The 144,179-nt window shown below is 45.8% G+C and overlaps 1 protein-coding gene across 1 annotated transcript; it reads left to right on the top strand.

The window, feature by feature from the left end:
• The first annotated feature begins 52,169 nt into the window (after nucleotides 1-52,169).
• Nucleotides 52,170-128,723, top strand: NOVA2 (NOVA alternative splicing regulator 2). Its single transcript, XM_029571905.1, has 4 exons — nucleotides 52,170-52,909; nucleotides 85,513-85,656; nucleotides 114,653-114,819; nucleotides 127,470-128,723. The coding sequence occupies exons 1-4, from the start codon at nucleotides 52,735-52,737 to the stop codon at nucleotides 128,481-128,483; spliced, it is 1,500 nt and encodes a 499-aa protein (XP_029427765.1). The 5' UTR covers nucleotides 52,170-52,734; the 3' UTR covers nucleotides 128,484-128,723.
• Nucleotides 128,724-144,179: the final 15,456 nt, after the last annotated feature.

Below are 144,179 nucleotides of genomic sequence, written 5' to 3'. Positions count from 1 at the left end.
CTGCTTTGGGACCCTTATCCAGACCTGCTGAACCTCCCAGATGGGGCAAAAATTTGGTATGCATTGTTTTCCCACGCACAAAACCTTATTAACATGCCTTGAACGGGAAATCGCGTACATGCGTGTAACAACCCGCCCCTCCACGCGGGGCCACCAACTGTTCCAGACGTCCAGGTCCCGCCCCTGGACGTCCAAATTTCCGGACGTCCAAGTCCCGCCCCCGGACGTCCAAGTTCGGGTTATTACATCGATCCCGAAGATAGCTAAGAGACTGCCAGCTCATGCTAATTAAGGGGGCAAATTCCAATCCCAAAAATCTCCCCAGTATTATAAGTATTCACATAACACTATTTATTTATAAGGAAGCCCATATTAGTCAAATCTTATACTTTTATAAAATGGTTCACAGCTCAGGAATACTGAGTCGCCCTCATCTGCATTAAAGTAAAAGCAGCGGTACCTTTCAAACTAGACTGATTTTTTTTTTTTTAAATCCAAAAGACCAATTCAGACATTTTTAAAAAATAAAGACATTTGTGACTTTAAATATTTTTTTCAAAAGTTGGCAGTCTTTTCAAAACTGTACTCATGGGGAAGTGTTGTACATTTTCTGTCTGCAGGGAAAATGCTGTTCTCACCCAGGTCCGGTTATTGTGGGTGCTTTCAGCCTGGGGTTTGAGATTTGATGTGGGATCTGCTTTGGGACTCCTATCCAGACCTGCTGAATCTCCCAGCTGGGGCAAAAATTCTCAGACATTGCACCTGATTCACCAGGGCTCTTCTCTCATACCTGTGTCTATGGAAATAAAAAGCTTAGCAAATTAGGACCATTATCATTGTAGTTAGTCAGTGATCACAGCAAAGGTCCTGCCAGAGCCGAGAGGAACAGAGAAGTAACTGCAACAGAAGAGATTTAGGGGAATTAGCAGCACTCACTGGCATACAAAGAGAGACAGAGAAATGCTTCTCCTGGGCATCTAAAACTACTGTGACTGTACCTCCCAAAGGCATTGCTTATTGATATGTAATAAAAAATTGATGTTTCTACTAAATTTGGTATGCATTGTTTTCCCACGCACAAAACCTTGTTACATGCCTTGAATGGGAAATCGCATACATGCGTGTAACAAACCGCGACAGCTTCGGCGCAGCTTATTACAACATCCCCATAAGCATTTTTATGTCAGAACCAAGGTCCCTCTTGTGGAGAACCTTCCAACCTGCAACAATTTCTCAACTGTAAAGGAACAGATAGCCGGTCAAATTCCCTCACCCCCAATGTCTCCTCCCTCCCTCATATTCTGGTCTCTGAAGTGGCTAACGGCAGAACAGTTCAGTCCAGACTGAATCAGTACAGAGGAATAGTTTACCCAGCAATTCTTGCACTGCTAATTGGTTCATTTTATTGGTGGAATGTTCACCTTCTGATTTGAGTCTGTATGTGGTAGGAACTTTAAACAACTCCTTAAATAAGTTTTCATTGAAAAATCATCTATTACTGGGGCCGGATTTACCTCTAGTGCATCTCTAGACTGGGAGCAGAAGAGGAGATCTCTTTGGAAGCTGTGGAACTGTGGTAAAGGGGTTTGGTTCCCCTCCAAGGATGCACCCCCTAATATTTGGGAGATCTTCTTTGCTTTTTCTTGGCAATTCCGTGGAGCAATCCTCTTATAAAGAGACCTGCTGTTCCTCTGTTTCAGGGCATTACTCGGTCCTGGCTGTAGCTTCTCCTCTGGTGTCATTATATGCCAAGCGTTCTTAGCCAAGGAAGGCTGTAGTCTTCTGCTTGTATTGCTACATTATTTATTCAAAGTCTTGTAGTCAGAGGGATGTATGGATTGCTAGCCATGCTTGGCTTGCTCCTTTCCTATCTTTTTCCACATAGTAATTCTGCTGTTTCTTCTATGCAATGTTTTATCTGGAGCCACTTTCTGTTTGGGTTGTCCTCAGATTGTTTGCTTTGATTCTATTTCTTAATTTCTTCTGGGACTCTGGTTTTATGTTGCTGTTATTGAAACATTCCAGTTTCTTACCCCCCCCTTTTTTTTTTTTTTAGAAATTCTTTGATTTGTATCATCCTGTCTGATGTCCATGGATGGCTAGCTGATCTCTTTTGTTCAAAACACTGGCGTCTGTGATCAAATTCTATCAGTCTTTCTTATTCCTTTCTTCTTTCCTTTAGTCCAAATAGACTGACAAGGTCCTGAGACTTTTGACATCCATCTTTAGCATTATAATCACCTTCACTGGGGGTCAAGATGGTGGTGGTAAGAGACAACATTATGTCCTGAGCTCTTAGGGCCCCATTTACTAAAGCTTTTCTCCCATTCTGTGTCAATGGCAAGAATACTTGATAAATCAGGCCCTTACCCCTAGATTCATCAAAATGTGTTATTAATGCCTGCGTTATTAATGCCTGCATTAAGAAAAGGGGTGTGTTTAGGGAAATTTTAGAGTTACTGTACCATTCAGTAACCGAGAGGGACTAGGCAGAGATGTCCATTATCCCCACTTTTATTTGCTTTATCTCTGGATCCATTATTGCGGACTATTCTCCGTAAAACACATATACATAGTTTACAGGTGGGGACACAGCAATTTATATTATCCATGTTTATTAAATGCATGTAATGGAACCTGTGGACTCCTTAGGTGAATTGCTTAGAGAATTCTAGGGCTTTGGCATCATATTGGGATTTAGAATATGTATATGTGTATTGCGGACAATAGTCCGCAATACACATATACATAGTTTACAGGTGGGGACACAGCAATTTAAATTATCCATGTTTATTAAATGCATGTAATGGAACCTGTGGACTCCTTAGGTGAATTGCTTAGAGAATTCTAGGGCTTTGGCATCATTTTGGGATTTAGGATAAATCTGAGGCTCTTCCTATAGGGAATGGCGATCACATCGATGGGAGGGTACTTTTCCCCTTAAGTGAGCTGAACGGACAATAATAAGCCAGGATGGAGGCAGTCCAGAGAAGAGCAACCCAAATGGTGTAGGATCTGTATCAGAAGACCTATGAGGAGAGGCTGAAGGATCTGAATATGTATACTCTGGAAGAGAGGAGGTTCAGGGGAAATATGATACTGATTCTGTTGGAAAGAAAGCAGTAGAACTAGAGATCACAAAATGAAACTTCAGGGAAGACAACACAGAAATATTTCTTCACAGAGAGGGTGGTGGATGCCTGGAATGCCCTTCTGGAGGAGGTGGTGAAGATGAAAACAGTGAAAGAATTGAAAGGGGCATGGGATAAACAATGTCGATCCCTAAAAACTAGAGGCTGAAAATGCAGAAAAGAGTGCATAGGGGTAACTTGCTGGTATGGCAGTAACTACCCTTAACCAATAACCCTACATACTTTTAATGCAACTCCATCATTGCTCTTTGCTTCAACAGCAGGGGGAAAGGGGGAATGGGATTCAGACAGCAACCAAAAACGGCCCCTACTTTTATAGTCTGGGGAAACAAATAAGCATGGGGTTAACTTGCTGGTGCGGCAGTTACTACCCTTAACCAATAAGCCTGATACCTTTGATGCAATTTCAACATTTGCTGTGTGCTTCGATGGCATGGGGTAACAGGGAATTGGATTCAGACAGTAACCAACAAGGACCCTGACTTTTACGGTTTGGAAAATTGATAAGCATGGGGGTAACCTGCATGGCACGACAGATATTACCATAAGATGGCTGGGCAGACTGGATGGACCATTTGGTCCTTTTCTGCCGTTATTTCTATGTTTGCTTGGAAGAATATATTTATTTTAAATGGTTGTATTACACAAATGGTTATATGTTTGGGGGATATTCCCCCTATATTTGGGAGATCTTCTTTGCTTTTTCTTGGCAAAAAAACTAAGGAACTACTTGGGGAGGGGGAAAAAAAAAAAACCAAACAGCTTATGAAACCTCAAGGTAAGGGAGGACTAAGCTTGCCTAATTTGAAGTTGTACAATGTGGCAGCTAATTCACATTATATATGGAATTGGTGACAGGGGACTAATCATTATATATCATTTTGTTTCCAATCTGGATGTTTATCTTTTGTCTGTATCATTTGTTCTTCATATTTCTGTTGCAAGCATGGAATGGGACACTTGAGAGCTTGAGCCCCTGTGCTGTGGCGCAACCTGCACAACCCGGGGGCTGGCTGCGGTCCATGCCGCTGGAGGACGAAGGCATCCGGGCACAGGCTGACTGGAACTGGAACAATCTTTTCTTGGAACATGGCTTGAACTTGGAACACTTGAAGGCCTTGCTGAACCTACACACAGACCTTTGTGAAGGCAATGAGGAACTGACTGAAGAGCCCTTTTATAGAGCTGGCTGGAGATGACATCATCTGGGGGGCACCATGGCATTTCCTGCTGCAGGTCCTTATGTGTGCGTGCACGCCAAAGGAGAGACCAGTGTGCAGGAGCAAGATGTCTGCATCCCACAGGCAGCAAAGATCCCAGCAGCCTCAGCGGTGCTCCTCCGCCGCATAGATGGCAGAGGCATCATAGATTGAAGTGGCACTCTGGCCGTGCCAACAGACAAAGCTGTGACGGCGGCACCACTGCTGCAGAGAGGATAATTATCTATACATTTGAAGAATCATTGTTTGCTTGTCCCTTTGCAAAAAAAAAAAAAAAAAGTGGCAATGGTTGAGTGGTAAACTCCAGCTGAATTTTAGAATTTCTCCATTTTTACCCTTGGAAGGAAATGAAAATTTTACTCAGGAAAACACCCGGTGATACCTACGGGTCCCTCATCTGGGGGAGGGACCCGTAGGTATCACCGCAGGAGAGCGCAGTTCGTCTGTAGAGGTAAGATTTCTTCGGTTAGAATACTCTAACGCTGTGCGAGCGTCTATAGAATCCTGAACTGCTATGGAGACGGAAAATACTGAGGAGCAGGGCTTCCTGCAGGGGTATATGTTCTAGGGCTGACGTCAGATTGAAATCTGATTCCGTCTCCAACTGCTATCAGGAGCACACTATACCCATTGGTCCTGAGTCCATCTGCTACAAGCTAGGAAATCAATGATTTATACAAAGAAGATAGAGTAAGCCTCCTTCTGTCGTCAATGTCAAACAAATCTTGTAAGATTCCCCAATTTTCTTTCATCAATTGAGAATGGTTCAGAGAGCTCACATAGTGATGAGACTGTAAATAATTAAAGCAATATTTCCCAGTCAAAGCAAAAGATTCCCGCAAATCCACAAATCTAAGAACATTCCTGCATTCTCTCAGGAATTGTCCCACCATTATTAAATTCCTGACTTTTCCAACCAGAAATTATCTCTGTTTGTATACCCGGAGTAAAATTTTCATTTCCTTCCAAGGGTAAAAATGGAGAAATTCTAAAATTCAGCTGGAGTTTACCACTCAACCATTGCCACTTTTTTTTTTTGCAAAAGGACAAGGAAACAATGATTCTTCAAATGTACAGATAATTATCCTCTCTCTGCAGCAGTGGTGCCGCCGTCGCAGCTTTGTCTGTTGGCACAGCCAGAGTGCCACTTCAATCTATGATGCCTCTGCGGAGGAGCACCGCTGAGGCTGCTGGGATCTTTGCTGCCTGTGGGATGCCGACATCTTGCTCCTGCACACTGGTCTCTCCTTAGGCGTGCACGCACACATAAGGACCTGCAGCAGGAAATGCCATGGGGCCCCCCAGATGATGTCATCTCCAGCCAGCTCTATAAAAGGGCTCTTCAGTCATTTCCTCATTGCCTTCACAAAGGTCTGTGTGTAGGTTCAGCAAGGCCTTCAAGTGTTCCAAGTTCAAGCCATGTTCCAAGAAAAGATTGTTCCAGTTTCAGTCAGCCTGTGCCCGGATGCCTTCGTCCTCCAGCGGCGTGGACCGCAGCCAGCCCCCGGGTTGTGCAGGTTGCGCCACAGCACAGGGGCTCAAGCTCTCAAGTTTCCCATTCCATGCTTGCAACAGAAATATGAACAAATGATACAGACAAAAGATAAACATCCAGATTGGAAACAAAATGATATATAATGATTAGTCCCCTGTCGCCAATTCTATATATGATGTGAATTAGCTGCCATATTCACATATTCACATATTCACATATTCACATATTCACATATATATGATGTGAATTAGCTGCCATATCCCAACTACTACACAGGTGAGAGATCTAGGAGTATTAATTGATAACCGGATGAACCTTAAAGCTTACATCAACAGAACCACCAAGGACTGTTTCCACAAACTCCAAGTTCTGAAAAGAATTAGACCACTCTTCCACACTCAGGACTTCAGAACCATTCTACAAGCTATCATTTTTTCTAAGATCGATTACTGTAACTCTATCCTTCTGGGCCTACCTTCCTCCTATACTAGACCCCTCCAGATGTTACAAAACGCTGCGGCAAGATTACTGACAAACTCCAGGAGGAGGGACCATATATCTCCAATCCTAAAAGATCTCCACTGGTTGCCTGTTCACTTTAGAATCCTCTACAAATCTCTTTCCATAATATACAAAACCATCCATCAACACACCCCACTCGACTTACAAGTCCCATTCCAAATTTATAACTCCTCCAGACCAACAAGAGACACACTCAGAGGATCTCTTCAAGTGCCCCCAGCCAAAACTACCAAACACATTACCTTGAGAGATCGGGCCTTTTCAACAGCCGGCCCCCTTCTATGGAACTCCATCCCACCGGACCTTAGACAGGAGCCCAGCCTCCCAACCTTCAGGAAGAGACTTAAGACCTGGCTGTTTAAAAAAGCTTTCCCGGACACCGATTAATTCTATTCAGCCAGATTCTACCACTTCCACATGTAAAAATGTTATTACTAATGTAAATACCTATACCTAATGTTATTCTCTATCTTTTCTTCTCTCCTCCCAGTTCTATTACCTTGTTATTTGTAACTGCTTCCTTCTACACAAATAGGTTATTGAATTGTTTACTGTACACCCCTGTTATATGTAAACCGGCATGATGTGTTTGCAACATGAATGCCGGTATATAAAAATTTTAAATAAATAAAATAAATAAATATTGTTCAAATTCAAATTAGGCAAGCTTAGTCCTCCCTTACCTTGAGGTTTCATAAGCTGGTTTTTTTGTCAGTTTTTCCCCCCTCCACAAGTAGTTCCTTAGTTTTTTGCCAAATATAGGGGGAATGTCCCAAAAACATATAACCATTTGTGTAATACAACCATTTTAAATAAATATATTCTTCCAAGCAAACACAGAAACATAGAAATAACGGCAGAAAAGGACCAAATGGTCCATCCAGTCTGCCCAGCTGGGCAGACTGGATGGACCATTTGTCGTGCTATGCAGGTTACCCCCATGCTTATCAATTTTCCAAACCGTAAAAGTCAGGGTCCTTGTTGGTTACAGTTCACCAGCTTCCAAAGAGATCTCCTCTTCTGCTCCCAGTCTAGAGATGCACTAGAGGTAAATCCAGCCCCAGTAATAGCTGATTTTTCAATGAAAACTTATTTAAGGAGTTGTTTAAGGTTCCTACCACATAAAGACTCAAATCAGAAGGTGAACATTCCACTAATAAAATGAACCAATTAGCAGTGCAAGAATTGCTGGGTAAACTATTCCTCTGTACTGATTCAGTCTGGACTGAACTGTTCTGCCGTTAGCCACTTCAGAGACCAGAATATGAGGGAGGAGACATTGGGGGTGAGGGAATTTGACCGGCTATCTGTTCCTTTACAGCTGAGAAACTGTTGCAGGCTGGAAGGTTCTCCACAAGAGGGACCTTGGTTCTGACATAACAATGCTTATGGGAATGTTGTAATAAGCACAGCTTATTACATGTACGCGATTTCCCGTTGGACGTCCGGAATTTGGACGTCCAGGGGTGGGACCTGGACGTCCAGAATTTGGACGTCCGGGGGTGGGACCTGGACGTCCGGGACTTGGACGTCTGGGGCGGGACTTGGACGTCCGGAATTTGGACCTGGACGTCCGGGACTTGGACGTCTGGGGCGGGACTTGGACGTCCGGAATTTGGACGTCCGGGGGTGGGACCTGGACGTCCGGAATTTGGACGTCTGGGGGCGGGACTTGGACGTCCGGAATTTGGACGTCCGGGGGTGGGACTTGGGCGTCCGGGGATGGGATCTGGACGTCCGGCATTTGGACGTCCGCGGGTGGGACTTGGACGTCTGGGGGCGGGTTGGCCGCCCCGCGAGGAGGAGCAGAGAACCCTGCCACCTGTATTGGCCAACGCAGCCACCTCAACAATTCTGCCCCCCCCCCCCCCCCGCGAAAGTTAACCGGTCCCTTTACCTCCCGTATCGAGCTAATCAGGCCGGCTGTGCGCTTTAAAAAGCTGCCTCAATAATTCCCCCCGAGCCTACCGCAATGTTCCCCCGAGGGGAACAGGCCAAAATGCGCAGCCGACTATTTATAAAAGTACCTCGCCGCGAAAGTTCACCTCCCGTATGGCCCCAGAGTCCCATGCGAATGAGCAGGGTGAACTAGAAAGCTTCTTCCTGCAACTTGGAGATTTCTCCCCGATCCCCCGCCAGGGGGATCGGGGAGAAATCTCCTTATACGCTTAAACTCCTTATACGCTTATACGCTTATACGCTTAAACTCCTTATACGCTTTCCCATGGAGGAAGTCTTCATGATAAAAGGGGGACGAATTGATGGACCCGGTCCATTTACCCATAAAAACCTTCCGCCAGGCATACCACATTTGAACAGTATACTGCATGGGCTGGGACATCTCATGCATGTTCGGCCATGCGGAGCGTGGTCGCCACACCAGAGAGGATAACGGGCGATCCCCCACAATTTCTTGTTCTAGAGCTATCCAAGGCTTCCCCCTCCCCTTCCTATGCCACTCCGCCACCACCCGAAGGTGCGCGGCAGCGTGGTACCACACCAGATTGGGTACCGCCAGGCCTCCGTAGAGTTTAGGGCGGAAGAGCACCTTACGAGCCACCCGGGGATACTTACCCTGCCAAATATATTTCTTAATGCGTCTCTGCCATTTCACCAAGAGCCCCTCCGGTACTTTAACAGGGAGCGTCTGGAATAAATAACAGATCCTGGGTAAAATGTTCATCTTAAAAGCCGCCATACGCCCCAGCCACGATATGTGATATCGGCTCCATTCTTCCATTTCCCTATAGAGTTTAGACATTAAGGGAGGATAGTTGAGAGTAAAAATATCCCCTTTGTTACCAATATAAACCCCAAGGTATTTTAATTTATCCTTGGCCCATCGGAAAGGGAAAGCTGCCTGGAGTCCAGAAACCTGGGCGCTGGATAGGGAAATGTTAAGAATCTCAGTCTTATCCCAGTTTATGGAATAACCAGACACCTTACTAAAAGAGTTAATTAGGTCTACCACCACTGGGAGAGAACTCAAAGGATTAGTGAGGGTGAGAATCACATCATCCGCAAACATAGCCAGTTTTGAGGAAAAGGTCCCCACTTCAACACCAGTTATGGCCGCCGTCTCCCTAATTTTCTGTGCTAGAGGTTCAACGAAAATGGCAAATAATAAAGGTGACAGCGGGCACCCTTGCCGCGTCCCCCTCTCCACTGGGAAATATGTGGAATAGCCGCCATTCACTTTTATACATGCTTTAGGTCCCTCATACAATCGTTTTATCCACTGAATAAAGACGTGACCAAATCCCATAGAAGTTAGGGTCTGAAAAAGGAACGGCCAGTGGACCAAATCGAAGGCCTTTTCGGCGTCCATAGCCATTAATAAAAATAGAAGCTTATGGCGTTTAGCCCACCAGAGAGAATCTATGACTTTCCTAACGTTGTCCGAGGCCATACGCCTAGGTATAAACCCCGCCTGGTCGGGATGTACCAGTTGCGCAATATGATGGTTAAGCCGATTGGCCAATATTTTTGCCAGTAGTTTAAGGTTCAACAGAGAAATGGGCCTATAGGAGCCACACTGTGTGGCATCTCTGCCAGGCTTCGCTAACACCGTGATCCCTGCTACATTGGAGCTAGCAGCTAAGTGACCTTCCTCCCACAAGGCATTAAACATCCTTGCCAGGGGACCGGCAAGTTCATCCGTAAAACATTGATAGAACCTGGCTGTAAAGCCATCCAATCCAGGGGATTTGTTCACTTTCAGCTGTTTAATGGTAAGGGAAACTTCCAGGGGAGTTATAACAGCATCTAGGACCGCACTCTGACTCTCCATTAAGCGGGGGAGCGACACCCCACGTAAAAAAACCCTCAATAGCCTCTTGACTAATATTAGGATTCCTTTGGTACAAAGTGGCATAAAATCGCAAAAAGCGGGCCCTAATCTCCTCATTTGTCGTAAGAGGGATTCCCTTTTCATCCTGAATTTTAGTGATAAGGTTCGGCATAACCTTCACTTTTAATTTATTGGCCAGAATCTTGCCCGCCTTGTTACCCCCTTCAAAATACGTTGTTCCACCCGCTCCATGTCAAACGCTATCTGGGTGGCGTCCAAGGCTGCGATTTGTGACCTACAACTATCAATCTGGACCTTCACTGTCTCGCATGGCCGTTGTTTATGCTGTTGCTCGAGGGTCACTAACCTACCCAGTAGCGCCGCCCGTTCCTGCCTCTCAACTTTTTTAACAAAGGAAGCCCGGGCAAGAAGCTCTCCCCGCACTACTGCCTTCAGGCAATCCCATATTGTTATAGGTGAGACATCAGGGGACTCATTAAATTGTAAATATTCCTTGATATGTTGTTTACATGTGGACACAAACAAATGATCCTCCAGGAGGCCATCATTTAACTTCCAGAACCTCTGACCCCTGACATATGAGGGAAACGCTAAATCCACCCACAAAGGAGCATGATCAGACCACGTAATAGCATCCACTGAGGCTTTAGCCACCCGCTGGAGAAGTCCCCTATCCACAAAAATGTAATCAATCCTCGTATAAAGGTTGTGGGGATTGGAGTAAAAAGTATATTCCCTCCGCAGAGGATATAGAAAACGCCATGTATCCTCTAATTTGAAATGGTGGAGAAGTCTGATCAAGCTACCCCTGTCTTTTTTAGGGATAGATCCCCGGCCCACGGAGGAATCCAATTTGGGGTTAAGCATAATATTACAATCCCCTGCTAGAATAAGATGACCCTCGAGTTGGGTCTGCACAGTGCTCAGCAGATTAGCAAAGAAGGCTGCCTGCCCTGTGTTTGGAGCATACACGTTTGCCAGCGTATATTTTTCTCCCGCAACCTGAATAATAAGCAAGAGAAACCGCCCCGCAGGGTTAGGTACACACTTAATAAGTTCGTAAGCAAAGTCCTTCTGGAATAGAATTCCCACTCCCGCATATCGTGCAGACGAAGTGCACGATATGCGGGAGTGGGAAGTGTGGCGAGCGCATCCGGTGCTCATAGCGTCGCTTCAGGTGCGTCTCTTGTACCATGGCCACCGCCACGTTGCTCCTGCGTAGCTCTTTATACAAGAGTTTGCGTTTGTGTGGCGAGTTTAATCCTTTCACATTTAAGGACAATAGTCCGAAAGTTGTCATAGCAATAAATCAAGAGGAGAACACAGGCAATCCTGCCCGGCACCGAACGTATGTTCATCCCCGGGTCCCAAAAAGGGAGCCCGAGCCATGGTAGAAACTGAAGACAGGTGTGCACAGTACTCAGAGTCCTGCAAGACATTGAAACCCCAACCCCCCCCCCCCCCTTTCCCTCCAAGCGACCGCAGTCGGCGGGCACAGGGCCTGAAACTAAGAGGCATGGTGCAGCAGTCCTTCCGCTGCCCCTTCCGGTGGGAATCGCAGAATGCAAACAAACAATTTCCTATAATGCAGCCATCCAGCTATTGCTACCAGCAGATATTAAAGAAACAACTGAATCCTGGGGCGGCCCCATCAGGTAGCTTCTGCTGCCGGAGGCTCCGGATCAGATGCCGGAGTACGCCTCAGTCTTTTCCCTCCCTTTCCCATCCTTTGCCAACGCGGTACTTCCCTCTGCGAAGCTGTAGGGGACGGGGGCGCTGGCAGGTCCGGAGCCTTGAAACCCCGCTTCCTTCAGACAGCTGGCGGCCCTCCTTAAGTGAGTGGGCTTTGAAAGTCCTGCCTGGCTAGAGAAGCTGATCCCGAAGGGAAAGAGCCATCGGTAGCGTAGTTTTTCTCTCTGCAAGATCTCTGTGATGGGCCTCAAGTCAGCGCGCCTCTTTAATGTGAGAGGAGAAAGGTCAGTATAGATCTGCACCTCATGCCCGTCCAGCGCGACTTTCCCCTGTTGGCGGGCAGCCATGAGGACTCGCTCCTTCACCGCATACTCATGGAAGCAGACTATTATGTCCTTTACCCTGTTCGCTATCCGAGGACCCAGAGCCCTGTGTGCCCTCTCAATTTTCACGGTAATAGGTGCTGCCGGCCCCTCGCGCGCCGAAAGCCCCGGCTGCTGCAGCATATCCTCGCAGAGCTTTGTGATGACCTGGGTGCAATCAGCATACTCTGGCGTTTCAGGGACCCCTCGAAAGCGCAGGTTCATCCTGCGGCTCCTATTCTCCAAATCCTCCACTTTCAGGGCCAGTTGGTTTAGGTCCTGAGAAATGTTTTTAGTATCAGCAGTCACAGCATTTACCGCTTCAGCTTGGGCCTCTGTGAGCGTCTCGTACTCAAAGAGCCGCCTCCCCATGTCGCTGACTTCTTCCCGGAGCTCCCCCACCACGTCTCTGATTTCAGTCTTAAATGCCCGAAGATCATGCCTCAGTTCCCGAAACCAGGTTTTAAACTCACCCCGGGTCAGTATTTCACTGTCGGCAGCCAAGCTCCGATCTGCCTCCTCCTCCTCCTCCGAGAGCCCCGGGGCAGTAGCGGTCGCCATCTTGGATTTTTCGATCCGCGTTTCCCTCTCCACTTTTTGGTAGGAGAACTTCTGGAAATCGGGCCCTTTTTTACGGCACGACATGGGCTGGGTGCTGCCGTGGGAAACGCTGTGTTTGTCGCCAAAAATAAACGCTGGATGGCTGCAGATTCGATCGATTCCCACCGGGTCGGTCAGGAGCTGTGGATCAGGCTTCCACTCGCTCCGCTGACGTCATCAGCCCCCAGCGTTAGAGTATTCTAACCAAAGAAATCTAAACAAAGAAGAAATCTTACCTCTACAGACAAGCCCCGCTCTCCTGCGGTGATACCTATGGGTCCCTCCCCCAGTTGGGGAATCACGATAGGTTTCGCTTCCCTACAAATACAACGAATAGGGTCCTATACGGTGCGGATTCCCAATTCGTAGGGAACGAATGCACACCCCTAGGGGCCAGTCCTTTCTGAACAAACATAAGGGGAACCAGCACGGGTCCAGGCCCCAGCCGCACCCCGCAATGAAGATCAGCCGACCCATCCACAGGAAAAAGCCATAGGGGGCAGACTTGCCCTATTCTACCAAAGATGGGTCGAGATAACTTCGGACAAGTGGGTCCTAACCATCATTCGAGAGGGATATTATCTGGACTTCCACAACATTCCTCTGGACAAATTTGTGAAATCTCCCTGCCACGACCTTTCCAAGAGGATGGCAGTGGAAACCAAACTGACCAAATTGCTCGACTTAAAGGCCAAAACGCCAGTGCCCACGCATCAACAAAATACTGGGCACTGTTCCATCTATTTTATCGTTCCCAAGGAAGAGAGGACGTTCCGACCCATCCTGGACCTCAAGTCCGTCAACCGCCAAGTCCAACCCCCGCCGCCGGACATACAAGTCCTGCCGCCGGCCGTCCAAGTTCCGGCCGTCCAAGTTCGGGTTATTACATCATAGAAACATAGAAATAACGGCAGAAGAAGACCAAATGGCCCATCCAGTCTGCCCAGCAAGCTTCCCTCATTTTTTCTCTCATACTTATCTGTTTCTCTTAGCTCTTGGTTCTAATTCCCTTCCACCCCCGCCATTAATGTAGAGAGTGAAATATCTAGCTTGATTAGTTAGAGGTAGTAGGGGTAGTAACCGCCGCAATAAGCAAGCTACACCCATGCTTATTTGTTTTTACCCAGATTATGTTATACAGCCCTTATTGGTTGTTTATCTTCTCCCCTGCTGTTGAAGCAGGGAGCTATGCTGGATATGCGTGAATTATCAGTTTTTCTTTTCCCCTGCCGTTAAAGCAGAGAGCTATGCTGGATGTGTGAAGTAACAGTTTTTCTTCTCCCCTGCTGTTGAAGCAGAGAACTATGCTGGATATGCATTGAAAGTGAAGTATAAGAATGGAGTGATCAAGCTAGTTGAAAGGCATCAGGAATAGAGGAAGGTGGAGGTAGTAATTTGGATATTTGGTTTGGGGTAGTAACCGCCGTAACAAGCCAGCTACTCCCGTCTTTGTGAGTGCAAATCCTTTTTTCCACATTTCCTCTTGCTGTTGAAGCTTAGAGTGATGTTGGAGTCACAGTAACCATGTGTATGTTTATTGAATAAGGGTATTGTCTCCAGGCAGTAACCATCATTCTGGCGAGTCACCTACTCTTCATTGGCGGCCTCTTGACTTTATGGATCCACAGTGTTTATCCCACGCCCCTTTGAAGTCCTTCACAGTTCTGGTCTTCACCACTTCCTCCGGAAGGGCATTCCAGGCATCCACCACCCTCTCCGTGAAGAAATATTTCCTGACATCGATCCCGAAGATAGCTCAGAGACTGCCAGCTCATGCTAATTAAGAGGGGCAAATCCCTTAGCAAAGAATAAACCCAGAACTAGGGGAAATACAAATAAAAATATCACAAGCCCCAAAATCTCCCCAGTATTATAAGTATTCACATAACACTATTTATTTATAAGGAAGCCCATATTAGCCAAACAGCTCAGGAATCCAGGCACCAGGAGGCTGGCGATTGCTGAGAAGCCCTGTGGAGCCCTAGAAGCGGTAGCAGTTGAATGGAGAGCCAGGCAGCAGGGCTCTGATGGCACAAGGAGAAGCTGGGGCAACCTAGGTAAAGTGCAGACTGGGTGGGGAAGCAGCTTCTGATATATGCCCTTCCCCCATCTACTACTTCTCCTCCTGTCTCCACCCAGATGCATTCACCCACATACACATACAACTTCTATGCAGGCAGGGTCCACAGGTCTCTCTTGCGCGTACACAGGAAGTACTAGCAAGGCTACTTCCTGAATACTCGCTGCTACCTGTCCTGGGCCCCCTTCCATCACAGCTCCGGTTTCAGCTGATTTATCTGGCAAGGCTGCTGATATGGGTGGACAGCACATGGAAAGCTGTCACACTCCAAAACCTATGTCCCAGTGTGCCTCGGGTTGCTGAGTTGTTTCTACTAAATTTGGTATGGTATCCTTGTGTTCCTGGAGAAGCTCCTTTAAGTGTGCTTGGCACTTAACAGAATACCCTTTTTTCACATAAAATCTGTAATTATAAATACTTAATTTTTTATTGAGGAGGAGAAGAAACAGGCAGGAACCAACTCCAGCACTGAAGTAAAGGCTCATGGCAAAGGAGCCTGCCCTTGTTGAGTCTGCTTGTTTCTGTATAGTTTGCTCACAGGGTAAGTTAGTTTTTGTAACTTCCACTGCAAGCAAGCTGCACCGAAGGCAGGGGAAGGGGAATCAAAGCGTTCAATATCAGGTACCTGGCGGGGGATCGGGGAGAAATCTCCAAGTTGCAGGAAGAAGCTTTCTAGTTCACCCTGCTCATTCGCATGGGACTCTAGGGGCCATACGGGAGGTGAACTTTCGCGGCGAGGTACTTTTATAAATAGTGGGCTGCGCATTTTGGCCTGTTCCCCTCGGGGGAACATTGCGGTAGGCTCGGGGGGAATTATTGAGGCAGCTTTTTAAAGCGCACAGCCGGCCTGATTAGCTCGATACGGGAGGTAAAGGGACCGGTTAACTTTCGCGGGGGGGGGGGGGGGGGGGCAGAATTGTTGAGGCGGCTGCGTTGGCCAATACAGGTGGCAGGGTTCTCTGCTTCTCCTGCCCTCCTCGCGGGGCAGCCAACCCACCCCCAGACGTCCAAGTCCCACCCCCAGACGTCCAAATTCCGGACGTCCAGGTCCCGCCCCAGACGTCCAAATCCCATCCCCAGACGTCCAAGTCCCGCCCCAGACGTCCAAATTCCGGACGTCCAGATCCCATCCCCGGACGTCCAAATTCGGACGTCCAGATCCCATCCCCGGACGTCCAAGTCCCGCCCACGGACTTGGACGTCCGAAACTTGGACGTCCGGGGGCGGGACGTGGACGTCCGGGAGGTGGGTTGGCCACCCCGCAAGGAGGGCAGAAGCAGAGAACCCTGCCACCTGTATTGGCCAACGCAGCCGCCTCAACAATTCTGCCCCCCCCCCCCTCGCCGCGAAAGTTAACCGGTCCCTTTACCTCCCGTATCGAGCTAATCAGGCGTTTTAAAAAGCTACCTCAATAATCCCCCCGAGCCTACAGCAATGTTCCCCCGAGGGGAACAGGCGCTCACCAGGCCCGCTGTCTGCTTCAAAAAGGGGCGGGTTTAATGGCTCCACCCCTTTTTAAACATCTTTCAAAGTGCGATGACGAGCGAGACCGACCAACCAAAGCCCTCGGGTCAGCCGTGATGACGCCTCAACGGACGTCCCGACTCTCGCCCCTTCCCCTCGTATCCGACCGGACTCGGCGGAGCCCGGCTCGCACCTATATTATTGGCATCCAGCGAAACCAGATTCCCCCGACCTTTTATCATTCTCTCCTGTGCCTCCAACAACCGTTAGCACTGCCTTCAATGCAATGTGGGCCACTTGGCTCCAGCATTATTACCTCGTAAGCGGTCAAGTTCTTTTTCTTTGAACCCTTTTATTCAGAGTTCTGCAGACATCACTGTCTGACCCCCTACCCCGCAAACTAAAAAAGTGCATATCAAGGAAGGCTTTGGCTTGATCATCATAGAGGTTGAGATGGTAGATATATTTTTAAAGATGAAAGGGCTTAGCGCGTCCAAACGCGTGTCTATACTGGCGCATACCTAATTGTGCTCATCACATGCAAATGCTAGTACCCCCCCGATGTAAAAAAAAAAAAAAAGGTTTGCCACTGCGCACATTTTAACTCTCAAAAATTAACACCAGCCAAGAGCTGGCATTAAGTTTTGAGGTACCCCAAGCCATGCTCAAGCAAAATATAGAGCTTTTCTCTGGTTCCACCTACTTAATATCATTGTGACACTAAGCAGGAAGAACCACAGAAAGCTGCAACATGAAAAATCTTAACAGCAGTCAGGTTAGGAAAAGAGAAGCTCGATTTACGAGCATCCATTTACCTAATCCGTGGCTGTGCGCAGGTTAGGAAAACAGATGCTTCTCCTGGGTGTTCGATGCCATGGACGCACCATTTATCCATTGCCGTCCCTTTTAGCGCACCAGTTCATTTGCGTTTTACATCGAGTACCCAAGAAAGGGGATGTGTGCTTTCAGGTTGGACACGTGCTTTTTGTACTCATGATATTGCATCGGCCCCTATGTTGTATCCCCGCTGCATCCTGCACCTCTGTCTGGTCCCCAGCCATTCTGCTGCCTTGTGAATCTGTTGTGCATGTGCACAGCAAACACATACAGCATCCTTACATTCTCTGTTCCTGGGGAAACCCCAACTATACCAGCTCCCTAATGAACACCCAGTCAGGGAGCTTCAACCTACAGTAGTCTGACTCAGCCCATAGGTTCAACCTTCTCTTAGTAAACAAGTGGCAATGGAGAGTCAAATAAAACTCAATACTAACTCTAGACTCTAAGTAAGGGTGAGAACATCCTGGAGACAAAGTCCTGAAGCCTCTCCGCTGAGAAACAGGAATGCTGCAAGAGCCAGCACGTATGGAAAACTTACTTCTCTGACCCGGGAACCCTGAGGGTCCCAGATCAGGTTCAGCTTAGCCAGTAGAACAGACTGCTCACCCACATGGCAATGGGCTTCAAAACCTACAGCTAAAGATAACTAATTCTGCAACAGAATAACCTCGTGGTTATACAAAGTAGAAAAACATCTGCATGGACGAGGACTGACTTTTTATTCAACAAAATGTGCACACTGTCAGGGTGACATGTATTGCCCTCCACTGAAAGATGACAATTTCTGAGTGATTTCAATTTGGGGTGTGGAACTTCTTATGTGAGATTCCCAGTCTTAGGATGCATGCAGCCATGGAAAGAGTGAGTTGTGCCAGATAATTTCCTGCACAACTCAGGAATCCCGGCATTATGGTTCTCGTCTGAGGAACTAGCCAAGAAGTGAAAAGAAGAAGAGGTCAGAGGAAGTGGACCAAAAGTTCAAGAATTGGGGTGAGACCACAATGAGGAGAGTCTCAGAGTGTCCCTTGAGTGCAGTAGCCTGCTTCACATCCATTAAAATAAGTGCTGCCTGGTTCATCCATAAAAACAGAGTTAACTGTTTGGATGTTTGAAATATGGTATCATTCACCTTTATTGAGCCAGCATTGGGGTGAGGTATAGGATCAGAGTTCATGGAGAGAAGTTGAAGGAAGTTCTCCCTGTCCAGTCTAGTAGAAGAGAATAGTTAATGGATATTCATGTTGACATTATACTGGTTCACTTCACCATGTGCATGACTGTTTTGAAGAACCCACCAAAAAAATTTGGAAAGGAGGACCCTTAGCCAATAGGCAAACCCTACTTATCATTTTAGATTTTGGATGCAGAAACTGTTGGGGGCAGGGGGGGGCTAGCTGAACCTAAGGGGAAGGTTGTAGCTTATTTCAGTGCAGGGTCAAAGACTATCACTAACCTCCAACAGACTTGGGGGGGGAGGGGAGGGGGGTTGCACTGTCTCAAGAGCTGCTTCTGTGTGCGAGCTGAATCTGAAAAGCGAGTATTTCATTTATTTATTTATTTAAAAGATTTTCACTGCTCAGGCATACATACACAAAATCAATGTGATAAAAAAAAACAATAAAATAAAATAATAAAATAAATAAAAACTGAAAATCGACAGAAACATTTTAAAAAGCTCAGCAAGGTCTTATTGTTGAGTGTCTTCAAATGCCGTTTTAAATAAATGGGCTTTCAGTGCCTTTTTAAAAAGGATTGGATCTTTCACATTTCTTATGTGCACAGGGAGAGAATTCCAGAGAGTTGGTCCGGCCATAGAGAAGGCTCGTTCGTGTGTTTCTTCAAGATGAGCCAACTTAAAGGAAGGAATATCAAGGAGGTCTTGGCTTGATCATCATAGAGGCTGAGATGGTAGATATATTTTTAAAGATGAAGCAATTCAAAATGATGAAACATTGATCAAGAGGTTATTGATAGTCACTGCAAGCTTCTTGTAGTGATGCGAGGACTATTCTCTTATAGATTCAGGCATTTTAAGGGGACAAGCTGCATAAAAAGGGAAACCAATGAGAAGAGAACTGCAGTAATCATATGTAGTACAGTTCGAAAATCAGTTGAGACGAACAGACATTTGATGTGATGAAGACGGTGAAGTTTAAAGAATAGAGATTGACAGACCATACTTATGTACTGAATGGGAATCCATGAAATCTGGTAAAGGATGTAATACTACATTTTCTATGATTTTTGCAAGGTAGGAAAGGGATGAGATGGGATGATAGTCTGAGAGGATAGTAGGATCAGCAGAGGATTTCTTTAGGAATGGGCAAACAGTTACATATTTTAATGAGTCAGGGAGTAAACCAGTGGAAAGGGAAACATTAATAAATTTCGTCATGGAACCAGATGTGTCATGATAAATTACTTTCAGTATTGCTGTAGAGCAGGGGTTAATTGGACCAGTGGAAGAATTGAGATTAGAGATTATAATGTCAACTTCTGGTCTAGACACCACTTCAGACTTGGCCCACACGATCCCGTCAATAAACAAGTTATCGGATAAAGGTCCAATATCTTGACTAAAAGGTGCATGTAATGAGAAAAGTTTGTCAGAAAAATATTGTGCAAATGTCTCAACAAGATTGTTACCAGGCGTGGGTGAGGGAAGCGAGTGTGATGCCAAGGAAGGAGAGACAAGCTGTTTTACAGAATGAAACAATTCTCTTGAGTTATTGAAAGATTCTGAAAGTTTAGTGTATAAAAAAGATTTTCTTGCAGATGTAACTGCTACCTGATAAAGAGACAATTGATTTTTGATTGCTGATAAATGAACAAGGGTGGAATTTGAATACCATTCTCTTTCCAGTCTTCTATCTTGTCTCTTTTGTGCCTGGAGGTGGCGTTTAAACCAGGGGGCTATATGGGAATGTTTCTTGATAAAAATATTTTTTTTTGGGGGGTGGGGGCTAGTTCATCAACTCCAGAGGGTAAGGCAGTATCCCAATGCTCAAGCAATTTTATCGGGAAGTTTTGGCAGGGTTCTTCATGAAGTGGTAATAATTTTGAGTTCAGGTCATCTGGATTAATAAAGCCCCTTTTGCAAATGAGAATTTTAGAGTGTGGGGTTACCATATAACCATGGAGAGCATCCAGGGTAAAATAAAGAATGAAATGATCAGACCAAGGAACCTTAAAGCTGAGATATTTGCATGTAGAATAGATTTAGAAACACCAGATCAAGGGTATGACCTGCTTAGTGGGTGGGACAAAATATTTGTTACTTCCATCCATAGGCAGAAAGGCATTAAGTAAAATCATAGACACATTGGAACGATTTACATGGAGACTAAAATCCCCTAAAATGATAGCGTTAGATAAATCTAAGTTAAGACAGGTGAAAAATTCAATTAGGGGGCAAGAGTTATGGGTGAGCAGTCCCAGGTGACAATAGATTAGACAAATATTAATCTTATGATATTTTAGGAAAAGAATTTCTTAGAGAGGTGGAGTAGAGAAAGACAACCAAACCACGACCTCTTCTTCTGCTTCTGGACTGATGAATGTAGGATTATGATCCAGGGCAACACCGATTCAAAATGGGAACATCATGAGTCATGGAGCCAGGATTCAGTGAAACAGAAGCAATCTGCATTAATTGAGCTAAGAGTATCATAAATTAAAATTGCCTTCTTGGTTATGGATTGGGCATTTGGTAACAAGATAGCTAAGGTCGTAGATAATGCAATGGTGTAATGAAGTTGCAAACTGATATTAATAAGAGCTGACCTTGAGACATGCCTTGGTCTATGAATAGGAAGTGAATCAAGTCCATATTGTCCATGGCCCCAGATGGTTGGAATAGGTTGTCCAGTGACTGCTGAAGCCACGATTATTGAAAAGGCTTAAACAAAAACAGTGAGTTGCAGGAGGTGGGGAGAGCAGGATGCACGCATGAAAGGGCGAACACAGGGGCAAGTTCCTTTGCTGTGCTCTTTCGTGCGTGTGACAAAGGCATGCAGCCCTATGGCACGAGGTGCCTTTGGCGTTCATGCCTCCCGTTTATGACTGGCACCCAGTATGATTTCACCAGGTGGGCGAGGCGTTAACTGGGGAGATGCGGAAAACACGCAGTCGTTGGTGCCGAGAGGTCAAATGGCAGCGGCCGCCGAGCAGATGTTCTTCGCCAATGGTAGGGGCAATATAGTCTCGGAGGTCAGGCAGACGCTCAGGGCTTCTAGCTCCTGCAGTATCCATGCCTCCCATTTATGACCGGCATATAGTATGATGTCATCAGGTGGGCGGGGCGTCAGCTAGGGAGGCATGTCCTTGCTGCCAAGATGTCACACAGTAGCGGCTGCCAAGCAGATGTTCTTCACCAGTACCAAGAAAAGAGTTTGGATTTGGACAAGCTCAGGGAGGGGAGGTGCAGCTAGTTATTTCACCACAGGGCTGGGGACTGACACTATGCCCGAATGACTGGGGGTGTACAGACTCTGATGCCACTCCTGTAGGGGGTGTGTCTGGATGTGAGATGCTTCTGAAGGGAGTGAACCGCGGTGCCTCCTGTAACATAACTATCGTCAGGAGCCCTCGCTGTTTCCACAAAAGAATAAGCAAAGAGAAAGAGCACCGTGTGTGAGAGACTGCCCTGAAGTGCAGTAAGGAATAAAGAGTGCCGAGAAAGAGAGAACTGAGGTAAAGGGATACAGAGGAGATGGAGTCATTGAGTCTCAGGGGCAGGGCTGGAAAGAATCAGGCGGTGACCTGGGAGTTCTGCGATCTTACCAATATGGCCTCAGAATTTAAGAAGAATTTGAACTTAAAAATGATTTTCTTTCTATTGCTTTGGATTCCAACAAACAATTATTTTGTCGGAGCACAAGTAAGGTATGGGCAAGTGGGGTTTCTGGACAATGTCAGAAGTGTCTTCAGCCAGTTTGGCCTTAACAGTCCAAGCCTGGGAAGGTGGCTCCTTGGCACAGGGGGCTACACAATTGTTTCCCTCTTTTAAAAATTCTTTTAATGTAATTCTTCCCTTCACCAACAGATGGCAATGCTGGCATACACTATTCACCAGTAAAGAGAAGAGTGCCACCGACCTCATTGAACTTGTTATAAGGAATGGCTTGGGCATCTTTTATATGGGTCAAAATAGAGTTAACACGCCTAAGACAGCAATATTTAGGAGTTCGGGGGGGGGGGGGAGTGCATTTTGGAGGGATGTTTGGAAACTACATGTGCGCATTTCATTTTCACAAAAATTACCCACATGGTGTGCACGCCACTAACTTCTACCAGAATTCTGAAATATACAAAGGTACTTTTAGCTGCATAACAATTCAGCATCTTGTATTTGAAAATCCAGTTGTTATGTGCAGGTTTAAAGGTTTGCGCATAACTTTGCTTTTAGGTACCTTCTCGAATAAGAGGCCTCAAATCATAGAAGAGAGAGGGAAAGAAGGGGGTCTATGAAGTTAGAAGATCATCAGGAGGCTCTGCCACAATGCAATCCATCTGTGGCCAGACCAGCTCCATCTCTGCACAGCGCCTTTCATACAAACTGTATTGCAAAGTGCTTCAGAAACCATTAAAAGCAGGAGCTGTTCTACCTCTTTATTTCTGGATACCCTTCTGTCCCTCTGCTTTTCTTTGTCTTTCTTCTCTCTCTCATATCTGTGTTTTACTTGTAGAGGGGACCTCAGTAACCCCCAAAGCCCTAAGCAGGGCTCAGCTTTATAACCATTTCACCTCTACCCAGCTTTACTGGAGGGTTTCTTTTAGATGGCTTTTAGTGGTGCTCCCTTTTTATAATTTATTTATTTATTATTTTTATATACCGACATTCGATCTCAATTGAGATATCACACTGGTTTACATTCAGGTACTGTAGGTATTTCTCTATCCCCAGAGGGCCTACAATCTAAGTTTTAGTACCTGAGGCAATGGAGGGTAAAGTGACTTGCCCAAGGTCACAAGGAGCGACAGCAGAACTCAAACCCTGGTCTCCTGGTTCATAGTCCACTGCTCTAACCACTAGGCTATTCCTCCTCATGTGTATGTATCTCTGTGTGTCTCTGCACGTGTGTGTATGAATCTGTAGAGATGTATGTATATATATATATATCTGTGCATGCATGTGTGTATCTTTACATAAGAGTGTGCAGCATAGGTTTGTGATATTGCATCCTTCATGATGTCTATGGCTCAGATTGCTTCCGCGCTACAGAAGAGGAGAGAGCTAGGCTAACACAGACCAGGACTGTGCAGCTCGTAAGAGAGAAAAAGAATTTGGGGTGCCACCAAGCCCAGATTTAGGCACAGGCAACACAGGCATCTGCTCCTGGCCTCAAACTTTGATAGTCACTAGAGTGTTGCCACTGTCTTCATGCCTCTGTCTGGGCCTGCCTGTGAGCCACAGGGTACTTCACTCCAGCAACAGCAACGCTTTACAGGCAAAATTCAGTACGGGGCCTCCAGCCGCCCAGCACATGCTCCAGGCCCTGCAGCAGCCCCGCCCCGAAATCATAGGTTTCCGAAATCATAGGAAGCCCAATGTGCAAGGAGGGGGCAGGGTGCTGAAGACCCCACAATGAATTTTCTTCATGAAGCTGTTGCTGCTGCTGCTCCTGGAATGGAAGTAAGGGGAAAGGACCAGAGAGGAGAGGAAACGGACCGGGGGATTCTGGTGTCCCTCGCCTCTTCTCCTTCACAACCCATGCACTTTGGGGGGAGGAGAAGGTTGGGAAGTGAGTCACTCCCCCCCCCCCCCTCAACCCACCCTCTCTATGGGCCCACAAAATGTAAATCTGGCCCTGGGGAGCCGCTTGACCGAGGTTAATGTGTCCAGTTGCATTAATGATCTTGTAGTTCCAATTTCCGGGTTGAGCATAGCTGTAAAACTTCCCTTCCCTCTCTCTCGTTCCCATTTTGAATGTTTTTTCTCTAACGTCCTATTCCACAGTCTTTACATGGTCTTGGCCTTCTTCCTTCAGTTTCCTAGCTTGAGTCTCTCACTCCCTTCTTTTTGGGTCTGCTCGCCTGTCATTTTGTTCTGGTATAATAAAGTTAAAAAAAAAAGTGAACCAGATCGGAGCAGGTTTCTGTTGAGAGGAAAGCACGGCGGTGCCCATGGAGTGTGGGAAATGAGCTGTGCTGTGCAGCGATTGTCATACCTGGGAACATTTGATTTTCAGTCATCCTGAGATTATCATGGAATAGGGAAAGGAGGTGGGGCAGCAGGGGAGGAGAAAATACACAAACTTTTTCCTCTCTCTGTCATACACACACACACACACACACACACAACCCTTCGACTCTCTCTTCTTACTCCCCCTTCAGTCTCACTCACTACCCTTCTCTCATAGTCACTCACCCCCTCACTCCCACTCACCTTCCCTTTCCTTAGTCACTCACCCTTCCCTTCCCTCTCAATCACTCACCCGTTTCCTTTTCCTCAGTCAGTCACTCACCCTTCCCTTCCCTCTCAGACACTCACCTCCTCCCTTCCACTCCTCCCTTCCCTTCCCTTCGCTTTCAGTCACTCACTCACCCTCCCACCCTTCCCTCTCAGACACTCACCCCTCCCTTCCACTCATCCCTTCCTTTCGCTTTCAGTCACTCATCCCCTCCCTTCCACTCATCCCTTCCCTTCACTTTCAGTCACTCACCCTCCCACCCTTCCCTCTCAGACACTCATCCCCTCCCTTCCACTCATCCCTTCCCTTCGCTTTCAGTCACTCACCCTCCCACCCTTCCCTCTCAGACACTCATCCCCTCCCTTCCACTCATCCCTTCCCTTCGCTTTCAGTCACTCACCCTCCCACCCTTCCCTCTCAGACACTCATCCCCTCCCTTCCACTCATCCCTTCCCTTCGCTTTCAGTCACTCACCCTCCCACCCTTCCCTCTCAGACACTCATCCCCTCCCTTCCACTCATCCCTTCCTTTCGCTTTCAGTCACTCACCCTCCCACCCTTCCCTCTCAGACACTCATCCCCTCCCTTCCACTCATCCCTTCCCTTCGCTTTCAGTCACTCACCCTCCCACCCTTCCCTCTCAGACACTCATCCCCTCCCTTCCACTCATTCCTTCCCTTTCGGACACTCACCCTTCCCTTCCCTCTCAGACACTCACCTCCTCCCTTCCACTCATCCCTTCCCTTTCGGACACTCACCCTCCTCCACTTCTGCCAATGGGCAGGAAGGGATCCCCCCGGCAGCCACTGGTAGGGCCAGTGCTAGCATTTTGCAGCCCTATGTGAACAATTACTGTGCTCTCCCCCTCCTGGTTCCCTTTTTTTCTCCTGGTAAGCAAACGCAGTAGAAATTGTCAGTCTCACACTGTTACAGGACCCCCTTCCCCACTGAAAAAAGCCAATCTCCCTCCAGCAATCTAAACTTTTAACATTGACACTCCCCCTGAACCTCAATATCAGAATTGGGCAGGAGTCATTCACTAACTGTCATGTAAAAATGGTGCATTTTCCCCACAGCCTGAGCAGAAAAGGCCTTGCTTTGCAGCCAGAGAAAAGATCCAAAATGTGTGTGTGTGAAAGAGACTTGCCCTGTGAGAGTGAGTGCCTGTGTAAGAGAGACTTTGTGAGCGTGTATGAGAGGGTGTGGATGTGTATGTGTGGGTGAATATGAAAGGGTGGTTGTAGGTGGATGTCTTTATGAGAGGGTGTGTGTCTGTAAGAGGGAGGGTGGGAGTGTCTGAGAGGGTCTGTGTCTGTATGACAGGGTGTCTGTATGAGAGTGAGATGGGTGGGTGTATATGTATGTGTGTGTATATGAGAGGGTGTGTGTGTGTGTGTGTATGTGTATACATGAGAGGGTTTTTGTATGTGTTTATGTGTATGTGTGTGTCTATGAGGGAGAGTGCCTGCGTACATGTGTGAGCGTGTGTGAGTACCTGTATATAACCCGCGCTTGTCCGAGGGGGCGGGGCCGCCGGCACACTGACCTTGCGCACTCTGCGCGCCGTGTACAGCCGTGTACAGCCTCACATCGCCGGCGCTTTGTCGCGGCAGCCGCAGAGTATACGGTGCATGGCTGCCTACCCCGGGTCCCCGACGCCGGCGCCGACGCTCCTTCTCCCCCTCCCACACATGAAGAGCAGAGGCTATCTCTAGACAGCCACGTCGCCGCGGACCCACAGGCCCGACAAGCTGCCTGCCTCGGCATGCTGTGCCGCGGAGCAGGAGAGCCCGCGAAGACCCAAAAACAGGCCCTCCCCCTCACATCGCCGGCGCTTTGCTTCCCGAGGGAGTTTGACCCTCCTCTCTCGTTGTCCCCTCGTTCCTTCCTGACCAATCAGGAAGCGGCCGGGCGCAGGGATAGGACGGACTCCTCTCAGCTCCTTGACGCTTTGTTTTGTTTCCTCCTTCGCGGTTAACATCTCTCTCCCCCCGGGGCGGGGGGAGAGAGATGTTAACCGCTGCTGTAAAATTTTTTCTGCATAACCCGCCCACGTTTATACCCCGCGGGGGGCATGCGGGGTAGGTAAAAACGCACATTACCCGCGGGTTATGTGCGTGGAAATACGGTATATGTGTGTGAGAGAGGTTAAAGTTTCTGCACCCTCCTCCAATCTACGACAATCTCAGGAGAACTGGAAATCGAAAGTTCCCAGGTATGGAAAGTGCAAGATTTTTTTTTTTATTCGTTAGTTTTAATTATTGAATGCGATGTATCTGCTGTTTTGAAATATTTTATTAATGGTTGGTAATATTTTAAACATTTTTATACGTGTTATTAATTGGCTGAATTTATCAGCAGATTTGACATTCTTTTTCTTGGTATGTTTAATATTTAATACTATTTGATTGTGTTTGCTTTGTTTAGAGTTTGGCTTCTTGTGATTTCCAGTTCAGTTTTTCTCTGCACTTTTTCAATTTATATTTTAGGATCTATTTATTCTGTATTTAGTGAGAGTCTATCTGTGTTCTGCATGTGTGACTGAGGCTTTAGGTATTCTGCTAGCATGTAATTTCTGTGTAGGGATTTACAACAACCTGGCTTTGATCTGTTTTCCTAATAGGAGGTGTATTGGTGTTTAGGGCCTGATGTAATATTTGCAGTATGGCTTTTTCATAGGTTGAGTGCTGGCAGTTATGATATGGAAGGCTTACTATATTGGAATTGTAGTTCAGTTTATTCCTGGCTTTCTGTGGGCCAAGCCCACACCCAGTGCACTTTACCATAGGCCTAATACCATATGGGATCCAGTAAACCACCTTGATTACTATGAGAAAGGTATTTTAATAAGTCTATTAAACTATTATTATTGAAAGTGTGGTTTTTTTTTGCAGTGAATGCCTATATAATATATATGTTGTTGTAAGTGATATTTTTACTTTGGAAGATTGTACTTTGAATGTCTATTTTCTATATGCAATCTGCCTTTTTAGGTTGGGGGAAGTTAATAAATTTTAAAATGGAAAAGAATGCATAAGTTTAATTATGTGGGGAAGGGAGGGAAGGGGGAATGAAAGGCTGTAAGGTTTGTCCAGGGCATTTAATACCCTTGTATCAGCCCTAAGAGAGAGTGTGTCACACACACAGACTCCCACCATTCACCAACCTCTCACACCCCCAGGGGGCAGATCCTGGAGAAGGGTGGGAGGCAGGCAATAGGGATGCAACTTTGTGTTATCAAAAGTCTACCCCAGGTCAAGAATGCAAGAAGAGCCATGAGGTGCTACCTACAATGGGAAAGAATGTGGGAGACCCCCAAATTAGTGCCCTTTTATATTCTAGTAATATAAGAAATTGTGGGTGACCGAGACCCTGGAGTTTTCTATTGCCTGAGGTATTGTGGAAAAAATGATTTATTGGACTTGCATTTCTAGCATGTGACCACTAGATGGCATTGGTGTAATGTGGAACCGTGGTTTACACTGTGGGTTAAGTGAAGTTTCATGTTCTCCCTTAAGAGGATGGACAGATCTGATTGGTAACCTAGGAGGGTATAAATTCACGGTTCATTTGGTGGGAGTTGGAACTGAGGAGCCTCTGGGATGTAGTGGTACCGGAATAGCCAGCCCATGGGCTGGTGGGGCCCGGGTTCCCCTCAAGTACAAAGTGGGCCCTGCAGGGGCTTTTTCCCTCAAGGGAAAAGGTCCAAGGCCGTGGAACAGGGCAATGGTGATTCCTCCCTTTGAGGAACTGACCAAGGAAGAGGAGTGGAAGGAGAGGCGACTTTTTTTCAGAGGAAGGGAGTAACTTGGTGAGGCTCAAGGAAGAGAGCGCCTTGAGAAGAAGAGGAAGGGGGGTCCTAAGATGGAGGAAACTCGACAGAAAAAGGCAGTGTGGAGAGAAATTCCTGCACAATGATTGAGGGAGAGGTTCAGGACCAAGAAAGAGTTGTTCCTGAGGTCCTGGGGTTACAAGAAGCCCTTGGGGTATTGGAGGATGCCAGCTCTGTGTTTCAAAATATGGAGAGAGGGGAAAAGTGAAGAGATGGGAGAGAAGAAGCCTGAGGTTGAGAGTTTATGAGTAGCTCAGGGAGCGGGGACAATTGGCCTCCTGGGGTTAATTCTGGATTTAAGCTCTAAATCCCATCCTGGAAAGATTAGTAGGAAATAAGCTGGCAGGATGGTATAGATCTAAATTCTGTTCAGGTGACGTCGGAGAGATTTGTATCGTAACCTTAGGGGTGCCCAGTATGTCTTAGTAGTGGATGTTTTACTCCGAATGTGTATCCCTTGAGCGAGAAAACCCTGGCAGTAAACCCAAAAGCTCACATCTTAAGTTTTGAATCCCACTTGCACAGTTCTCACAACTTTACACCTCACAGAGAGTCCAGGTTCCCCTGTGGGAGGAAGCTCAGCTCCAAGGCCCTTTTGTGTTGTCAATGCCCTAACCTCTCATTCCACACCTTGCACATAGCACTGATGATCCAGGAGCAATAACCAGGCTGGAAACTGTGTGGGTTCCAGTTCAATTTTACTGATAGCCTGTAAAAGGGAATTGATGTTTTTTTAACAGCTCAAATTGAAAATTGTCCAATTAATTTTCACAAATGACAATTAATAAATTTGTGACCATACTTTTTCTGCAAACAACTCTCCAATTACTTCAGCCAATTCCTGTCATGATTTAACTCCTTCCTTCTCCTCACATTATACTTTCATCTCCAGATTATCCCATGGGAATGGGAAAGAAATTTCTCTCAGCTTATCTCTAGCAATCCCAGAACATCCCGATCTTCATACCTGTTCTATAGTCTTCACTACTCTCTACTCCCAACCTTGCACCACCTGATGGGCACCTTGTCACTCCTTTGATGAGTCTCCCTGAGTTGATGCAAAATTCTTACACATTACCTCAACTTCTCCTTGGAAATGGATATGAGTCCATTCTTCCTTGATGATACCTCTTCTTCTCCCACTCAGAGCCGGCGGAAGCACTAGGAGAACTAGGCCTGGCCCCAGGGCGCCAACCATTAGGAGGCGTGAGCCATGTGGGGCCGTGAGCGGTGGCGCTAAAGAGGAGTGGAGATTTGGCAATCTCCACTCCTCTGTGCCACCACGGCGCAGCCACTCACGGCCCCACATGACTCGCGCCACCAAATGGGGGAGGAGGTGCGACCGGGTGGGTGCAGCACGACGAGGGGGTGGCGGGCGCAAGGCAGAAGGTGCCTGGGGCGTCTAAACCCCTTGCACCGGCCCTGCTCCCATTCCTTTCAAAAGGAAAGGCACCGCTCCTCAAACCAGCAGCATCTGAGCTCCTGGGCTTCTCAGAAATACAGAAAGACTACATTTTACTCAAAACAACCAAACAGGAGGCAGGAAGGGTGAAAATAATAACTTTCTTCTCTGGCAACTACAACAGTTACCAAAAACATGGGAACAGAAACTCTGTCTCCTTAGAAACTCTGTTTTAGAGAGAGACCCCAGAGTCCTAACCTAGAAAAATAGTTACCTAGGAACAGCATAGGACATGCTGCCTTTTGAAGGCTAACTCAGGAAATCGAAGTCAAAACTCCAACCTAAAATCCATGCTCTGAGCTGGTGGCAGAGGTTTATAAAGGTTTTGAGCGTTCTATTTACTTATCCCAAACCTCTGCTTCTCTAATCTCTCTGTACCTCCTCTTTTTGGTAAGGATTCCGAGGGTTCCTTACTCTATACTAAATTGCACCTGGTGACCGGCTGTGAGAATCAGAAATAAAGTTCGGAGTTTTGGTTTTACTCAAGAATGGTGCAATTCGGTTCTGAAACTCTATAAATGCCAGCACTCATGGAAAATCAGTAAAAGTTTGAGCTGGCAACCGCGTCAGCTTCCAGTGTGATTATTAGTGCTGTTTACAGTAGAATTTAATGATTGACTAAGACTTGACCAATGCACAGGGCCTACAAGAGAATCTTCCTCCTGAAAGGGAATTCTGGTCTTTCAGGCTGGTTTAACGTCAGCAGAGGAGAAGCAACAGCTTAAGCCCTATTTGAGGTACGGTCTTTGAGGTCCTGCGATAGGACACAAGCCCAGGGGTTACACTACAGAGATGGTAACAGAGAGTTCACACAAGCTCACTTGTGGTGTCTGCATCCTCTTCCCTATAGCACTCTCCTTGTTTGGTAGGCATGGGCTAGGCCCCTATGTAGACAGTGAGCACATGTGCACTCCTATTACTCACCCAATAGTGAGGCATTACTGCACTTCCACTTTGAGACAGCAAGTAGAGGAAGAATGATGGGGCTGGGAGCTGTTTATGATTAAGGGCTCATGGCCCCCACCCTGCCGAGAGATCCATCTGGCAACATGGGGAGCAGACAGCCCTGGAATCTCCTGCAAAATCAGGGAGAATTGGGCTGTCTGACTTCTTGGCTGCCTCCCTCTCAAAATCAAAGGTCGTCTCCTCCTCTTCCCCCATTCACAAGTCCTCTCCTTCTCCTTTCCCTGTTCTTCCTTCTCCCACCCCCATTCCAGATACTCTCACCTCTCCATTCTAGGTCCTCTTCTCCTCCACCTCCCTCTTCCCAGGTGCTCACCTTCTCCCCTCCTCAGCTCCTGGATTCTCCCCTTTCCCCTTCTCCCGGATCCTCAGTCCTCTCCTGCTGCCTCTTCCTGATCCCAGGTCCTCTCCTTTCTTCTCCACCTTCTATTTAATAAACCATCTCAGAGTCCCGGACAAGCAGCTAAACTCAAGTGCAACTGCCTGAAACTGGTAAGGGCCTGTTTCCTAAATCTATACCTTACATATTCCAAATTTTGAATTAAAATAGGAGAACCAGGTAGGGTTGCCAGCTGGCTCCATTTTCTCAGGACAGGTTGATCCAGTTCTGGTTCTGCCTTCAGTGCACCTTTGAACTCCTTCCAGCTTTGTTTACAGAAATCAGAACCTCATGATACCAGATCAATGGGGGAAAACCAGGCCTGGCTCAGCTGGAGCTGTCGGCTTCCGTTAATGTGCCAGGTTAGAGTCAGATGGAAACAATGGGAGAAAATGAAGAGATTCCAGGGGCCCTGCAGCCTAATGATGGGCGAGTGGGAATCAGACCTAGGAAATAAGAACATAAGAAAATGCCATACTGGGTCAGACCAAGGGTCCATCAAGCCCAGCATCCTGTTTCCAACAGAGGCCAATCCAATCTGGCAATTACCCAAAAACTAAGTCTATTCCATGTTACCGTTGCTAGTAATAGCAGTGGCTATTTTCTAAGTCAACTTAATTAATTGCAGGTAATGGACTTCTCCTCCAAGAACTTATCCAATCCTTTTTTAAACAAAGCTATACTAACTGCACTAACCACATCCTCTGGCAACAAATTCCAGAGTTTAATTATGCATTGAGTAAAAAAGAACTTTCTCCGATTAGTTTTAAATGTGCCCCATGCTAACTTCATGGAGCGCCCCCTAGTCTTTCTACTATCCGAAAGAGTAAATAACCGATTCACATCTACCCGTTCTAGACCTCTCATGATTTTAACATCTCTATCATATCCCCCCTCAGCCCTCTCTTCTCCAAGCTGAAAAGTCCTAACCTCTTTAGTCTTTCCTTGTAGGGGAGCTGGTAAGTCTGGAGGAGATGGCAGGAGAGTGGATGCAGCAGCTGAGAAGTGCTGAGCTCTCCACAAACAGGAACCAGGCATCCTTCTAATCCCCAGATCTCTTTGTAGCAGAAGCCATTGGGTGGCTGGTGTGTGTATATGTAGGTGGGGGGAGGATTGTTTGCAGTCCCAGATGTGTTCTACTTGTACAATAGGCAAATGGGAGAGGGTTGGAGTGGGGTGGGATGGAGGGGGGGAACAGATGGGAGGGAGGAACAATGCAGTCGGTGTAATTTAGCATTCAGCAGAGGCTCCTCGCTGGGGCTGGATCCCCTCCACAATGGCACCCCCCCGCCCCTGCCTACCTCATCGCCCATTCAAAGACTGGAAACTGCAGCTGAGGATGAAAAGCCCAGCTCGCTCCCATCTGCTTCAGCGCCCTTTGTTCAAGGAGAGCAGCCGCAGAGCAGAGAGAAGAGCTGTGACTGTCTTGCTAGTTGCTTTATCCCAACAAGGTGCAAGTCAGGACATTGTGGGACAGACTGAACTCATCCCAGGGATGGGCCCTGTCTTTCAGAGGCAGACCCTGTTGGTCTGTGGCTTTTTCAGCTCTCTGCATTTGGTTGGAGTCTCTTATGAGATTTTTAGCCCCTGTGTGCCTTGCTTGAGCATTGCTTGAAAAATGTGAAATATAAGTAAGAAATTACATTTTCTTGGAGTCTCCTTTGATATTTTCAGCCCCTGTGCTCTCTTAACTTGTTGGAGTCTCAAATATTTTCAGCCTCTGCCTTTTGCTGGAGTCTCTTCTGGTATTTTCAGCCCCCTGTGCTCTCTGCATTTTAGGGAGTCTCCTCTGGTATTTTCAGCCCTCTGCATTTTCTTGGAGTCTCTTCTGATAGCCTCCTGTGCTCTCTGCATTTTGCTGGAGTCTCTTCTGATATTTTCAGGCCCTGTGTTCTGCCTTTTGCTGGAGTCTCTTCAGGTGTTTTCAGCCCCCTGTGCTCTCTACATCTTAGGGAGTCTCCTCTGGTATTTTCAGCCCTCTGCATTTTCTTGGAGTCTCTTCAGGTGTTTTCAGCCCCCTGTGCTTTCTGCATTTTGCTGGAGTCTCCACTGGTATTTTCAGGTCCTGTGCTCTGCATTTTGCTGGTCTCTTCAGGTATTTTCAGCCCCCTGTGCTCTTTGCATTTTGCAAGAATCTCTTCAGGTATTTTCAGCCCCCTGTGCTCTCTGAATTTTGCTGGAGTCTCTTCAGGTATTTTCACGCCCTGTGCTCTCTGAATTTTGCAGGAGTCTCTTCAGGTATTTTCTGCCCCCTGTGCTCTCTGAATTTTGCTGGAGTCTCTTCAGGTATTTTCAGCCCCCTGTGCTCTCTGAATTTTGCTGGAGTCTCTTCAGGTATTTTCTGCCCCCTGTGCTCTCTGAATATTGCTGGAGTCTCCTCTGGTATTTTCTGCCCCCTTTGCTCTCTGAATTTTGCTGGAGTCTCTTCAGGTATTTTCTGCCCCCTGTGCTCTCTGAATATTGCTGGAGTCTCCTCTGGTATTTTCAGCCCCCTGTGCTCTCTGAATTTTGCTGGAGTCTCTTCAGGTATTTTCAGGCCCTGTGCTCTCTGAATTTTGCTGGAGTCTCTTCAGGTATTTTCAGCCCCCTGTGCTCTCTGAATTTTGCTGGAGTCTCTTCAGGTATTTTCAGCCCCCTGTGCTCTCTGAATTTTGCTGGAGTCTCTTCAGGTATTTTCAGCCCCCTGTGCTCTCTGAATATTGCTGGAGTCTCCTCTGGTATTTTCTGCCCCCTGTGCTCTCTGAATTTTGCTGGAGTCTCCTCTGGTATTTTCTGCCCCCTGTGCTCTCTGAATTTTGCTGGAGTCTCTTCAGGTATTTTCAGCCCCCTGTGCTCTCTGAATTTTGCTGGAGTCTCTTCAGGTATTTTCTGCCCCCTGTGCTCTCTGAATTTTGCTGGAGTCTCTTCAGGTATTTTCAGCCCCCTGTGCTCTCTGCATTTTGCTGGAGTCTCTTCAGGTATTTTCTGCCCCCTGTGCTCTCTGAATATTGCTGGAGTCTCCTCTGGTATTTTCTGCCCCCTGTGCTCTCTGAATTTTGCTGGAGTCTCCTCTGGTATTTTCAGCCACCTGTGCTCTCTGCATTTTGCTGGAGTCTCCTCTGGTATTTTCAGCCCCCTGTGCTCTCTGCATTTTGCTGGAGTCTCTTCAGGTATTTTCAGCCCCCTGTGCTCTCTTCATTTTGCTGGAGTCTCCTCTGGTATTTTCAGCCCCCTGTGCTCTCTGCATTTTGCTGGAGTCTCTTCAGGTATTTTCAGCCCCCTGTGCTCTCTGAATTTTGCTGGAGTCTCTTCAGGTATTTTCAGCCCCCTGTGCTCTCTGAATTTTGCTGGAGTCTCTTCAGGTATTTTCTGCCCCCTGTGCTCTCTGAATTTTGCTGGAGTCTCTTCAGGTATTTTCTGCCCCCTGTGCTCTCTGAATATTGCTGGAGTCTCCTCTGGTATTTTCTGCCCCCTGTGCTCTCTGAATTTTGCTGGAGTCTCTTCAGGTATTTTCTGCCCCCTGTGCTCTCTGAATTTTGCTGGAGTCTCTTCAGGTATTTTCTGCCCCTGCGCTCTCTGAATTTTGCTGGAGTCTCTTCAGGTATTTTCAGCCCCCTGTGCTCTCTGAATTTTGCTGGAGTCTCTTCAGGTATTTTCTGCCCCCTGTGCTCTCTGAATTTTGCTGGAGTCTCTTCAGGTATTTTCAGCCCCCTGTGCTCTCTGAATTTTGCTGGAGTCTCCTCTGGTATTTTCAGCCCCCTGTGCTCTCTGCATTTTGCTGGAGTCTCCTCTGGTATTTTCAGCCCCCTGTGCTCTCTGCATTTTGCTGGAGTCTCCTCTGGTATTTTCAGCCCCCTGTGCTCTCTGCATTTTGCTGGAGTCTCCTCTGGTATTTTCAGCCCCCTGTGCTCTCTGCATTTTGCTGGAGTCTCTTCAGGTATTTTCAGCCCCCTGTGCTCTCTGCACTTTGCTGGAGTCTCTTCAGGTATTTTCAGCCCCCTGTGCTCTCTGCATTTTGCTGGAGTCTCTTCAGGTATTTTCAGCCCCCTGTGCTCTCTTCATTTTGCTGGAGTCTCCTCTGGTATTTTCAGCCCCCTGTGCTCTCTGCATTTTGCAGGAGTCTCTTCAGGTATTTTCAGCCCCCTGTGCTCTCTGCCTTTGGATGGAGTCTCTTTGGATATTTTCAGCCCCCTGTGCTCTCTTCATTTTGCTGGAGTCTCCTCTGGTATTTTCAGCCCCCTGTGCTCTCTGCATTTTGCTGGAGTCTCTTCAGGTATTTTCAGCCCCCTGTGCTCTCTGCCTTTGGATGGAGTCTCTTTGGATATTTTCATCCCCTACACTGTCTGCATTTCGCTTGATTCTTTTCTGGTATTTTGAGCCCTTGCCCTCTTTGCATTTTATTGCAGTCTCCTTTGATATATTTAGCCCTTGTGAGTAAATAGAATGCATCTGAATCCCAAGGAAATTGGTAGTGGTGTTCTGAGTCTGAATAACATAGAACACTGTGTAATTACTACAACACTAGAATGAAATACACTGTCACTCTAGGCCCACGTGTTTACGTTGCATCTGCTGACCAGCGAGCTCAACAAGCACCTTGATTAGTCCAGTTTAGGACCCGGAAACTCCATGTGGGAAATCAAAGCCCATGGAGCCAAGTGTTCATATTTGCTTGGGAAGATCGTGAAGACCCCGAGTACCAGGTTGAGGATAATGTCCTGCTGGATATCAGTGCAGAAGGACTTTCTTACTCAACTGGAGTCTTCATTGCACTTATTAAAGACATTTGTGGGAAGCCTGCCCGCTATCATAGATAACTTCCTCCATTCCTCAGTACAATAAATGGTGCCGGCCTTACAGACCTTGATCTCATTTTGAAATACCGTCTGATGCTTGATCCTGCCCCACATAAACCTATGGACCTCGCAGATTGGGTATGATGGATCAGGGTTGGGGGGTGAGAGAGGGCCTGGGGTGGAGGTATAATATCTGACTAAGATCCGTCAGTCTGACTGTGGCGTCTCCAGACAGAAGTGTTTGTGATGCTGTCGGGGTAAGCCAAAGTGACATTTATACACATCAACCCCCCTGCCATTAAATTGGTTATAAAAGATACAATAAGAAAAAGTCCCAAGGTCCTTCTGTGCAATTAAAAAAAAAACCTGGCCCGTTTCAACCTCCTAATAAAACAACTATTAAAATTATTTGATAGCTTCATTCAACCATTTCATCCATTTGGACATGAGAGTGAAGTCTAAAGTCTACCCAAGAAGAAGGAACAGAATCTCAATATAAATCCTGTACCTCTAACTCTGTAACGCAGAAAGTCCCCTAACCCTCCATACCTGGGAACTTGTGATTTCCAGTCACCCTGAGATTGTCTTGGATTAGTGAGGGAAGGGATAGGGGAGGATGCACAAACTTTATCCTCATTCACTCTGCCATACACAAACTCTAAAACACATGTCCATTCACTCCCTCACACAAATATGTTCTCTCACCTGCTCTCTCCCTCACTCACACACACAGGCTCTCTCACACTCGATGGCTCTCTCTCCCATACACACACACAAAAAAAATAATTTCTCACACACACACAGAGGCTCTCTCTCCACCACACACATATGCTCTCACATACACATAGGGTCTCTCACACAGGCTCACACTCCCACACATGCACTCAGAGGCTCTCTCACACACACACACACACACAGGCTCTCTCTCCACCACACACATATGCTCTCACATACACATAGGGTCTCTCACACAGGCTTCCACTCCCACGCATGCACTCAGAGGCTCTCACACACACACTTATACAGTCAGGTCTGGCACTTGCTTTTTGTTACCCTGTGCAAACAACTACTATGCTGCCCCCTTGCCCCTTGCCCCTTTAATGAACAGCCTCCTCCAAAAAGCTCCCAGCTCTCTCCCCCACTCCCCAGATCTTCAACCCCTTCCCCCATAACCAGTGCAGGTTTTAGGTGCTCTAGACAAACCTTATAGTCTTGCACACACTCTGGCCCTCTCCACACACATAATTAAGAATTGTGCTTTTATAATAGATTGGCATAGGTGTCTCTATGGGATGGCAAGTACCACCCAAAAACTGGTTTGCTACCCAGTTTTATACATCAGATTGGAGAAGGATAAACCAAACCCCTGCCCAATCTGATGCTGAGATGCAGCTATCAGCTACATGATCCTCCGGCTTAAATCCATCTCCCCTCCCCGCATCCCCAACTGGCTGCAGGAGTCACGTTTAAGTGAACGTCATTACCTGCTGCCATGGGGCCAATCTCACAGCTCCACACTCAGAGCAAACTGCCTCATGTTCACCATGTTGGACACATTCCCTGAGACAGATAGAACTAAATAAGCTTAATAAAGTGCCATCTTGTAACAAAGAGGCAACCATGTGAAAACGCCAGCATTTTCATGGTAATCTCAGTGAGAAGCCTAAGTTTAGGGAAACTGTGGTCTAGGTCACAGTGCAGTTGGTTTCGAAAAGAGCCAGTGAATTCCCCCTATCTCTCATGACGTTTTGGAACATTGATACATCTCCAGTTTAACAAGGTAAGTCCTGTGAAGTTTACAGTTATCAAAATTATCATCAATTATTTTGAATAAGTAAGTTTTGAAAGTGACAAAACCAACAGATTTTACATAGAAACATGAGTGCAGAAGACCAGTCAGCCCAACCACACAACTGCTCAACTCTACAGTCCTTACCACTCCTTCAGAGATCATCTGTGCTTGTTTCATGCTTTCTTGAATTCAGATACTGTCTTCATCTCCACCACCTCGACTGGGAGGCTATTCCATGCATCCACCACCCTTTTTGTATAGAAATACCTTAGATTACTCCTGAGTCTCCCCTTTTCACCCTCAACCCATGATCTCTCATTCCAGAGTTTTCTTTCTATTGAAAGAGACCCACCTCCTGTACATTGACACCCCTGAGGTAATTAAATGTTTCTAGCATATCTCCCTTATCCTGTCACAGTAGAAATATAAGAACATTTTGAAAGTTAGTCATTTCAAAGACCAATTAAAGATGTGTTTTGGGCAAGTAATGATTAAATTGTATGTCAAGTCCTCCTAACAGCCTTTATCAGTAGAAGTATTGGCTTTAATGGGCATGTCTGTTTTCCTTCTAAAGAATGATAGGATTTTTTATAACATTAAATTAGGTTCTAGCAACAACCCTTCTTATAAAAAAGCAGCTTTGGAAATATAGTAATGGGACCTAGAATTCCAATAAACCTCCTACTGGGAAAACAGAACAAGCTGGACTGCTACAGATACACAGAAACTACCTGCTAGCAAAATCCTTCACATCAGTCACATACTCAGAACACGGACAGATTCACACCAAATACAGAATAAGGGACTGCAAAACAGAAATAGAAACATACAGACAAAAATTAAACTGCAAACCCCAAGAAGCATATCTGGGAACTTTTGAGTTCTAATCAACCTGAAACGCCTATAGATTAGTAGGGGAAAGACCCCATCACTTTCCTGTCCCACATCCCCCTCCCCAGGATGGACTCACCCAGCCCTCTCCTGGATGAACCCCAGAGTTCCCTCTTCTCACAACCCCCTCCCCAGGATGGACTCACCCGGCCCTCTCCTGGATGAACCCCAGAGTTCCCTCTTCTCACATCCCCCTCCCCAGGATGGACTCACCCGGCCCTCTCCTGGATGAACCCCAGAGTTCCCTTTTCTCACATCCCCCTCCCCAGGATGGACTCACCCGGCCCTCTCCTGGATGAACCCCAGAGTTCCCTTTTCTCACAACCCCCTCCCCAGGATGGACTCACCCGGCCCTCTCCTGGATGAACCCCAGAGTTCCCTCTTCTCACATCCCCCTCCCCAGGATGGACTCACCCGGCCCTCTCCTGGATGAACCCCAGAGTTCCCTCTTCTCACATCCCCCTCCCCAGGATGGACTCACCCGGCCCTCTCCTGGATGAACCCCAGAGTTCCCTCTTCTCACAACCCCCTCCCCAGGATGGACTCACCCGGCCCTCTCCTGGATGAACCCCAGAGTTCCCTCTTCTCACATCCCCCTCCCCAGGATGGACTCACCCGGCCCTCTCCTGGATGAACCCCAGAGTTCCCTCTTCTCACATCCCCCTCCCCAGGATGGACTCACCCGGCCCTCTCCTGGATGAACCCCAGAGTTCCCTCTTCTCACCTCATCCTCCCCAGGATGGACTCACCCGGCCCTCTCCTGGATGAACCCCAAAGTTCCCTCTTCTCACATCCCCCTCCCCAGGATGGACTCACCCGGCCCTCTCCTGGATGAACCCCAGAGTTCCCTTTTCTCACATCCCCCTCCCCAGGATGGACTCACCCGGCCCTCTCCTGGATGAACCCCAGAGTTCCCTCTTCTCACCTCATCCTCCCCAGGATGGACTCACCCGGCCCTCTCCTGGATGAACCCCAGAGTTCCCTTTTCTCACATCCCCCTCCCCAGGATGGACTCACCCGGCCCTCTCCTGGATGAACCCCAAAGTTCCCTCTTCTCACAACCCCCTCCCCAGGATGGACTCACCCGGCCCTCTCCTGGATGAACCCCAGAGTTCCCTCTTCTCACATCCCCCTCCCCAGGATGGACTCACCCGGCCCTCTCCTGGATGAACCCCAGAGTTCCCTTTTCTCACATCCCCCTCCCCAGGATGGACTCACCCGGCCCTCTCCTGGATGAACCCCAGAGTTCCCTTTTCTCACATCCCCCTCCCCAGGATGGACTCACCCGGCCCTCTCCTGGATGAACCCCAGAGTTCCCTTTTCTCACATCCCCTCCCCAGGATGGACTCACCCGGCCCTCTCCTGGATGAACCCCAGAGTTCCCTCTTCTCACATCCCCCTCCCCAGGATGGACTCACCCGGCCCTCTCCTGGATGAACCCCAGAGTTCCCTCTTCTCACACCCCCTCCCCAGGATGGACTCACCCGGCCCTCTCCTGGATGAACCCCAGAGTTCCCTCTTCTCACATCCCCCTCCCCAGGATGGACTCACCCGGCCCTCTCCTGGATGAACCCCAGAGTTCCCTCTTCTCACATCCCCCTCCCCAGGATGGACTCACCCGGCCCTCTCCTGGATGAACCCCAGAGTTCCCTCTTCTCACATCCCCCTCCCCAGGATGGACTCACCCGGCCCTCTCCTGGATGAACCCCAGAGTTCCCTCTTCTCACCTCATCCTACCCAGGCTGAAACTGAGCCTTTAATCTGCTCCTCCCCTTTTAATTTACAGCCCCTCCCAACCATTCTCTCCTCATCAACCCCAACTAATGATCCCCAGTCAGATTATTGTGAGCCGGCAGCTCAAGTTATTTGTTTATTAATGTACTTGCCACTGCCCCTTTACATTTTCAGCTGGGGGAGTATGGGAGCTGGCAAGGAAGCGATCTGGGGCTCCGCTGAGTCTTACATTAAATTTAGGCTGCTACCTGCCTCTTCCGCGTTCAGGACCCGATTTTGTTGGCACTCTCCAGCTTTCTTCTTCACTGAGGCAAAGTGAGGAGGATGGACAGAATCTTGCTGGAGCCTCAAGCCCAAAGCTAGAGACAGCCCGAGCTCTCACCTCCCTACTTCAGCTGACATTAGAGCCGGTAGCCAGACGCTTCTCTCTTGCAGTTCTGTTTACAGATCAACGGTTTGAACCATGCAATAGGAAGCAAAGCCAGTGGCAGAAAGTTGACCTTAGGCGCAATCAACCGCCAGCTCCGAAATCCGGATGAGGCAGGGTTGCACAGAAGCTCTTTGTCCCATGGACCGCAGGACTGAGGGTGCAGTTGGGTTGTCAGCAGCTGCAGCTCTTTGGCCCCATGGGGTGGAGAGGGACAGCAGGAAGACTTCAGCATGGCAGGAGGGAGGCTCATTTTTTGACCCAGTCACACTGGGAGAGAGTGCTGGTGCCCCTTAGTGCAGCTTTAGCCATGGCATCCTTCAGGCATGGCGCCTGTGTTTGTGGCCATGTTGGCCATAGGCTAGCTACAGCTCTGGCACTTTTTTGTGTGTCTTGTGGGACACAATCCAAATCCATTGGCTTCCTATTGCCACACCCATCTTATGCTTTGAGTGCCTGGTGTTATATGATCTGAATTTCTTACTCTCTGTTTTGGAACATCACAAAGCACGAATGTCAAGCTTCTCTCTTCCCTCTGATAATTGAACAGGCAAATTTTGAGGGGCCTCCATATTTTCCATCAGGCACAGCAGAGCCCCTGCAGCTCCAGTTCCCTACTGAGTTATTATTTTAGCAGATGACCTCACAGCTATGCTAGAGCTCCCCTCACACTCCACCGCCTTCAGCTGTGGAATGATGGAGCAAACAGCCTGCAAGACTGACTTTCTTCATATATGAGTCTGCTGCACATGTGCTTGTTTAATGTGACTATGTATGTTAAATTGTTATCCATTTAGAATCACTGTGGTGACACAGAAACATAGAAATTACGGCAGAAAAGGACAAATGATCCACCCAGTCTGCCCAGTATCTGCTGCACTGTGCAGGTTACCCCCATGCTTATCAGTTTCCCAGATCATAAAAGTCAGGGCTCTCAGATGCTGTGCGAATTCAGTTTTCCTAACCCCTGCCGTGGAAGCAGAGAGCAATGATGGAGAGGCATCAAAAGTATCAGGCTTAATGAGTAAGGGTAGTAAAAGACATATCAGCAAGTTATCCCCATGTTTATTTGTTCCCCAACCTGTAAAAGTCGGGGCCCTCGGTTGCTGTCTAAATCCAATTCCCCTTTTCCCACTGCCGTTGAAGCAGAGAGCAATGATGGAGTTGCATTAAGCCTTGATACTGTTATTTGTAAAGGGTAGCAACTGCCACACCATCAAGTTACCCCCACGCACTCTTTTCTTTAATTCCATCCTCTAGCCTTTAGGGATCCACAGTGTTTATCCCATACCCCTTTGAATTCCTTCGCTGTTTTCGTCTTCACCACCTCCTCCGGAAGGGCGTTCCAGGCATCCCCCATCCTCTCCGTGAAGATATATTTCCTGACATTGGTTCTGAGTCGTCCTCCCTGGAGTTTCATTTCAAGACCTATAGGAGGAATATACGAAATGGCAAATAAACAAATAAACACATTTTTGTGAAGAGTTTTCTTTTATTGGTTGTGTGTGATGCCGGGCCTTGGGTCTTACAGCACTGGAAGAATCCTGATCTGGTTTTGCAGCCAGTTTTTCCCTACTCTGCAGCATGTGAAGGAGGAGTGGTTAGCTGGATGAGAAAATCTAGGGTACGTAGAGGGCAGTGGGAAAAACTAAAAGGAGATATCATAAGGGCAACTAATCTTTTTGGTAGGAATATAAATAATGGGAAGAGGAAAAAGAGGCTGTAATGGTTTTCAAAAGAAGTAGCTGAAAGAGTAAAGGAGAAAAGGTCAGCATTCAGAGACTACAAGAGATTGCAGAAAGAGGAAGTCAGGCAACAATATCTGGAAAATCTAAGAGAAGCTTGGAGAAGAGACGACTGAGGGGGGATATGACAGAGATGTTTAAAATCATGAGAGGTCTAGAATGGGTAGATGTGAATCGTTTATTTACTCTTTCAGATAATAGAAGGACTAGGGGGCACTCCATGAAGTTAGCAGGGGGCACATTTAAAACTAATCGGAGAAAGTTCTTTTTTACTCAACGCACAATTAAACTCTGGAATTTGTTGCCAGAGGATGTGGTTAGTGCAGTTAGTATAGTTGTGTTTAAAAAAGGATTGGATAAGTTCTTGGAGTAGAAGTCTATTTCCTGCTATTAAGTTCACCTAGAGAATAGCCACTGCCATTAGCAATGGTAACATGGAATAGACTTAGTTTTTAGGTACTTGCCAGGTTCTTGTGGCCTGGATTGGCTACTGTTGGAAGCAGGATGCTGGGCTTGATGGGCCCTTGGTCTGACCCAGTATGGCATTTTCTTATGTTCTTATGGGAAAGTAGTCAGGAATGCAAAAATTCAAATAGAAGAAAAATAGCAAATACGGTAAAACGGGAGGACATAATTTTTTTTTTTTAGATACATTAATGACAGAAGGAAGTGTAAAAGTGGCATTGTGAGACTCAGAGGTGAAGAGGAGAAATATGTAGAGTCTGATGAGGAAAAAGCAAGATTGCTTAACAAATATTTACTGTGGAAGGGCCTAGAGCAGGACCACATAAAACAAACACAAATAAGATTGGCAGTGAGGTAAACCTCAATTGATTTTCAGAACAGTGAGTTCGTGAGGAGCTAACTAAACTTAGAGTAGATAAGGCGATGGGGCTGGATGGGATACATGCGAGGGGATTTGGCGCCCTAGGCGAGCCTTCTTCCTTGCGCCCCCCCCCGGTCTCGGCCCCGACTCCTACCTCATTCTCAATCACACCCGCTGACTGGGATTTTCTGGGTCGCGAGCAGATTGGGCACTGCTTGCGGCCCGCCAAATCTCCACTCCTCTTTGCCACCACTTGCGGCCCCATATGGCTCGCACCCAGTGGCGCACCAAGGGTCTCCGGCGCCCAGGGGCCAATGCATTTGTGTGCCACAGAAAATCAGTGGCATCTCTAGACAGAAGAATTTGTTTTGGGTGGGGGGGAGCCAAAATGACATTTCTTCATCACACCCACCTCTATAGCATGGATCCTGCTTTAAAATTGGTTATAAAAAAAAGTGTTGTTAAAAAAAGTCCAAAGGGTCCTCTGCATTATTTTAAAAAGCTGGCCAGTTTCACACTTCTAGTAAAACTACTATAAAATTATTTGATAGCCTCATTCAACTAATTCTATATGGATTATAAGAGTGAAGTCTGGAATATATAGGAAGGGACAGAATGTCAATACAAATCCTGCACCTCCAGTTCTGTATCTCTGTGCATCCACTGAAATTCCCCCAAACAATGGAGCTTGGATGTTTCCCTTACAGTTCATCATACTAAAAGATATTTTCAAATTCTGGTGTCACCTCACAGCAACAGCAGCACAAACACCTTCCACTGCCAGACACATTGTGAACTAACACAAAGCACCGCAAAAAAGACACCCAAAATCTATACTGCAATCCCATCATAACATAACAGTAATAACACCAAGGACTCAAACAACAATAACTCTACCTGTGAATAAGCAAGGGTAAATATTACACTGGGTCCTAGAATACCAATACACCACCTACTGAGGAAACAAAACAAACCCAATTGCTATAGATCTCTATACAGACACTATATGATAGCAGAATCTCTCATCATGGTCACACACACAGAGCAGAGACAGACCCTCACCAAATACAGAATACAAAATAAAGGAGCACAAATTAGAAAAAACTGAAATGGAAACCCCAAGAAGCCAGACTCTGTGTATTAGCAATGGAAAAACAGAACAACCATTCCTCATAAAACAAATAAAATCAAGAAACAAAGCATCAGTTATAATAGTAAAACCATACTAATAAAATATTTTAAAACTACTGATAAATAGAATTTCTATTAATTAAAATCATATACATTTTTTACAATTTCCCAACACCAATAAAATATTTCAAAACAGTACATATATCAAATAACACACAATAATTAAAACTAATAAGGATTTTAAAAAGCCCCTGCTGTCCATACATGGGAGCTCTTTATTTCCAGTCACCCTGATATTGTCGAGGATTAGGAGGTTATCCTCTCTCTCTCACACATACTCACATGTCCATGCTCTCTCACACATACACTGTCACATACATACACATTCATGCTCTTATACCCAACCATAACCTCATCGCTCTCTCACAGACACTGACACACTCAGGCTCTAAGGCACTCTCTCTCCCCCTCCACACACCCCCCACACAAACTCTTACTCCCTGGATTTTCTCATACACACTCATGCTCTCACTCTCACTGGCTCCCTCACATACACACAAACACACACTCCCAGGCAAGCTCCCACTCGTTCTCACACAGACACACACACACACCACACACACACACACACACACACAGGCAAAGCTCCTAGTCATTCCTCACACTGAACCCCAGGCAGGCTCCCATTCATTTTCACACCACTCCTCCCTCCCCATCCCCCAGGCATGCACACATTCATTCTCACACCACAGACCCCCAGGCAGGCACCAATTTATTCTCACACACACACATACACCACAAACAGGCAGGCACCTATTCTCACACATACAAACCCCAGGAAGACACCCATACATTCTCATTCACAGACACACCCTCAGGCAGGCACCCATGCATTCACACACATACACCGCCAGGCAGACTCCCATTCATACACATGCACACACTAAAGGCAGAGACCCCCTCTCTTTCTTTTGCCAGCAACCTCAGAGCCTCTCTCATTCTTCTGCTGCCACTGTCACTGCCGCTGTATGGCTATTGCAGAGGTGCTGATTGCTGCTATTGGCACTGAAGCCCATTCTGCTGCCTCCTCTGTGCAGGCCCCGTGGGCTTCCAGTTCCTCCATGCTGATCTCGTACATTGTGAGATCCGCATAGAGAAAGTGCTACTCTTGCACATTCCCAAAGATTACATGTGCCAATCAGTAAAAAGTAATTTATTTCTTTTTACATTTGCTGTCTGATCTTAGTTTTCTAATCGGTTGGTCACAGGCTTTTTTTTTTTCCACCTTCCCTTTCTTATTTTTTGCCAATTCCTTTTATAACATATTTCTTTTCTCTCCATCTGTCTGCTTCCCTCAAACACAAAGTCAGGTTCTCATTCTCACATGCTTTCTCTCTCTCACATACACAGGCACTCATTCTCACATGCTGTCCCTCATACAATCATTTATACACAGTCTCTCTCTTGCACATGCTGTCTAACTCTCACTCCCACATGCTGTCTTGCTCAAGCACAGGTTCTCACTGTCACATGCTCTCTCTCATACAATCATTCCTACACACAGGCTCTCACTGTCACATGCTGACTCACACACACAGGCTCTCTCTCACTCCCACATGCTGTCCTGCTCAAGCACAGGCTCTCACTGTCACATGCTCTCTCTCATACAATCATTCCTACACACAGGCTCTCACTGTCACATGCTGACTCACACACACACACACACACACACACACAGGCTCTCTCTCACTCCTACATGCTGTCTTGCTCAAGCACAGGCTCTCACTATCACATGCTGTCTCTCTCTCTCACACACAGAGGCTCTCCCATGCTGTCTCTGCAAACATTCAGGTCTTCACTCCCACACACACACACACAGTCTCTCAACTCATCTCATACACGCACACATGCACACTGTACAAACCCTCAGTCTCTCTCTCACCTCTGGGCCTCCTCTTCATGGGCCACTGCAGGATGGGCTCTGCAGCAGCCCCGGTCTTCTCGAGCCGCGCTGATCCTCTTCTGCACATGGCTGATGCTCCTCCTCTTTCCTGCCCGCGCGGCTCCGGCAACATTTTTCTTCCGGGGCCGCGCGGGCAGGAAGGAGGAGAAGTTCCTGCATTGGCTGATGCTCCTCCTCCTCCTTCCTGCCCGCGCAGCCCCGGAAGAAAAATGTTGCCGGAGCCGCGCGGGCAGGAAGGAGGAGGAGCACCAGCATGTTTAGACGCGACTGTACCACGGTCCTGCCAATCTTCTTGCTGTGTGTATCCGGCACACAGCATAGCAGTAGTTCACCGCTCAGCCGCCATTGGGATGACGTCCACTGGCGGCCATTGGCCATCAGCGGCTCGGCGCCCCCTAATGCTCAGCGCCCTAGGCGATCGCCTAGTTCGCCTAGTGCTTCCGCCGGCCCTGGTGCTAAGGGAGCTTAGAGATGTCCTGGCAGCTCCGCTGGCTGACCATTTCAATGCTTCCTTAGAGCTGGAGTATTTCCGGAGACATGGAAAAGGGTGGATTTGGTTCCTGTTCATAAAAGTGGAAGTAAGGAGGAGGCTGGGAACTACAGGCCAATTAGTCTGACTTCTGTGGTGAGCAAACTAATGGAATCTCTGTTAAAACAGAGGATAGTGCAATTTTTGGAATCCAATGGATTGCAAGATCCAAGGCAGCAGGGTTTTTACCAGAAGTGAAATGCCTCGGTCCATGCCAGCTACCACAGTCACTGGATTCTGGAATGAACCAGTGGCAAAAAATGCAAGGTAGAGAGCTGCTTGACCACAATGCACATCCACTATTGGTTAGAGGATCAGCGTCATCTCTGATTTCTTCATAGAGAGAAAGAATGGCCTGGAGCTCAGTCTATACATCTCTGCACCACATCCGTCTCCTTTACCCCCAGCAGTGTTGCCCTCAGGTGAAATATCCACTGCTGTGTGCCCTTCTGTGAATGGCTTGAATTAGGACAGCCCATTCCTCTCAGACCCTCCTGTCTTCTTTGCTGAGAAATCCTCTTTTTTCTATCTTTTCGAGCTCTCATCTTTGCTCTAAAGCTTCAGCCGCTCTAATTCTTCGGTTCACCCACAAAATGTACCAAACCATTAAAAAAACATATGCATTTCATGTTTGGCTCAGAGAAGCACCTACAACAACAACACAACAGGCTTAAATGGCTACCAGTAATGTGGCTTGAGTTTTACTCCTGCCCTGACCCTAGCATTCAATTTCCCGCATTAAAAATACACACTAAAATGTCTCCCTGCTAACGTGACTTTCTGTATTGTCCTAAAATAGCTAATAGCTTCTTTCCATGTGAAACATTGGAAGAAGGATCCATCAGAAGAAAATAGGACAAAGCATAAGCATTGGCAAGTAACATGTAAGACAGGCTAAGAGAAAACTCACAATAAAAACTTTTTAAAATATGTCTAAAGCAGAAAGCCTGCAAGGGAGTCAGTTGGACAGTTGGAAGATGAAGGGGTTAAAGGGGCACTTAGAGAAGGTAAGGGCATCGTGGAAAGATTAAATGATTTCTTTGCTTCAGTGTATACTGAAGAGGATATTGGAGAGATACCCGTTCCAGAGAAGGTTTTCATGGGTTATGATTCAGATCAACTGAACCAAATCACAGTGAACCTGGAAGATGTGGTAGGCCTGATTGACAAACTGAAGAGTAGTAAATCACCTGGACCGGATGGTATACACCCCAGGGTTCTGAAAGAACTAAAAAATGAAATTTCATACCTAATAGTAAAAAGTTGTAACCTATCATTAAAATCATCATTGTACCTGAAGACTTGAAGATGGCCAATGTAACCTCGATATTTAAAAAGAGATCCAGGGGTGATCCAGGAAACCATAGACCAGTGAGCCTGACTTCAGTGCTGGGAAAAATCGTGGAAGCTGTTATAAAGAATAAAATTGCAAAACATTTAGATAGATATGGTTTGATGGGACCCAGCCAACATGGATTTACCCAAGGGAAGTCTTGCCTCACAAATCTATTTTTTTTTAAGGGGTGAATAAACATGAGGACAAAGGTGAACCGGTAGATGTGGTATATTTTGATTTTCAGTCCCGCATGAGAGACTTCTATGAAAACTAAAAAGTCATGGGATAGGAGGTGATGTCCTTTCGTGGATTGCAAATTGGTTAAAAGATGGGAAATAGAGAGAGTAGAATTAAATGGTCAGTTTTCACAGTGGAAAAAGATAAACAGTGGAGTGCCTCAGGGATCTGTACTTAGACCGGTGCTTTTTAACATATTTATAAATGATCTGGAAAGGGGTACGATGAGTGAGATAATCAAATTTGCGGATGATACAAAATTATGCAGAGTAGTTAAATCTCAAGCGGATTGTGATGAATTGCAGGAGGACCTTGCGAGACTGGAAAATTGAGCTTCCAAATGGCAGATGAAATTTAATGTGAACAAGTGCAAAGTGATGCATATAGGGGAAAACAACCCATGCTGTAGTTACACGATGTTAGGTTCTATCTTAGGAGTTACCCCCCAGGAAAGAGATCTAGGTGCCATTGTGGATAATACATTGAAATCGTCAGCTCAGTGTGCTGCAGCAGTCAAAAAAGCAAACAGAATGTTAGGAATTATTAGGAAGGGAATGTTGAATAAAACAATGGATGTCATAATGCCTCTGTATTGCTCCATGGCGAGACCGCACCTTGAATACTGTGTACAATTCTGGTCACTGCATCTCAAAAAGGATATAGCTGCACTGGAGAAAGTGCAGAGAAGGGTGACCAAAATGATGAGGGATTTGGAACAGCTGATCTATGAGAAAAGGCTAAAGAAGTTAGGGCTGTTCAGTTTGGAGAAGAGATGACTGGGTGGGTGGGGGGGGGGGGGAGATATGATAGAAGTCTACAAAATCCTGATAGGGCTTGAACAAGTTAATGTAAATTGGTTATTTAGTCTCTCAGAAAATAGAAGGACTGGGGGCACTCCATAAATTAGCAAGTAGCTCATTTAAAACAAATTGAAGACAATTCTTTTTCACTCAGTACATAGTTAAGGTCTGGAATTCATTGCCAGAGGATTTGGTTACAGCAGTTAGTATAGCTGGGTTTAAAAAAGATTTGGATGTTCCTAGAGGAAAAATCCATAAACTGCTATTAATTATTAAGCAATAGTAGCTTGAGATTTATTTAATGTTTGGTACTTACCAGGTACTTGTGACTTGGATTGGCCACTGTTGGAAACAGGATACTGGGCTAGATGGACCTTTAGTCTGACCCAGTATGGCAATTCATATGTTCTTATGAATTTAGAGAAGTTCTGACAGCTGTGCTAATTGACCTTTTCAATGTTTCTTTAAAGTCGGGAGTAGTTTCAGAGGACTGGAAATTGGTGGATGGAGTTTCTATTCACAAAAGTAGAAACAGAAGGATGCTGGGAACTACAGGCCAGTTAGTCTGACCTCTATGGTGAGCAAATTGATGGAATCACTGCTAAAACAGAGGATAGTGCAGTTTCTGGAAACCAATGGAATGCAAGATCCGAGGCAGCAGGGTTGTACCAGAGGTAGATCTTGTCAGACAAATCTGATCAATTTCTCTGACTGGGTGACCAAAGAGTTGGATCAGGGAACAGCATTAGATGTACTTTGATTTCAATAAGGCTTTTGACATTGTTCCGCAAAGGCAACTTACAATTACACTGAACAGCTTGGCGTGGGCCCTAAAGTGACTGACTAGGTTAGAAACTGGTTGGGTGGGAGTCGACAATGGGTAAATGGAGTCCACTTCGAGAAGAGGGTCCTTACTTGCAGTATGTCACAGGGATCAGTCTTGGACTAGTTCTTTTCAAATTTGTTAGAACAACATTGTAGAATTGTCAGGAGTTTTTTAACGGACAATACCAAAATCTGCAACTGGGTTGACAGCCAGGAAGGTGTGGAGAGCATGGGAAAGGGCACCCTAGCAAAGTTCAAGGAATGATCTAGAACCTAGAGCTAAAATGTAATGCTAAAAAATACAGAATCAGACATTTGGGCTGCAAAAACCCAAGGGAGCAGTACAATATAGGGGTGAAATTCTTCTAAGCATAAAAGAAGAGCAGGATCTGGGGGTGATCATATCATTTGATGTTAAGGTGGCCAAACAGGTGGCTAAGGTGATGGCACATGCCAGAAAGATGCTTTGCTGCATAGGGAGAGGAATGGCCAGCAGAAAAGAAGGAGATGATATTGCCCCTGTATAGGTCCCTGGTGAGACCTCATTCGGAATATTATGAACAATTCTGGAGACCGCACCTTCAAAGGATATAAACAGGATGGAGTCGGTCCAAAGGGTGGCTACTAAAATGGTCAATGGCCTTTGCTCTAAAGCACATAAGATCAGACTTAAAGATCTAAACATGTATACCCTAGAGGGAAGGCAAGATAGGGTAGATATGATAGAGACATTTAAATATCTCCATGCACATAGAGACATTTAAATATTTCCATGCACAGGAAGCCAGCCTCTTTCAATGGAAAGAAGGGTCTAGAATAAGGGGGTCATGGCATGAGGGTGAAAGGGGATAGACAGGAGTAATCTTAGGAAATATTTCTTTACAGAGAGGATAGTAGATGCATGGAATGGCCTCCCAGTGGATGTGGTAAAAGAGACTATACAATTTTCTCAATGTTATTTTTCGAACCTGTTTTCCATGTTTTCCAAGTTCTATAACCTTGTTATATGTACCGCCTCTTGGCGTAATTTTTATGTTTCAATGTAAACCGATGTGATCTGTATTTTAATACAGGAACACCGGTATATAAAAATCTAAAAATAAATAAATAAATAAATAAATATAAGGGCAGTATCTGAATTCAAGAAAGCATGAAATAAACACAGAGAATCTCTGAGGATGTGGAGATATTGTAAAACTGAATACTTGATGTGTATGAGCAGACTAGATAGGCCATATGATTTTTTCCTAAATTTCTAATTTCCAGATTCTGGTGCTGTTGTGTATTTCCCTTGGTGAGATTGTTTCTTGACTAGTGGCAGGATACTACATATTTTGCTGCTATGTCTCCTGTTCCTATCAGAATTATACAGAGTTTTTCCAGTTCATTGTTTTGTGGGAAGTCTTTTATTTTTCTCTGTCAGTTTTGGGAAATGTGCATCGCTGATACCTTTGCATTTTGCACGCTTGCAGTGGGGTAAGGCTATGGCTAGATCTCCTGTCATGAAAAAAAAAAGGATCCAGTTTGCAATTCTACCTGGAAAGCAAGGGGGACTTCAAGATGCCCTCCCAGTACCAGAGAATTCACCTTAACCGGGATTCCCTTGTCCAATGTGGCCAGAAGCAGAGGAGAAAGGACACACCTCCCCACCGACACCCCACCCCCTGCGGAAAAACAATCCTTTCGTACTTTCAAGACTGGGCTCCTCTCCGGCATCCATAGGCCAATCAGAGGAGAGGGAGAGGAAGAGGCGGGTCTAGTTGAGCATCCTGGCCAATGTGGAGTGGATGGGGGAAGAGGGGGTGTGTGCCTTCCCAATGACGTCATTGCCAAAGCTCTGTCCTACCAGCTCTCCCTCTCTCCATCCCTGGGAAGGATGCACCAGACGCCTCAGGAAGCAGGCTGCAGCTTTTAGCCCTTTGCATGTATAATTTTCCAGGCTTCCTATCGCTACCCTTCCAAAACCTGCTCAACCCCTGCCTTCCTTTTTACTGTAACCTCCGCAGTTCTTTAACGGCTTGATCTTCTGCCTCATCCCCATGAAAAAGCCTCCGTTCCACCTCCGCCTAACTTTTTAGGTGCCCTGTATTGTGGATCTCTTGGATTTTCCTTTTCCCCCTCCTCCTTTCAACCTGCCACCCTTTGTTTTCTCCGTTAGAGCTGATTCCATCTAGAGAGAGAAAAAAAAGGACCAGATAAAATAACCACTTATCGCGAGGGGGATGTCAATGTCTGCTTGGTTTCAGTTTTCCTTCAATTAATTGTCAATTTGCATGAAAAAAAAATCACTCTTTGGACCAGGAGAAGAACTTGCCACCACCCGCAGCTGCTGCAGCCTCTGTCCCCATTTTCCTTTCTTTCCCCGTCTTTCTGGATCTCTGGACTTTGTGTGGAGGGGACACAAATATTTCTTTCCTCATTTGTGATCTTTGCTTACTATGAAGATGATGGTGGGAGGGTCACTGCACCAGAACGGAATCTATTCCAGCGGCCATCAGCAGCAGCAACAGCAGCATCCGTCCCCTCACATGGAGTCAGACCCTCCAGATTCCAGGAAGAGACCCCTGGAGACTCCCACCGATGCCATCAGCACCAAGAGAACGAATACCGGAGGTGAGTGGAAAAATTGTATATTATCATCAGACCCTGATAAAAAAAAAACAACAACCTTTATGCTTTCTGTGCTAGAGAGAGCCATATAAACCTTATATTGTAATAGGCTTGTGATTAAAAATTCATATTATTAAATGACCGTGGGAGGAGAGACTGAGGCGGAGGAGGGGGGTAGAGGGGGAAAAAAAATCAGTTTTTCCGCGTAAATTAAGTCATTCAAAAAATAAATACACACACACACACACACGTTCTCAGCTTTGAATTGGGCATCACAGGCAGAGCGACACTGCCCTTAATCTTTGAACATCGCTTTGATTTACTTATATAAGAAATGCGATCAATCAAGACAAAGAAATAATAATAAAATGCCAGTCCCCGCTCCCATTCAACTGATGGCAGGCTGTGACAATCGGAGGAAACTGCGGCATTTTAGAGTTGGGGAGGGAGGAGGGCTGGGAAGAGGAAGAGGAGGGAGCCCAGATGTATGAAGGACAATGGGGGTTTCCATTTCTGTACAATAACTGTTCATGTTAAGGACCAGGGATAACGAAGAGTTGCAGGCTGGCCTGTTTTTTTTTTGTTGTTGTTGTTTGTTTTGTGTTTTTTTAATCTAACAGCTTGCCCAGGTGTGAAACTGGTGCCTGCTAAAACGTAAAAAAAATAAAAATAAAAGACAGAAATGCTAGCCAGATTAAAAAATTCACTAGCCCTCTCATATCTTTTATTTTCATTATTTTTGTTAAATGTTGCCACGCACCTTACATGGTCTTTCAGACACTGCAGCAGTGCATGAGAATCACACAGGCTACTGTGTCAAAGGATTTTTAATAACGCAAAAAGAGATTATTTTTCCATTCAAGCACAAGTAGGTGATTCTTTGACTGAGGGTGAAAAGTTTTATTCTCCAGCAGGGCACCTCCCCGGGCATTGTCTCATTTTAAAATCTGCTGCTTTTTCCTCCCTTCCCTCATCCCTGCCAAGCACAGTAAAATGTTGGGTTTGTAGAGGGTGGGGGGGCAGGGATTCTCCTGGCAAATGTCATGCTGACCTGACTTTTTGATTATAAGAATGCCAGTGTTCAGATGGAAATCACTAATTTGCAAATGTTGTGTCGTATTTACCAGACACATCTCAGGGTTGTGTCTGATTGAACATATAAAGTCATCATGATGAGTATGCAAAAGAAAATATGTAGAAACATGAACGTCTCTTTACATGTATGCATGCTATAAAAACACATCTACGCATAGACTGTAAACATAATATACTGTGTGTGTAGTAAACAAGCCATATAATTTCTTTAATTTCAAACATTATTTTCAAGTATATGTATTCATTTTCTATCAGCCATGGATATACACTTCTGCTTTCTATTTTTTCGCATACCTTTTTTTTTTTTTGCAAACGCTTTATAGCTGTGAATTAAATGGACATTTCATCTCTGTTCAAGCAGACGCGCACACACATGCTGACAACGTCATCACATAGCCCCATGGCACAGCTTGCACTGAAACACCGCAGTAATACCATTCACACGCATACAGAGAGTCATAGGGCCTGTGCTCCTTCCTTCCCCACCCCCACACAACCCATCTTTCATGCACACAGTGCCCTCCCACAGCCGTCTGCGTAGACGGCGCTGACACACGCAGTCCACGACCACAAAACACATCGTACGATGGATTAAATGCAACTGCACGGTCCTCCTCGTTTGCCCTCGGCACGAGCGTACACGGGCTAACAGGCCACAAAAGCAAACACACACAATGGTGCCACCAACACAGCACACCCACAACACCACACTGCACCTGCACAGGTGATTTAAGAGGGAACGCCCCAGGCATTCTAGTACATATTTAGTCATCCGATCCATAGCTGGCTTGCAGGCCAGCTTTGTAAGTAATAACAACACTTCATAAAAACAAAACAAAACTGTTCACGTTTTCCTGACACCTTGCACCGGGAATATGGAGATGGGGTATACACAGACATACAGATATGTCAGCTATAATATTTAACAGCAGATCCCACTGGTGCAGATCTGGCCACGTGACCTGACACCATGTGGCCTATTGCTTCTTAAATTGGGTAGAAGAAGATGACGTCACTAAACTTTTTTTTTCCCCCCTGGGGCCTCACAATGTAAAATAAGAGACTGCCCCACTCTCTCAACAGCGACAAATTATTGACATCCTTGCTGGGGAAGGGGGAGGGGTTTCAGGTGAGCGATGGGAGTAGTGACTTCCTCAGCCAATATGAAGCACTTGAGCCTTTTAGGTGATATAATTCTTCTCCATCACTATGCCTAGAGCAGCAGGGGCGTTAATATTTTTTACTATTGCCATTGTTTGCAATCCATATTTACAATATACTTCATGATATACTGCATACATGATGTATTCTGCGTGTTACATATACGTGCAGATTGTATGCACTGCACAGCATCTTGCATGTACTGTGCAATGTACCCCCATGTACACTGGCACCTTGCACAGATGATATATAGAGAAAATTGCTGCCACTTTGCATCAAGTGACCTAATTCTTTTCTTGTGAAGTGCATCAGGTCTCTTGTTTGGGAAGGTGTGCAGAAACCCCACGCACAGATCCAGCTCTCACCTCAGTTTGACATCATCACAAGTCCAATGGCCAAATTAAATGCCCCCTTCCCCCGCCCCATGCTTAATGCCCTTACTTAACCTTGCAGGGGGCAGGCCAAGGGAAGTGGGGGAAGCTCAGTCATCTCTCACCGAGCACTGGGGCTGGCAGCTCCTCTGTAGTTGCACACCTTATATGGTGCCAGGGCCATAGAAGCAGGGCTGGTTTAACCATTAGGTGAATTAGGTGGTCGCCTAGAGTGCCAGAATTTGTGGGGGGGCAACAATGAGCCACATGCTGGGGCTCTGGAGACAAATACAGTCTGCGCCTTAAAGGGCTTCATTAGGCTGCTACACCCTTCCTCCCCCTTGATGGGGTCCTAGGGCCAAGAGAAAACAGTCATTGCCCATGACCACTGGCATTGCCCTGCCATCCCAAAAATGTCTATGCGGGGCCAAAGAAAAGAAGAGCCTTCAATTGCCCCCCCAAATACGGCCAAAAATAAGAAGATCTGCCAGCCCAGCCTGGATGCCACAGCCACCTCCCTCTCATAAGGCCTGCCTGGGGTAACGTCCACTACCTCCCACCCCCAGCCGCTGGGACCCAGGAAATGAGCAGTGCCCACACTGCGTCCCCACCCCCAGCCAGGAGGAAAATGAGCCAGACACTTCTAACCCTCTCTTCCCGTTGCTGGTGCGTCTCCTCTCCCCTTCCGTGCTGATTTGAATCACGTGAGTAGGAGAAGAGAGAAGAGGCAGTGGCAGAGGTAGCAGTGGTGTTAGAAGTGACTGATGGTCAGTCCCGCTGTGTTGTCAGGCCAAGCAGTTGCGAGGGATGTGAGGGAATGAGAGGCTCAGGAGGCAGGCAGAAAGAGGAGCTTTGAAGCTAGGTGGAGGCAGTGGAGACAGGGATTTTGTCAGGAGAGGAGGATAGTGGAGACTTAGATTGGGTTGGGGAAAGTGAGGAGGGGAGCGACTGGAGACTTAGGAATTCAGTTGGGGAGAGTGGAAACAGGGCTTGGGGGGGTGGAGGGAAAGTAGGAACTCAGGGATTAGGTTGGAAGGAAGGGTGGAGACTCAGACATTGGGTTGGGCAGAGCAGAGACAAAGATAAGTGGGGACAGGAGAATGTAAACTCAAGAATGGGGGGCCAGTGGGGACTGGGAAAGTAGGGACAGGGATTGGGTTGGGGGTATAAACAGGGACTTGGGAGAGCAAAGATTCAGGGGACGGGGAAAATGGGAACTCAGCGAGTGGATTGGGAATGGGTGATTGAATGGGGATTTAGATGGGGGGGGGGGTCAATGGGGGAATAAGTGGGGACTGGAGGATTAAGAGAGGATTTGAGAGGGTGGAACTCAGGGATGGGGAAACAGAGGGAACTTGGAGATTGGGTAGGGGCTCAAGAGAGTAAAGAAGGGGATTGGAGGAAGAGAACAGCAGGGACTTAGGGATTGGTTAGGGACTCAGGAGAATAAGGACGGGATTGGAGGAAGAGAACCGCAGGGACTTAGGGATTGGTTAGGGACTCAGGAGAATAAGGACGGGGATTGGAGGAAGAGAACAGCAAGGACTTAGGGATTGGGTAGGGGTTATGAACAAAAAGAGCAGGACTGAGTGGAGACTTGGAAGACTGGAAACTAAGGAACTGGGAAATAGAGCAGGGACTCAGGGATAGGAAGACAGTGGAGACTGGGTGGGGACTCGGAAAGCAGGGACTCGGGGATTACTATGCGGGGAACTACAGGGGCTCCGTGATGATCAGGGAGTGAGAGATAGGGCTGGGAGTGTGATATGGGTGTAAGACACAGAGAGGGGAAAGGGCTGGGGAAGGAGTGAGAGACTGAAGGGGGACTAGGAGGGCTGGTGAATTGAGAATGAGAGTTGGAAAGCTGATAAGTAGACAAGAGTTAAAAAGACTGGGAAGGACAAAGGGGGTGTGAGACAGAGAGGGTTGGGAGAAAGGAAGAGTAAGATTGTTGATAGCGAGGGTGCAAGACAAAAGACATGGAAAGGTGGCGAGGAGGGAGAGGTAAAGAGATTGTGGTGGGAGAGCATAAGAGGGGGTAATTGGATGGAGTGGAGGAGCTTGGAAGGGGGTAAGAGGGAAAAAGAATAGCTGGGAGAAGTGAGAAGGGATGTTTGGAAAGAGAATCAGCGTGGGAATAATTTGAGGAGGGTGGTTTGTGAGAACCAGAAGAGAGGCAGAAGGGAAGGACAAGGGGGACAGATAACTGGAGACTAGTGAGGAGCACAAGCCAACGAGGGGAGACAGGGGGGAGAGTTAGGGAGCTGACAGAGCAATGTCTGGAGGCTGAGAGAAGGTGACAAGGAAGGTGAACTCTAGCTCTGAAAGACAGAAAAGAGAAAAATGAGATGAAAGGGAAAATCAATGTCAGAGACACATGTAGGAAGATGACAGGAGTAGAGAGAAGAAATGGAAAATAGAAAGGAGACTCTAGAAAAAAAGAGTTAGAAAATAGAAAAGAGGAAAGCGGAAAAAGAGACTAGTACCAATGTATTTAGAAAAATTAAATATCCAAACAAAGGCAGGAAAAAAAGTGTTTTATTTTCAGTTTAGTGATTGGAATATGTCGGCTTTGGGAATGTGTATCTCTGATATCTTTTTATTTTATACACTGAAGGAGGAAATGCATGTCTGGATTCTTGGTGTTTCTGTTTCAGGTTTTATCTGCATATTTCTGTTTGCAATTTGTGGTTCTTTATTCTATATTCAGTGAAAGTCTGGCACTTGTGACTGAGATGCCATATTCTGCTAGCACAGAGGTTCCCAAACCTGTCCTGGGAGACCCCCAGGATATCCACAACGAATATGCATGAAATAAAATTTGCATGCTATGGAGGCGGTATATACAAATTTAGCTCATGCATATTCATTGTGGATATCCTGAAAATGTGACTGGCTGGAGATCCTCTAAGACAGGTTTGGAAACCACCTCGCTAGTGTGTAATTTGTGAGTAGAGATCTGTAGAGGTCCTGCTTGTTCTGGTTTGCTAATAGGAGGGGTATTGGTGTTCTAGGGCCAGTGTATTATATTTGTAGTGCCGCCTTTTCATAGGTGAGATTGTGAGTGATGACAGTTAGTGCTTTCATGGTATGGCAGGCTTGCTACATAGGCTCTGGGTGTTTTTTTGGTAGGGTTTTCAATAATTCTTTTGGTTGGCACCACAGCAGTGCATGTAAATAAATATAAAATATACATGTGACAATTTTACCTCAGAGGACTGGACTTTGAATGTCTCATTTTATTTTTAACAATCCAATTTTATTTTTAAATATCCAATTATCATATTCTCTTTTTTCATGTAAAATAAATCTGTTAGTGTAAATGTAGAATTTTTAGTCATAGCAAAGCAGAATATTCATTTTCAAAAGTTAATTGTATGTGCACCAACCCTGCCGAGAAGCAGGCGGACTGGGCTTCTACCATCCCTACACAACGGGGCTATCAATGAGCAAGGGAGGGGGATAGTCATGACAGTGGCCAATGATAAGGAGAAGCAAAGAAATAATCACAAAGCCCAAATGAGCCAGCACATGTATATATAATATGTGGTAAATATCTACTGCCTAAAGGAGGCAACAGAAATAAAATATTGCCTCAAAGGAAAGAAAGAAAGCCAGGAGAGAATTACATTGCCTGTTAAGATCAATGTTGCCTCATTAGGGCCTAGATATTTTCAAGCAATTTGGTCATGCCATCAAGTCAGCTGGCAGCTTCTACATGGACTATTACCTTTAGGAGGCATTATTTATTTTATGATGGGTCATATGATCTCCAGGAAATGCTATTGCCTTCTTAAGGTCCTCAGCAGTGGGGAGCAGAGGGTATAGCTTGGGACAGGAGCAGAGGTCATCAGCGGTGGGGAGTGAGGGTTAAAGGTTGGGACAGGAGCAGAGGGCCATCAGCGGTGGGGAGTGAGTGTTCAAGGTTGGGACAGGAGCAGAGGGTCCTCAGCGGTGGGGAGTTAGGGTTAAACGTTGGGACAGGAGCAGAGGGTCCTCAGCGGTGGGGAGTGAGTGTTAAAGGTTAGGACAGGAGCTCAGGGTCCTCAGTTTTGGGGAGGGGGGTGAGGGTTAAAGGTTGGGACAGGAGCAGAGGGTCCTCAGCAGTGGGGAGCAGAGGGTAGAGCTTGGGACAGGAGCAGAGGGTCCTCAGCGTTGGGAAGGGGAGTGAGGGTTAAAGGTTGGGACAGGAGCAGAGGGTCTTCAGCGGTGGGGAGTGAGGGTTAAAGGTTAGGACAGGAGCAGAGGGTCCTCAGTGGTGGGGAGGGGAGTGAGGGTTAAAGGTTGGGACAGGAGCAGAGGGTCTTCAGCGGTGGGGAGTGAGGGTTAAAGGTTAGGACAGGAGCAGAGGGTCCTCAGTGGTGGGGAGGGGAGTGAGGGTTAAAGGTTGGGACAGGAGCAGAGGGTCCTCAGCGGTGGGGAGTGAGGGTTAAAGGTTAGGACAGGAGCAGAGGGTCCTCAGTGGTGGGGAGGGGAGTGAGGGTTAAAGGTTGGGACAGGAGCAGAGGGTCCTCAATGGTGGGGAGGGGAGTGAGGGTTAAAGGTTGGGACAGGAGCAGAGGGTCCTCAGCGGTGGGGAATGAAGGTTAAAGGTTGGGACTAGCACAGAGGATCCTTAGCTGTGGTGAGCGAGAGTTAAAGGTTGGGACAGGAGCAGAGGGTCCTCAGCGGTGGGGAGCGAGTGCTAGAGCCAAAGACTGAGTAAAGGCTCGCAGCAGAAAAGAGTCTGGAGGTTTTTCTCTGCTCTCACAATCTATGAATTTGTTTGTGTCTATTATACATTGATATATAGATGTGCATATGTGATCCATCAGCCAGCTCCATTGTACTCCATATATGCACAATGCAAGCATCACTTCAGTTACTTACATCTTTCTGCTTCACATGGCCGCAGTGACGCTTAACTTTGCCATTCTTCATTTCAGCTTATTTATTTGTTGAAGTTTGTATAGGGGCTAGGTAAGTTTTGGGTTTCTTATTTTTAACAAAGAATTTTAATAGGGAAGCAGAAAGTAAGCCAAGAGGATCAAAGTCAGGGCAAGTCAAAATCACCCCAAGGTTAAGTGGCGTCATCATGACAAGTGGGTGTCCAATGATGGGGAAAGCTGAAACAAACCAGTGTGAGTGTGTGAGGGGGAGAAGTAGTGCCAGTGGGCACGTGGGACTGTTCTGGAGGATTAGCAGTGAAATGTAAACGAGAGTGGAAAACATCAGTAAATCAAAAGGTGGCAAGTAGGTTTCTGATCTCAAGTGAAAAGTTGCTCCTATATTATGGTAGCGAGAGAAGGAAAGGGACAGTGAAGCAGACTGAGCGCAGAGACAACGAGTGCCATATATACTACTCCCCTCCCAAAACTCACAACATCAAAAATGAGAACCCCTGTGGTACAGATCCCTAAAAGGACAGGTTTCAGAGGAAAGTATCGACCTTTTGGGATTCTGCCGGGTATTTGTGACCTGGATTGGAAACAGGACACTGGGCTCGATGGGCCTTTGACCTGACCCAGTTTATGATCTATGAAGGCTTCTCCTGTAGAGGAGCCTTTGAGGGTTGGCACTGCTTTGCTTTTTGTAGAGGGTCAGAGTGGATCCGTTCACTGGTATTTCATCTTTTCACCATCTCTGCTGCATGAGGATGGACGCTACTGATTCTCTTTTCAGGAAATACGGGGGGGGCTAATTAGGGCGAGGCCAAGTTCCTATTTGACTCTTTCTCTCCAGCAGCTTTAATGACTGCTATAAGCCATTGCTCACTCCAGCCAACTTTTTCAAATCGTATTTGCTTTTTACATCCTTTGTGGGGGCTTAGTGTTCGGTGTTGGAGAAGGATTTGTGTGCGCAGAAAGATGTCAGGCTGACCAAAGACTTTTTCAGTCCTCCGCTGAGTTTCCTGGATACCCTTGGTCAGTTTTGGTCTCTGCATGTCTTTATGCCCATTTTTGGAAACATTTTCATTTTGGACAGTTATGTAACTGATTAAACGAGCTAGTGATTTGGTTGCATGATTGTTCATATACCCTTGATAGAAAAGATATGTGTGTGATATGTGTTGACTTGCCTACCACAGTAAGGACTGGGCCCATTTGAGCGCTAATGTGACATCAGTGGCCTGACTGGGGAATCAGGTCCTTGAGCTTCAATCCATAAGTACAAAGGGTGTAGTGGCTCTCCCAGCCCCTTCCTACCCTTCCCTACCTGCCTGAGCCCCCCTCGTCACCACCGAGTACTAAGCTAACTTCCCAGCCCTCCAGGAAAGAGTGGCTGCCCAAGCCCCCCCTTCCTATTGCCTTCCCTTGCCCCCCAGAATACTGCCCTGTCCTCCTTTCCACACTCTGCCTTCCCTGGCACGGGTCTTCAAAATTTAAGGTGGGAAGATGAGGACGTGCTCCTCCCTCCTGCCTCGCTGACATCGATCTTCGAAATTATTTACTCGTGCATTCCTTTGCAAGACATTTGCAGAGCAAAGGAACATATTTATTTTATAGGGATGTGCATTAGTTTCATTCATTTCGGCGGTACGCGCGTACCTCGTGGACTTTATAGTACACGGGTAAAAATGGATAATACGTGCATAACTCATTAATAAAAATACACGCATACTATCCGTTTTTAACCGTGTACTATAAAGTCCACGAGGTATGTGTGTACCACTGAAAATGAATGCATATCCCTATTATTTTATTTAAAATACTTATATCTCGCCATTATACAATAAAACTTGTTCTAAGCAGGTCATCGGGTGCCATTTTGAAGTTCAGAAACAACTGGGCAGGAACGCTTCCTCCTTCACTTTTGAAGACGTCTGAAAGGGGAGCGTGGTAGCTTAGAGGAGGGCTTGGTATTGGTGGGGAGGGCAGCCACTGGTTTCTTGGTACTTGGGGTTGCAGGGTGGGGGGATTTTGGCCTGGAGGGACCTTCGGCTCGACTGGATAAGTTTGGAAGGGGAGACTGGAACCCCCCAAGGCTAATACTACAACTTATCTATACCTCCCAAGGTGTAGTTAATTTTCAGCATTAGCATAATAAAATAGTAGCATAATAATGACAGCGGAAAAAGACCAAATGGTCCATCTAGTCTACCCAGCAATTTGCTTATGATAGTAACAACTGCTTCTCCCAGATTACCCCCATGGGTTCTGTTAAGGGTAGTAACTGTCGCTCCGTGCAGGTTACCCCCATGCGTTCTATTAACTAGTGGGTTAAAGCAAATTGCATTGATTTACTGTTGCATTTGGCGGTCCGCAGGCTGCCGCAAAGCACTCCACTAACCTCTCTGGGCTGGGCTGGCCTTGTGGCTCGTTGAGGCAGCGAAGTTGGATGCTGCCAGTGATGCGCACCTCCCCCTCGTCTCAGCCCAAGGGTCCACAGACACAATGGTTTCTTGAGGCCATGGACTCGGCAGACTTGATGTCACTGCAGGCCATCCTCAGCATAGCCCGCAGGCTGCAAGACCAACAAGGTGCTCTGAAGCTCCTGGCTGCCACGATGGTCTGGCTCACCACCTGCCTGGGTCACACCTGTGGTACCATCTCCATCCACACCAGTACCGCTAACTTCTCCAGTGCCCAGTCAGCCAGTTCCTCAGTTGCCAGCTCCTCCCTGGTATGCTGGAGACCCCAAGCGATATCAGGAGTTTTTGAACCAGTGCAGAATGCACTTCCAGCTACAGGCTCCATTATTCCCCGACAACCAAGCCAAAACAACATTCATCCTCTCCTTGCTTGATAGAACAACACTGGCCTGAGCTTCTCCCCTTTGGGAGTGAGGGGATCTCTTCTTGCTTGACCTACAATAGCTCATAGAGCAGTTCTGCACCATCTTTGAGGAGCCAGTTTGTGCAATAGCAATGGCTTCTTATTTGCTTCACCTCCGTCAAGGCTCCCGAACCTTGGCTGAATATGCAGTAGAGTTTCGGATACTGGCTTCCAAGCCAAACTGGAGAGAGGTCAATTTGTTTGCCATTTTCCTAGAAAGCCTTTCTGGGAAAATCCAAGTTGAGCTTGCTGCCCGGGATCTTCCCACTTTACTATAGGCTCTGATCGATCTTTGTTTGCAGCAAAGGGCTCGAGAGATTCATCTGCACTGAGGAGTGTGTTGCTGGTGCCTCACTTTCAACATCTGCTCTTGCTCCCAGCTGCCACACCCTTAACGTCTCATCCTCCAGAAGAGCCAATGTGGTTGGGATGCTGCTGCTTAGCCCTCGAAGAGAGACTCCATCCTAGACATCTGGGTCTCTGTCTCTACTGCACAGTCCGAGGCCATCTCTTGACCCAATTTCCACAGAGGTTGCGAAACCTAAATGCCTAGGGTCTCTCGGGGAGCTGACCCTAGGCCTTATCATTCTGGCTCCCCAACTCCTCCTACTAGTAACATTGGAACTGGGCTCCATACGTTTCTTCACCCAGGCCTTTGTAGACTCTGGTTCTGGATGGAACGTCCTTCTGCAAGACCTAGTTAATCAACTTCAAATCCCCGCAGTCCAGATGTCTTCATCCCTAGTGATCTCCTCTGTCTACAGAGATCCCCTTCTGGGCCAGGTTACCCAGACCATGGTGCCTATAGTCTTACGCACTGGCCTCTTGCTCTGAGAAAATCAATCAATCTTTATGTGATTTCTAGAGACATCCATCCCATCATACTAGGTCTGCCGTGACTCCAACAACATCAGCCACATTTTAACTGGTCTATTTTACAACTCGCTTGCTGGGACTAATATGGTACAGACTGCTGCTTGATATCGGTATAACCTCCTTGTCCAGTGACTGTGGCTTCCTTACTTCTGGGACTTCCTCCTCAGTATGCGGATTAAAAGATGTCTTCTCAAAAAAGAGTGCTGAAATATTTTCTCCTCATCACTCGTACAACTGTGGCATTGAGCTCATCCCAGGAGCCACGCCTCCATATGGACGGGTTTACCCCCTGTCTCTCCCAGAGATTCAGGCCATGTCCGTCTACATTCAGTAGAACCTGGAATGTAAATTTATCCTTCCTTCCTCCTCCCCAACTGGGGCTGGGTTCTTCTTCGTTGCGAAGAAAGATGGATCTCTCAGGCCATGCATAGACTACAGTGGCCTGAATGCTCTTTGACTGCCTACAGGGTGCTAAGATTTTCACAAAGTTGGATCTCAGAGGTTCATACAACCTCATCTGCATTAAGGCTGGTGATGAATGGAAAATCGCATTTAACCCTCTTGATGGACATTATGAGTATTTGGTCATGCCCTTTGGGCTTTGCAATGCCCCAGCAGTTTTCCAGAAAATGGTCAGTGAGATCTGTCATGATCTGTGGTTGTATACTTAGACGACATCCTGATCTTTTCTCAAACCCTGAGTTCCCACTGAAGAGATGTTCTCATTGTCCTGCAATGCCTTCGAGAGAATAATCTTTATGCCAAACTGGAAAAATGTCTCTTTGAACAAAAGGAGCTCCCATTCCTTGGGTACGTAGTCTCACGAGACTGTTTCTGCATGGATCCTGCCAAGGTAAAAGCCATCATGGATTGGCCTTGCCACGTGGGACTCCGGGCCTTACAAAGATTCCTGAGGTTTGCTAATTATTACTACCAGTTTATTCCAAATTACTCCACCTTGGCAGCCCCCTTTACTGCCCTTACTAGCAAGGGCACCAATACCAAAGAATGGCCACTAGAGGCTATCGAGGCCTTCCAGAAGTTAAAGAATGCCTTTGCTGACAAGCCTTGCCTATGTCATCTGGACTCCACGTGACCCTTCATTTTAGAGGTAGATGCCTCTATCCTGGAGGTAGGGGCTGTCCTCAGCCAGCACACTTCAGAAGGGGTACTACATTCATGTTCCTTCTTTTCTAAGAATTTATTCCTGGCTGAACGCAACTACAGCTTTGGAGACCAAGAGCTCTTGGCAGTCAAACTGGCTCTCAAGGAATAGCACCATCTTCTCGAGGGGGCTCAACACATATCACTATATACGTGGACTACAAGAACCTCGAACAACTACAACAAGCTCAGCAGCTTAATGCGAGGCAGGTTCATTGGTCTTTGTTGTTTTCTCACTTTGATTTTGAGTTACGTTATCTCCCAGCACTCAAGAATCTATGAGCAGATGCCCTCTCTCGCTCCTTCCAGACCAAAGATGTCCCAGAACCTCCTAGGCACATCATCAATCACGTTAAGATACTCCTGACCAGTATAGTGCCCGTCCCTCCAGGGAAGATGGTGGTACATTCCAAACTGCATGAGAAAGTGTTGAAATGGGTCCATGACTCCTCTGTTGCAGAACATCCTGGGTGTGCACAAATCTTTGAACTGCTTCAATGGCACTGTTGGTGGCTCCAAAAGAAGCAAGATGTCAAGGCCTATATTGACTCTTATCCTACTTGGGCACAGCAAAAGACGCTGCATAGCTGATCCTGGGGGCTGTCACAACTGTTGGCAGCCCCCAGGGAACCCTGGATCCACTTGTCCATGGACTTTATCATGGACCTCCCTATCTCTAATGGTGCCACTGTGATATGGGTGGTAATTGATTGTTTCTCCAATATGGCACACTTTGTCCCATTACCAGGCCTTCCGTTCACTCTGGAACTGACATATCTCTTCACCCTCCACGTTTTTCCTCTATATTTGTTGTTGAAGCACATACTATTGAATAGAGGAGTTCCTTTCACCATGTAGTATTGGCGCTCTCTTTGTAAAACGTTTAGGATCACGCTTGGTTATACAACGGCCTACCACTTGCAAGGCAATGAGCAAGCAAAGCGTACCAGACGTACTCTTAAAACCTTCCTCTGTTCTTATGTTAATGAATATCAGGACAACTAGGCCGCCCTCATATCTTGGGCCAAATTCTCGCATAACAGAAACATAGAAACATAGAAATGACGGCAGAAAAGGACCAAAGGTCCATCCAGCCTGCCCAGCAAGTTTAAGGTAGTTTCTGTTGAGCCATACAAGTCCCCCATTCTTATCAGTTTCCCAGGTTGTCAAAGTCAGGGCCATTGTTGGTTGCTGTTAGAGTCCAATTTCCTGTTACCTCCTGCCGTAGAAGCAGACAGTAATGTTGAGAGTAATGTTGGAGTTGCATCAAGAGTTTCAGGCTTATTGGTTAAGGGTAGTAACAGTCACATCAGCAAGTTACCCCTATGTTTATTTTTCTCAAACCGCAAAATTCAGTGTCCTAGTTATTTGCTGTCTATAATTAATTCCCTTTTCCTCCTTTCTCCCTGCCGTTGAAGCAGAGAGCAATGATGGAGTTGGGGCTTATTTGATAAGGGTCATACCCACCACACCAGCAAGTTACCCCCATGTACTCATTTCTTCGTTTCTATCCTCTAGCCTTTAGGGATCCACAGTGTTTATCCCATGCCCCTTTGAAATCTTTCACTGTTTTTGTCTTTGCCACCTCCTCTGGAAGAGCATTCCAGGCATCCACCACCCTCTCCATGAAGAAATACTTCCTGACATTGGTTCTGAGTCATCCTCCCTGGAGTTTCATTTCGTGACCCCTAGTTCTATAAATTTCTTTCCAACGGAAAAGGTTTGTCGATTGTGCATCATTAAAACCTTTCAGGTATCTGAAGGTCTGTATCATATCTCCCCTGTACCTCCTCTCCTCCAGGGTAAACATATTTAGGTCCTTCAACCTCTTCTCATAAGTCATTTGATGGAGACCCCCCACCCAACATTTTGGTCACCCTTCTCTGGACCACCTCCATCCTGTCTTTGTCCCTTTGGAGATATGGTCTCCAGAACTGAACACAGTACTCCAGGTGAGGCCTCACCAAGGACCTGTACAAGGGGATTATCACCTCCTTTTCTTTTACTAGTTATTCCTCTCTCTATGCAGCCCAGCATTCTTCTGGCTTTAGTTATCGCCTTGTCACATTGTTTTGCCATCTTCAGATCGCTAGACACTATCACCTCAAGATCCCTCTCTTGCTCCATGCACAGCAGCCCTTCACCCCCCCATTACATACAGCTCTTTTGGATTACCGCACCCCAGATGCATGACTCTGAACTTCTTCTCACTGAATCCCAGCTGCCATATCTTTGACCATCGACACAGCCACTGGCTCCTTCCCTTTCCTACAGAAAACAGCCCCTGCCTCCTCTATCACTACCCATGACAGTTCTTTCACCAGTGACTCAGCTCTCAGTCCAGGAATTGCATGAACTATGGGCACAGACCAACCAGTTGATTGAGAAAGCTGCCCCCAGGGCTAAGAAAACGGCAGATGCCCATAGAAGGCCAGCTCCCCAATTCAAGATAGGGGAAAAGGTTTGGCTAAGTACCCACCATTTACGCCTACACCTTCCCTTGATGTGCTTGGCACCGCGCTTTATTGGGCCTTTTTCTGTGCTGCGCCACCTGGGCTGTTTGAAAAAGCGTACTCAGACAACCTTGAGAAAGGATAACAACTTTGAGAGCTAAGGACTATTTTTAATTTCTGGTTGTGTTTTTTTTTTGAGAATTAAGCAACTGTGTAGTGAATGTGTGCTGTAAAATTCTAATATATATTCTGTGTTTTATATTTTATTTGTGAACCGTTGTGATGTATTTCGAACGACGGTATACAAAATTTTTAAAATAAATATACCAGCTAAGGCTACCATCCACGTTAAAGATCCATAACGTGTTTCACGTTTCCTTGCTTAAGCCAGTGGTGCTTTTGTGGCCCTCCAGAATGCTGTCTGAACCTCAGGAGGTTGCTGCTGATGGAGATGATATATATGAAGTCCAAGAATTCCTGGAGTCCTGCTGGAGATGGAAAAAGGTGAGTATTTGATTTCATGTAAGAACTATGGCCCAGAAGAAAATTCATGGGAGCCAGCCTCCAACCTTTTGGACATCAACCTCTTGAAGGACTTCCATCAAAGATACCACAGGAAACCAGGAGGGGGCTTAAGAGAGGGGTACTGTTGCGTTTGATGGCCTGAATGCTCCCACAAACTGCTGCACTCACCTCCCCGGGTCAAGCCAGTCTCGCTGCTTGTTGATGCAGCAAACGCCGTCAGCTAGGCTATGCGGCAGGACACCACTCTCCGCAAGATGCTGCCAGCTGGATGCTGCTGATGGCGCACATCGTGCCTCCCCCTAGGCATGTACGTGCTCCACTTCCAGGAATTTAAAGAGACCATGGCGGGAAAGTCCTTATGACCCCCTAGAGATGACATCACAAGCATTTCCCTATATAAGGACAGCTCCCTGGTAACAACTTGCCTCAGCAACAGGTCCAGCTACTCTTCAGTAGTGTGTGTTGCTTCCCAGCATCCAACTTGTCCTCAGTCTTTGTCCAGCTTGTCTTCAGTCCTCGTCTAGCTTGTCTTCTGTCTTCATCCCGCCTGTTCTTGCCATTGCCTGCCTGCCCTACCTATCCATTCCTGTTCTCCTTCTTCAGATGGATACCTGGTTTTGACTTCGGCCTGGACTCCAGATATGCCTGACCTCTGCCTGCCTCTGACCACTGCCTGGACCTCGGATACACCTGTCTTCCGCCTACTTCTGACCAGTGTCTGAATTCCAGATAACCCTGACTGCCACCTCCCTATGACCCTAGCTACCACGGACCTTCTTTTCTGCCATCAGCAGAGACCCCACCTAAGTCCTGCCGGACCTGGCACCCAAAGGCTCAATCCGAGGGGAATGTGGGCTGGTATAGGTGAAGGTCCTGACTGGCCTCTGCTTTGCCTCAGTCCTCCTGCCATCAGTGAGAACCTGCAGGGCTCCTCCCTGCAGGTAGCGCCAATCTCACCTTGGCCCAACATTTACACAACATTTACACAGTGCAGGCCCCAGACACACTTCCATAGCACCCTTAATGTTGAGTTATTCTATATATTGGATAAATCTCATATTCATATACACGCAAACAAAAAGGTTGGTATTCAAAAGAATTATGTGGTTAAAACTGGAATTTAACCACATTAATATAACTGGTAAAAAAATTCCCCCACCCCTGGCTGGCTAAAATTGCTGTGTGTACAGATTTAACCAGACAAAAAAGGGCTGGATTGGGGCATGCCTGATAGCGGAGGTGGTATAGATTTAGCTGTTTAGCTCAATAATCAGTGCTTACTGGCTAAATTTGTCCTCCCAAGTGAGGCCACACAAATGGCTGCCTTAAATCCAACCACACAGGTTTTCTGGGCTTAGATTTTGAGGGATATTCAGCTGCAACCTTAGCCAGTCAGCTTCGGTTGAATGTCTGGACAAAGTTAATCACCTAAAATGAATTGGTTATCTTCACCGCTCAGCAGCATTTTGAAAATCTATCCCAAAGTGGATCTTTCTCAAGGAGGAAAAGGGTTGGCGTGGACATCGTATGCCATGCCAGTTTTAGATATAATGAAGGCCATTCTTCCGCTTGGGAACAAAACTTATTGTGATAACTTGACTCTTTGTGTCTCTCCCTGGAGAAGCACTAGGCCAGGTGTCCAGAGAGGCTTCGGAAGAAAGTTACTTCGCAGAAACTTTGGGTCTGATGTCAACCTAACCTGCTAGGTTCTCCGGGGTATATGTCCCACAGCATAGTAGGACCTAGACCTGTAAAATAAGGAATTACAGATGGAGGGTGGCTGCATGCACATAAGTGAATTTTGAGCTGCCTAAAACTACCTTAGTACTATGACTACATATCATTTCTATAAACCAAAAAATATATATATTGGCCATATAAAAAAGGTGATTGAGAGAGGGGGGTGTATTATGAATTTCCACACATGCTTTGTGAAAATGAAATGCACAGCTTTACGCCATCATTTTCAAATGGGTAAAGGTCCACAGATAGGGTTTAAGTTCTGCATCCCACAAATGGTGCTATGGTATTTACTAGCCCAAGGCCACAGAGAGCTCTGCAGTCCACAGATTTCCAAGCTCTTCAGTCCTTCCTTTAATTTTTCTGACAACACAGCAAGATGTGAAATTCTCCTGGAACAAAAGAAACCCTCCTTCCCCCCCCCCCCCCCCCCCCCCAACTGAGAAAATGCAGCAAATACAAAGCTTTCTGTGCTCTTAATTAACTACATAGTCTAGATACGCTTGTTAAGCGATGTTTTAGCCAACAAAACTCTCTCTCTAGATCATCACCTAATGTCTCTGAGCATTGTCAAATGTATTGGCCTACGCGTCCTGCAAGAACTCATCCTAACCCCTCTTGGTTTTTTTTGTATCCCCGGATAAGTGTGGCAGATTCCGATGGTTTCAGTCTGGCTTTGCTATGTATGGGTCTAAGCTGGTGGTTAGGAAGTTAAGCCAGGAAAAAAATCCATGATGGCAGATTTTAGGCCTTAAAATGTCAGAAGGCTTTTAACAATTCCTTTTCTTCTTTTTACAGTTTATAAACCTTGATGCCTTGTCAGTGCAATATCAATTCCTTTGGTAAATCAGCATCTTTTCAGTGTAATCACTGCTGTGTACTCTGTACCATTCTGCAGAGCTGGACCAACCAATCCTGGAGGTGTCAGGCTCTGTATCCTTGTGCCAGTCCCTGAGCTAGAGGTGACAGCTACTGTATCTGTTTTTACTACTATTTCTTTTATTCTTTCCTTTTTCAATTTCAGTAATTTTATGAATAACTTATCTATTACTTTAGCAACATATGTAGACTTGTTATGCCTATAAAATTATCCAAATCTGAATCTGTATCCCTGCGCCCATCCCTTGACCCCTCCAGTCCTGGAAGTCACAGGCGCTGGATCTATGAGCTTATCCTCTGACTCATGCAGTCCTAGAGGTGATTTGCTGTTATCCCTGTGCCCATTCCCTGAGCCCTAAAAGTAACAGGCTCTGTATCCTTGCGCTCATCCCAAGTCATCCAGTCCAAGAGGTAACCAGCTTTGTATCTCTGTACCCATCCTCTGAGCCCTCCAGAAGTGACAGGCTCTGTCCCTGTGCCAATCAGTCCTCTGAGTCCTCCAGCCCTAGAGGTGACAGACTCTGTATCTCTGCGTCCATCCCCTGAGCCATCCAAGTCGTCCAGTCCTAGAGGTGAGAGAGAGGACTGTTGCCTGGGTGATTTTTTTTTAGGGGGGGGGGGATTTCTGGTTCTGTGGCCCTGACTGATGTTGAGGCCCAGGAAGGGGGGGGGGGGTCCCCATTCAGATTCATGGCTGATTTGCCCAAGGGGAGGAGGAGTTCTCCTCTCTCAATGTGGCAAGCCAGCCTAGCGGTTGTCATCTAGAAATGCAGCTGCTCACAAGCAGCAGCGGTGGCAGCATCAGCCTGTCTCTGCCGGCCTCCCCCTCCAGCCTGACGTCCCAGCCAGCCATCCATCTCAGTCACCTCTTCAGATGGCTCTGATGATTGGCTTTGCATCTCTGAGCCATCCAGCCCTAGAGAGGTGTTACAATTCCAGTTACGCAGAAAGACTGATGATTTCTGGGGATCTGTCCTGGGTGAAAAGATTAACGTTCTGATCCTGTGTATCTCACTGGTAGAGAGAGCATCTCTACTTCTCCACTCCCCCCAGGCTGAGATTCTGCTCTCTCCAATCAGCATTTCCTGCTTTTGGAACATTTCCTGTAGGCCTGTTTCCTGCTGATGGGCTGCCGTCCAGCAAAGGAGGAATTCCAGGATACTGAGAACAATTTCTGCACTGAAGCAGTTGGCTTTTCGATGATGACCCTTGGATAGGCCTCTCTTCCTACTCCTGTCCCACCATATCTAAGGTGAAGAGATAGTTTAAGGTCGTCACGGATAAGCTAAGCCTTTCTTGGTTATGCTGTAGTCCCTGCCTTTCTTCTGCTCTTTTCAGACACTCTTTTCATCCATTAGTGAATCTTCGTTTGCTCCAGGCTCATGTCTGCAGGAGGAGGAGATCAGAGAGAAAAATTCCAAATAAATCCTGACGTATCAAATCCCATCAGGGGAGGAGACAGTTTCCCTCCTGGATTAAATGTACAGGAATGGTGGCTTGGAGCCAGCAAACTAATCCATGATTAATCCCGGAGCAGTTCCACAGTGTGAACAAAATAGGGAGCAAAGTCAGATTAACGGACTCAGAACTGAATACTGGAGTTCCTGATCCGGAAATTGAAGGGACTATCTGAAAACCCTACTGGAGAAATTAGAAATGAAAGCATTGATGCTCTAGGAGTAAAACCAGGATTGGCTCAGCCTGCTGCTGATGACATGGCACTGTCAGGTAACCCCAGGACAGGAGACTGCTCTGCCTTCAGTCTGCATATATAAAGTGATCTGTGCTCTGCAATGCAGGAGATACGAGTTCCATTCTCGGCTCTGTTTCCTGCTCTTTGGGCTCTACCCTCCCGTGCAGGAGATACGAGTCCCATTTCCATGCTTAAGCAATAACAAGACACACAATTGTCCTGTTTAACAATCTGACCACACGTGGAAAAAGAAATCCAATTGAATATTGTACATTCCACATGTGGGTAGATCTAGAGTTTAAGAAAGGGGAGGTGCAGAGAGTGTGGTGCATTATCATCCCCTCCTAGACCTTTCCCACTTCTCACTTTCCTCTTCCCCTCTGGTCCTTCCAGGTTCCTCTCCACCTACCCTTTCTATTTCTCTCTATCTCCCCCCATCACTATGTTCTTCACTGTCTCCCCTCTTCTCCCTCAGGTACCTCTCCATTTCCCACCACCCTCAAATTAATCTCCATCTCTCTCGTTAGGTTCCTCTCCATCTTCTCCTCATGCATCCACAGATTCCTCTTCATCTTCCTCTGCCCTGGGTTTTCTCTCCAGGCTCCCTTCCCTGCCTCCCCAGATTCCTCTTTAGCTCTGCCTCCTCTCCTTCGGGTTGTTATCGATATTTTGAGGTACAATACAATGGGGCAGAGCAATGGCAGGCCAGCAGAGTTGGGAATAGTGATGAGGGTGTGCACCCCTTCCCCTGTGCTGTTCTTCCTCCATGATGAGCGCTACCCTTTGTAATCAGGAAGCACTGGAGGGGGAGGCAGCATAGTCGCCACAGAGACTGGGAGTGTGTACTTATTGAGTCCTTTTGCTACTGGCCTGCCATCACTGCCACGGATCTGAGTGCCAGCGAGGAAGAGGAAGGTCAGCCTTTAAAATGCAGTAGTGGTTTGGTTCGGCTTTTATCAAAGGGTTATCCTGTGTTCTGGGGATGTTCAGCCTATCGGAATTTGCATGCACTGGGTTTCCAATGAATGTAAATATATCTCATGCGCATTCGTTATGAATATGCTGAGTGCCAGACCTGTTAGGTGTACCCCTAGGACAGGGATGGGAAACATTGCCCAACCATGCAGACCTGGGTCCCATTCCTGACTACGGTTGCCTCTTCTCGGGCTCTGTGCCACCAAGCAGGACATTTGCCTTCTGTTCCTGGCTCAGCCTCTTACTGGTCCTGTTCTTAAAGCATCTCCTATATGACCCCCCCCTCGATGAAGCAAATATCGGTAGCAAACGTTTATCTACATTTTGGGGAGTTTGTGACACAGTCATTAAATCTTATAAGCAGATGTGTTCTGCTTTGTTCCGTGAGGTCCACACCCCTGTCTTGGTGCACAACTCCAGTTTGAGGGTATCACAAAGTGATCCGGTTGCTAGGATTGCAGTAATGAATATTCATGAACTATATGCACACATTTGGTCCAAGAACCAGACCAATTTGCATACTTTTGGCTACCCTGAAAACTAGACCTGGGAGCTGAATTGTAGTTGCGTATCCCTGCTCTGTAGTTTAGTGCCACACAGCCTCAGAATGAAATAATATCTTTTAAGACTAAACCCTCAGCTTTGTGCAGTGATGAAGTATACCCCCTGCTCCCTAGATTTTAACCTGCAAATGGTGCGAATCTAGATATGGTAGCTGAGCAGATATGGAAACTGTGATTTGCCCCAGACTGCATGTTTGTGACCAATCAGAGAGCAGTATTTTGTGTGTGGTCCTGCCCAGAGCATCTTGTCCTATGCCCTGGCAAAGGGAGTGTGTATGATCTTTGGGCTGGCTATGCAGATGCTCGCCGTAGTAATTTCACAAAGTGTTTGCAGTACAAAGTCAGACTCTGCCATGCTTAATGACCTAATGGGAGCTCAAAAGACAATACAGTCATCTGCTTAATCTAAGAAGCATTTAATTATGTTTTGAAACCATCTGCTTTAGCCATCCAGCAGAATGATGTGAAGCACAAGGATCAATTTTGACACAAGTAATGAAATCATATCACATTTTTTTACCTCTCTGTGCTTAACTGGGCTGCTGCTTCAGAGCCAGGATTGTCGGGGGAGGTAGAGAGAGAGAAAGAGAGCGAGGGAGTGGAGGCGGAATGAGGCAGGAAGAGAGTGAGGGGGCAAGAAAAGGGGAAGAGGGAAATAAGGAGCTGGAAAGTGCACTTGTAAAAAACATTGCATTTATTTGTTTGTCCATATATGTGCTCAGAATGGTTTACAGAAGTAAAACATATGTGCATTTCCAGTTTTAAAACAATTAACCATGAACATAAACCAACATTAAAAATAGGCGACATCACAAAATGTACTTTCAGAAAATACTAATAATCTGAAAATACAAACATAAAATCAACAATGTAATAATATTGGACTAATCACCAATTAACTAGAAAAATAAAGCATAAAAACTCAAAACCTATCATGAAATCTAAAAGTACCTAAATAAAACCTCACAGATACACTGCCTGCTCCCCATCACTAAACCCAGTATAATACCAGGAATTATCGTCTTAGACTCAAATATCAGTAGCATTATCCCAGAATCCTTCCCCATTCACCCAGAACTGCACGTATTTGGCACAGTAAAAATAATGGATAGCCTTCCTACATATTCTAATGTAACAGAATGATAATAACTTCATAAAACGATACAGAACCATAGAATACTGTGCATTTTATTGTACTCTCTGTTTTATTGGGGGTATTGGTTGCAATCCGCATTGAGGCTCTGCGAATTGCGGACTCTGAACCTGTGAAATAAATAAATAATCACTCGCAAAAAAGTCCAACAGTAATGCATATGAAATGCAGCCTATGCGTTTGAGACTTTCTGGCGTTTAAGAATTTCTAAATCATATTAGGCGAGAATTATGACTGTCATTCTCCTCACCAGCCAAGAATAAATCGAGAGCCCCTGAAGCAGTCATTATGAAACATGATATCGTGTTGGGCTTGTTGGAATTCGACTTGTTGAAGGGCAGTATACGTTTTCTTGTAAGCATTTAAAACATTAAAAAAAAATTCTTCTCACCTTAGGACCAATGATAATAAATGACCCTTGTCGGTACACGCACTGAACATAACTAAAGTTCAGATAAGAACATAAGAAATTGCCATGCTGGGTCAGACCAAGGGTCCATCAAGCCCAGCATCCTGTTTCCAACAGAGGCCAAACCAGGCCACAAGAACCTGGCAATTACCCAAATACCAAGAAGATCCCATGCTACTGATGCAATTAATAGCAGTGGCTATTCCCTAAGTAAACTTGATTAATAACTGTTAATGGACTTCTCCTCCAAGAACTTATCCAAACCTTTTTTGAACCCAGCTACTAACTGCACTAACCACATCCTCTGGCAACAGATTCCAGAGCTTTATTGTGCGTTGAGTGAAAAAGAATTTTCTCCGATTAGTCTTAAATGTGCTACTTGCTAACTTCATGGAGTGCCCCCTAGTCTTTCTACTATCTGAAAGTGTAAATAACCGATTCACATCTACTCGTCAAGACCTCTCATGATCTTAAAGACCTCTATCATATCCCCCCTCAGCCGTCTCTTCTCCAAGCTGAACAGCCCCAACCTCTTTAGTCTTTCCTCATAGGGGAGCTGTTCCATTCCCCTTATCATTTTGGTAGCCCTTCTCTGTACCTTCTCCATCGCAATTATATCTTTTTTGAGATGCGGTGACCAGAATTGTACACAGTATTCAAGGTGCGGTCTCACCATGGAGCGATACAGAGGCATTATGACATTTTCGGTTTTATAACCATTCCCTTCCTAATAATTCCTAACAGGAATTCCGCAGGGTGATATGATGGTCCTCCTTTCCAAATATTTAAATAGGTTGTTTTGAAATATAAAGACTCATTTGCAAACAGTTTCCTCTTTCTTTTATAAATAAATAAATAACATGATAGCAGATAAAGACCCTATGGCCCATCCAATCTGTCCCTTATCATAAAGCATCCCCAGCCAAGTAATTATCACAAGAGTACAGATTTCTCCGTGAGAACACATACTGTAGGTGTACATGCACAGACACCCACAAATACATGATGGTCCCCATCTGTATGTATACAGAAAACAGGGATTATATTGACATGCGCAGGTCCCAGACATGCACACAGATACACACACACGCCTGCACGCTGATCGGTCATTGCTGAAGCCTCGTGTTCAGGTGGAGAAGGCTGGATTCTTCACAGGCTGCGGGGCTTCTTGTATTGGACTCGGCCCTTAGATGCTGTGGCTGCTGTAGCATGAGAACTGCCCACATCTAGAGTCAGGACCCGTGCGACCTCAGCAGCCACCTGCACGTCTTCCGCTGGGCCCGGGAAAGGAGTCGTGAACTTGAAGACAGCATGCAGCACGGGTGCACGTGCCACGCAGTTCCACTGTCAGTGTGAAATCAAACTACAAAGTAAGAATATGCATGTGTGCTGGGAATGAGGTTGGCGTTATAGCTGTGGTCTCCCTAGAGAGGCATCGCTGCTGGGCTCTCAGGACCCAGGAGTGCTTCTTGCACCAATTAGTTACCGGTTTCTCTGCATCCTGCACAGCAGCGCCTCTGGTTGCTCGGAAATCTTTATCCCCGGCCCGGGGATATCGCTTTAATAGGATTCCAGGGATCACTGGGGCACAGTGCGAGGTCAAGAAGGGAGAGCTGAAAAGGAGCATGGGCTCACTCCGACCCGAGAAAGAGGAACTCCGTAATTATTCCTTAACGAGCCACTCAGTTCAGGTTCTGTGCGATGCTGTCTCTGTGGAACTCGGTCCCCTCCATAACTTTCTTCACTCATTGGGTGTTGGCTATGGCAGACCCAGCCTGACAGAGGAATGCCAGACTGCACACATGGGTGACCAGCGATAACATTCCAGGTTTGGGGTGCACGTGGTTTGGGATTGTAATAGGTATGAGCTAGCAGTCAGGACACTAACTATGGGGGGGTCGGAAGAAATCTTGGGATGTGAGTTCAAGGCTTCCCTCTGCCACGGACTCTGGGTGAGACTCTCCTGGGCAAATCTCTTCATTGCTTGATTTTCTTGTGCTCATCTCCCCTGAACTGTGTTGGTGGGGAGGAAGGGGGCAAGGCTCTGGTCCTCGAGAGATGCCAACAGGTCTAAGTTTCCAGGGCACTGATCTGTGCAAATGAACCTGGCTCTTTGACTGAATATATACAGCTGCGTCTGGTGTATATTCATGGGGAGAATCCCCCCCCCCAAAAAACCCAGACCTGTTGGCAGACTGCGAGGATTGAAATCATGAATCCTCACTATAGTTAAGTTCCCAACAATTTCTTTTGAGTTTATGGGAGCAGCTGCACTAGGACACCCATCACAACCCACCTATTGCTGCTTGGAAATGACTGGGCTTATGTTAGGTCTAGAACATTGTCATGTAACATCACACACATACACTCACTGTGTGGCTCAATGGGAGCCACCGTCACCCAAGATAGTTTGGCGGCACTGGTCCCCAGGTATGGGAGCATGTGCCCGCTTAGTGTTAAGCTCTGAGGTCCCTTTTATAGAAGAAAAGATCCATAGAGCTGAATATCTAATATTAATTTTGCAGCAGCAGCAGTAGGTGTGTTCTGAAACATACTGCGTGGGAATCAAACCCATCATTAAAGCAGTTGGGAGGTACATATTAACATAGTAGATGACAGGAGAAAAAGACCAACTGACCCATCCAGTCTGCCCAATTATTCCTATCCACACCGCTAAGGATACATCGCAGCTAACAGACATAGAGCGTGACCCCCTTGGAAAAATATCACTCCTTATCCAGTACAGGTTTTCTCATCTACCTCATTTATACTCTGCCATCGTAGGTGGATAAATATACAAGATCCTCTGCTTAGTTCATTCTCAGCACCCTATCATTCCTTTACTTCTCTTCCCATGTCTAACCCAAGGCTTTGTAATAATCTAAGGGGGTCCATATTCAGTTGCTATCTGGCTGCGCAAGTTAGCTAGAAAAACATATCCAGCTAACTTGGCCAGGATATTCAGCAGTGTGGGCTGCCCCGCTGAATGTACCCCGCTATCTAATAGCCAGATAAGTTTATCTGATTAACTTTAGGCTTGCTCAATAGCAGGTCTAACTTAGTCAGATACGGCTGAATATCTGTACTCATCTAGCTAAGTTAGCCAGATAAGTAGCTCTGCCCAGAACGCCTTCATCCCACTCCTCACTTACAGGCCAATACAGTAAAGGGCGCGGGAGAGCGGGCGCGCACAGGCCACTCTCCTGTGCTCGCAATTCAGGGGGGACAAATATGCAAATTAGGGTCCACGATAAAAAGAGGCGGTAGGGACACTAGCACGTCTCTAGCGCCTCTTTTTTGACGGAAGCAGCGGCTGTCAGCGAGTTTGACAGCCATCACTCAATTTTGCCGGCGTCGGTTCTCAAACCCGCTGACAGCCACGGGTTCGGAAACCAGACGCCGGCAAAATTGAGCGTCCGGTTTTCAACCCGTGGGCCGATTTTTACATTTTTTTTTTAAATTATTTTAGACTTTTAGGGTTTCCGACTTAATATCGCCATGATATTAAGTCGGAGGGGGCACAGAAAAGCAGTTTTTACTGCTTTTCTGAACACTTTCCCAGTGCTGGCAAAAATTAACGCCTACCTTTGGGTAGGTGCTAATTTCTGAAAGTAAAATGTGCGGCTTGGCTGCACATTTTACTTACTGAATCGCGCGGGAATAACTAATAGGGCCATCAACATGCATTTGCATGTTGATGGCCCTATTAGTTATTCCTATTAGTTTCTGGGGGGTTGGACACGTGTTTTCAACGCCTATTACCCCTTACTGAATAAGGGGTAGAGCTAGCGTGTCGAAAACGTGCGTCCAAACGCGGGGTAACAGTGCGCACTGTACTGTATCGGCCCGTTAGCTGGCTAACTATTATCCAGATAAATCTTTATCCATCTAAGTGGAGGCCTCTGAACGCAGCTGAATATTGAAATTCCAAATATATCCAGCTAAGTGGCGTTGAATATCGAACTCTAAATAGCTACTCATACCAATCTGGCAGTTGCCTGCCTAGTCTGCCATTAGACTTGGCTATGTGAGTGCCTGCGATTTTCCTATGTCTTCTAGGGGTCAATATCTAAATCCTGGCCGACTAAGTAACTTAGCCGGATAACACTTACAAGGATATTGAGCGGCGCGACTGTGCATATATTGCACTTAGCTAGATAAGTTGTCCATCTAAGTTAGACCTGCTCAATAGAAGGTCTAAACTTAAACAAATATAACTTATCCGGCTAAGTATCAATATCACTATTTAGCCTGATAAGTTATCCGGCTTAAGTAACACCGCCTCAATCCGCCCACTGCCCTCCCACAAGTTCTCCAGCTAAGAGAAGGCTGGATAAGTGACTTATCTGGCTATCTAGCGGCCACTGAACTTGAGCGGATATGCAGCGGTTGCTACATAGCTGGATAAGAATATCAGGCCCCTAGATTTTGCTGTATTTGCAGCCTGCCAGACAGACCCAGCTGCTAATTAATTCTCCATCACCTTTTGCAGCTAAGGATCCTCTATCTTTATCCCAGGCCTTCTCAAAGCCTGTCACTGTTTTAGCACCCACCACCTGCTCTGGGAAGGTGTTTCTCGCATCCGCTACCCTTTCCATGAAAAAAATATTTCCTGAGGTTGCTCCCGAATCTGCCCTCTTGTTCTTCCTTATCATTAGCCCGTGTTCTAGAACTTCCTTTCTACTGAAAAAGGTTTGCGTCTTGTGTGCCATTAATACCTATGGGGGTATTTGAATGTGCCTGTTATGTCTCCCCTCTCTCTTCTGAGGCAATACATATTTACGTCAGTGAGTCTCATCTCATAGGGCTTTCGATACAGGCCCTGCACCAGTGTAGTGACCGTTCTCTGGGCCGCCCTCCAGAACTGGATACAGTAGTCCAGCCGAGCTCGCACTGTCAACCTGTACAACGGCCTAATCACATCCTGTTTTTCTTCTAGTTACACCTACTGCTTACTATTTACTGTTTCTAAAGTGCTGCTAGACATATGCAGCACTGTACAAGTGCACAGAAGATACATATTTCTCCCTCTGCACCCTAGCATGTTTCTGGCATTGGCCACTGCCTTATCACACTGTTTCACTCCCTTGAAATCATCAGATATAATCTCTTTACTGCTTTGTGAACATCAACATCCCATCCCGCACGCACGCCCCCCTCCACCCCTCCCCATTCTGTATTCCTCCCTCAGGTTTCTGCCCAGCAAGAGGTCCATATTATGTCTGGGATTAAACTAAACGCCTTCTCCTCCCTGAGCAGATAAGCGTTGTGTGTGGGCATTGTTGCCCACCCAAAATTTGCCTGCCTAGCAAGAAGCGGGGCCGGAGGCATTTCTAGGGCTCAGTACAACTTTCGCTGGTCGGCGCAGATATTCAGCGCTATCCGGATCAAGGTATCCGGGTTACGTTACCCAGGTAACTTTCTGTCTCGCTGGCTTACTGAAGAGGGACTGCTGAATGCATAACTCTGCATGCCTTAGTATTGAAACTTAGTGGGGTAGGGGGGTAGTTAAGGGGCTTTAGTGAGATCACTTGATACTGGCTCTGGATACAGTGGGCCAGTGGGGGAGAAGGGCGGGCGGGTACTGTGAAGGGATATTCCAGGAGCCAGTCTTTCAGATGGAGGGCACTGTGGAAATGCTCTTGTAGCAGTAAAATGAAGTTAACATTGTACGGACGCCGCTGCTGGGATCTGGACGGCGTTTCCTGCCTTTGTTCCCCCTGCCCTGTGGGGGCTTGCCATGGCAGTCACTGTTTCAGTAGCACCAAGAGAGGCGGCGTGGAGTGGCTCAGCCCTGGGACTGGAAGGCAGGAAGGAGGTGTTTGACCTGGCTGCCGGCTGCAGTACAGAGCCCTGGAAAAGCGCTGAGCGTCATCAACCAACTTCAGTGCAAAAACAGGGGGTGCTTCAGCGGGGAGAGGGCTGTCTTTCTGCAACTCTGTCAGACTACTTCCATGATGTAAACTCATGCACCGTGGGCCAAAACCATAGTGTTATCACAGAAATACTGCATTGTAGTGTACCGAGTCCAGAGTGTTTCCATAGGAACACAGCACTATAGCGTGCCAAATGCAAAATGTCCCCGTAGGAATACCGTACTGTAACATAGATTGTTCCCACAGGAATATCACAGTCTGGTGTGCCAAACGCAGCTCATTGCTATACACGGCATAGCAAGAAAAGTTCAGTACCCGTTTTATCCCTGCTGCGTGCATGGAGATATCTGAAATCAGAGCTAAATCTCTAGGCACTCACGTAGGATCAGGCCAGGACTGGATCAGCTTGATCCAGGTGGCAAGGAGTGGTGTGAGGAGAGGAGCACTTATTCCATCAGAAATGTAACCAAAGGAGTGAAGGAGTGGCCTAATGCAGGGGTGAACAAACGCCCCCCCCCCCCTTCCACCCTTCCATTCATGCAATTGGTTACGCCCCCTCCCCAAAGATGGGCTACTATATGTATATATATATATATATATATATATATATAAACTCACACACACACAGACATATGTGAAGGGTATTCACCAGGTAGCCACATTGCCAACAAGTAGCTCAAAGCCCCCATTTTGTTTCTTTTCAAGGCGCTGAAAGGAGTAAGCTCACATACACACATATACATGAGCACCTAGAGGCAGACACTGTGTACCCAGACAGACAGACAGAGAAACCGATACCTCATACATAGACAGACACAGACACCGCACACCCAGGGCAACAGGGAGCGAAGCAGACACCCAGACAGGCATAGACATATTTACCCCACACCCAAACAGAAACAGAGAGAGACAAAGATATCCAAAACCTAGGCACAGACATGCACAGAGAGGCAGAAACCCAACACACAGCCAGACGCAGAGACACAGACATACCGCACCAAGACAGAAAAATCACAGACAGACACACCATCCCCAGACACAAGACAGACACACTATAGACAGTCACAGAGAGAGGCATAGACACAACATACCCAGACAGACAAACACAGACAGACAGACACACCCCACCCAGACAGAGATAGACACAGGCAGACAGACAGACCACATCACACACACACACACACACACAGATCAAAGCCCACCAGACAAGCAGAATGCACACACTCCACACTATACCACAGTGGTGAGGGCTGGAAAATGTTCAAAAAACTTAGGTGCCAGCCAAAATCTTTTAAGAGCTGAGAAAAACTCCATCCCATTCTGCCCAAGTTTAATTTTGCTTTTGTACTGTTTTCCCTCATTCTTCTTCATCTTTTTTTTTTATTTTCTCATGTTTTCATTTGCTTTTCTTTAAAAACTTTTTTTACACTTTTTGCTTTTATTCTTCCATCCCCTGCTCCCCTCCTCCTCCTCCTCATTCTCTGTGGCCTCTTTGCCCATTTCCCTCCCCTACCTCGCCACTTCTTTTCCTGTGGCGGGCAAGAGCTGTGATCCCTCTCTCCCTGGTTAGGGACCCGGCGGCAGCAGGAACACCTCCCGGGCTGAGAGTGGCAGCTCTTCCTGGCTTGTGGAGCACTGCAACGGCTGCTCCTGGGTCCAGTTCTGCCACAAAGTAGGCCACTTCCTGCCCAGGCCTGCCACGGCAGAAGCAGCTCCTCTCCCCGGCCCACTGAAAGAGACGCGTGGCTAAGCTGTGGCTTGCTTACAGTGATATTGCGACGGATATTCTGGCAGCTCCCTTCCTCCTGAGCGTGCAGTGGCTCCATGTCACCGAGACTCGACAGCATAGCCATTTCTTTTCCTCCTTGATTGGACAGCCAATTTTCCCCCCCTTCAGGACTGTTCAGGCTGCCCCCGGGGGGGGGGGGGGCCCATCCCCTAGAGCAGGGGTGGGCACTTCCGGTCCTCGAGGGCCACAAACCAGTCTGGTTTTCAGGATATCCCTAATGGATATGCATGAGAGAGATTTGCATGCACTCTGCCTCAGTTGTATGCAAATCTATGTCATGCATATTCATTAGGATACCCTAAAACCTCGACAGGTTTGTGGCCCTCGAGGACTGGAATTGCCCACCCCTGCCCCAGAGTTTGCTCACCCCTGGTTTAGTGATTAGAGCCAGGGAAGCTACGGTTTGAATTCTGCTTCTCTTGCTAATGTTTCGTGTGACCTTGGACCTTGGACAAGTCATTTCATGCCTCGGGTGAAACCGTGGGGGAGGGAGAGAAATTTGCTGTATTTTTCCCAGCGAGGAAATGGGTACCGCGGCAGCGTGGTGACTCTTTGCGCGATTTCCCCCAGCAGTAAAATGCCATGGCTTAGCTGGGCCTCCTCCACCATGCGTGGCTGCAGCCCCGCTTCCCGGGGTCGCCGTCTTTCAAAGGGGCCGATGCAGCCTGGTATTTCTGCCCCCCCTCCCCATAGGCTGTAAAAATCAGTGGGGGTTTATAGAGACCCCCCTTCTCCCAATGTGCCCCCTCCCCCCTGCCAAGGCAGCCCAAAGTTCCAGCTAATAAATGAGACCCCCACTCTGCTCCAAAATTGCTCCCCACGCCCTGGGCTCCCCACGGCCCCTCTGGTCCCCTGGGCTCTTACAAGTAGCCGTGGTGGTCTGAGGTAGTAAAGGTGAAGTGCTGGATCCTTTTCCATGTGACAGGGTCAATGGGGCGACCCACCTGGAGCACAGGAAGCCCTCCCCCCATCATACGTCCACCAGGGGAACAGGTGGTGGAGCTCGAGGCGTGGAGGGAGGGCCTGATTTTGAAAGACCAAGGGGAAGGCTTTTGGAATGGGGCAGGGCCTAATTTATCACTTTGTTTGCACCCCGGGGGTGGCCAGGGGAGGGTGGGAGAGGTGTCCCTATATGGACCCCCCCCCCCCACTGATTTTTACAGCCCCATCGATGGGGGAGGGGAGGGGGAGGAAATGCAGGCCACATCAGCCCCTTTAAACCCTAGGCCCGGGAGCATGGGGATGTGCAATAGCATCCTGAACGCCCCCCCCCGGGGGAAATTCAGCCTCAGGTCTTAGTTGCACCTAACTTTAGATCAATTAATGCCGCTTGCGAATTTGGAGACGTGCCACGGTATTTGACTTACATGAGCTGAATAGTGCACACTTCTTGCTGATCAGCTCATTATGATTCTTGCGTTGCCGGGGGGGGGGGGGGGAAACCACGCCTATTTGAAACACCATCACTGTGTGTAAGGCATTTACCATGCAGTAAACACCTAATGCAGTTTAGTAAATGACTCCCTTAGATTGTACTTGAATTTGTAACTCACCTTGGAAAGTTGAATAATTAAATCTAAAATCCACCCTCCTGCCCCCAGTGCAATGGGGGCAGGAGGCTGGTGGGGGGGGGGGGGGGGGGTCTTTAATTCTGATATTAAAGAAGGGTCTGCAGCCCTGTTGAGAGGGATTGTGTTTTGGGTTGCGTAGACGTTGCCAGCAGAGAAAGACCTCTTAGCATACCAAGCTTGCTCCGATGCATCCTGCATTGCCTTCCCCTCACCGCCATACACTGCATCTGCCTCAGTGTACGCTTGAATGTTGTCACTGGTTTGGTTAGCGCTGCTTCTGTGAGTAGGTGAGTCCAGGCGTCCGTCGCTCTCTTAGTAGATCAGCTTCTCTTTCCCTTGCTGGCCCAAGGATCAGAAGCTGGGGCTTTGGAAGAGAACTTGGATCTCCCCAAGCCTCCGGATACATTAGAATGACATCTCTCTGCATGCAGCTGGGTAATACCAGCTTGTCCCCGATGACATCCATGGACCAATCTGACCTCCTTCCTCTGCCGGCTCCTCTTGGCTTAAGCCCTGTCACTGATGGCATTTCTCTGACTTTCTTTCCTGTCCCCTCCAGAGGAAGGCGAATATTTCCTGAAGGTGCTAATCCCCAGTTATGCGGCCGGATCCATCATTGGAAAAGGTGGGCAGACCATCGTCCAGCTGCAGAAGGAGACAGGCGCCACGATTAAACTCTCCAAATCCAAAGACTTCTACCCAGGTAAGACTCGCGGCGAGAGTGGCTACACTGAGGCATCATTTATATATATTTGTATGTGTGGAAGGGTCTCCAACTCGCTCCATGCTGTCTGGAGTATCTCTAGGAAAAGGTAGAAGTACAAAGCCTTAGGTGCACCAGAAGCAAAAGCAGGAATGGCTAAAAGGTGAATTTTAAGACCTGCGCACGGGAGCACATGTACGCGCGTTTGCCGGCTCGCACATATGGACGCAGCAATTTTATAACATGCGGGTGTATATGCGCACATATTATAAAATCGGCTATACGCACGTGCATGGGCGTGTAATGTTACATTGGCATGCGTATCTGCGTGCAGTCACGTAAGTGGAAGGAATTTTAATAGACGCACGTGCGCACACAATTACCTATTTCCCCAGTTTGTTCCCAGTTTGCCCCAGTAAAGGAGAAGGACTTCCTAAACCCCCTAGCTAACTTGCCTCCCTTTCACCCTATTAGCCCTGACCCTTAAAGCCCTGCTGACTAGCCTAGTTTTTTTTGTTTCATTACTTACGTGCCGTCCACAGCAGAAGTAAAGTTACGTGGTAGGGGACCCCGGCGCGAGCTGGTGTGCGTAAATACTTATGCGCTGGTTTCATTCATATTTCCTGGAATGCCCATGCCCCGCCCCTTTATGAAAAAAATTGTACTCTCTTACTGGGAGATCCGCACGTACCCGGGCACCTCTTAAAATCTATGCTGCGCGCGCTGGGCCGATATACGCACATATCCTCCCGGTTTTGGCACACGTAGGGCTTTTAAAACTCACCCGTTAGTTTTATCTAGAAGACAACGAGCGAGTAGGATTGCTATTTCACCCAGGTCAGCCCAGAGTATAATACAGTTCGGGTTTTGCCCCATTGAATGGATAGGAACGTAGTTTCTGCTTTTCTTAGGAAAATTAGAACGACAATGCAGTGGGAAAAACCAGGACGGGATCAACCTGTTTGGGCTGACCTGGGACAGGTAGTAACCCTAGGTTCAGGTGGAGATCCTGCCAGGATAACTAACGTAACTAACCTCAGTGCAGGATGGAAAAATGAAATGCTTCTTTTTACCAAGGCGCCTGGTTCTACATACATTAATATTTGCGATAAGCTCGAGCCGAGTTGAAAACCAATCAAAGGTAAATTAACTTGAAAATCTAGAGGTACATGTTTTTCACACTCTGAATGATAAGGCTCAGGCTTAGAGACCCCCTTCGGTAGGAAGGTTTAAAATCAGCAATATATTTGCCGACTGAATGCTGTTTGGTGTGAAATGAATAGAGAGATTCCATGCATATCACTACAAAACTACCATTACAAATTGGAACTAATTGGGCCAGCGATTGCACAGTAAAGAAGAGAAATTGCCCAAGATATTTTCTTAGGGTCTACGGACCTCACCAGAAACAATTTTAAAGTGACCACATGACTGTGTTTCACCTAGGACTTGCTGATCCAGGCCTCGTTTTGCTCTGTCGTATTTCTTTGGGTAATCAGAACTTCAGCTACACATACGCTTAGCCTGCCCTTAGTGACTTGGGGGTCACTTTATAAACCTTGACATCCCTAGCAAATGCACTAACTCATGACCAAAGTTGTAAATGGCTGGCACTGATGGTTTATTTCGTGCGTTGAGGCAGATCCTGCTGAGGGCTTTCTGAGAAAAGGATGGAGAATTGCAGACGTTTGATCAGTGGTGATTTGGCTGCTTGGCTCCATGCTTTCAGGACAGGCTCTTCTGGGCCTGGTTTAACTTTCTCCACCATTGTATGTATGGGTTTAAAGTTCAGATTTCCCTAAGAAAAACAAGAAGTGTGTCTCCATGTATCCAGTGGAGGCAGAGCCAGGTCTAGATGATACTGTCAACATGATGTTCAGACAGCTGATGACCCTATTGCTCCAGTGCTGTCATCAATCTGCTATTCTCTGATTGGTCCAGTGGTGGCATGGGGAGTGTGAAAAACCAGAATGTTTACAATTACAAAGGACAACATTTTCTTATAAAAAAAAAAAAATCGATGTCCTTGGGTTGTGTAACCAAGTGAGATTGTTGTGTGCAATCCATGACAGGAATCAGGACTGGCATTGGGGGGACCAGGGCAGAAACTAAGGTGACCTGAAGCTCTACCTCAGCGAAGCCACTTAGCTTTGTCAAGGGGGCACCAGGCAGCTGCTTTGTTTGCTCCACTCCACCCCTAACACCGATGCTGGCAAGAATGAGCCTTACTCATAAGCCAGGGTGTGTAGGCTATGAGTTCAGCTTTACTGCTAGTTCTGTTGTTAATACTTGCATTGTACCAAAGAGAGTCTCCTTCTGGAGCTCATAGGATGTAATATTCAGTATAAAGGCAATAGATCAAGTTGAGCTTGGAAGTTCTTTTTAATCAGGTCAGTGGTGTCCAAGACAATTGGGACTACTTCTATATCTTTCTGCCACATTGTCTTGTTCTTTACTGCATCTCTTGGTAACTGATGATTTTTTGTCTTTCCATACATAGCACAGATTAGACACTTGGTATTGACACTCCTAGCAGCAATGCTGTTCTTGTGTTTCTCTCTTTTATCCTAATATCTTGTTTTCTAAGACTGATCTTTTTATTGGTTGGAATGTGATTGTCCCAGGTGATCATTCTCTACAATTCTCTGAGGGTTGTGTGATCCCAGTACTTTTCGGGTACAGCCACATGATAGTGTTTACATAGTTTCCATTGCATCTGCCAGTCTTCTCCTGTTGGGAGTGTACTAGTGCTGTGATGGAGTGTTATATACCTGTGACAGGTACACAGTTCAAGCCAAAATGACTCTTTAATAGCGAGTCATAACTGCTGCACAGTCTGAAGTATTGGGTTTGTAACTTCTGAATAATTTTGAGCCAGTTTTGGTTTTATCCCTATTGCATCTACAGACTTGTAACACCCGTTTGTCTTAAGAAAAGCAGGGGATGTGAGTCTATAAGTTCAATGGATGCCTGACCCAGCTCCAGATGATTTTGAGCCACTGGGAGCTGGGACAGCATTAGGAGATTAAAGCCAGGAAAGTTAGACTGCGGAGTAGCAATCTGTTCTTATTGGCTCCTAAAGAAGGAGGAGTCAGCAATCTGATATAGTTGTGGGTGGACCCCTGGGCCGGTGGCAGATGACCACGCCCCTGGGAGGATATCCCGAGAGGGACCACCGGCTAGGCTTGAGTATGGAGACAGACACACATTAGTTCTTTTATTAAACAGGTTTTTGAAACCACCAGAGGTGGCAGTAGTGAGCTGATATGCCCGGCAAGGCTGTAGTCCCTCAGGTACTGGAACAGCGATCCAGGATGGCTGAGCTGTTGAGAAACTGTAGAAAGTGAGTGGGCAGAGTTCATGAACAGAACTAGATGACAAAACTCACATAAGGTCTCAAGGAAGCTCAGGTGCTGGAAAGGTTTAGGCCCTCGAGGAGCGAGTACCTGGCTCCAGGGAAAGCTCTGAGAGAGCAATGGTAACTCACAATTGTTTGTAGCAGCGATAGCTTCCAAGCAGTAGAGAATCTTCAGAGTGTCCAGGAACATGGGCCCTCGAGGAGCGAGTACCGGTTCCTATCTGTAATCTGAAAGTAAAGAAAAGAGCGAGGCCCCCAAGGAGCGGGTACCTCTGGTAAGTCCGAGGAGGCAGAGTAGCTTGGGAGGTGTAGCCGAAGCAATCCCCTTCCTTGCTAACTCAGCTAGATAGTGAAAATAGAGACTTTAAATAAAGGAAGCGGATGACGTCATCTCAGGGGGACGCCCCTGAGGTTCGCGCCCTTGCTGGTACTTCAATCAGCGTGCGCGCATGCGTGCACCCTAGGTCTTCAGGCAACATGGCGGATCTGCAACGTTGAGCCGGTCCGGGGACGCCGGAGGGAGACGGCATGGAGACGCTGCGGCAGCCAGCCGTCCATCAGACCCGGAGGGAGTCGCCACAGAGGCAAAGAGGGCGGAGTGAGGACGTTGAGCAGCGACGGTCGCAACAGAAAGCAATAATTTGCAGAATGACCTGGCTCCAGGAAGGTGTCTCTGGCTTTTTGACAGCCCTTTTTCTGATGCTTGCTAGTACCAGTGGTGCTGATTGCCAATGGAAGAAATAAGAACTATAAATCCCAGAATGCAGTGGGGGAAAAAAAAACAAACAAACCAAGACTGGGCCAGTAATCTCAGGTCATCTGACAGCTGTGAGGCCTGCTATCTCCATTCGCCCCATGATTCTGCACTCCACATGTCATTTAAGCCCTTGGGGAGCCTCCCCACCTGTGTCTCTTACTGCAAGTAGCTCCCCTTGCCTTTGAGAGCAGGGTTAATGACCTGAGGCAACCTTGGGGCCGATGGCTCATTAGTACGGATAATAAATTCAGGAGAAAAGGGCCGGAGTCTTTCAGTAGTTAATTAGGGGCAGTGAAAGGGGAGCAGATGGAGCCCTCCCTCCCACCCCCACCTCTCTTCCTGGCCCCGGACACTCTCCTTCCCTCTCTCTCTCTCTCTCTGGCTGTGTGAATAGAGCGACTTTCCATGCTTGGCTGTCCTCCACAATGGAAGAGGGCGAAGAGTCACACATATGTTAATCAGCTCATTTACATGCAGATTGCAGCATCTGGCCACAGTCCTGCCCCGACCAGATGCGCTTCCTGGGTTGTGCCCCCGTCTTGCGCACCTGCGTCTCCCCTCCCCCTCCCCTTCCACCCAGCGGAATGGAAACTCTGCTCAGCTCACAAGCCATCCAGAATAATCTCTGCCAGCACCGGGTACCTGCTCAGTTTTTGCGCAATTCTGGCGTTGGTTATCGGTCTGTACAGAATCACATTTTTCTCCCAAGGCCAATGTGCCCACTAGACCAGGCGGCAAAATTTTCCCAGGACAAATGAGCATTTGTGGTTTCAAAAAGTCTCCTAATTGTCTCAGTGGGCTGCTTTGTGCCTGAGCTTCAGAAGGCTGTGGGCCTGCAGGGAACCCGAGTGCTAGCGATATGTCAGAGTCTGCTGAGACCTAACGTGAAACAAAGGACTCCCGTCCTAAAGAAAGTTATAAACGTTATTAAAAAAAAATAAAATAAAACTTCAATCACAAGGAATGCCTCTAAACTAGGGCACTTAGGAAGGTCGCTGTAAGGGGGTCAGGTTTACTTTAAGCCAGTGTTTCTCAATCTTGTTGATGCCAGGAACCAGTTGGCTACCTTCCTAAACTGACACGCATTTCTTTTTAAAATGTGTCTCTCTGCTAGAGCCGTAGGAGAGAGCGTTACTAAAATAACAGGAAATAAGTTAAAAAAAACCAAAAAAAAAAACAACCCTTGTTTTCTAAGAAAGTGTCCGTTTCTGGTTTTTTTTCCTTCCCTGCATCTCATCTTCTCCTTTTCTCCTCTTATCTCTCCACTCATTTTACTGCACTTTTCTATTCCTTGTAACTCTCCTTAAACCCCCATTTATGTTTTTGATTCTTTCCTCCCTACTGTCTCTCCTCCTTTCTCTTCCTCATACTATCCCTTACCTTATTTTCACACCCTTCCCCTTTCCTTGCACTCCCAGCTAATCAGTCACCCCCTCCCCCACCCAGCCAGTCACCCCCAGCTAACCACCCTTCCCAGCTAGCCAGCTCCATCCCCAACCCTGAGCACAATCGTTCTCCAGCGAGCCAGCCATCCCTCTGCTTGCCACCAAGTCGTCTCCAGCCAGTCAATCAGCACCCCCCCATCTAAACACCCCCAGCTAGCCAGGCCCCTCCACTCTCAGCCTGTCAGCCATTCCTTTCCTGCCCCTTCCCACTGTAAATAACCCCCCCCCCCGCCAGCCCCTCCCACCCCCCAACCTAGCTCTGAGGCTTCAGCTGTCACTGCAATGGCCACCGCAGCTTCTAGTGCCTGCCAGTGCCGTGTGGCTCTCAGTGACCTTGAGCCACCTGGTGCCTGAACTCCCATGCTGGTCTCAAGTGTTACAAGACTGTGAGACCAGTACAGTAGTTCAGGCACCGCACAGCTCAGACTCACAGAGAGCCACCAGGTGTCTTCATGCTGACAGGATACTTTTAGGCAGAGGGGTACCTGAAGAGCTGGATAGCTCGATGAAGAATGAGCCTAGGTTGGTAAAACCAGGCATAGTTTGGGTGATGGCTCACCATGGAGCCGCTCAGGCCGAGAGAGAGAAGTAGGAAAGCTGGAGCAGGACTGCAGAGCTGGATGTGGAGCAGGAACAAGGCCAGACAGTCAGAGATTCCATAGGACATATCCCAGGTGTCTGTTGCACCAGCAAAGGTGAGTCTCTCCTTATACACTATCACCAATCAGGGCTCACCCTGTGCTAAACCAATGGGACCTACTGAGGACATGTCTAACAACTTGGCAACTAGAGGTTAAATATCTCCTGGCCTTTATCTGACTGTATCTCCCATGGCTCCTCTGCAGCTTTCTGGTCTCTGCTCTCAGGTTCAAGCCCCATTGGTCCTAACACGATATACCCCTCCTTTCCCACTGGCCCCTTCTGGGACCTCAGAGCCTGGATTATCCAGATGGTTTTGATAGAACCATCTGAGTTGGTCATCCACATGTATGTTCTGAAACCAGATCCCAGCTGAGGTCTTCTGGATTATATCCTTTCCAATCTACTAGATAATGCAGTTGTCCTTGGATGTACCTTGAGTCCAGAATCTGCTTGACAATGAATTCTTGTTCTCCCTTCACTGTTAATGATAGCTGAGGAAGGGTCCGTTGATCTGGGAATGGGTTCTCCCTGTATGGTTTTTAATAGAGCCACAGGAAAAACTGGGTGAAACCAAAGATTTGCTGGCAGTTGTAACCCGAAGGTCCCTGGAGTTATCTGTTTCTGGATGCTGAAAGGCCTTATACATTTCTGTTCAAGCTTGGTAGCGGGTCTTCTTGGCCATATGTGACTCACTGAGACCCACACGGGGTTGTCATCATCTAGGTGTCTCTTTTCTGGTTCCTCCTTCTGTTCTGTTGGAAGGATAATTCTCTTGGCAGAAGGTAGAGGTGAAGGTCATCTGATGCATCTTCGGCTGAATGTGCAAATCATGATTTTCCAGCTGTGGTAATCCCAGGGTGGTTGCAAAATGTGGGGAATTGATTAAATCAAAACCCATTATCTCCGGGTGGTCAAGAGTTGTTGTCATTATCAGGAGCTCAGTTTCTTGAGTCCTAGAGCTGATAATAAGGGAGAGCTATGACTAGTCTCTATTGCCGTGCTCTCCTCCTTCTTGTGTACTGGAACTTTGCCTTGTTGGGTAAACGTGATGTCCATGAAACAAAGACGGCTCCTGAATTAATCATGGCAAGAGGTATAGCTCCCCACCCTTCTAGGACAACCGGATTGGAATTGCCATCTGGGGCGTTTGAGTTCCCAGTAATGTCCTGCTTCCCTCCCCTCTACTGGAACCAGGATTGTCTGTTTTCCTCCCCTGGGTGCTCTGATGAATCTCTGGCCTGTTGTGGCAGCTGACTCATTGGTGCCCCACAAGCCCACAACAGAGACAGAGGCCTTCTGGATGGCACCTTTCCTTTTTCTCTACTGATAGCCAGTGCCTTGTACTGTCAGTAAACATGGGCTTTTCCAAAGGTTGCTGCCTACTAGAGGGTGAAGCACTTCTCTCGGGATCAGGGTCTTCTTGCTTCTTCCCCTAGTTCCAATCTGTCAAAAATTTTGTTAATGTGGTCACAAAGGGTGATCAGAGTCTTCAAGCTCCTTGGAGGGTCCAGCCATGCCAGCCCATCCTTTATGTGGCTTGAAAAGCCCTCTCTAAAATGAGCCCGACGTGCTAATGCATTCCAGTCCGGATCAGTGGCTCAGCCTTGAAACTTTGCAGTGTACTCTATCAGTGTCTGTTAACCTTGCTGGAGGTGTTTAAGACTATTCTCTGCTAATTGGATATGATCTGCTTCCCTGAGCAATAGTGGCTATGAATTTGTCCACACAGTCAAGGATCAGACTCTTGCTCTAGCAATAGAATGCCCCGGGCCAAGGCTTCTTTTGAAAGTAGACTGATAATGAGGCCATATTACAAGTATATGGGTGTGGTCAGAACCAGAATCTGTGCTGATTGAGGGATCCACAGAACTCCTTTCTTGCTCCATCAGATTTTTCTGGGAATGACATTGAAAGCTCTGTGAGCAGATGGACGGTCTGGGGCAACCATTTATTTTATTTATTTATTTTAGATTTTTATAATCCAGTTTGCACTGGGTTAGGCCCTTGCAGGCTACTCATCTTCTGCCAGAGACTGTGAATCTGGGTCTGCATTGTTTGAATGGCATCTATTAAGTCCTTCAATAGTTGACTGTTCCATCCCAGCCTAGCCTCTGGTTTGGGGCTGTTACAAACTGGCAGGGTACGTCTGGCCACTAGCAAATAGTGCATTTAGGAAGAGGCATACCTGAAGAATCTGAATGGCCAGATGTAGGTTGAATCAAGGCTGAGATAACCAGGCATTGGGAGGGTCTTGGCATGCAGCTGTAATACCGGAACAGGCTCAGGATCAGGAACCCAGGAGAGAGGTGCAGAGCGGGCCTGCAGAGCTGGAACAAAGGATGTATCCCAGGAGTCTGTCGTACCAACAGTGGTGTGTCTCTGTTGCTTTCATTATACTATCACCTAAAGGGTACAACCTGTGCTGTACCAGTGGGACCTTCAGAGTTCATGCCTTAGCTATTTGGGAAGTATCCCGTGGTCTTAATAACTTCTGTGGCTCTGCAGCTTCTCGGCTTCTGCTTTGTAGGGTCGCCGATTCAAACCCCATCGATCCTGACACGTGGACACCAGGCTGCCTTGGTTTTCAGGTTATCCTTAATAAAGTGTGTATGCAAATTTCCCTCATGTGTATTCATTAGGGATATCCTGAGCAGACTGGTGTCCACGAGAATTTGAGGACGCCTACCCCTGGCCTGCCAGAAAGCATCTTCTGTTCCAGGGGTGGTGCCTGTAGCAAGGAAGGAGTGACATTTGAGGTATTCCGGGGGCTGTTGGTTAAGAAACATTGCTTTAAATCTGGGGTGGGCAAACTGTTTTTAGAACTTAAAACTTAAGAATTGCTATGCTGGGTCAGCTCAAGGTCCACTGAGCCAGTGGCCAGTCTGGGTCACAAGTACCCGGCAGATCCCCAGTGGTTGACCTGTTTCTTGTATCTCACTCCCAGGGATAAGCGCTGGCTTTCCCAAGTCTGCCTGGCTAATAACTGTTTATGGACTTTTCCTTCAGGAGCTTGGCCAATCTTCTTTTGAGCCCCACTGTGTTACTTGCCTTGAGCACTTCCTCTAACAAGATTTCATAGCTTGATTGTGTGCTGAGTGATAAAATATTTCCTATGATTTATTTTAAATCTGCAGGTTGCTAGGGGAGGTGGAGTGTCCCCTAGTCCTAGTGTTGTGAAAGGGTAAATAACCGTTCCCTATTTTCCTGTTCCACCCCATGCATGATTTTATAAATCTCAATCATATCCTCTCTCAGTCATCTCTTTTCCAAGCTAAAGAGCTCTAGCCTTTCTCCATCCCCTTTATCATTTTTGTCACCCTTTTCTGTACCTTTTCTATGCTTGCCATGTCTTCTTTGAGATGGGATGACCAGAACTGCACAGATTATTGGCTCTTAGTTGCATCCAGGGATCAGGGATTCCCATTTGAAAAGCAGAGCATCCTCTTATGCAGGCAAGAGCCACTCTTGCAGCATCCTAGACATATGTTAAGTTCACGCGTTCATCTCCCATTCTTCTTGCTAGCAGAATCTCTTAATAATGTCTTAAAATACTGAATTCTTGTGGGTTTTCTTCGCTACAAAAATTACAGATGGTTTAATTTATACACAGTTGCATTGAATATGGCTTAAAATGCCCTCAAAATGGAATAATGTGTGAAAAAAATATGATAGAAAGGGTCCAGAGTGGTAACACAAATGAACTGGCCTATGAAATACCTTCCTAAATTCAGTGGCCCCAGTGCTACCCACTCCCTGAGGACCAATTAGTTTCTTCTCTGGTAAAATCAGGTGAAGGCAGTGGTGGGCTTGGGCTGTTCTGTATCGGTGGAGCGCACGCACACTCCCTGTGGGAGGGTTGTTTTTTTTTTTAAACCATAGAGGAAGGATGGAAGTGGAGCTTGTTCTGTTCTGCGGCGGGTAACATGAGGAGATTAGTTTGGTATCGGTCGTTGGTACTTTCGAGTTTGTTCTGGCATGTGGGCCCCAGCTGGACGAGCGATCGCCTCTTCCTGCCCTTCCATGCCTACTTTCGGCTGGCCCTATAATCTGTTGCTCCTGCGAACAGCTGATCTACACTGCAGGCCTAACTTCTGGATTTGCAGTGATAAAATAAAAAAAGCAAGAACGGCTGATGATTGGGCCGGCAGAAAAGAGGTGCGGAGTGGCGCTGGAGGCAGAAGGAGCTGCACAGACGGTTATGTGTCGCTAAACTCTAGCAACAAGAGAGAAGTGCTGAGGATTATATGGGGCTCATCTGGGCCAGGGCTAGGTTTTGCCCCAGGTTGTAGTTTGCCCACCTCTGCTTTATCCTCCGAAGAAAGTCTGTTTTCAGGGCGCTGTCACTGCTCCAGCAAATTGAATCTGTCGCATACTGATGACATCATCATTCAGAATCTCTAGTGACATCTTGAAATTTTTTCCAACATTATATTATTGGATTTGCATTAACTTGGTGCCATTTTTTAGATGTTTTTAAAAACTGGGGGGGGGCGCAAAAATGTGGTCACCAGGAGGTCAATATTCAAAGGCAATTTAGATGGCTAATGTAATTATCCGTCAAAATGGCTTGCCTGGCTATATTCAGCCTTTATCCGGCTAAATTCTAGTTGGCTAATAAGTTAGAGAGCTAGAATTTAGTCATATAAGTTAGAGGCGGTCTAGGGGCATAACTGGGAGGAGTTGAGTTAGCTTGCTAAGTCTGGTTGAGTCAGAGAGCTGTCCTAAAGTTAGCCGGCTAACTAATTAAGATAATTGGATATATTTAGTAGTGTGGCAGCACTGTTGAATATGCCTCCAAAATTAGTCAGATACGTTTATCTGGATAACTTTGCTATCCAGACTGTGTCTGAATAGAGACCTCCAGATGACTCCAGAACATCAGGGACAGGTAGAGCCAGTGCTAGATTTGGCCTGAGTTGAATGGGACTAAAAGACCAGAGAAGCTACCTTTGTTGTATCTTCTCTGTAGATTAATGGGCAACTCAACCGCACAGTCACAGAAATAACACACACATCATTTACAAGTGCACTAGTCTAAATCTATTGCACAGTCACCCTTTTACATCCATTCTCAAACACACACAAGCAGTCATACATGTATTCATATACATACATAAACCTGTGCACACAAGTGCATGGTCCCTGCACACACCCCTATTAATTTGGCATTGGCCTTTAATATGGGAGACTAAGGAGATTGGCCCTGGTTGCAATCTGATAAGCGATCAGAGTTTGCTCGTTAATCTAGACCCCAAGGCTGTGATTGAATAAAGTCTGGACTCTGTCTGTGCTCATCCCCCACTGCCCCCCCCCCCTTCCACCCTTCTGTCCCAGGCTAAGCAGCTTTGCTGTGTTACCCCTGTTCCTGACAGATTATAGCTTGCCATCTGAGGAGATGTGGGGATGGGGAGGGAGGGGGAGATGGGGAAGAAGAGAGCAAGCCCAGTATCCAGGGAACTGCATGCATTGCTATGGTAACCAGCTGCTTTTCACTGGGAAATTTCAAGCAGAGAAGGGGATTTTTGACTCTTTAATGGGAATTGCTGAATGGGAATTGAATAAATAAAAAAGGGATGGGGTAAGGAGAGAGGTGGAGGGGAACGCAAGGGAGAGACAGAGAAAGATGGTGGGAGAGTAGAGAAAAAGCAGGGAGAGAATGTTGTAGGAGAAAGATATGGTGTTACTTGGCTGCATGATTTCCAGATAATCTCCTCTCCATTCAGAGCAATTGCATGAGGTCGACAATGGGAGGAGCACCTGAGACTCCATTGGGGTGTGAAAGATCGGCAATGGGAGGAACAAGGAGACTCCTTTGTGGTGTGCGGGAAATCCAGAATTCCCCCTGTGTTTCTTAGTTGGAATTCTTGGGGAAAATAGAATATTTCATATCTCTATTGTCTGGCAAGAGATTTGGTTTATTCTTTTTAGCAAGTGCAACAAGATTATCCCATACCTCAGCAGCATTTCTATGGCTACCTTCAAGCTCGGCACTATGATATGGGATTATTACCGTACTGCCGATTCCTATTTCACTCCAGTTCTTTAACATACTTAATAGAGGTGGTGACCAATAAACATAATCAAGATTTGAAATTGGTACAAATTACGACTTAGGAAAACGAGTGACACTACTCTGTCTAGGCTCGGACAGCACTGAAGTTTCTGGTGTGGCGATGAGTAATTTATTTAACAGGCTACACACTTTATCTATTGATATCCGATTGCAGGAAATGCAGTTTGAAGTCTTGCACAGAGGCTATTTTGCGCCAGGTAGATTGCATAGAATTGGCCGAATAGCCTTCGATGTACGTCGTAGATGAAATATGGCCAAAGCTACCCTGCCTCATAACTTTCTGTTATGTGCAAAGTTATTTGATTTCTGGGAGGTGGCTTTTACTTGTATAGAGTGCATGACTTCAGTAAAACTGCCCTTTTTAGGGAGGTTTTATTATTGGGTTCAATGGCTTGTGCATCGTCTGTCCCAAGCGGAGTATATTTGAAAGTTTTGGACTGATAACATTCCCCCCCCTCCATGTCACAGATGCAGGACTGGATACTGCTAGAAAAGCTAGATGTGAAAATTACCCCCAAACCACTAACTAAATGCTATTTGGAAGCTTGGGATCAATTCTGTGGTCTAGTAACACGTCGCTGTAAACTGAGATGATGATACTATATGAGATTGCAAGGGTTCGTTACTATTGTTTTGTGAATATGTATGTGGATGGATCTCTTGTCATGCTCACCGGTGGCAATGAAGAGATGAAAGCAAATGTAACCTGTTTTCTGTTCCAGTTTTATTGCTTGAGGTGCACTGGTTACGTATTTTACATTTAACAAAAAGGCATGGATGAGGATCTGTTGTGGTTGGGGGAGGTTGGCGAGGGGAGAAATGAATGAACTTCTCCATTGGAGTAGTGCTGTGTAGTGGGCCCAGGGCTTCCCAAAGCTGATCTCACAGTCAGTCATGTTTTCAGGATATTCACAATGAATACACAATGCCATGCTGGGCTCATCGAGCCCAGCATCCTGACTCTGAAAGTGGCCAGTCCAGGTCACAAGTACCTAGCAGATCCCAAAAAGTAGAATTCCTCTTGCTCACTCCCAGGGAAAGCAATAGCTTTCTTTAGTCTACCTGGCTAATAATGTGATATGGACTTTTCCTCCAGGAACTTGTCCAAACCTCTTTTAAACCCCGCTTTGACTGTCATCTTGACCTTGTCCTTTGGCTGCAGATTCTACAGCTTGATAGTGCGCTGAGTGAAAAAGTGCTTTCTCTGATTTGTTTTGAATCTGATGGCTGCTAGTTTCATGGAGTGGCCCCTTGTTCTGGTATTTTTTGAAAGGGTAAATGACCATCCTTTATTTGCCTGTTCTACCCCCACTCATCATTTTATAAACTTCTATCGTCTCCTAATTATTTATAGGAATTCCTTTAAGATAACAGTTGAAAAGCTCAGTCCGAAGTCTTGTCATTTCCCTGAAGTCTTTCAACATCTGCCTTGTTTATTGTCGTCTACGCCTCCTTTCTTTTTAAATCTTGATGAGCATGAAGGCCGATTTAAGGAATATGTTAATTATAGATTACTTTAATCTTCATGTAGAGGCCTATCCATTAGCTGCTCAAACATAGCTTTTCCTTGATGCCATGAAATATTTGGGCTGGTCTCAAATTGTCAAAAAGCCCAACACAGATTTAGGTTTACGTTGGACTCAATTTTTATGAACACTTCATTGTTTATCCACCTTTTCTGCAGACATGTTGGTATTGAAATTTCCTAGTCAAATCATTTCTTATTTCATTTCATATATCCTCTCTATGAACCTGTTGCCGATGGTACTCCATCTATTAAGACGATTACTGAGAGAGCACACTTCGATCTTGATTTGCTAGAGAAAAAGTTGGTTTCAGCTCTTGAATGGCTACAAATAGTGCAGTGGAAAAATGGGGGATCTGTCATACCGACACACTAGATACTACTGCACCTATGATTAATGTGCAAATTCATCATACTAAATATGCAAGATGGTTTAACGAAGACCTATGTAATACGCATCATCTCTTAAGGAGGCATGAAAGACAACAGCAATGTTCCCAGGCATTTGAGGCCCTGCAGATTGATAGGTTTCAGTTGGAGTCCTATTGAAAACAATGTGATCTAGCAAAGAAAATTTTGTATTCTGCCCAACTGCATAAAGTAGGAAACAATCCAAGGGACTTTTTTCATCTTGTAAAGATCCTTCCCACCATGCTTGATAAAGTGCCATCAGACAATGTTGGTCACATTTCTTGTGATAGCTTTATTGATTATTTTTCGCAGAAAGTGGTGAAAATGTGCTTCATCCTTCTTATTGGCAAATGCTGTGCCCTAGATGCTTTGGAACATGTAGAAACAAGATGGGGTAAATTTGAGGTTGTGTCAAGTTGAAGCTTCTTAATTAATATCTGCTCTGAGCTCTTCTTGTGGTTTGGATATTTGTCACGTGTCACTATTGAAGGAGCCAAAAAGATCAAATTTCCACTACCTTGACCAACATCATTAACCGTAACCGAAGGTGTACTGCTTAAAGCATGCTTCTGTCCACTCATTATTAAAAAGACCTGAGTTGGTCATGGCTAACCCTTTGAGTTATCACCCAGTTTCACTCTCCTTTCTTGCAAAACTTATTGAAAACGCCATTTTGAAACAACTTGACGATTTTTTGCAAGAGCATCAAGTGCTGGATCAGTTCTAATTTGGCTTTCATAGGGACCTAAATACTGTTATTGTACTGTTGTCCAATATGGATGTGTTCAAGAGGGGTTTTGATGGTGGGCAGTGGTTCATTTTCATTCTTCTGTATGTCTCCACAGCTTTTAACATCATAGACTACCTCATTTATCTTTGCAGACTGCGTGAATGTGGGATTTCTGGCACTATAATTGAGCTGGTTTGGATTGTATCTGTTAGATAGACTCCCACAGAATGACCATTGATTCCTACGTCTCGCGGTGGCATTCAGTAACAACCGGAGTCCTCCAGGGCTAAGCCTTATTAGCCATGCTCTTTAATATCTATTTGGCCCCCCTTTGCAAGATACTGGGGTAGATTTTCAAACCTGCGCGCAGGCGTACATTTGCGCGTGCTACCCGGCGCGCACACATGTATGCCCGATTTTATAACATGTGCGCGCAGATGCGCGCACATAATAAAATCTGGGGTTGACAGGCGCAAGGGGGTGCACAATTGTGCACCTTGTGCGCACCGAGCCTGTACCGAGCCGCACTGCCTACTCCCCACCCCACCTTCCCCTACCTCCCCCTACCTCCCCCGCCCTTTCCCCCCACCTTCTTCTTCTTTTTTGTTTTGTTGCAAAACTTAAGTTGCGCACGCTGGTCAACTGCTGGCGGGCAATCTCCGGCACAGCAGCAAATGGCTGCTGTGCCAGGAGCCTCTGACCCTGCCCCAGACCGCCCTGCTCCCTCCCCGCCCCTTTTTGCAAGCCCCAGGACTTATACATGTCCTGGGGCTTTACGTGCGTCGCCAGGCCTTTTGAAAATAGGCCCGGCGTGCGTAACCTTTTGAAAATCCGGCCTACTGTGTTTAACATAAGAACATAAGAACATAAGAAATTGCCATGCTGGGTCAGACCAAGGGTCCATCAAGCCCAGCATCCTGTTTCCAACAGAGGCCAAATCAGGCCACAAGAACCTGGCAATTACCCAAAACCTAAGAAGATCCCATGCTACTGATGCAATTAATAGCAGTGGCTATTCCATAAGTATAATTGATTAATAGCCATTAATGGACTTCTCCTCCAAGAACTTATCCAAACCTTTTTTGAACCCAGCTACACTAACTGCATTAACTACCTTCTCTGGCAACAAATTCCAGAGCTTTATTGTACGTTGAGTGAAAAAGAATTTTCTCCGATTAGTCTTAAATATGTTACTTGCTAACTTCATGGAATGCCCCCTAGTCCTTCTATTATTCGAAAGTGTAAATAACCGAGTCACATCTACTCGTTCAAGACCTCTCATGATCTTAAAGACCTCTATCATATCCCTCCTCAGCCGTCTCTTCTCCAAGCTGAACAGCCCTAACCTCTTCAGCATTTCCTCATAGGGGAGCTGTTCCATCCCCTTTATCATTTTGGTTGCCCTTCTCTGTACCTTCTCCATCGCAACTATATCTTTTTTGAGACAATATCCAGTTTTTCATTCCCATTGCATCTTCTTCGGCTTCTGCTTTTGGCTTAGTTTTCTTTTGTGACTCTGCCCTTAAACAATGGTAAAGGCACAGTGGCTTAGCATAGAATATAGAAAAAACTGAGGTCGTGGTGCTGCAGAGACACAGTAGGACCAAATCCACAATTTCTGAGATTCCATCTTGATTCACTTTTGAGAATACTAACATCCTGGTAGTTGCCCAAGCCAGCAGCCTTAGGATTATTTTAGATAAGGAGCTTTCTTTGTCAATTCAAATTGCTGCAGCAATCAAATCCAGTTGTTACAAGCTTTGTCTTTTAAGGTCCCTGAAAAAGCTTCTTACGAAAGGCGATTTTTGATCTGTTGTGCAGGCCATGATTCTTCCCAGCTTAGATTATTGCAGTGCTCTGTACATTGGTTTACCCACATACGCATTGCATGCTGTTCAGCTGCTGCAAAATTACACTGCCCAGCTAATTACTAGACTTAATAAGAGGGCACATATTTCGCCAATGCTTTGCGATATACACTGGTTACCAGTAAAGATGAGAGTTCCCTATAAGATACCCTGTCTGGTCTTTAAAATGACTTGTATGGAGAATTTACCATGGATGATTTCAATATTCCATGTTGACAATCCTTCAAGAGCATTGAGATCCTCACAAAGAGAATTGTTGGAGGTCCTGCCATTGCACTGCGCACGACTAGTGGAGACCCATGAGAGATCATTTTCAGTGGCTGCTCCTGAATTATGAACACCTTCCCAGTAGCCTTGCAACTAACAACATGAATAAAATCTTTTAAAGAGCTGCTGAAAACCCATTTATTTCAGCTGACTTTCCCTGAGATTGCCTGAATTAGTCGAAGTTTTGGAGTCTTAATTATGTCATCTTTCAGAGCTGTGATATGTTGCCTTTCTTTTTGTTGTACTCTGCTTTAATTTTTATGAATGTTTAGCTTGTAAGTCGCTCAGAGCTAAAGTCATTGAGCGACATATAAATATTTTAAATAAATAAATATTGGGATTTTACTAGAATGGCGCCTCTACCCATATCTTACAGTCAGCATGTTAGAGGGAAGTTCTAATTATACATTCACAACACAGCATTACTGAAGCGAAGCAATTTTATTGTTCTGCTGCCATCCGGGTGACATCTGGCTTGAATCATGCAGTTCTGGGTTGGAATCCTGTCTGGCTTTTCATATGTGCTCTGGTTTGAACTGATCCAGTGTCCATACTTGAGAACTCTCCAGATTTGACCCGGAGACTCTAGAATTCCAAAGGAATTGCTGGGTCTCCAGCATGGGTGGATTGCAGGAAAATATCAGCCTGGGGTTTTATTTTCCCAAAGCCGGCCCTCGGGATATCAGACTCCCTTATGCACTTTCCCTGCAGCACATGTGTCAACAGTTCCCAAAAGCACGCCAAGTCGACTCTGGAACCTGGCAGAATTGAGCCAAAATAAACTTCATCTTTCCTAAATAGCTTAAGTAGAGCACATTCTAGACCAGGGGTGAGCAGAGCTGCAGCCCCCGTTCCATCCATGCAAAATTGGCTGGGCTCTCCACAAGTCTGATTATATCTCTTATAGAGATACGTCCTGGGTTCCTGGTCTGGTCAACCAATGAGCTCTTGAACTGATTGCAAGTAATGAGACAAGCACACTGCCAGACACACACACACGCTCATTCACTCATTCACTGCAGGCCTCCTGCAGTTTGACTGCCAGGCAGGATGGGATCTCCCGGCCCCAATGGGCATCTACAATTGGTGGAACACAGCACACACCTTTGTAAAGTTGGTGGTGCCTATGCAGCACTGTGCACAGTGGAAGCTACGCCCTTGTATTTTCACATGTAACTCCTTTAAAAATGATCTCCAGAGTGAGTACCCCCACATTAGCACTGCCGCATCATGGTGTAAAGTCCTTGCTTGCTGCCAGCCCTTCCCCATTCTGCAGCAGCCTCCTCCCTTTCCCAATCCTACACTCTAGGAAACTTACTGGTTCCACAGCCAGCTGCTCCCCTCAGAGCTCAGTCCACTCGCCTCAGGCAGAAGCCTCTCAGGCACTGCACAGACACTTTCTCCTGGCTTACCCCTTCCTTCCTGTGCCTGTAGCTTGCCTCCACTTCTCTGCCAGCCTCTCGCCACTCCATTGCATTCCCATTCACTACGGGCTACACAGTCTGCTGCTTTTATGGTTCCTCAGGCTCTGCTCTGTCTACCTACTCCAGGTGAGGTGGAGGGGCCTAAAGTGGTCCATACTGTTTCCTGGGCTTATAAAGAGAACATTAAACCCTGACTGAACTGGGGAGAATCACTAATCCAAAGTAGTACAGCTCCAGATATTATCCTGCTTTCTCTGTGCAACCAGTACTGCCAGAGCTGGTGCACGTCCATTAGGTGCCATAGGTGAACCTCACAGCCTTGCCCACACTCCTGGCCCCACCCTCTCCACAAACTATTAAATATGCATATATTTATATGAAAAAGAATATTTAAAGAACAATCTTCTAAGGTAAAAAATATCACTTATAACATGTATATTATTTACATGCATTGCTGTAGTACTAACCAGAAAGCTGCAAAAAAGACACCTGCAGCTGTATGGTATAAGGCTTATTGCAAAGCATATTGAGTGCAGGTTCGGCCTCAGAAAGCTTTACGTAAACTGGATTACAATATAATAAACCTCTCATATAAAAACAGCACTAACTGCCAGCATTCAAACAGTAACAACCCTACCTATGAAAAGGCAACACTGCAAATATTACACCAAGGCCTAAACACCAATAAACCTGCTATTAGGAAAACAGAACAAGCCAAGCTGTTATATATCCCCACACAGAAACTACATGCTATCAGAATACCTCACCTCAGTCACACATGCAGAACACAGTATAACTAGAAACATGCAGACAAAAACTAAACTGGAAACCGCAACAAGACAGTGCAACAATAGAAAAATAAACATCACCATTCCTCATTAAACATCAAACAATAAAATCAAGATACATAAACCATCAATCATAATAGTAAAACCAAACTCATAAAAAGAGTAAAGATTTCAAACAGCTGATGAATAGAACATCCAGTGATTAAAAACATATAACATTGTTTTCTAAATTTCCCAAACATCAATAAAACATTTCAAACAGCAGACACATCAAATAATACCCAATAATTAAAACTACGGCTAAAAAAATTCCCCTACTCCCCATATCTGGAAAGTTTAGATTTCAGTCACCCTGGGTTTGTCATGGATTAGTCAGGGGTGGGAGTTATGCACAAACTTTCTCCTCTCTCTCATATATACACTCTCTCCAACACACATGTTCATTCTCACACAAACTCCCTTATATTCTTTCTTATATACATGCGCACTGGCACGCGCATGCTCACACACTCTCTCATGCTATCACATACATGCTCACTGGCTCACATACTTTGGTTCCCACATAATCTCTGACCTGCTCTTGCTCACACTCATGCTCACTGGCTCACACACATACTTTGGAAACCACAGGAAGCTTGACAGTATTATGCAATGCAACAATGGAAAAACAGAAACGTCATCAATCCTCACAAAACATCAGGCAATAAATTCAAGAGATATAAATCATCATTCATAATATTAAAACCATACTAATAAAAGAATAAATATGTCAAAACAGCTGATGAACATCCAATAATTTAAAAAATTCACATTAATTTTTTTCTAATATTTCCCAAACACCTAGTGATCAATATTTAAAACTGGACAGTTAAGTAACTTAGCCAGTTAGAACTTATCCAGCTAAGTTACATTAAATATTCAGCAGCATGGCTATGCTGCTAAATATACGCATATCATTGAGCGCTTAGCCATATAAGTCTAACGGGCTAAATTTAGACCTGCTCTGTGGTACATCTAGCTTAGCCATTCAACTTATGCAGCTAAGTCTGAATATCATCAGTTAGCTGCATAAGTTGTATGGCTAACTTGCCCCACCCTGATCTACCCACTGCACACCCACAACATTTTAGCCGTATAAGAGACTTTTATGGCTAAGCAGCAGCCACTGAATGTGGGTGCATATTCAGCGGCCACTATTTAACCGCATAAGTCCCGCTTATCTGGCTAAAGCGCTGAATGCACTTTGAATAACGGGCCCCAAATATTTCAAAACAGCATACACATAAAATAACATCTCAAAACTTAAAATAATAGAATTAAAAATCTCCATCCCATACCTGTGATATTTTTATTTATTTATTTATAGTCATCTATAGATTGCTGTGGACTGGGAGAAGGGGGCCTGCACAAACTTTAGCTTCTCTCTCTCCCCCTCATACACACATGCTATCACACACATAGGCTCTCAGTCTCTCACATATTTGCTATCATATACACAGGCTTTCTCAATGTCACACACACATGCGAGCTCTCTCATTCTTACATAAACATGCAGCTTCTCTCACACACACATACATGCTCTCTTGTTCTCTCATACACAGGCGCAGGCTCTCTCACTCTCTCATACATACACATCGGCGCTCTCACATACACATGCAGACTGTCTCATATACACACAGTCTCTCTCTGTCTTTCACACACACACACACACACACACACACATATACATGTTTTCAGGCCTCCCCTTTCTTCTGGGCCTTGTCTTAGGCAGCTGCAGCATGGCCGTGCTGTTCCTCACTGCCAGAGGGGAAGAGGGAGGAGGCCATTGCCACTGGCAGCACTGCAGCCGTGCTGCTCGTGGCGGGACCTCCATGTGACTCTGCAGGTATCTCTTTGGGCCACAGTCAAATGGGCTTTGCTGTGGACAACAGCCTTTTCTTCATGTCATGGCAGCCCCTCTTCTTTTCTTTGGCTGCAGGCCGGAAAGTTAAGAAGAGAAACTATGTGAACAGAGCGACCGGCTCACTGGGGGATGCCTGATCTCCCAATGGGTCAATCTATCCCTGGTCTCTGGATCTCTGGACAAACCCAGGAAAATTCCGACTGCATAGCTAAGATGGCACATGTGGGTCCCAGAAGAAGAAGTCACCAGGGTCTACACAGATAGGCAAATGTAGAGGAGAGTCAGCAAACAGCTAAAAAGGGGGAAGGAGTCCCATCGGTTACGAATAGCAGTGTATTAACAATAGGTCATGCAGCCGGAAGTAGTAGAGGTGGTTGCGATGACCAGGCAGAAGGAGCAGGGGAAACATCGGCCCGTGGGGCCGGCAGAAAATGGAGGAGTACCTTTGGCCATGCCGCTGCCACTGGTGGGTTAGGGAGCTGGGAGAGAGCATGAGTGGGCTGGTGTGTATGTGTGAGTGGGTTTGTGTAAGTGTGTGTATCTGTGAGAGGGCATGTATGTAGGTGTGAGTATGGAAGTGGGTGCAAATGAGTGAGTGTGTGTGTGTGTGTGTGCGTAGGCGAATGGGAGTTGTGCATATGTGGGAGAAAGAGGAGTGAGAGTGCGCATATGTGGAAGTGTGTGAGAGTGAACATGTGACTTTGTTAGAGTGTGTGTTTATGAGCGAGGAGAAAGTTAATTTTGCTGATTTCCCCCACCCCGGCTAATCCACATCATTCTCAAGGTGACTGGAAATCAAAAGTTCCTAGGTTTGCCGATTGCAAGACTTCTAAAATGTAGTTATAAAAGAAAGCCAAGTGACCTCAGAATGACATCACGAGGAAATCACCCAAAGTGGAGTTGAAATCAAAAAGGAAATGGAAAAAGAAGAGAGAGAGAGAGAGAGAGAGAGAGAGAGGAAAAGGTGGGATGGGAGCCCCAGAAGCCTTCAGATCTTTGCTTTTCAGTTTTCTCTTTTCTATCTGTTGTAGATGATGTGGTATCTACATTTTGGAAGGGGAGGGAGGGTTTCGATCTCATTGTATCAATTCCCTTTGTGTCACTAGGAAAGGAGAATATGGCCGCACCCCAGCCCCTGCTGAGGTCGATCCAGGATCTCGCTCACTGAGGAAACAGGGAAGGGGTTGACAGGGAACTGGGCAGAAGCCCAAGTACCCCAGCGGTGATGGACACGCAGACTGCAGCTCTCATCTAGTACCACACGAGAACTGTTAGGATTGCCATCTGGCTCCAGATTTTCAGGACAGACTGATTCAGTCCTGGTTTTATCCCACGGACTGCATGGACTTTTCTCAGGGAAATCAATAGGAACACCCAGAACTACAAGTCTTTGGGGGGCATTACAATAAAATCAAGACTGGATCAACCTGTCCTGAAAACCTGGAGTCAATTGGCAATCCTAACCCAGTTACCAGAGAATAAGGCCAGCTAGCCCCATGCCATCAGGCACAGGAGAAGCCTATTATGGGCTTTAGCCATTTACTCACAGAAGAGACCAGAGGCAATTTAGTAAAACAGGAATTTATTGTTTACAACAACCTGACTCAGCAAGCGTCTCCCAGTCACCCCCCACTTTACCTCCAGGTTCATTCCCCAGCACCACCTAGAGGTGACCCTCTGCATAGGACAGCATTCGCATTGAGGTTAGCTCAGTGTTTCCCAACCAGCGTACTGTGGAACACTGGTGTGCCTTCAGACCTGATTAGGGGTGCCACGGAAACGTCACCACTGATGCTCAGGTCCAGACCAGTACCCGGACTCTGCTCTCAACAACAAGGCGCACCAGCGATGGCTCTTAAACGTGCAGGAGTGCCTTTCTCAGAATATGTGAAGTTATCCTAGCTATAGCATGAGCCCCAGAGTGGTAATTAATGGGCAATATACAAGGCATGTGTAGCTGAATCCTGCTTTGTGCAGCACATACATTGCACACGGCACCTCCTCACCTTCCCCCTCCTGAGCCTCCTCCTTTGAGTCCTTCCAGACTCTGTCTGATCCCTAGATTGAATAAGATGGAAACAGCATGCATCGAGCACTGGATGTGTCTCACTCTGAGTGTTGGGAGAGCAGCAGTGGAAGAGCTCTGGCAGCCACATGCGGCAGCCCAAGGTAACTAACTGAGCCAGCTGCCAGCACCACACTGATGTCCCCCCTTTTCCTGGCATTTGCATATAGAGGGAGCTGGTCCATTGTGATGAGTTAGTGTGTGTCTCAGCCCCCTCTCTCCCTTTATGTTAAAATTTGGAAGAGAGACTGATGGGGCTTTTAAGGCATCCCTAGTTCTTCTTTTGGCCATATGAGTCATTTCCATGTGTGCACTGCTTGCTTGGTGGAGGCTGCGGTGCCACGTAACATTTTTTGTTAATGTAGGTGTGCTTTGGGTTTAAAAAGGTTGGGAAACACTGGGTTAACTATCGTAACAGAACCAGTGCTGGTTTGGCTTCCTTAACATGCATGGACCTTGTAGATGCAGTGTCTCTTAAGAAAGGCAAGCTCAAGAAGTCCATAGATGCTATGAGGGTAAAACGAAGACGAGCTCTGCCTGCCCCTGAGGATGTCAGTATTGTCATTTGCAAGCATTGCATACAGCAGAGAGTTTTGCAGTCTCCCCTTGATTTTGTTTTAAAGCAAGATTTACATAGAAACATAGGACATTTTGGTAGATAAGGACCATTTTGTCTACCTGCCTACTCTGATGTCAAAGATCTTACTCAATCTGTTGTCTTCTCCCTTCTCTTGTCACTGAAGTGTCGGGCCCATTTATATTTGAATTTTGCTACTATTTTGGCTCCTGTGACCTCTGCCGGAAGTCTGGTCCAGGTGTCCATGACCCTGTCAGTGAAAAAATATTTTCTTCCATTTATTTTGAGTTCCGATCCCTTCAGCTTCACATGATGACCCTTGTCCCTAAGTTTCTCATTCCGTGGAAAATATGACCTTCTGATAACTTATTGGAGCCTAATAGATATTGTAATGCTTCTATTACAGCTCTCCTTTCAATCCTAGAGAGTACATATTTAGCTCGTTAAGTCTGTATATGGCTTATAGTGCAAGCCATGCATCATTTTACTGATCCTTTTAAGCCAGAGATGAAGCTTTCACGATTGGTGCTACTGCTACAAGTTTCAAACTTGTGCTAATTCAATCCTTCCTTGCCCCTCCTTCCCTTTATGAAACCATGTAGCCCAGGATCCTCTAAACCAGTGTGGCAGATTCTATAAAAGTACAAATCAATATTCAAAGTATGTTTTCAGGACCAGCATAGATGGAATCGGGATGCTGCAGAGGCAGTGTTCACAGCCCCTGTATGAGAGAGTCCCAGTCATTACATAGGGAGTGGTAGGGATTGTAGAGTTGAGTAGTTGGTGTGGATGGGTGGCCTAGATAAGCCATAGGGATCTTTTTGTGCGGTCACATTTCAATTTCTAAGATACTCAGGGGTCAGTATTCAAAGCACGTTCAGCACTATTTAGCTGGATGAGTGGGACTAATGCGGCTAACTAGCGGCCGCTGAATGTGCATGTACATTCAGCGGCCACCACTTAGCCATCCGTCCAAGTCTCTTGTATACCTAAAATGTATGCACAAAAAAAAGTGGGCGTGCACTGGGCAGATTGGGGGCAGAACGAGTTAGACATATAATTTATACGCCTCACTACTGATATTTGGAGTTAGACGTATAAGTGTACATCAAAGTTTAGTCACCCCATATCTAAGCTTAGCTGGATAGATGTAACAAGCGAAATGCGCACATATACGCGTATATTCAGCGGCTTTTCCATGCCGCTGAATATACATTATAATTTAGTCAGATAAGTTATATCTGGCTAAGTTACTTAAACAACCAGCTTTGAATATTGATCTCTTAGTGACCAGATTAGGGTCCCAAGGTTGCAGGGCCCTAGTGTATGACCCTGGCCAAGGATTTTCACTGCAGCAACTGAGTTGAAAGAGGTTATGAAATAGGGAGAAAAATTTGTGGGTAGCTGTGAATGAAGGCTTATGGCACTGAAACGCAACTCTAATTCCAATTAAGCTAGAAGCCCAAAAGAGCAGGAAGTAATAGCCTGCCTTACCCCTTTCTCTCTCCCCCCCCCCCAAAAAAAAAAAAGGTTCTCCTCTTTTCTGTATTTATTAGTCTGCAATATGTAAAAACTGTTTCTTCTCTCTTTGGGTGCTTTCTAATCGCCAGTGGGGTCCTTATGGTCCATATGCTCTGTGAACTGCTCTCTGACTTCTGCAGGGCCCTGTCAGAGTGTCTGCTCTAAATCTAGTTTAGAAATTAATGCTAGTTCCCTATTGCTTTTTCTCTTTCATTTTTATTGCTTTCTTACATGCCAAATGGGACTGGCCGTCTATGAAATTCTAAGTGTGTCCTCCTCCCTCCCCCCTTCTTTGTAAGAGTACGTGGCAAGCAAGGGGGTGCTGGTAGTCATGGAAACGGCACTGCGACAGACTGCTCTGTAGGCCGCAGTTGAGGCCTGATCTTTAATTGGAGCAGCCGGCTGAGGTGGGGGCCACCACGTTTGGAATAAACTAGGAATATCTGCAGTTTCCATGGCTACAGAGAGTAGAATCATTTCATTAAGGCCTGTGGAAGTTCCCAAATGGACACCTTGGGGCAGGAGGCCATATTTTCAATAGGACCGAGGCAAGCACACTGTGAAGGAACACTCAGCCCTTCTGCAGATTCACCGTTATTTCATTGCAAACCTTGCATTTCATGGCAGATGTTATAGGAACACTTGCCCTTTAAAGTCCCTGCTCATTTATGGCAAAACACTCAATCTTTCGACAAACTAGCTGGCACTCTGCAGAGAGGTTGAGCATTCTTTAAATTCTGTTCCCCCATCCTTTTCCATCTAAACCTCTCTTGCAATTAAGGTTATTGAGAGGCTCCTTTTCTACACAAAGGCAGGCGAATCCAGTTCTGGCTTTGCAGCAGTGCATGCAGGGACTTTCTGGGACATCACAAATATGAATTTGTGCATACAAAACCAGGACTGGACCATCTTGTCCCTGAAGTAAAACAGAAACAAAGCTACTGGCTATCCCCTCCCACTTCTAAAGGAAGAAGCTATGGTGCAGCTGATGACACTGCAAGGAGAAGAGGAGGAAATAAGCCAGTTAATGTCAGGGGACACCCTGGATTTGGCACACAGTAGTGCAGTATGCCTACAGGGGCGCTCTGGATTTTGCATAGTGGGAACACACTATATACCAGGGCAGTATTCCTACAGAAGTGCCCTGGATATGAGGCACTACAGTGCAGTGTTCCTGTGGGAACACTATATCTATGGCAGCGATATTCCTTTGGGAACGGTTTAGCAGTCTGTAATGTGATATTCTTGGACTTGTGGTTTGCATTTCCGGTGCATATTGTTTTTTTCATAGGCTCATCTGCAACTGCATTAATAACTCAGGGCACAGTACCCATCCTCGCAGACTAACTGGAAAAAAGCTTAGTTGCGGATTCAGACCAGGGGAAGCTGGGAGCAGCCCCTAGCCGTGCGCAGAAAGTGAATCTAGGCCTTGTCTTCTGGGAACATGTGGCCAGGAGTATCAGGTGTTACACACAATTAAAATTTAAAACCGTTTTTAATTTTGCTGTTTCCTCCTCTGTTTTTATATTGATTCTCTCCTGGCCTCTGCAGTCTTCCCTCTTTTACAGCTGACACGTCCCAGGGGAAACGCAGGAAGACAGAGAGTCAGGGCAGGTTAGGAGTGGATATAATCCCTATCACAGAGTGTGGCTCTCAAATGCGACCCAAATCTGTTGCAGTCTCTCAGGTCCTTCTTTATGGAGCAGAAGGAGTAAATAGAATGAGTTGGGGAGGGGAGGGGCAGAATGATGGAAAAGAAAGGGAGGGGGACAAGGCATAGAGAGGGAGGCCTGTGCTCACTGTAAGGTTTGATGGTTTTTAAGGTGCTTAGTTCCCAGCTGCCGAGTATTAATCAGGGAACAGCTGGAGCTGAAGGCAGCCAGCACCAAATCTCTGCTCTGTGTTTTATTTTTAAGGGAATTAACCCCTGCCATGCCAACATGCCCTTTACTCCTTGCCAAGCCTGTCCCCTGCTGTCAGTGAACCCCAGTGATTTCACCGCTCAGACAGGCCCAGCATTACCCTTCTCCCCCCAAGATCAGTGAGGGAGGCTTCTCCTTTATTTATTTATTTATTTATTTATTTATTTAAAAGATTTTATATGCCGCAAATACACACACAAAGTAGATCTATGCGGGTTACAAATTAAAAAGGAACCTGCATAGCAATAAAAGCAAATAAAATGACACAGCAGTAAATGGTTGCAGGTTCAAGAGAAGGAGAATTGGAATAGAGGTTTGGTGTTAGTTTAGGATTGTGGAATAGGAAATGCTTGTGAAAAGAGAGAGGTTTTTATTGCTTTTTTGAAATCATGTTTTGCGGTTAATTGACGCATATGGTTGGGTAGAGAGTTCCATAGTTTGGGTCCTGCGACAGAGAAAGCGCGGTTGCGCTATAAATTCAGTCTAGCATTTTTAACTGTGGGGATTTGTAGACAGTTTTTGACGGCAGAGCTTAAATGACGGGGAGGTTGGTAGATTCGAAGGGTAGAACATAGCCATATTGATGAACAACTGTGTAACAAAGTGTGAATTAACATTAGGATTTTATATTCAATTTGTTGTCGAATGGGTAACCGATGTAGTTGCATGAGAATAGGAGTAATGTGATTTCTGCGTGGGGTATGGGTAAGGAGTCTTGCTGCGTAGTTTTGAATTAGTTGAAGAGGATGTAATATGTAATCAGGGAGACCTATGTGGAGGGACTCGCAGAGCTAGTGAGGAAATTCCTTCCCTCGCCAGCTCTGTACCATTACACGGAGTCTGTGCCTGGCCATCCCTTTCAAGGCTGTGAATTAGTTCCCTGGCCTCTCCCTATCCTCGCCGTTCTCCAGCTGCAGCCACAGATCCCAGGTCCCCAGGCCTCCCTCTGTTCCCTTACTTCTCTGCACCACAGATTTGGGCTCCATGTCTTAGAATACATACAGAACCCATCTGTACCTGTCTTTTGGGTTCTTTCGTCCCTGACCAGTGATATAAAAGAGGCAGTGGCGTGGGTGCACATCCATGCACGCACTCTGTATCACACTCAACTGCACACATTGCGTTCCCACCCCAGAGTTGTCATCTGCATCTTCTGAGCTCTGTGTCTGAGGGACTTTCTGTTAATGCTTGGGAAATGTACCAAAGGCAGGCAGGAATGCAGACAAAGACTTTATCCCTTTGAGGCCACCTAGCTGTGAAGCCTGATAGATTATCCTGGCTCCACCGTAATTGCCTCCAACTAGGCCATGAACGCTTTTGGTTGAGTATGTTTTAGATGAGCTTGTCTTACATACCTGGCTGTGCAGGTGGGTGGGGGGGAGGGGGCGTTCTTACAAACTCTCGACCCAGATTACAGCAGACTGCCCCTTTTTTTTCATTGCCCCACCGATGTCCCTGTACTTGATAACAAAAAGCAGAGCCTGGCCTTAATCTGTCGCCTTGCAACATGAGGACGGAGTCCTAGGCGTATGGCTCAAGCTAATTTCCTGACTTCTGGTATCTCTACATGGCTAAAGGTGAAATTCTCAGAACGAGCAGAAGATGAAGGGAGATCTTGCCCCTCCCCCTGCCACAGCAAGCTTTGAGGCGCTGAGATGAGGGTTGAGTGACACTCTCGTTTCTCCTTCCCTCCCTCCCCCCCAATCTCTCTTTTCTGCAGGGACAACCGAGCGGGTATGCCTGGTGCAAGGGACAGCAGAGGCTCTGAATGCCGTCCACAATTTCATTGCGGAGAAGGTGCGGGAGATACCTCAGTCCGTGGTGAAGCCTGACTCCCTCAACCTCCTGCAGCCACAGACCACCATGAACCCAGACCGTGCCAAACAGGTGAGTCTCTATGCCTTAGGGGCGAGAGGTGCCAACACTCTCTGGGTAGGGCAGACAGCATCTCTAGACTTGTAGTCTCTGTTTTTATTAGAGACTATGGGATAACTGAGTAACTTTCTTAATAACACTCAGCCTTCTTAACAGATTCCACTTTATTTACACTTATCAGTATACACCTAGACTGTTTACCTCCAGCAGTGTGCTGCCATCATTAGCTTAATATAGAGATGCAGTCAGGAGCTCCTACACCTGGAGACCTCCTGATCCCAGCTGGGCTCAGCCTCTTATCCTGCCCCAGCAGGGCCTTGCCCACAGAGCACTCTCTCTGGGTTTTAAGGTGGACCAGGAGTCTAGCCTGTTACCACACAGGTTAAGGGGGGGGGGGGGATAAGGCCACTCCTTCACAGAGACATTGAAACTACAAGCCCATAAATGCACTGGGGGTAAAATCAACCTTACCTGTCAAGTTGGAGCTTGCACACACGCAAATTCTAATTATTCTTTTATCTTTAACAACGATGCAAGATATTGTTTGGCTGTCCTGATCTGTCAGATCTGTTTATATTATCTCACTTAAAGTCAGATGTATTTTGGGGGAAAACCAAGTTACAGCCCCTGAGCTGCAGGGTAGTATGGAATGTCAAGGAAAAGTTCTTTTTATCCCAAGTCTGATGTCTGTGGAATAATATTTCATCACCACATAGCTCTTTATTGGACAAATGACCTGCTGCCTCTTAGCACAGCGAAATGCAAGTAGCTTCTGGTAACTAACTAGTGACATATCCATGAGAGGAGTCAGTGACTGGCTGTGGGGTAGCTCACAGCTTCTGTAGCTCCAGCCTCTCCCAGTAGGTGGTGAGGAGGATGGAGCAGGCACCCTGGTTGTAGGGGGAACTCACCATTCCTGCAGCTCCAGTCTCTCCTAGCAGGAGGCATGTCAGGAATGGTGAAGGAGTGCTGGCTGTCAGGGTTGATCATGGCCACTGCAGTCCTATCCTTTTCTACCAAGAGATGCTATAGGGAATAGTGCAGAAGACTGGGTTAGAACTCTCACTTTTCTGGGAAAATTAATTAGATTTTTTTTTTCCCATCTTATTGGTTTGAACTGCAAAGTCAAGATTAGAGTTTAATGAGAGATAAATCCAGGCCCTGGGGATTCAGCGCTTCAGGCTGTGCCTTTTAATGAAGCACTGACCTCCGGTCACACCTTAATTCTGAAAACATGCCGCTGCAGTGTTATGTAAAAATCCACTTTCCCTTCTTTTGGGGGTGCGAATGGTCTGAGCTGTTCCCCTCTGTATGTCAGGAGTCTTTGCCTTAAGTTCTTACAACTTGTAAGATTTCAACTTTGGGTGAGCTTCCTGCCTCTTAAACAATAATCATGGGTGCTTCAGAAAACCCAGAGTCCTGGGGCAAGCACTAAATCACAGCAAAAACAAACAAAATCCTGAAGCCAACTGCCTTTTAAAAATACATTTGCATTAAATACAGACTTTTAACAACACAACATCAAGATGAAATGGGAAACTTGATCTCCCAAACTGCAAGAGCAGATCCACCCCTCCACGGGACCAGCTGCTCTCTAAAGAGCCAACCCCAATCTGCAGGCCCTTTAGCTCCCACCCACCTCCCAGAAGACCATCCCTGGGCCTTACAGAGGACCAGAGCTTGTCCAGGGCACCTAATGCACCCTTGAGCAGCTTTGTCATTGTCCCTTGAGCTGCTGTTGTGGTCTGTCCAAGTCCGTCCCGAGTTGCGCTTCTACACTCCTTCATGGGGCAGTTAGATGTGCACTTTCTAGCTTGTTTAGATTCCGGTAACTTTACTGGCGTGACAGTTTTACATGCTGCCAAAGTAATATACATAATGATTAAAATGAAAGGGGAAGAAAAGAAAGGAGAACATTTGCAAAGTAATAATAATAGTCAAGTAAAGTTACTGGGAAGGCTTTCTATGATGCTATTACACTCCACCAGTGTTCCCATCTCCCAAGCCTTCCAGACCTCGAGATGACCGGCTCTGGAGCCCTGCTCCCATCCTCTGTGCCAGTTCTAGAAGTGACAGCTCTGTGATCCTACTGTCCATCCAGTGAAGCTCACTCCTGCCTGCAGCACATTTGCTGTTCTCTGGATTAATATCGTTAGGGCCTTCCTTTGCCAGACTTTGAAAATTAATCCTGGCTACATAGGGATTTATCTGGGTAAATTGGCCTGTCTGAAGATGGCTGACCTCTGCCTGGCTTAAAGTACCCCCAGTGCGCCCTTACAGCCAGATCAGAAACTGACGATGCTGGGGTAGTAAAGTAATACGAGTGCACTTGATTTTTCACGTTTATATACTATTTTGCTCACTCAACCTCCCGCACAGATAGCAGATGCCGACGTAAATGGGAGCTCTTAGCCTGCGTGCTGTATGCAAGGCCATTGACAAACAGGAAGACCCCGCTTAATTTCTCTTAGCAACAAAGCACACACGGTAAAAGTAGCTGCGGAATTTGCATCTATGCAGGCTATTTACAGACTGCTCCCAGCATTGAATGTAGGGTGGCTGGCACTGTTTTGGGCGGACCAGAGGTTACTTTGATATTTTGATGCTTCTGAAGAGGAGAGGGAGACACAGCAGGATGCGTCCGTCCGGATGGGAGGATTGTTACCTGGTGTAGGGGTGGGGGGGCGTTTCAGTCTTGAGTGTGTGAGTGCATGTGTGTGAACGCACACACACATCATTCTTCTGTGTGTCAGAGACTGTTTATGTGAGAGTGTGTGCGACTGCACGCACGTGACTGTCTCTTCTGATGTGTCAGTCTGTGTATCTCTGTATGGATGTGACTGAGTGTGTGTGTGTGTGTGTGTGTGTACAAGTGTGTATGTGTGTGTGAGAGAGAGATAAGGGGCTGATGACAGTGATGGATGGGACATGAGGATTTTGTTCATCCCTGAGTTCCCAGCCCTGATTAAGTCCTGAAAATATGAGCAGCGCCTGTTAATACAGCAGGTCCTGCAATGAAAGATAAGTCTTACACTTCCCTTACCCCTTTCCCTGTCATCCCCCAGGTAGCCACCCTCCTCCTGATCTTTATTTTGGTGTGTCTCTCCCCCATCACAAGCCCCTCTCGCATTAAGAAAAAAACCCAGAGACAGCGGTAAAGAAATAGTAATAGGAAGAAAAGGGGAGACAGTCGAAAGACTGCTTCACACTATCCAAGATATTAGCAGAGACATACTTCTCAGTAAGCAGCCTAGGAGAAGTGACCATTCTGCCTATGTGGTGGGGTGGGGGAGGGGACGGCTGTCAGGGCACCAGCACAATGCAATGGGAAGTAAGTTGACAGGGCCATGTCATCAGAGGTGCTGGCAGTGATTTTGAAGAGGGATCCTTCCCCCAGGGCCATCCACAACTTTCGGTGGGGGAGTGGGCAACTAGCTGCCCATATGCATAAAGACAGCTGAGGGTATAAATCCACCGCTGGGTATTAGTATATGAAAGGAGCAGAGATCAGATCTCAGTATCTGCCTCTACCAGACCACAGCTTCTCCTGCCATCACTGACAAAGGCTAAGCAACTGTGGAGACTTTGGAAGCTGCACTACCCTGCAGATATAGAGCAGGGCTCTGGTTAAGAAAAAGAAGCAAGCTGAATAGGAGCAGGAACTCCACACTAACAGCAGTTATAGAGACAAGGCGGTGAGCAAGGACCCCAGATTCACACTGAGGACACTGCAATTGGAGAATGGCTCAAGACTCACAGTGGGTATATAGACACTATGGGCGGTGAGAATAGACCCAGAATTGACAGCAGATTGAGAGACACTGCAGGCAGTGAGTGAAGACCCCCATACTTACAGCTGCTACAGACACAAGGTGCCAACTCCTACCAGGCATTCTGCAAGCAATGAGTAGGGACCCGAGGCTCACAGCAGATACAGAGACACTGCAGACAGAGACACTGCAGCTGGTGATTGTGGATCCCTGATTCACTGCTGACCCTGAAGGGAATAGTGAACAGGGACCCAAGACTTACAGCAGGTATAGAAAAACTGCAAACAGTGAGAAAGTGCTCCAGACTCTCAGCACGTCTTGGGGCACTGCAAACAGTGATTGAAGATCCCAGGCTCACAGCTGATAAAGCAATACTATAGACAGGGAATAAGGATTTCAGTCTTGCAGAAACAGTGCGAAGACCTCAGTCTCACAGCCGATAGACACTGAAGATGGTGAGCAAGGATTCACGACTCAAAGTAGATACACTGACACTGCAGGTCATGAGCACCAGATTCACAGCAGGTACAGATGCAAAGCATATGTTGAGCAAATGGTGAGTACAGACCCTCAAACTCACAGCAGAAGCCAACACAGTGCAAGACGTGAGTAAGGACCCCAGACTTTCAGCAGGTACACACTGTAGTCGGTAAGCCCAGAAACTAGACAGTTTCTGGGCTTACCGACTACAGTGGTGAATGGGGACCCCCGGGCTCACATCAGTAACAGAGGCAGGAGTATGCAAGGATCACAGATTCACAGCAGGTGAGAGATACTGCAGTAAGCAAAGACCCCAGATTCAGAACAGCTGCAGAGACACAGTGAGTGGTCTCCCAGAAGGTGAGTGGCAAGCCCAGACTCACAGCATCATAATCATTCATTTCTGACACGCTTTTACAACCAGGGATTTCAAGGAATGTTACATATGGAATAATCAAGATAGTACCGTAAAGGGATAAGAACATAAGAATTACCATAGAGGGTCAGACTAAGGTACATCACGCCCTCATCCTGTCTCCGACAGTGGCCAATCCAATTTGCAAGTAACATAAGGTAGATCTAACCTTGCTATTCATGCCCAGGGGTAGCAATAGCCTGCTACCTGGCTAATAATGTGTTCTGGACTTTTCCTCCAGGAACTTGTCCAAATCTCTTTTAAACCCTGGTATGCCTTGTTCACGTCCTCTGGCAACAGATTCCACAGTTTGACAATATGCTGAGTGTAAAAAGTACTTTCTACAATTTGTTTTCAATCTGCTGCTTGTTACTTTCATGGAGTGTCCCCTTGTTTTAGTATTATTTGGAAGGGTAAATAACTGTCCTTTATTTACCTGTTCCACCCCACTCATGATTTTATAAACTTCTATCATGTCCCCTCTTAGCCATCTCTTTTCTAAGCTGCATAGCCTCTCTAGGAGAGATGGTCTATCCCTTTTATTATTTTTGTTGCCTTCCTCTGCATCTTCTCCTGTTCTTCCGTGTCTTTCTCGAGTTGGGCAACCAGAACAACACTAGAAAAAAATACTAAAGATGCTGTTGCACCATGGCTCAGTACAGAGGCAATGTGATATTTTCCATTTTATTTTCCATTCCTTTTCGGATCATTCTTAACATCCTATTTGCTTTTTCGACTGTCACCACACATTGAGCTGAGAATTTCAATGTATTGTCCACAAGGACTCCAAGGTCTACTTCCTGGGTAGTGACTCCCAATACAGAACCCAGCATTGTGTACCTGTAATTGGGATTATTTTTCCCTATGTGCATCACTTTGCACTTTTCCACATTAAATTCCATCTGTCATTCAATTGCCCACTCTCCTAGTTTCACAAGGTCCTTCTGCAGTTCCTCACAATCCACTGCCGTTTTAACAGATTTGAATAATTTTGTGTCATCTGCGAATTTGATCACCTCACTCATCGTTCTCTTTTTCAGATCATTATAAATACGTTAAACAGCATATTGTGGTACTCCACTTATGATCTTTTTTCAATTTGGAAGACTAACCAGTTAGTCCTACCCTCTGTTTTTGGCCTTCTAACCAGTTACCAATCCACAGTAGAACACTCCTACCCCATAACTTTGTAATTTCCTGAGGAGTCTCTCATGGGGAACTTTGTCAAGTGCCTTCTGATAATTCAAATATTCTATAGCAATCAGATCACCTTTATCTAATATTTATTTACACCTTAAAAAAATCTAAAAGATAGATAAGACAAGACTTCCCCTTACTAAAGCCATGCTGACTTTTCCCTATTAGCCATGTCTATCTATATGGCCGGTGATTTTGTTTTTAAAAATGGCTTGTATCAATTTGCCCCATACTGAGGTCAGGCTCACCAGTCTATAATTTCCCAGATCATCCCTGGAGCCCTTTTTAAAAAAGCATCACATTGGCCACCTTCCAGTCTTCAGGAATTTTGGCTGTTTTAAATGATAGGTTGCAGATTACTAGTAACAGGTTAGCAATTTCCATTTGAGTTATTTTATATCTCCGGAATGGATGCCATTTGATGCTGGTGATTTGTTACCCTTCAGTTTGTCAAACTGATCTATTACATCCTTCATTGTGGCAGATATTTAGTTTTACAGAATCTCCACCATTAAAGAATGTTTCAGATGTGAGTATGTTCCCAATATCCTTCTCTGTAAAGACTGAGACAAAGAATTAATTCAGTTTTTCTGTTGTTTCCTTGTCTTCCCTGAACACCCCTTTTGCCCCTTAGTCCCTTAGTCATCTGGCAGCCCAACAGACTCCCTCACAGGCTTTAAACTTCCAATGTACTTGAAAATGTTTTTATTATTAGTTTTTGCATCACTGGCAAGTGTTTTCTCAGTCTCTCTTGGTCAATTAACTACTGTTTTACATCTAACTTGCCAGCATTTATGGTCTTGCCTATTTTCAGCATTTGGGTCTGCTTTCCGTTTTTTCAACAGTGCCCTTTTTGCTTTATCTGTTTCCTTTACTTCATCATTCTACCAAGTTGGCGGTCATTTAGTCTTCCTTCAAACTTTTTTAATACATAGAATACATTTTATCTGGGCTTCCAAAATGGTATTTTTAAACAATGCAACAGTAGAAAAGAGCAGGAACCACGACCTAAAAATATCTCAATCAAAAGAAATCAGGTTCCAAAAGAATATCAAAAACAAGCTAAAAAATTATAATAGATTATTCAAACAAATCTATAATACTCAAACATAGTGCCAGATATGTCAAGGTGCAGAGATGCAATCAACTGTCTCTTGCCAAGGAATGGGCTTCAAATGGTGTCAGAGACAACACCAAACTTTTCATTCATCTGCTGGTTCCAAACATTTTTCTAATTCAAAATAATAAGGTTTAAAATCTCATTTTTATTACCTATGATCTTAGCTTTGAAAAAATGGCTGTCTTGCAAGAAGAAGTTTCAAAAACGCTGTGCCCGAGACATGATATTTTTCAGTATGTGAACGCCTGCCTCAGGGAAACTAACTATCTAAAAAAGATAAAAACAATGTATGCAAATGTGTAATAAATCTAATATTGAGCGAACCTAATTATTATTATCATCAAGACACCCAAATACCAACTGAAAACAATCCCAACTAATCTCACATAGCTACACTTTGTCAGGTATGTGAAAATGGTGGCTAGTTCCACAAGACGTAACCCAACATTCTTATTTAAATAATATTTAGTCCAATCCTTCACACAGCAACCAATCACAAATCATTATCATGTTACACAAAATGCCGTATCCTCAAATGGGATTAAATGGCATCAAAATGAACCATTATCCGCTAACATATCAGCAACTAGCCCATTCTGTTTCTTTATTTAAACCATAATGTTGTACAGAGTTCAGGTGATTATATCCAATGTTGTTCTTTTCTAACCAATTCTGCGTCATGGTCCCCACCCATTAAATATACATCAACTTTATCTATTACCATGAACCTAAAATCTGAAAAGGAGTCTCTGAAATGCCCATAATTTCTCTATCCTTGTATAATGCCATACATTCTAACTCACCAATCTTACTCTTCAGACTTCTGGCATTTTCATACAGTAATTTTAAAGTATGTTTTTTTATTTGTACTTTCATTTCTCTTTGTATTCACAACCTGCTATCTTTCTAGGGCTTAGGCTCAGTTTGTTTTGGTGTAGCCAGTTAGCTATTTTTGTTAAGCAGTCATTGAGCTTGTTAATGGTTAGGATTTGGTTAGTATTGAATGGAATCAGTAGTTGTATGTCATCGACATAAGGGTAGAGTTTGATTTGACAGTCTCTGATGAGTTTTCCTAGAGGGAGCCATGTAAATTTTGAATATTATAAGTGATAGGATGGAGCCTTTTGGTTTCCCACAAGAGAGGGCATACGTTTTAGAGCGATCTCCTCCCAGCATTACACCCTGGGTGTGATCAGATAGAAAGGGATGTGAACCAGGTTAGGGCTGGGCCTGCCTCTCATATGTCACTCAGTCTAGATATTAGAATGTTGTGGTGTATTGTGTCAAAGGCTGCTGAGAGGTCCAAGCATACTACTATCACTGTTTGTCCATGTTCCAGCTGATTTGTTCAGTTTCAGTACTTTGGTGTGATTGGAAGCCAGATTAGTAAGAGTCCAAGATGTCAGTGACGGTCAGATAATTTGATAGTTGCAGTAGAACTGCCTTCTCTATGATCTCGCTTATGAAGGGGAGATCTGATACTGGGCGATAGTTATTTGTGTCACATGTGTCTAGGCTGGGTTTCTTCAAATTACTGCTCTTTTTAGGCAAATTGGGCCTCTGTTAGAGATGTGTTGGTGATGGTCGGGATGTGGTGAAGTAGTCCAGATTTGGCCTGTTTGATTAGCCAAGAATAGCAAGGATCTTCATGGTAGGTGGTTGGTTTAACGGTGGTGAGCAGAGCATCCATCTCTTCTTTTAGTAGGGTGGTTTTTAAGGAGTGCATTGAAGGAGATTCAGAGACACTGCAGATGCTGAATGGGGACCCCAGACTCACAGTAGGTTCAGAGACATTGCATGATAGCAAATAGGGACCCCAGAATCACAGCAAGATCAGAGACACTGCAGAGGTAAATGGAGACCCCATACTCACAGCAGGTTCAGATACTACAGATGGTGAATGGGGACCTCACACTCGCAGCAGGTTCAGAGACACTGCAGATGGTGCATGAGGACTCCAGGCTCACAGCAGGTACAAACAGTGCAGATGGGGAATTGAGACCCCCAAACTCACCCCAGATTCAGAGATTGCAGATGGTGAATGAGGATCCCCAGACTCATAGCAGGTTCAGAGACACTGGAGGTGTTTTATGGGGATCCCAGGCTCACAGCAGGTTCAAAAACACTAAAGATAGTGAATGGGGACTCCCAGACTCACCGCAGGTTTGGATACTGCAAATAGTGAATTGAGACCCCAGACTCACAGCAGGTACAAACAATACAGCATTGCTAATGCACCTCATTGTTTCCCTGCTGGATCTCCTGCTAATCTGGTACTGAGACCCTCCCATACATGAGCAGTGCCCAGATGTCAGGTTACAAAGAAGTCTCTTCTCTGTCCGTTTGAAGTGATAACTGAGCCGTTGTATCCCATGAGAGCTTCAGCTGCTAATTAGCATCAAGGCTCAATGAGTGCTGTTTTTGGCTTGCTTGACGTCTGAGACTCACTGGATTCTGCTCACGATGTACCCCCTCCCTCACCTCGCTTCTTCCTCCTGCTTCTCTGCGGATTTCAGGAAGCCCCGAGCTCTGTTTCAGGAGCTGGGTCGGGAGAATGCCTGGGTTGCTATGGCAATGCTCATGGGGGCTGGGAAGGGGGCCGGAGGCAGATGGGATGCAGAAATATGCCTGTCTGTGTGTCAGGAACTCCTGGAACACCTGCTTTACACACTGTGACATACAGTTAAATCTAAACCCCCCCCCCCCCCCACCAGTCCCAGCTACCCCCTCCCCTCTGATGCCCAAGGACTGAAAGTGGTAGAGCATTGAATGCCTGGCTGCCCATATTAAGTGGGTGCATCTTGTTTCTGTGTTCATACATGTAAATGACATTAGAGAACATTGTGCATAAATGTGTCTGTACCCATGTTTGCGTCTGATCACATGGGTGTATATGTGTTTTCACCCGTGTGTGTGTCTGTGGGTCGATATCTGTATCCACATGTGACTTAATATGATCTGTGACTATGTCCTTGTGTATGCCTGTCTGTTTTCTGTCATGTGTACGTGTGTTTACTATGGACTGTACCTCCGTCTCCGGGAGTGGAGGAGTAACCTAGGGCTACTTACATTAAGAAAAATGTTATGAGGCACATCAACCTCCACTGGCCAGGCAATGCAGGCATGGAGAGGAGTCATGTGCTCGAAAGAAGAGCACTGAAAGCCCCATCAATCTCTCTTCAGGTTTTAAAACAGAGACACACATGAAATCTACAATGGGCCAGTTCTATTTAAATACAAGTGCAGGAGAAAGGAAACGTTGGTGTGGTGTGGGCAGTTGGCTTGGTTCGTTACCTTAGCTTCCACATGTGGCATCCAGAGCTCCTCCACGGCTGCTGCTTCCAGCGTCCAGAATGAGCCACACACCTCCAGTGCTGAGTTCAGATAGCCTCTGTCTCACTCAGCCTGGGAATAAGACAGAGGCTGGAAGGGCTCAAAGGAGGAAGATGAGGAGGCGCTGTGTGTGCCGAACAAAGTGGGGCCCAGCTATCCATGCCTTACATGTTGCCCATTAATAATTACCACATGCCAGGGCTTATGCTGCAGCTAGGAGGAGGAGGAGGAGACAGGCATGATTACTCCATGTTCTCAGAAAGGAGCTCCTATATTTTAGTTTAAGAGCCCCCACCAGTGACTTGCTGCTGTGAGACCAGAGCCCAGGTGCTGGCTTGGATCCCAGCATCAGGCAGTGGTGGCTTTTCCTTGGCACCACTGCCTGATCAGGTCTGATGGCCTTACCAGTGAGCTATGAGACACTGGCTGGGAAACACTGGTAGTGGTTAGAGTAGCGGGCTGCGAACTAGGAATCAAATCCCACTGACAATTCTTGTGACCTTGGACAAATGAATTTGCCTTTCATTTCTTCAGACATAAACTTATAAACCCTCTGGTAACAAGGAAACACCCTCAGTAGCTGAATGCAATTCGCTTTGAAGTGGCTGACCAGTCACCAAAGGCGGAATGTAAATTAGAATTATTTTAAAAAATAGTCTGCCTGCAACTTCCAGAAGTCAAAAACATGAACAGAAAGAATTATCTCCTGCCGAAACATCTTCCAAAAGCGTGGGGACAAGTTTGTGTGATTCTTAAATTTAGCCCCCTTGGGCAAATGCCCTGATTTTGGGACATGTGTTTTGCTTGAGACACATTTTTCTGTAGAATTTTTACGCCGTGCCTGATGTTACAGGAAATTAAGCTCTTGGGCCAAAAAGGCAGCTGTTTCAGAACAGTGTAAGCTAGTTAGATCACCTCTCAGGCTTTAAGACACTTTTAAAAATGTGACCCCTGAATCCCTTTCTCTAGGTATCATGTAGCTAGTTTTGTTGTTCTACAAGATGAGATGGGTAAGAGAATCATGACACCTGGGAACACAGGACAGGATCATAACCGTGAGGCTTTCATGTACATTTGGGCAGAAGAAAACCCACTGACCTAGGTGTTGGTAGGTGCCCCGGAATTGCAAGGACTGGGTCACCGTAGCCGGGTGGAACTCTCCATGGTGCTGAATCTCTTTCCGGGCAGAATTGGGCACAGCTGCTTCCAGATTATCCCTTAATACTAGTGTTATTTCCCTGTTCAAAAACATGCCTACATTTAGGGCTCACACCCTTCTGGCATCTAATGCTTTCAACTGTGTGTGTTGGTGATACAGGTGAACTTATGTTTGCCACCAATTTAGTTGGGTCTCATTGATATACATAGCGCTGCCACATAGTGCTGCACATAAGGGGGGGGGGGTGTCAATGTGTGAAGTGATTTACATGGGTAAAAGTGTTTTACTACTGTTAATCAGCTGTTTGAAACTTTCCCTTACCCAGTGAAGCTAAAAATGCTTCAGCTGGGTTTCCCTTTTTTTTGGAGAAAATTTGGCGTGGTTAGGAGTGATATTTTTGGCTCCCCACTGTTTTCTTGAGCATGTTGATTTAAATCTGGGTAACAGCTCAGATGCGAGAGTGCAGTCCACTTGGCTTGATTTGCCAATTTTGAAGTTTTAAATAACTGCCTTGTGCTGGGGATGTATTGCAATGTAACAATGGAATGTCCTTACACACCAAGGAACATCTAAGACCTTTCAGATAGAGGACTGTTATGGAGAAGCAGCTTTAAAATAAGATGAAGCAGAATTGTAAGCAAAGAGCATCTACAAAATGGTAATTGCAAGGTGGGTCTAATGCAAAGGGCAAGCCAAGGTCAAAACTGGGAATTCGAAACCTAGTGGCACAGGGAGATAAAATGACTTGCTCGAGGTCACGCAGATAAGCAATGACAGAATTGAGATTAGAACCAAGGCAGGGAAATAAAGTCACTCACCCCAAGGCCACCTACAAAGAGGCAGTGACAGAGCTGGAGTTACAGCTGGAGCACAGAGAGATAAAAGGCCTTGCCCTAAGGTCACACATAGTCAATGACAGAGCTGGAGATTAGAACTCAGGCACAGGGAAATAAAATGATTTGCCCCAAAGTTACATGAGGTCATTGGCAGAGAGAAATCATGTGCTCATGTTCTAGATCTTCTCCCATTATATGGTCCAGTGTTCTAACCTATAGATACCTTCTCCCTTTTGGACAGATGTATGATTTGAAGCCATGCCTTAGCTTCCAGAATTCCAGGTTCTGATTTCTGCAAAGCCAACACAATTATTTTCTGTTTTCCTTCTCTTCTTTAATGTTTCCTATGCAGGCGAAGGTCATTGTTCCCAACAGCACCGCAGGGCTGATCATCGGTAAGGGAGGAGCCACGGTGAAAGCCATCATGGAACAGTCTGGTGCTTGGGTACAACTGTCCCAGAAACCCGAAGGCATCAATCTGCAGGAGCGAGTGGTGACAATTAGTGGTGAGCCCGAGCAAATTCACAAAGCTGTAGACATCATCGTTCAGAAAATCCAGGAGGACCCGCAGAGCAGCAGCTGTTTAAACATCAGTTATGCCAATGTGACTGGCCCGGTGGCCAACTCCAACCCAACCGGCTCCCCATATGCCAACTCTACAGATGTGCTGCCAGCGGCAGCAGCTGCAGCTACTGCCTCAGGACTTCTGGGACACACCAGCCTGGCTGGAGTTGGAGCTTTCCCCGCTGCCCTACCTGGCTTCTCTGGCAATGACCTATTAGCCATCAGCACAGCACTCAACACCTTGGCCAGTTATGGATATAACACCAACTCCATGGGACTGGGTCTCAATTCTGCCGCTGCATCTGGAGTGCTTGCAGCAGTAGCTGCTGGTGCCAATCCTGCAGCTGCTGCTGCTGCCAACCTTCTTGCATCTTACGCCAGTGAGGCATCCACCAGTGCTGCGGCACCAGCCAGTGCTATGGGGGCATTCACGCTGGGCTCGCTGGCAGCAGCCACTGGTGCCAATGGCTACCTGGGTGCTGCTTCCCCATTGATGGCAAGTTCCCTTCTAGCCACAGAAAAGCTGGCTGAGAGTACAAAGGATATGGTGGAGATTGCAGTGCCAGAGAACCTGGTGGGTGCCATTTTGGGAAAAGGTGGCAAGACACTGGTGGAGTACCAAGAGCTAACTGGAGCTCGGATTCAGATCTCAAAAAAGGGGGAGTTCATTCCTGGATCCAGGAACCGCAAAGTCACCATCACAGGCTCCCCTGCCGCCACTCAAGCGGCACAGTATCTGATAAGCCAGCGGGTGACGTACGAGCAGGGAGTGCGCGCCACAAACCCACAAAAAGTGGGTTAAATAGCAGCTCCAAGTGCAAAGCTGGGCTCTGTTGGTGTAAGCAAAGGGGGAGAATTGTTGGGGAGGGCATGGGGAGGGGACCGCTACAAGGAGAAAGAAAAAAAAAAAAGCTGAGAAATAATTAGAAAACAAAATCTTTGCTTAATATATGAATTTGCCAATGAACCTATCGAAAATGTGTGTGATATGTATATATTCCAATTTTTTTGGGGTTCATTTTAATAGAAAAAAAAGCAAAAAGATGTATTTTTTTCCTTTACCTTGGTTTTCTTGACTCATTCTCCACGCACCACATCAGCGATGTGTTTTATGAGTGTGGCCAGCTGGATACGTCCACAAATTATTATTCTTTAAAAAAAAAACCTATCGGGGGGTTTTGTATTAACCCAAGGAACAAGTGTGCATGAGGGCAAGTGGGGGGGGGGGGGGGGGTTGGGGTTGGGGGGGGAAGGAGTGTGGGCTGGTGCCATCATTTTCAACCAATAATAAATGTAAGGTTGGGAGCCTACACCTCCCTGGCAGAGCTGAAAATGATGGGATTGGTTGGATCTCTTTCTGCATTGGTCACATGCTTCAGAGACCATGTATGTTCCAGTCTTGCTGTGTCTCAAGTGCAAGCGTCACACAAGGAGTGATTTACATAAACATAGCGTCTTCATTAAGGCAAACATGCTCTGAGAATCGTTGACGAGGACATGTGTTCCTTTAGGTTGTAAATAACCATATTCTATTGAGCTTGAAGGTCTATTTGAAACAACAGTGTCTTTTTCTAGAGGAAGCTGGATAGCGAATGAGCTCTCCCGTCCATCCAGTGAGAAATAAAGACCAGAAAGACTGAAAATTGCAGCTTTGATATCAGGTCCTGCCAAACTGCTTTGCTTCAGTTCAGCCCAGGAAACCTACCTGTTATATTTTTGCTAAAATGGTCCCCCTGTAGCATCATTGTAGGCTGCTCAGATTCACTTCCTGTGGCATTACAGGCAACTTCCTGTAAGATGATGATAAGCAACTTCTGGCCATAACTTCCTGTGGCAGTTTGAAAAAAGTAGTGGATTCTCTTTGATTTTCATGTCTCTTGTTCGTTGAGAAACAGGTATGCAGTAGTCTCAAATGTAAAACATAGATGCCTAATTCTGTAACGATTATTCTGAGCATTACAGGGAATTCCTTGGAAAGTCACACTTTTTATAGCCTAAGATTTAAATTGGATGCTTTTATCTTTAGGTTGTTTGGATGTAAGAGGGGAGGGGTTATCTATTGTTTCCATACTGGTGCCATGGTGTACAAAAGAATCTGCATGTTCTGTAGTCATACCCAATTATGGACCACTGAGGAGTTGAGTGCCACCTGTATATTTTATTCCCCACTCCCCACTTCCCCACGTTCATGTTTGAACATGCACTTGCCATAGATTTCCACACACCTACTGTGGAATTTAAGACATTTGGCTTAGTGTGCTTGCTTCCCCTACCACCCACCCTTTGGATCATAATGCCAGTTTCAAACATTGTTGGCCATGATTTGGCTATATTTTAGCTGCAGTTAGCACAGAATGGTCAACCCAGCACTCACTAATTTAACTGACTATGGTCAGCAGCTGTCCCTCTTTAAACCAAGCTGTTCAGGGACGATCCTCCCCTAACCTTAGTCAACTATGCTTGACTCTTGATGAATGCAAGGCCAAGTTCAGTATGGTATTTTGACAGGGGTAAGGAGGTGGAAGAAGTTAAATAATACAGGGTAATATAACCAGGTAATAAGAAAATGCACATTTTTTTAAAGCAAAAGTTAGACCATAGTGCAATAGCCATCTATAGATAATAAACAGTATTACCATAGCTTTTCAGGATGTTACTTTTTAGTGTTTTGTTGAGTCTTTAAGCTTTCTGCCATATGAACAAACCCAGTTTCCTGTTGTTAAGAGAATATAATTCTTTTCCTTAGATAATTTCAAGAAAAAAGAACCATTTATTATCAAAGACAGTAATGATGGTTGCTTTGTTGTTGAGTGGTTTAACCATTTGTAATTATGCTATAGGTTACCTGGTCATGAGCAAAATACCAATAGCCAAAAATAAGAAAGGCACACACCAGCATGCATAGCCCACCAGCTTTGCCTGGCATGCACATGTGCACTCCTACCCAGATTGGTATGGGCCCCATAGGCCAAATCTTGCTCAAGCTTATCTTAGCCTACCCATGAAGCTCCAAACCTTTTCCTCAAATAGAACATTGTTAGCTATCAGAGTGTTCAAAATAGGGCTACCTGAACCTGTTCTGAAGACCCCATCGGCAGTCAGGTATTCAGATGCATGAGATAAATTTGCAAACACTGGAGACCAGTATATACGAATTAATCTCATGCATATTAATTATGGATATCCAGAAAATCCAGTTGACTGTGAGATCACCAGGACAGATTGGGAAGCCCTGTTTAGAAGTCTCAGTGTTTACAGAATCATGGCTGTCACCACTGCCCATAAGGTACCGGGGCACATAACTCGCCACAGTGGCCCAGCTTTGAATTGCTGAGAGTCAGTGTAAGGAAGCAAGCTGTTCACTTAAAGTCTTCATTCCTCAGGGGGGATGCAGAGCAGAAACATCAAGTGGAGTGGAGGAGTAACCTAGTGTTTAGACCAGCAGGCTGTGAACCAAGGAAGCTAGGGTTTAAATCCCACTCCTGCTTCTTGTGACCATGGGCAAGTCACTTCACCCTCCATTGCCTCAAACTTAGGGCACAATGTACTAAGGCTTTTCTCCCATTTTGTGTCTATGGGGAAAATGCTTAGTAAATGAGGTCCTTAGATTGTGAGCCCTCTGTAGATGGGGAAATACCTACAGAAACTGAATGTAATCCGCTTTGAAGTGCCTGAAAAGTGGAATATAAATCAAACAAATAAGTTCAAAGGAGACAGTTTTGAAAAATTGCTTTGGTGCCCTATCTGTTCTCTGGTGAAGGGCAAACATATTGTCGTCTTCAGATTTTCTCTGTAGAGCTGAGAATAGAAGGACGGATGGGAACAAGTGCATCAGTAGTGGGGGCTGCTTTTCTCTTCCCATTATCTATGTAGCTTCACTTCTGCTGCAGGCGAAGACAGGCTAGGTAGGGACGGGGCTTGTTCTCATTAGCTCATACTTGAATGTATGGGGTTAAAGTCTGGTACTCCCCATACCTGTTTTTTTATTTTTGATTACTTGTGCTATTTATAGTGTAACATAGATTGCTAAAGATTCCCCATGGGAAGGAGGGAGCTGTCATTGCTCTGGGTTCTCACAGTGTCAAGTAGCAGTGAAGAACTATCCCGAAAGGCTTGTGGTAGGCATGACAGGTATACCTCAACATGAGGCATCAACAGGGCTAGCAGATGACTCACTGGCTGCTGACACATGGGTTTGTTTTTTTTCAACTCCTATCCTGACAGTCAGAACTTACTCAAAAATAAGGCAGCCCACAAAGGTCTCAGTATTCAGTAGGGAAGGAGCTTATAAACCAGCTACTATTCCTGATGGCCAAAACTCATCCATTGACTTCTCATGTTGAGTTTGTTGGCAGGGAAGGTATTTCTGTACATTTGTTAACATTGCTGGATGAATTTTTCCAAGGTGGCATTCTAGAGTGAAGGGCAAAGATGAGAGGGTAGAAAGAACATGATCTGATGAGTTATTTTTTAGCTGGCCAGAAGTAGCAAGCAACTACACACATCCTTGACAAAGAAAGAAAACTGTTATATAGAGAAGATTTGAAGAGGTGCCCAGAGTGAGGTGCGGTCATCTGCCATTGAACTGCATTAAAGTGAGGTGACCATTGGTTACATATCAGAAGTGACAGTCTTAGCACCCAGACCTGGTTTCACCCCTAGTGGACTAGTAGTTCCAATTTCTCCAAGAAAGGCAGTGTATATGTAAATAAATGTATGTGTGTGGGTGTGTGTATATATATATATATATATATATATATATATATACTCACACACACATGCACAACACAATTCAATTTAAACTTGTTTGAAATATGGCCACTTAACTGATGAAAACTGGTAGTCAAAACAGTTTTTATGGCGACCATTATTCATTGGATTGTTTTATATATCTATAGATATAGATATATATATGTGTGTGTGTGTGTGTGTGTGTGTGTGTGTGTGTATGTGTGCATGCATGTGTATGCTGGAAGGGACAATATTTTGGTGGACTTTTATTCTGCAGGCTAAGCAGGCCAGCCCTGGACGTTCTCAGCTCTGGGGTCCAGAACAGCAGTGCTAATTTCATTTGGACAGGAAGTCACATTGGTGGAGTTTAAGGCAAGACTTCCTGGCAGAAGCCACACACTATCTTTTTTGTCAATCAGAAAATTACCTGGTTTGACCTTTTTTTTTTTTTTTTTTAAATTAAATTTAATCTAAACCTGGAAGTATTTTTTTTTTTTTTTGTAAATTTCATTTTGAATATAATTTATGGCAAAATAGAGGAATCCAAAATGTGAAAACTATTGCCAGACAAGCAAAATCCAATAAATTACAAAGCAATATATAAACAGCATTTTTGCACTGTTTGTTGGGTATCTGTGAAGAGCAGTGCTGGGATCAGCTCTTTCCATGATGAAGAGGAATAGAAAAGTTAAAAAATGGGGGAAACCATCGCAGCTAGCGTTCCTTTGTGATTACATATCAAACTGGCAAAAGATAAGGAAGAGAGATGTGGCTCGTTCGGCGCCTAAGAAATAGAAATCTTTTGTGCCAAAATTTCTAATTTTAGTGAAATACACACACAAAATTGTATTGAGAAATTACATTGCAAAGTGCCAAACTTGATTATTTATAGAGAACTCGTAGCTATTTAAATAAGAGATATTGTGTTTTTAGAAGTGTAACTTGCAGGAGAAAACTTTTGAAAATGACTAATGACACAGATAGCACTGTAGCGCATCTAGCATTTAAAAAAAGAAAACATAGTTGTGTGTGATAGCAGCTTTTTTAATAATAAAAAAAAACAACAGATAAAAAAAGGAGAACGAAAAAAAAAAACAGACAAATGTTGTATTGCTGTGCTGTTAGATTTTGTCCTGCATGGTATTGTAATAAGTGTATGCATGGTCATTAAGTAATGGGGATAGAGAAGTCAAGGGTTCAAGGTCAAAGTGTTTTAAGTTTGGTGGCTGGGAGAACAAAAAAATCCACCACCGCCCCAACTTCTCCAGGTCAACAATTTCAGTTCCTGAAATGCACCTCCTGTGTTATGTGCTCTGTTTTTATCTTTTTTTTATCTTTTTTATTAATTTATTTATTTCTTTCCTTTTCTTTTTTTTGTTTTGCTTTTTCCTCCTTTTCTGATTTGAGTTTTGTCTTTGATAGAGCAGGGTCAGGTCAGGAAGATGCCTGATGACGGGACGCCTTTTCCGCTCTGAATCCCACAGAAACCTTCCCAATTAATGGTAATAATGTTACAGGTATGGATGCGAGATATCTTGCAAACCGGGATATTTCAAGATGGATTTCAGTTTTGTATTTTGGCATAAAAAAAAAAACAGAAATGCAGCCACTTTGGGGGTGCACAGCCTGGAAGCAGTGATTACTTGCAAGCTTTGAAAGGGGACAATTGTTGTGAGTGCCCCGCTCATCTCTGTCTGATTGAATTCTGGTTTTGCCTCTCGGTGCATCTGCAGATTTGTACTTACAGACACTGGGCCTGCTGGTTTGTAAATTCACTGGGGCAGAACTGTGACTGGCTCAGTCTGGCAGATTTCATCTAGAGTCCAATGGCAAATATAGTTGACATTGTCCAACGGTGGACATAAAAAAATTGAGAGTGGGGTGGCAGAACAGGATCTGAGCTTGTATCCTAAGAATATTCAGTGAGGTAACAGGTTCTACTGCACACCCATGTCCAAGAAGTTGCCCATCTCTGAGTCTTGGTATCTGTGTCCCTATCTTTCAGCATCAGCAGAAGGATGTGAAATGCATTAGTGTAGCTGGCATGGGCAGTAGATGTTCACTTGATAACAGATAGGCTAAAAATATGGGCTCTGTAATTTGTCATCACCAGCTCAGGTCGGCACAGGCTGCTGCTATGTCCTTTGCCTGAATCCAGACCTCAGCAGAGCCTGACAGTTGTGCCTGCTGCCATGTAGAGAGGCCAGTTGGCCTGGTGGGCCAATGGATGCCCTTAAATAAACTGGACTTGCAAATACACTTCTGCATGTAATAACAAATGGCAAGGTGTAGTATACAGCTCTTTGTAATCCGCGTGAGGAGCCTCAAACAGTCAGAAAGTGGGACTTGGGTTTTTACTAATCCACTAGGAATAAGATTGCTGACTGGCTCCATTTTCTCAGGGCACACGTTTCTTAAGGAAATCAAAGCTACAACTTCACACGTGGAATGCGATCAAACCAAAACTAGCTCAGCCTGCCCTGGAAAAATGAAATCAGCCATAAAAAGGAAGATAGGGGAGGGGGAAGGGCCAAATTATCACACAGTGGATGCACTAATCTCCTATCTTTAGATATGCCAAGGAGTTCCACTCATCGGGTGCTACTTAGAGCACAAAACTGTCATGGCCACCACACGTTCCCTGTCCCTTTCTCTGGGGTAAGCAACCATGTCCACCTTCTTCAGGAGAGGCCGATTCAGACTGGGTTCCACCCATTCCCAGCCCGTGCTCCCATTTTGGTGCCTGCAGGAACTTGTAGTTCTGATTGCTGTGAGCCAAACAGGAGCCTCATTGCCATGCATGCAACAGCAGGATTTGGGAAGAAGGAGAAATAAAACCAGATAGTTTGGTGATCCAGGAATCCTGATGGATCCCCAGCTGGACGAACTTCAGGTACAAGACAGATCTTTAAAGACTTCCAGTCCAAGCAGACTGTTCAGATTTGAAAATGGAAATCCTATTTACCATCGCTTATAATGCAGCACATACCACAGGGCCTTAGCCATGTGTTGCCACTTTTATAAAACCGAAGAAAGAAACAAATAATTGATTTGGTAGTGAAGGTTTATTTAACTTTCTTGGGCATGAATTTGGATTTAATTTAGATTGTTCTACATTTGTTTATCTCAGGATGAAGTGACCTAAGAGCGCCATGTCATCTAGGAGAGGAAGATCAGTTTTTGATTTTACCCCTGATATCTCTATGGACTTAGAGTCTTGCTTTTCTTTGTGAACTGCAACTACAAATCCAGAGATGCAATGGGGTAAAACCAAAGCTGGTTGAGCTTCCCCTTATGAGCAGGCTGGTCTCCTTAGGACAGGACCCCACTCTATCTATGTCTGTGATGCTGGTCGCATCTGAGCAGGTCCCATCTCATGGTCCCATTTGCTTACCCCAGTGATGCTTCCTTTCCTCCCACACCATCTCAAGTTGCACTGAGCGAACAATTAGAAGCTTTTATCACATACCTTGTGGAAATCCATTACAAGTATAGTTACGAGGATCCTTCAGGTCATAGGGCCCAGGCTGAGCTAGTCTTGCATTTTCCTTTTCCCCTGCCCCCAGTGCATCTATGGACTTGCAGTCAGAGAAGTGGAACTACAAGTCATAGATAGCTTAAAAAAACAGGCCTGGGTCAGCCTGCCCAGATGACCTGGAGCCACCTGGCAACTAGAATAAAAGCTTTCTTTCTGCATGGATTTCTGTAGGGGGTACTGACAAAGTGGCTGCTAAATTACTGTAGACCATTTCATTACCGGATACAAAATGTGTTCTATTATTTTATGTGCTCTATGTAGGAGGAGTCATTTTACGACCTTTAAATCCTTCTTGGGGAAGAGGAGTGTGGCTGTACCTGCCCAGGGATTGTGTGCAATTCACTCATAATTTGTCTTTCAAGACACTGAACAAGGAATTCTAGCTAATGTGAATGCCATTTCTCCAGTGGCCAATAGGGCATTGACATATGCAGGGCTTCCTGGCCTTACTCTGACATCACAGCCTCCCAAGGACCAAATGGATGCCAAGGGTCACAAAATGACTTCCTCATTCCCCTCCCTACAGCCTTAGAATGTACAAGAGCAGAGTAGTATTTCCTTTCAAAGTACAACCACACCTGTCAAAGACCATCTATAGCTTCTTTATCCTCCCTTGTAACATACCAAGTTTAGTGATCATTCAAGGCTTTTTATCTTCAATATTTTTTCTTTCATTTTTTTTTTTGTTTTCTCTTGCTTTCTTATGTGTACTTTTCTTTGTTTATGTCTAAAACATCCATTGGAGCATCTCTCAGTGTTGTCAGAAGCCTTCCCATGCTTCCAGGTTCTGGTCAAATCATTAAGCAAGGGGAGGAAAGGTGGAGATGGTCTTTTCTAGCAAACCAGATCCTAAAGTACTAGAGAGACAACAGAAGAGACTAAGGGCCAAGGGCCTACATGATGGGATAAAGGGAAGAGGTGGGGGAGGCGATAAAGCTGGGGATGCTGTACCAGTCTTTTATTGCTGATTAGCATTGCATCTTGGTCATCTTTCGGCTAAGATGGGTGGGCCTTTTCCTTAGTTGCTTTCTGAATTTTTGTGTGTCCCATCCTATTGACTTAAAATCATTCATTGGAACCCACCAAAGTTGTAGTCCTAAATTAAAATTTGCAATCCTGGGGTTCTTCAGGAAGGTTTTCAATCAGTTTTTTCTTTTTAAGTACAAGGTCTGATATATTTCTTTTAAGTATTCACATGGCGACAACATATTTTTCTATAACATGAGGTACTCCATTAAAAACCAAAATACAAAACAGAACTAATAAAATCAGGTCATTAAAAAAAATCAAATAGCTATATCTTAACTAAGCGTCGTGGGAACTAGACAAATACAAAATGGCCGCCTACCTCCGGACTGCGCTTTCCTAACCACTCCCCTTCACCTCCTCTGCATCAAGGGACCATGATTGGTTGTTGCATCATAATCGGACACCACCATTCGTCACTCTCAAAACTTGCTCCATCCAGTGGAATCCATCTAGCGTTGTCTAGACAGTATTGCTTGGACGGCCATCTTGTCAACTGTCTCCTGAACTTTGACCTTATGACCTCCACCCTCATTTGAACTTTTTAACCCCTTTTCTGTGTCCATAAACCTGTTTTTTGGATTTTTCCCTTCTCATCATTCATATCAAAACAGAAAGTATATATAAAGTATATATATATATATATATATATATGAGAGACTGTGCAGTTCTTAACATTTAAAAATTATAACTTGGAACTCTTTTACATAACTTGCAAAAACTGTTTGCTGTCATCTTTACCTTATTCATTGCCTTCATTGTAAATACTCATTCTTGTTAAACTGTTGGGGAAACAAATACCATTTTGTGTTCAGCATCTGATAGACCCGTTTGCATAAACATGTTGACTGATGAATTTAAGCAAAAATTAGCTGATTTTTCAATATCTGTATTTCATTTTAATTTAATTTATTGTTAAAGAAGGATCTCCTTTGTCCCCCTAGCATTTTCCAAAACCAGGTCCAACTGAACAAATCCATCAAACGTGTCTTTTAAAGCCTGAAAGCTCAAAACCTGGTTCCTCTGAGTAAAGATGCTTGGGGACCAACTGGAGATAGAAGTTTCCTATTTAGAAAGATTAATCGTTTGGATGCTCAGTTACTGCAGCGAGCAATTAGAATGATAAGCTCAGGATGTAGCTGTGTTTCCTTCCCGAATTAAGTTATCTTCTAATGTCAACTAATATGACAACCAAACTAGGGGGCCAATGCAAAAAGCTGAGAATTAAAACTGGGCACTGAAATTCAGTGCAGTTTCTTAATGCACAAGCTAGTTTCATTTTAACTCAATGCTAATGCATCAGGAGGTAAAAAAAAATGCACAGATACCAAAAAATGTGCACAGAGAAAAGGCTAAGTGCACAGCATAACATAATGTATGTGCAGAACTCATATTTCATGTGCAGCAAAGCATGATTTATGTGCACAAAAACTGCTATCTGCACAGAAGGCGTTTTTGCACATAAATCATATTTTATGCATGGAAAACATGATTTGTGCAGATAAATAATGTTTTTGCTGCATAAAATATGAGTTTTGCTCACAAAAATTGTTTTCAGTGCAGAAGGCATTTTTTTGTGCACATGAATCATATTTTAAGCATAGAAAACATGCTTTTTGTGTACAAAGCAGGTTTTCTGTATATAAAGTACCAGAACTCTAGCTTCTGCCTGTAGACTAACATATTAGCCCTGGAAACTTTACTCTGTCTAGGACTAGGAGTTAAGTTTCCAGCGCTAACAAAACACGAGGCAAGCCAGCTCCCCTGTCTGCACTGGGAGGTAAATAGCTAATGCCATCATTAGCAGGGGGATTTCCATGCGAGGCTGCTAACACACGGGGTTTTTTTTGTGTGCGCAGAACTCTTTGCCGCATTGGCAATAACATTTGCGCATAAAAACTGTGTGCACAGCTGAGGGCTAAATTGTGCGCTCTGCCAAATGCACCTTATTGCAGCGGCCGGCGAGTGAGCCATGTACCGTGGGGTGTTTTCTGTACTCTTTCGTCCAAGCAGTAGACGCATCTGAAAAGTAGAAAAACAGAGCAGCGAGGAGCTGGGAAGTCACAGAGCAGCCGAGGGCTTGTACAGAGCCTTTTCCCAAATGCGAATGTGTGAAGGCGATTTTCTGGAATCATTAAAAAAAGATCCCAAACTGTCAATAACCCTGCTCACCCCGTCTCTCAGAGAATTGTCAAATTGGTTTCAGAAGAACCTAATTGGTAGCTTGGCCCTGGAAGAGGAGATAAGAGGCAGGAGATGTGCCAAGGAGCAGTGAAATATTTAACTGGAATCTATTGTCAGTTCTGCTGGTCCTATTAACCTCCTTGGGGAACTCATCTCTCTCACCATCACCACTGCATCCACCAACAATGCATCAGTGTTTGGGCAAAGAGGATCCCAGGTAGAGTGGCACACACTCTAGTTTCTTGGTTCTTGCAGCATGAGTGATGCCTACCTCTACCACCATTAAGCAGCTGGCTACAGGTGCACATGTCATGCTGCAAGAGATTCCACTCCCCAAAATGGCCGCCCCCATAGAGTGATCAGATGCTGCTTAATGAAATGAGGAAAATTATCGTTATTTAATGCCCTGGTTGTTAATCTGGTGCCATGCAGAGAAGAATTTACAAGAAGGGAAGGGGTATAATAAAATCAGCTAAGAGCAAGAGAAAACAAAGCTTAAATTCTTCAGGCCCAACATAGTTTATATAATGGTCTCACAATCCATTTCTTCATTAAATCTCGTGAAACAAAAAAGGGAAAAGAAAAAAAATCTTATTTATTTTAACATTTGGGGGAAAAGAGAATTACTGGAATATGTTTATTGTTAATTTTTTTTCCATTTACATGACTGAATAGTGGTAAAATTTAATGTTTTGTAGCCATGTCTGTACAAGGAATTTGTGTATTAACCTGTGACCAGTGGAGTCAGCATTTTAGTGATACAGATATTAACTCACCTTTTTATCATGATAAATGTTCATCTCAGCATCACTTCCGTCTTCCGTTGTCTTTTTTAATTTACATATTTCACGCGATTTAACTCATTACTAATGGAGTGAAGGCGGGAGAGGGCCGGGGAAGCCAGATTAAAGGGAGGGCAGTGTGGAAAGTGAGGACCCATGGGTGGCCAGGAGGGATGCTGCACTCAGGCACGGGCAGGGACAGCTTGAGAACAGTTTAACATTCTGTGACTCTGGTTGCTGACTGCAGTAGTGACCGGCTGATCTTGGTTAGATAATGCTTTGACTAGTTTATTACTATGGGCTTAGGGGTTAACCGTGGTTGCAGTTTTGTGACTGTGGTCGCTGGCCAAGGTTAGGAACAGTTGGGCCATGGTCTTCAGTACAGTTAGTGGTTCATTTTCAAAGTGCTTTATGTGCATAAAAATACACACAAATTCCAGTTTCAGTTTTGCTCGCAGTAGGAAGAAGCATTGGGGGGGGGAGGGGGGCGGAGAAATTATTTATATGCATATTTTCAATTTTTGAAAGTATGTGCATAAATCTTTGTGCACAAAGTGACACCTGCTCGGGATGTGTACGTGCATATTGGGGACACCTGCAGATTATCAAAGTGGACTTATGCGCATAAGTCTGCTTTGAAAATTTGGGGTAAAGTCTGCAGGTAGAAAGTTTGCTGGCTATTTCAAAATTATCTTCTCTATGTATTACTCTGGTCATTATAGCAAGTGACCATGAGGGATCAATGGCACTCATTCAACCATGCTTTTACTCTGGTTAAAAGTCTTGATAGACCAAGGCTACAACCATAACCTCTATCTTCAATATATCATTAATCTTGGTTTAAACATCCTACTGTCACCTTGTTCATGTTCACCAAACTTCTGACTATATGCTAAAGTGATTGCTTGTTAACACTGGAAAGATTTGTGGAGGAAAGAGAATAGTTTTAATCACAATATTTATCAAAGTGCCATAAATACACAGAGCACTCTGTGGGTTAGTAGTCCAGGCGCTGTTCCCAAACATTTTACAATCCAAAGTAATTATTAATGAGTACATGGATTGGGAGATTAGGTGGCTTGTCTCATGTTCACACAAAGTCATTAACTGAGCTGAAATTAGAATGGAGAGACAAGGAGATAAGGTTTTCATTCAAGGTCAAGGAGAACATGATCAACAGAAGTAGAGATTAGAACTGAGTCTGTAGGGAAACAAAGAGACTTGCTCAAAGATCACACATGGGGAATCAGCAGCAGAGCTGGGATTACCATTCATGGAGACTTCTCCATTGCATCATCATTTATTGCCCGTCATACCATTTGTGTCCCGTAGTCTTTACAAATTGTGTAAGACAGTAAATGCAGCCTTCTGTTCACCAGAATTTGGCAGCAATTTGCAGAGGGGTTAGTAGGGAAGGGGTTTTTTTTTATATATATATATATACAGATGCTATTAAGCTCTGCAACAGAATGGATACTCCTTATGAAGCAGATAAAATCAGGAATAATCTAAGGAAGTTTAAGAAATGGTCAAGTGGTTGGCAGCTAAGATTCAATGCAAAAATGTGCAGAGCCATGCATGTGGGATACAGAAATCCAAGGAAGCAGGATGAAATGGGAGGTGAGCTACTGATGTACTAAAGACAGAGACTTTGTGGCAGGCCTGAATTTAGGGGAAAAAAGCAACTGCCTAGGATGACACATTTTGAAGGTGCCAAATATGTAGGTCAAAGAAAAGTCTGTTCCTGCTTGCTTTAAGGTTGTATGCTGGTGCCACTTAAAGCCCCCTCCCAATCTCTCCTGTACTGCCTTTAGGCACCAAATACTTAAATCTGGCCTAGCCTCGGGGTTCTTATAGGCAAAGATCTCAAGGTTGCAGAATAGTGCACCAAGGCAGTGGCCAGAGGCAGAGGAATGATAGAGTGCATAGGAAGAATTATAACCAGGGAACAAAAGGATGTGCATTTCATTGATGAGACGTCATTTGGATTATTGTATCCAGTTCTGAGACAAACCTCCAAGAGTTTATAGACAGTGGAGGCAGTCCAGGAAAGGGTTACCAAAACGTGCAGTGTGCGCACCAAAAGTGCTATGAAAGAAGAATTAAGGACCTAAATATATTCTGGAGGTAAGATGGGGGATATGATAGAGAGATTCAAATACTTCATGTACATGAAGCATGTATCAGTGGAAAGAATGCTCTGGAACAAGAGGTCATGATATGAGGCACAAAGGAGGTAGACTCAGGAGGAACATTTGAAAATATTTCTTCATAGAGAGGATGGTGGATATGTGGGACAGCCTACCCAGTTGAGTTGCTGGAGGCAAAAACAGTAACAGAATTTTTAAAATACCCTGGGATAAGCACAGAGGATTCTTAGCTATGAAGAAATGAAAGCCAAAGATGAACTAGGGTCTAGATATTGTAGCAGGAAGGATTTTGTGGAGTTCATGGGCCTCATGGTTTTTGTCTGCTGTTATATTCTATTTTTCTATTATTTAATTATTTGAGGGTACTGTAATGTACATGTGCAAGACAAGAGAAAGCAAACATGTTAGCAGTGATGGGTCTTTAGATTTCAGCAATGCATGTACTCTTGGCTATTATCATATGCTGTTATGTAAGATATCAAGCTTTTCTTCTTCAGGATAACTGACTATACAGCTGTCTAGGAGCCACAAACGTCTGATATTAGTGAAACGAAGCTAAAGAATCCTGCAGTCTTCTGGATCCACAGGTGAGCACTAGCACGGTGGAGGGCACAGTTTTGAACCACAGAGTGGTTCACTCTGACACCACAAAGCTGCCATTCTGCTTCTAGACCTGGTAGTCTGGCTGCACTCTGTTGGAACATACAATGCCTGTCTATTACTGGCTAACAGCCAACTGCAAGGCGGCTTCAAGACTACCCAATGACTTCACTCAGATGATGGCACAGGCTGACCAGTTGGCTCTGACTTGCAAGAGAGACTGATCCATGCCGGGATCCCTCCTACTCTCCCTTCCCCATGCCCCTTCTCCCCTCCCCCATTACTGCATGCATGGAGTTGTAGTCCTCATTTCAATGTGGAGGTGGCAGGGAAGAAAAGCAGGTCTGGCTCAGCCTCATCAGCAAAAATGGAGCCAGTTGTGCATGAAGTAGGTTCCCATTCCTTCACGTCTTCTTACAATTTTATATTAAAATTTTGGGGGCAATTTTCAAACTGTACACATTGAGACAAAGATGTGCATATTTTTTACCTGTGGGCTTTGCACTAAAATTTGAAGTGAAAGTATCCATGTACTTTCACTCAGAAATTTGCTTTGGGTACAGATCATGTGCAGTCACTTGCACCTGCTTTTTCTGTGGGTAGATTTTTGACAGAAAAGTACCTGTGAAGATTTGAAAATGTGATCTACCTGCATACTTTTCTTCTCCCAGCCTAAACATCCTCCAGGAATTTCTCCTCCCAATGCAGCTAAAAATCCATATATTGTAACATAGTAATGACAGCAAATAGAGACCAAAATGATCCAGCCAGTCTGCTTGCCCCTATGCAGGTTACCTCCATGGCCTTCTGGTTAGGATTGTAACTCTGCTCTGTGAAGGATACCTCCTCGTCTTCTGGTTAGGGTAGTAACTGCCACTCCATGCAGATTACCCCCTTGACTTCTATTTAAGGTTGTAAATGCAGCTCTGTGCAAGTTAACCCCATGCCTTCTGGTAAAGGTAGTATCTGACGCTCCGTGCAGGTTACCTTCACACCTTCTGTTTAGGGTTGTAAATGCCAGAACTTCTCCGAGTTCTCTTAGTATCATGTTTGGTCTATTTTGCTTACATATGTCCAGTTGTAAACCATCAAGATTTGTGGATTGGTAGGATAGAAATATTTTAGATAAATAAATAAATAAATAAATAGGATGTATTTCTTTCAGCCCCATTGTTTTGTTCACTCTGAGATTCATATTCAAAAGCATTTATCGGCTAACCAAATAGTTGGGCACATATCTAGCTAAGTTCTAGTTGGCTAATAAGTTAGATGGGTAGAATTTAGCCGGGTAAGTTAGGGGCATTCCGGGAGCATAACTAAGAGATGATAAGTTAGCCGGCTAATTCTGATATTTAGAGTTAGCTGGCTAAGTCTGGTCAGACCAAATAGCTGTCCTAAGGTTAGCTGGGTATAGTTATCTAGCTAACTTTAAGATAGCCGGCTACATTCAATAGTGTGGCTGCAATATGCCTCCAAAGTTAACCTGA

The sequence above is a fragment of the Rhinatrema bivittatum genome, chromosome 11 (assembly GCF_901001135.1).
Source record: "Rhinatrema bivittatum chromosome 11, aRhiBiv1.1, whole genome shotgun sequence".
NCBI lineage: Eukaryota > Metazoa > Chordata > Amphibia > Gymnophiona > Rhinatrematidae > Rhinatrema > Rhinatrema bivittatum.
This window is presented reverse-complemented; position numbering and strand designations above follow the sequence as displayed.

What these genes read in the sequence shown, in the direction of transcription:
- NOVA2 (XM_029571905.1), top strand. Translation starts at nt 52,735, where the DNA reads ATGAAGATGATGGTGGGAGGGTCACTGCACCAGAACGGAATCTATTCC. An exon ending in ATCCAAAGACTTCTACCCAG is followed by an intron (nt 85,657 to 114,652) that starts GTAAGACTCGCG and finishes TCTTTTCTGCAG; the next exon opens with GGACAACCGAGCGGGTATGC. An exon ending in ACCCAGACCGTGCCAAACAG is followed by an intron (nt 114,820 to 127,469) that starts GTGAGTCTCTAT and finishes TTTCCTATGCAG; the next exon opens with GCGAAGGTCATTGTTCCCAA.